The 119,065-nt window shown below is 39.2% G+C and overlaps 2 protein-coding genes across 8 annotated transcripts; one reads left to right on the plus strand and one right to left on the minus strand.

Annotated features, from left to right (window-relative positions):
* The first annotated feature begins 6,066 nt into the window (after positions 1–6,066).
* On the plus strand, positions 6,067–109,972 carry LOC131954521 (fibronectin type-III domain-containing protein 3A). Of its 7 annotated transcripts, none has more exons than XM_059318255.1 (24): positions 6,067–6,112; positions 31,660–32,325; positions 89,283–89,449; positions 93,727–93,895; positions 96,884–97,042; positions 97,195–97,352; positions 97,489–97,637; positions 98,110–98,169; positions 98,301–98,442; positions 98,883–99,061; positions 99,367–99,526; positions 99,624–99,710; positions 99,857–99,995; positions 100,396–100,461; positions 101,674–101,786; positions 102,038–102,143; positions 102,237–102,409; positions 103,007–103,201; positions 103,398–103,472; positions 103,659–103,912; positions 104,484–104,684; positions 104,943–105,109; positions 105,219–105,352; positions 105,705–109,972. In XM_059318255.1, the coding sequence occupies exons 2-24, from the start codon at positions 31,719–31,721 to the stop codon at positions 106,074–106,076; spliced, it is 4,032 nt and encodes a 1,343-aa protein (XP_059174238.1). In that variant the 5' UTR covers positions 6,067–6,112; positions 31,660–31,718; the 3' UTR covers positions 106,077–109,972. The 7 variants fall into 7 exon arrangements, with proteins under 7 accessions (XP_059174238.1, XP_059174237.1, XP_059174239.1 ...); XM_059318254.1 differs by lacking the exon at positions 6,067–6,112 and adding an exon at positions 14,942–15,017; XM_059318256.1 differs by lacking the exon at positions 6,067–6,112 and adding an exon at positions 16,496–16,562.
* A 246-nt stretch (positions 109,973–110,218) lies between these two features.
* Positions 110,219–117,458, minus strand: LOC131954522 (phospholipid scramblase 2-like). The gene is made up of 8 exons (XM_059318259.1): positions 117,322–117,458; positions 116,234–116,657; positions 114,758–114,883; positions 114,564–114,641; positions 114,304–114,443; positions 112,917–113,081; positions 112,630–112,791; positions 110,219–112,278 (listed from the first exon to the last, which is right to left on the minus strand). Exons 2-8 carry the CDS (start codon positions 116,613–116,615, stop codon positions 112,213–112,215), a joined length of 1,119 nt encoding a protein of 372 aa, XP_059174242.1. The 5' UTR covers positions 116,616–116,657; positions 117,322–117,458; the 3' UTR covers positions 110,219–112,212.
* Between the last annotated feature and the right edge of the window lie 1,607 nt (positions 117,459–119,065).

Here is a 119,065-nt window from a genome sequence, read left to right on the forward strand (position 1 = left end):
ACGAAATAGAAAAATATGAAATTTATATAGGATATATACTTAAACAAGTGTCACACCCCCCTCCACGGGAAATTTAAGTCTCCTTCCCTAGGAAAAAATTTCAGAAAGAAACACTGTTCCTTTAACTTTCTAAAGTCATGGTTATTTCAAATGCCTTGTCAAGAAACACATAACTCAAAATTTTTGACAAAAAAAAGTTAAATCGGATGAGGTAACATAGACATCACAAACAAACTCATATGGGCAATCACCATGGCAACGGCAGGAAATTTTCGGCCATTTTTTATTTTATTTTTAGACTGAACTCTTTGAGTTGTAACTATATGCTAAATCTTATAGCATTAGGTTTAGAAATAGGCATTTTGGCTAATTTGGTTTTCATCACCCGCCCATCCCCTTAAAGAAGGATCCTCAATGTTGCAACTTGTAGGTAATGGCCAGATGGCCTTTGATGAAAAGGAACCCACAGGAGAGGGGGAGACCAAAATATGGAGGCCGTTTGAAAGACGGAATGCTGGATTTTCATGAACTGAGTTTTAAGTTCGGGAAGTATAGTTTTTATAGGCTAGGCTAGTGAGGTTAGGGAAGTATAGTTTTTATAGGATAGGCTAGTGAGGTTAGGAAAGTATAGTTTTTATAGGATCAGAGTTTCTTCTAGGCATCTCTTCGAGGGGGGCAGAGCCCCTCCGAAGAAAGTCTACTGGACCCCCAACCCTCGAACGAAATGAAATTTATATAGAAAATATATACTTTTAACAGTCTCCGCCCCCACGGAAATTTTAGTCCGCCCCCCCCCCCCCCCCAAAGGTACAAGTGCCCCCCCCCCCCCCCCTCCCCCCCGGAGAAAAAAAGTCTGGAAAACACTGTATAAGATTGGTTAGTGAGGTTAGGGAAGTATAGGTTTATGGAAGTGTAGTTTCTTATAGAAATTAATTTTAGACTCCCTGATTAAGAACACACTGCTATTATCTAAAGAAGGCGGCATCCTGTGTTTACAGATGTCAGTCTGACCCATGTAAATCAAGGGAAGCGACTCGAGTTTTTCTCGCAAGAAGCTGCGGAGCTGTCTCCACAAAAATTAATGTTTGTGTTTACAAAGCACATTTTGGTTTGTTTTTTTCTTAAATAAAAATGCATTTTGCCTGGAAAGCATAGTTTGGGTTAAATATGTAGGTCGTCGAGATGTCTAAATCAAGGACGGCTTAATGCTAACTTTTATGTATACGTGCAGAGGTAATATGTTTAGCGCTAATGTGTTCATTTCTACAGAGCTATTAATCACTGTATAACCTAGCAGATGGCAAATGTTTAGTTCTACAGACATAGGTGTCGAGGTAATATGACCTCCGCTCGTTAATATTTTCAAATATATAATTTTGTTCAGGTGTATTTTTTCCAGGACATATACAGAAAAGCCAGGAAATATATGCAAAGGCCAGGATATAGCCAGGATATGCCAGAAAAACCAGGAAATGTGAGTAAAGCCAGGAGGAATTTCTGTCTTGGAGATCGAGACCTACTGCAAATTCAATGCTGAGTGTCGTATTTTCATAAAATTGAATGAGTTGAATTACCTTTGACAACAATTAACTACGTTTTTTTTTAAATAATTGTATGGCAATCTATTTTTGGCGAAGTGAAAATCTAAAAGGGACTGTATCACATTATGTCTTCATTATGACCATAAACATAATCCTTGCACACAAAAACTTTATTGTTTATCTTTTACGACTCATTCCACCATTTTTGTGTCAGCAAATAGATTTCATAATCCAGAAGAATTTCAATGTCTTTCCACGATTTTCTATCGGCCAGGTTAAAAGCGAGATGAAGGTGATATGAACAGTGTTTCTTCCAGACTTTTTTCTCCGGGGGGCACTTGAAATTTTCGGGGGGGGGGGGGGGGGTTAGACTTTCTTCGGGGGGGGGGGGGGGGGGCGGACACTGTTAAACGTATATATTTTCTACATAAATTTTTATAAATTTCATTTTCTATATAAAATATAAAAATTTCATTTCGTTCGGGGGGGGGGGGGGGGGGGGCGGTAGAATTGTTTCGGGGGGGTCTAAGCTCCCCGAAGATATGCCTGAAAGAAACTCTGGATATAAATAGCACAGATACTGATAGCCCTCCTCCGCCCTTTATGTTTAAAGCCAAATCTAAGCATAAACCAGAGGCGTAGCGACACTTCCCGGCGCCCGGGGACAAACTTTCAAATTTGGCGCCCCCTTGAGAGCAAATTTTCAATTTGCACCCCCCCCCCTCAAACTTTCCATTTCTCCCCCCCCCCTCAAACTTTCGATTTGCACCCTCCCCCCCCCCCCCCCCCCCCCACCCTTCCCCCTTAAACTATTTATAATGCAAAAATGCAGCTAAAATAACATTTTAATTTGTTTTTACAACCCATTTTGGCGCCCCCTAAGGTCGGCGCCCGGGGACATATGTACCCCCCCCCCATCGCTACGCCTCTGGCATAATCCTAGCTCAAACGTTACAAATAGCGTTATCTATTTACTAAAACACCTTCATTAATTTGTAAAGTTTCTACATAAGTGTTTATTTTAATTATTTATTGTTTCGAATACAGTGGTTTACATGCGTTGCGAAAAAAAAAAAACAATTTCTGACGTAATTTTTTAAATCTAATTTTTAACGTAAATTTAAAAAAAAACAATTTTTAAACGTAATTTTTTTTTAAAAATCTTATTTTTATGCTATCTTGGGTATTTCCAACCACAGTTATGTAACGTTTTTGGGCTGTTCGCTCTGTAGAGTAAAATAAAAACTGGTAATTATTTTTCCGTCTGCTGTGGAGAGGGCTGAACTTCTAAAAAACAATGCACGGAATCCACTTGACAAAAAACACGATGCTTCCTTTTTGTTTTGATTTTTGTAGGGTGAAGCGTCACTTAGTGTGTGGGAAAACTTGTTGTGTGTTGTTGGTTGGTGAAGATAAGGAAGAGTTGCCGTTCGTGTGTTCTATCTTAAAGCCTTGGAGCTAGTCGATGATACTGGTCTTTTGGGTTAATGTTTTTATATTGCACTAGATCAGAGGTGGTAGTAAGGTTGCTGTGTTAATTTAGCACTAGATAGGTGGTGGACTAAGGGTTGCTGTGTTAATTTAGCACTAGATAGGTGGTGGAATAAGGGTTGCTGTGTTTATTTAGCACTAGATAGGTGGTGGAATAAGGGTTGCTGTGTTTATTTAGCACTAGATAGGTGGTGGAATAAGGGTTGCTGTGTTTATTTAGCACTAGGTTGTTGGTGGACTATGGGTTGCGCTGTGTTTATTTAGCACTAGATAGGCGGTGGACTAAGGGTTGCTGTGTTTATTGAGCACTAGATAGGTGGTGGAATAAGGGTTGCTGTGTTTATTTAGCACTAGGTTGGTGGTGTTCATAAGTTTGTTTTGTCATAAGTTTTGAGTCCAAATACTTTAACATATATTAATAATTTTAAATTGGTATTTTATCCTTCGGTCAGACCCCGCCTCCTGTGGGAGTAGGGGTGTAGCCTCTCTACCAGGGTCATATGTGGGGGTTAGGGGACGTGCACAAGTTACTGATATAACCAGTAATGCTAAAAAAGAAAGATTATCGTTGCTATGTAACATTATATAGGGTAGAGGTGACACAAAGCAATGTACTATAACCATGCATTTGATTTTCCAAGGATCTTGTCCAGATAAGCCCCACCAAAAAGTTAACACCCGCCATACATAATATTTTTTTGTAAAAAGTGAGTATGAAACTTGTACTTTTAAGTTTTATTAAAGAGGGTGAAGTTAGGACTTAACTTTCATCATCTACACGAAAAGGTCTGTATTATGGTACCCCAAACCCAACCATAACCCCAACCTCAATCCAAACCCTAACCCTTGCGGCGAATAAGTTGTTTAATAGGTCACACAAGTGGTGTGGCTTAACTTTTCGCCAGAGTTCTTTTTTTTTTGCATTAGTGGCGGTGTTTATCTGGACAAGATCCAACGTTTCTTCAACCAACACACAGGCAAATGAACAACATTAAATATTTAATGTTGTAAAATACATTTTTTTAAATCTAATTTTTTTTTTTTGCTATTGTAAGATTCTCTATCCGCCCCCTCCCACAAAACAGAATGTGTGTCATTCTTTGTATGAGGTATGCCTAAACACCACTTAAAATTCATATCGGGCCCCTTCAGTACTCTACCTCTCGCAACAAGTGTTTAAATAGCAGCTACTACATGTAGATATAGCTATTTATTACTACTAGCAGACAGATAAGACCTCCGTGAAGCTAATTTATGGACGGCGTAAAATGTAAACAAACTTCTTAATCCGCTTGCAATGTATATCCGTTTTTACCCATACGGACGCGAGAGTTAATTTTAGAAAACATGCATTTAGAATATTTAAGGTCATGGTTAGCTATAAATAACTGGTTTATTTATTTTCATTACAAGTCAACCGCAACGAGTCACTATGTTTGTTTATATTTCTAATTTAAAACGGATCTCCCACGATTAACGTCATTCGTCACGTGACAAAATAATAGATTTCCGCGACCTAGTAAATATTTACCAATTCGCGTGGTTACACTAAATGCCGTAAACTAGCGATAGGCTACAACAAGGTTATAATCTTGTCAATAAAATGTAGAAATATTTGAACTAAATGAACTTGAAAACAACGTTTTAGGTTTAATTTCAGGAGATAGGGGCGGACACTGGTTAAAGTATACGAGCCGGCCCGCGGCATAACATACGCCGCTATTTAGTTGTTTCTAATTTTCAATAATTCATAATTTGTGAATTCGACAGTACCAACGCTGACACTGAAAATATTTCTTTAAAACACTATAAGTAGCTCGTTAAGGACCATACCCCCCCTTCCTTCCCTCCCCCTTCCTCCCCCCCCCCCTACGTTTAAAATCGTTGGCTCTGCTTGTAAACATTTAGAGTGAACACAGCTCACTAAAACCATGTAGGGGTGGGGAGGTAGGGAGAGCGTTTGCAGCTTGTTTTCTAACGGCTCGAAGAAGAGAATTATATATATAGATATTTTGTATTATAGATTCTATTTTATTCGGAAGTGAGGGTGCAGTGCCCACTTGAAGAGGTGACTGGAAGAAACTTTGTAAAGCAATGTGTAAGGGCCAATTTTTAATTTAGATCAATGTTGTGACCATTTTGTAGCAACAGCAATGCAGTTTTATAAAAGCCACACTACTTGTTATTACATAACATGCTTATTGAAATAAGGATTTTAAAAATTCCTATCAATTAAAAATGACAAAAAAATATTATGTTTTCAAAATGAAGCAGTAATTGAATGATGTGTATGTGGTTTTAAATATATGGTTTTTATTAATGCTTATATTATATGGTACAATATATTTAATTTGTGAAAGCTCTTCAGAAGTCTTTTAACTAGAGACTACGGTCACTTATTTTAGGCCCTTAACTATATAAGATGAGGCCGGCTAATGATTGTAATAAACTTAAAAATAGGTCAAAAGTAATTATTCATAATGATATAATTTATATTTATAAACGCTACAACTTAAATAAAAAGCATTTTCTATGTTTCGTGAATAATTGTGCATCTATTCATCTATCGTTATAGCAGCGGTATTAGCCCTTTGTGTGGGTGTTTTTCTTTTCTTCCCAAAGCTGGAATTAGCATTTTTGCACCAGGGCAGACTATCGATTTTCGTTTTCCATTTTATTTTTCAATGACTTTTAACATTCTTTGCTTTAAAATTAACATTAAATCATCATCATATAACTGAATGAAAACGTCTTTTCGCCCCAATTGTTTGCGGTAGCCCAGTTAGAAAAAAAAAAGAAATGAGGAAGAGATAAATTAGCAAATAAAGGACAAGGTATAGGAATGGTAGATACTGTAGACTATATTGTTTTATTGATACTATCAAAGCACACACATATTTAAAGGCCCTACAGTAATTATTCTACCGTTGCGTTTTAAGTTTTAACTTCATTCATGCTGCTCACGGGAAATGCATTTTACTAGGGAACCCCTTGCCGACGTCATCACTAATAAATTTATCCAATCATAGTATCCCGACAATCACTTCTTCAAGATATTCATCATGGCGGAGTAATGAAAGGTATGTAAATGAAATATTCGTTTTTATGTCTTATAATTTTATATAAACGACTAAACTATATTTGCAGTTGTTCAGAAATAAAGTTTGACAATCATATACACATTTCTACCACTTTTAAATTTTGCATAAAGCGTTAAATGCTGAATTTATGGTTGCAGGTGCGTTGAATAAAAATAAAAATGTAGAGAATCTAAGTCAACACAACTCTGACTGGGGTTGAACAACAGCAGATTTAGTTTAGAATATTTCGATTGCAAAACGTGGAGGTTTTCTCGAATTATCGAGATCTAATTATATCTATACCATACGTTGCTTTTGTTAAGCAGACAATGTAGATCTATATAGATCTAGTAGAAGTTGCCACTAGAAGCACTGAACAGTCTGGCAGGATGAAGGCTATCAAAAATAAAAAAAAAACAGCAGACTACGTCTCTACTTCAACAGCTGGTAGATCTAGATCTAGAGATCTAGATTTCTAGACCTAAATCTAGCTAAGCTAGTCCAGTCTATAGATTCAGAGACTAACAGTGTCAGCCTGCAATTTTTAAACTATAGGCTATGGCTATTATACTTTACTAGATCTAAAAGATCTATATAAAAATAATAAAAAGGCCTATATAATTATAGGCCTATAGGCCTATACTATAATATATATACAATATATAGGCCTATAGGCTTTTATATAGGATATATATATATATATATATATATATGATATATATATATATATATATAGGCCTATATATGTGTGTGTGTGTGTATAGATAGGCCTATGTATATTATATAGGATATATAATATATATAATTATGTAACAGTTGATTATAATTAGGCCTTCATTAAGCCAAATTAGATGAATTATCCATTGACTATTCTATATCTGTTATTTAGGCTTATAAAATGGCTTATATTAAACTTTTATGTGGGCCCTATAGTCTTGAATATAGAAGCTATAGGTATAGACTCAATAAAGTCTAGTATAGTATACTAGTTTTCAGTAATTTTACACATTAAAGTTAGTGCTGTGGTGTAGACCTAGTATTGTGTATGTATCATTATGTTTAATTCTGATGAAATAGTTGTTATGGCCAGATTTAGGCCATTAGGGTACCAATACACACACACATGAAATTGCTTTGTTACTCCCTACCAACATTGTAATAAGTCTCGTAATTTTAAGTTGTCAATTGTTATTGTTTATGTGGAATCTTGTACTGATGTTATGACTAATATATGCATAATTATGATATCAATGCATGATTATTTGAAAATATTCTCTGTAGCTACTTATAGTAACTTTACAATGTGAAACTGCTTTTACTTATTTTTTTTTAATTCCCCATTATTTATAGCTGTATCATAAGTCATATGCAGAATAGAATACTATTAATTATTGATTAGTAAAGTAGTTCAGTTACTTTTTGAACCTGACAGTCCATTGAGCATGAGTTGATCTGTTTCTGTGACCTGCACATGAAACGATAGTGTGTTCAGCTGCCTATACTTTCCCTAGTGTGATTCAGGAACCCATCAGAGCTGGCTGGACTTTGTTCTACAAACTTGATCCCGGAATAAAATTTTAGAATTTCCGGTTAGTATTTGTGTAGATTACAATTCGACCATGCTGTCTCATTTATTGTTGAGTATCCCTATCCTCAAATCCAAGATTTAAAGTATTGTTATTTATGAAACAGGTGAACTCTACTTCACTCGCCCAATGGACCGTCAGGTTTGAAAACGTAACTTATTTATGAGATGTGCTATATGAATATTTAAAACAAGAAATTAACTATGCTGGCCAATGCTTTGAGTGGATATCTCTAAAAATTATACCAATAGGTTTGCGTTTATCTAAAAACAACCCTACTTTCTAAGATATGACAAGAGATTGGAATATACTGTCTTAGTTTAAATTAATATTTTAAAAAAATTTAGCAACCTTTTAAAAATAAATTTGTATAACTGTAAGGTAGCCAAATCAATGTTATTATTCTTAATTGCTTTACAAGGTGAAAAAAATCTGGCCACTAACATTTTCTTGATATCAATAAATCACAGACCTCTTAATCATCATAACATTGATAAATCTTGTACAGTATTGTTGTGTTAGATTTTTATTAGCCACAATTTTTTGGATTGGATTGAATGAACATCTGTTCAGTGTTGGCTAGGTGGCAGCATTTGGTGCATTTAATTGGGTGTTTTGTTGGAGAGGGGAGTTAACTGCATTGAGACATCTGAAATACAATAAAAAAAAGTATTGATTAAGGAAGCATATTTTCTTTTTCTGTAGCAGCAAAGATAAGGATAAAGAATTTCTAAATCACATTCTTGTTTTTTAAACATTAATACTAAGCTACTTGTTAATAGCTCAGAACATTTCTAGTAAGCCACTTTTTACAATTATTTTGTAATCTTTTTAAATGTAAACCCAAGACGCACAATATTCCATAAAATGCCTTTGCAAATAAAATTTTTGAATTCGGTAAAAAATATAATGTTAAATTTTGCCTTTTATTTATAAACTAAGATTAAATAATGGTAAAAATGAAAGATGAAGAAAGTTATGGGTTATTTTGATAATGATAAAATAGTCTTTTGCTTATACCTAAAATTTTCAGTAGGCCTATACACTCATATATATATATATATATATATATATATATATATATATATATATATATATATATATATATATAGGCCTATATTTATATATATATATATATATATATATATATATATATATATATATATATATATATCCATAAACTAGCTTATACCTGAGCTTCGCTACAGTAAAAATTTACACAACGCTATTGTGGATGTAAGCCCAGATAGATATTATAATTTAGCTATTCTCTCAGTCACTATGTCTCTCAGTGAAACATAAGCTTATTTTCTGACTGCTTGCTACTTAATTTTGAAAGCTTTACTTTATTTAAAATGGCATTGATTAAAATTAAAATTATTGTTTTGTCAGTTCTGTGTTTGTAAGTAGTATTTATATAATGAGTGTGTGGTGCCTATGAAATGTTATACAATACTATATTAAAAAGCTTGTTAAAAAATAATATTGTTAGTTAAATGGGGTGATTGTATGTATGTAGTCTATTGTGGTATTTATACCACAAGTTGTCTCTTTTTGTGATTTTTGCTGATATGTGTAGGGTTAGTGAAAAATGCTTGAGATTTATTTTAGTTAATTTCCGAACTAAATTAAGGATTATACTTGAATAAAGTTCATGTAGTGTGGATTATATTTTTACTGTAGGGTTCAGACCTAACCATATATTAAATCTTCATGCTAGTTTAGTTTTGTGTTTTGTTTATTTTTTAGTTTTGTCTTATCATTATTTTTAGGTTTGTGTTCAGGATTTAGTTTAGGTCCTGGATTATTGATAAATAAATATTTCTACAGATTCTAGAAAATGTTTCTAAATCATATTTAATCTTAAGACATGCAAGGACTTTCACAATGTTCCCTGTATTTATTTTAAGCCAATGCATGTCTAACACTGCTAAAAGGCAAATTAAATTCACATTCTCATAACGGCCCAAAAAATAAGGTCCATAACTTACTGCTAAACAGATGGAATGTGAGGGAAAATAATTTCTATACAAGGACAATATTTTACACTCATACAACAGTACTAAATATATATATTCATATCAGAGTTTCTTTCTGTATAGAAAATTTTTACTTAAATCAGTGTCGTCGTCCCCCTCCCCCCCCTGGCACCCCCTCCCTCCCCTGAGGAAAATGTCTGAAAGAAATCCTGATTCAGGTGATGTAATAACAATTGTTTATTTCCTCATACGTGCAGTCATGCTCTTGAGCTTAATACAGATTTCATTTAATTTCTGCCTTTAGACTACATAAGAGGAAATAGACAAATTGTACCTGGCATAAATGCCAAGAGAAAACCTGGACCGCCTGTCTGATGTGAAAATGATTCATGGAGCTGTATATTTCAGCTTGTTCTAGCCCAGCTGTCACAGGGTGTGCTCTCAGTGTTCCCTTGTCAACACACATTTTACCTGATCCGTTGAACACACCCTCAGTGTGGGATAGCATTGTGCTGCCCCCTATTATGTTATTCAATAACCTTAGCAGGTGTCTTTATTTGTATCCTGTACATTTTGTGTTTGTCCGTTTGTCTGATCTGAGAATTGAAACAATAACTTCATTTAAAGGTTTTCTGGCTATATTCCAAAGTTCAATGACTTTAAGCCATCGGAATTTGCAGCAAACTATATATATTTATATATATATATATATATATATATATATATATATATATATAGCGTCAAAGCTGATTAATTGTCTTCCATGGTAGCTGTATTGATTAATTGATATTGGGTGGGTTAAAAAACAGGATAATATAAGCTAGCTGTTATTGTTTTGTCAGTCTGATAGATGAACATATTTTGTTGAATTACACATTTCTTCTGCTCCAATAAAGCATACAGATTGACCTATTGTGTAAAATAACACATTTGTTTATTTCTTCTGCGTCAATAAAGCAGCCTAGCAATGACACAGTTGTATGTTTTGGGATTTTAGTTTTTACTTTATCACATAGTTTAGCCTCCTCTTTCTAGAAGTCTCTAGAAGTTATACATATATTAACTAAAACAGATAGCGTAACAAGTTTGTTTTAAAAATAGTTATCATGTTAGTTTTTACATTCTCTTGATGTTTATTTTGTTTGTAAAAGTTTATTAAAAAGTTTCACCTCCCTATGCTAAATTATAAATAAATACGAGCATGTTATTTGTAAGGTTGTACATTTTTTTAATTAGTTGGACAGCATATACATCTCTTGAGCAAGAAACTGCAAGTTATAAAATTAAATATTTTATTACTTTTTAAAAATGTAGTTACAATTTTTAAAATGCTCATTTCTTTTCAAAATTGTTAATCCTGTTTTAATTTTGTAGTACATTTCTCAGAAATATTATTCTCTAGTTGGTACACCACCACCACTTTTTTCCTTAAAATAAAACCTTTTGTTACACGCTGTTCTAGAAGCATATAGATGGTTTCATTTTGCCTGACCTTATAGTTTTGAAGGTGGACAGCCAACATTTAAAACCTATAGTGTGTATGTGAAGGGGGAGGGGCGGGTTTTAGGGCTCACTTGGTTTAATTTTTTTCATATGTTACGACATCTTATTAGCATAATTTAAGTGTGTCCCCTGCTTGAGACACAAAATTTAAAAACATGATGAAAGATGGTCTAAAATGTAGGTGAAAGCATAGTTTTATTTATTTATTTTTTACTTTAGCAGTTTACATTTAAAAAATTCTTTTTAGTCCGTTATTTATTTTAGCTGCATAGACCATAAAGATATTTTAATTCTTCTGTTAAATCACTATCCCATGTTTGTCTGTTTGTCTAATTGAAATTAACTACTTAGACATGAAATAGTTCAGCTGGCCCTCTGCAAGGTATGGCTGTGCTGATGCTGTTAGTTATTCATATTTCAATCTAATTTGTATGGTAAATCATAATCTGTTTATTATAATTTATGTGTCTGTAAGTGCACAAAATGTTACCAAGTAAAAATTCTATGGGACGGCGTCACCTAGCAGTAGAGCACTGGACTGCTTACCCAAAAGTCTTGAGTTTAAGTCAGTAGAATGACCCTGAATCCACCCAGTTCTAATAGGTACCTAACTCATGTTAGGAAAAGTAAAGGTGGCTGGGCATAGTGAGGACCACCTTATAATTCAAATATAGAGGTCACAGAAACAGGTGACTTCTGCTTCACTTACCCCATCGACCGGCAGGTTCAAACAACGAACGTTACTTAAAAAATTCTTATTTCTAAGAATCCATTCCCTTCATCTTATAGGTTTCTTGGCCATATTTAACCAAAATAATTCGTAAACAAATCAATTCAAAATTATACTTAAAGATCTGGGTACAATTTGAATTAATTAAAAAAATAAAAAATATTTTAGTTAATAGTGGCTCACTATAAGTAAAAAGTAGGACTGTTAATAGAAGGCCTATTGTGTGCCTGTAATTTTTTTTTATTGATATACAATTATTATTATTTTTCAAATAATTCATCTTATATCATTTAGAATGCTTTATAACATCCATCAAAGAAATAAATTACGATAAATCTCCCAGCGAATGAATTTTTTTACATTAAAGCAGAGTCTGTCTATTAAAGTGCCATGGGCACCATATGTCACTTAAAGTTTTTGTCTGTGTGAAGGCTTTATAGGATTTACATGTCGCATCATATAAGGGGTGTAGGAATTTAACACAATGCCGTACATATTCCCAGATTCAGGTAATGAGTGACACGGAAGTGGCTGTCTGATACACAGTACACTTCTTAGTTCTTACATATCTGAGTTCATTTTTTAACTCGGCAGAAACCAATAACAAAAATGGTAACTTAATAACGACTGTAGATTTTAACTGGAGATATTAACAAATAAACAGCAACTCAAATTCAGTACGTTTTAACCATGCAGAAAGTAGTAAAGGAATAATAACTCTGTAAACAATAGTAACATATGAATAGTTACTCAACTTGAGTAAATTTTAACCGCAGATAGTAACAAATGAATGAATGCAGAAAGTAATAAAGGAATAATAACTCAGTAAACAATGGTAACATATGAATAGTATATTTTAACTGCAGATAGTAAGAAATAAATGGTAATAGAGTCACCTTAACCATATATTGAAATCTGAATTTTATTTTTGATAATGCCAAATGTGAACATTGTAGTTGATGTTAGGGAAGGTGTGTGTGAACATTGTAACAATAAGGGGTCATGCAATTATGACGTCCACACATTTTTTAGATTTTGGAACACCCCCCCCCCACCGTGGATGTCGTAAATGGATGACCCCTAAATAAAATGGGGGGAAATAATTTCACATAAATATCAATGTCTATGGGTGGAGGTGATTTGTAATAGCAATAAAAAGGTTATCTTTGAATGAAGCATGTCAAATATTTTGATGTGATGTGATTTATAATAGAAACTCCTGCAATCAACATGTGGTATTGAAGCCAATAGCTGTAAACCATATTATAATGGCTGACATGAAAGCTAGCTTGTGTTGGTGACAATTTGAGTTGTCCAATATAGCCTTACATGTTATCTGCAAATTGGGCAACAGCTAGCCACATGTGACACGGTCAACAGCTAGCCACATATGCATGTTAAGACATGGTCACCAGCTAGCGAGATATACACGTTGTGGCGGGGTCAACAGCTAGCCACATATACATGCTAGAATCTGTGACATAGTCAACAGCTAGCCACATATTGTGACATGTTCAGCAGCTAGCCACATATGCATGTTAAGACATGGTCAGCAGCTAGCCACATATACATATATGTCCAACATATCCATGCTAGAATCTGTGGCCAGCAAGTCTCCCAACAACTGAGTCAGCAGGAGTGAATGATGGCAGGTGTAGACTGTGTTGGCCTCCTATTGATGTATGGCCAGGGCTGATGTTTGCCATGGCTTACTGGGGATCATTCAGTGATGTATGTGCTCTATGTCCAGAGGCAGGTGTTGAAGGGGTTCCAATAGATTGGATTTTAATATTCATGATCATTTCCTCATCTTTTCATGCAAGTACTACATTGCTTTATTTTCATTTCTTCTTTCTTTTTCTTATATTTTTTCATTATGAAAAAAAAAATGTATGTTTGTTGCCTTTGTTTTGTTTTTAGCTATTCTAACATTGATAGAATTGACAATAAATAAAACTGTGACTTAAACCATTCTTTTCCTTAGAACTAATAGCAACTTTAACACCCAAATTTGCATCTTCTTCTTTTCCTTTTTGTGCCCAAGACACAGGGAAGCCGCCCTAATCTGCATAGTTAAGGAAATTTAAAAAATATGTATATTAATATACGTTACTGAATATTTAGTTTATTTATTTTTTTTTTAGAATTGAATTACCTTGATGTGCATGTTTGTGTTGTGCGTCTTTGTGAAAGATAAAACTTTTGAAACTCACATAATAATTCATACAGCAGTCGTTACTTTAGTTCTTTCTTTATTGTCTAGCTAAAAAAAAAAAATGCTAATTTCTCTATTGATCAACTTATAGTAGCTGTCTAAGTTTCACTTCACTTAACAGCTGCAATACAGGCACATTTGATTTCATCTTTGACCAGATGTTTAATTTTCATGATGTTGTCAGTTTGAGCAGTCTTTTATGGGTAGATTTGTTATGTTATAATAGGGTTAGAATTAGGGTTTGGGTTAGAGTAGGGTATAGGATAGTGTCAGCATTGTGGTTATAGTTAGGCTAGGGTGAAGATACTTGCAACTAAAAGGTCTTCAATAAGTCCTCCTGACATTCTTAAAGTACACATTGATCATTACTAAAGATGACTGTCTTTTAACATTGTTCTTTTCAAAATCCATTAAAAATATTGAACACATCTGTTTTAAAAACATTTTCCAACATTTCTACTCAATTCACTAAATGTATGTATGAAAAAGATGAAGAGAGGTAGTGTGTAACAATATTTTAAACTGCTGGTGTAGTATGTGTGCCAGCAGAGATTGAATCAATGAGTGGCACTGGTCAGAGGGTGCCTCAAGTCTTTGTTTGTCCACACATTGTCTGGTGCCTTGGTGTATTGATCCACGGGAGCACACACACACACACGGCTGCTCCTCATTCACCGGCCGCCTCCACCGCTCACTCACACATCCCTGTGTGGGAGTACCATTTAGGGAGGCCGGATAAACGCAGCAGAGGGAAGCTGTAGAGGTGAGGGAGTGTCAGCCATTTCACGCCAACATTGTCGGATAAACTCCTCTTTTTCCTGTGTAAATTCATGTCTGGGTACTAAATCTGATGGATTTATTTGATCAGAGATTGTAGGCACTACTGTTGAAGGTAATAACTAATCTATTTAAACTTTACGTCAAGGTTTTATTTTTTTTTAAATTCTCGTAACATATTGATAAGTTACAGTTTATGACTTATCTCATTCAATTTAGGTTCCTGTTTTTCAAAACATATGGATTGTCTGATGAGCTTAAAGTTTAAACTACCGTCATTTCAAACCATATGGCATGTCTTGTTTACTTTAATATTAAGCTTTTCTGTTTTCTAAACATATGGAATGTATGCTCTTTCATAAGTATGTCATAGATTGTGAGTTGAATGACATATTTACATTTTAAGCTCTTCTATTCATCTAACATATGGTATGTCTACAATTTTTTAAGTGCAGAGTGTGAGTTTAATATCTTTTTTGCATTTTAAATCTCCTCTGGTCATCTAACATATGGTATGTGTACACTGGTACAGTTTTTTAAGTACATAAATTTGAGTTGAGTATCTTATTTACATTTTAAGCTCTTCTATTCTCATAACATATGGTATGTCAGTAGTTTTCATAACATATGGTATGTCTGTAGTTTTTAAAGTAAAATTTGAAATGAATATCTTATTTACTTTTAAGCTCTTCTCTTTTATATATTTTTAAACTGTAAGCTGCTCCGTTCTTTTTTTTGTATATATATATATTTTAAGCTCTTTGCTCAACATATTTGGAATTCATAATATTTTAAGCTCTTTTATTCTAAAATATTATGAAATATCTTGTTTATATTTATGTCTTTATATTATCAAATCCTCTGTGGAGTTATACATATATTAAGCTGTGCTGTTCATAAAGTCATATATAAGCTATGCTGTTCACAAAGTCATGTAAAAGCTGTGTTGTTCATAAAGTGATGTATAAGCTGTCCTGTTCACAAAGTTATATATAAGCTGTACTGTTCATAAAGTATAAGCTGTGCTGTTCATAAAGTATAAGCTGTGCTGTTCATAAAGTCATATATAAGCTGTACTATTCATCAAGTCATATATAAGCTGTACTGTTCAAGTCATATATTAACTGTGTTGTTCATAATTATTAATAAGCTCTGATATTCATAAAGTCATATATAAGCTGTGCTGTTTACCAAGTCATATATAAGCTGTGCTGTTCACAAACTCATATAAGCTGTGCTGGTCATAAAGTCATGTATAAGCTGTACCGTTCATAAAGTCATGTAATGTCCAGCCCGGACTATCTGAAGCATGTGGTGTGAGCTGAATGAATTATTTATAGAAAAAACGGGCATCATGATCATCTGTCTTAGTGTCATCAGCTTTTTTAACCAGCACACCAGAGTGTCAGTGTTGACAAGTTGTGCTTGCCAGGGCTGTTAAAATTACCAGGAGAAAATAGGTTTTTCTTCATTCATAGAGGTGAAAAATGGCTTTACGCTCAGCCGCTGTCTGACATGATCATTTGTCATCTTACATAGCCCTGCTAGCATTGATTGCTGTTCGTTTCGGATCGTGTTCTTGATATTGAAAGAGAAAAATTGTTATGTCGTAGTTTGGAAATGTTGTGACTCTTCATTGTGGAGGAGCTTTTAAGTTAATGTAAGAACTGGAATGTGTAGTTTGTTAATTCAATGGAGAATTATCTTTAGACTACGCTTTATTTATTATTGCTGTGTAGATGTTCTGTTTTATTTCATACCTCATGATGATTGCTTTATTTGGGGTAGATAATTTTCTACTATCTTGTTTTGTTGAGAAATGTTTTATGCATGTATGATAGCAACAAGTGTTGAGGTTAGGTGTGTTTTTAAATCTGTGTTAATGTTTCATTTATAAAGGCTTGGCTTGTTTCATATATTATTCAATTCTTCATAGATCTACAACATATTTTTGTACAGGTGTGGTAGTTGGCTGATTTTATTATTTGAATTATTTAGACCTATACGTATTGATCCATGGATGTTTTAATTAGTTACACATACTGAGGCATGAGATTTTAGTTTGTTAAATAGTTACATATTCTGGCTTAATTATAGTTTTTTTATTTTAAAAAAAAAACAACTAATTAGATACTTTTACATATAGAGGCAGATGTATATCAAGATAGTTTTTTTTTTTAAATAGTTACATATCAGTTGTATCAGTTGATAATTATACTTTAAAATGGGAGATGCTGGCTGTGATGTAGATAGAATACATACATTGGTTAAAGTATGTAAATTACAGTAACCAGATACATCTACTCATTTGAGTTCACTTAACTGGGCGCAACATTCAAAGTTAGTGATTGTCAGTTCTATGTTTGTCAAAGTACATTATATTGTACACTGTTTGAGCTTTATATAACCTAACACTGCTTTGGGGCTTGATGGTGAATTCTATTCTCAAACTGAAAATTCTTTTAGTTGTTACTAAAATAGATTCATCTTATTTATCCGAAATAGACTTTTTACAGCAAATATATACATTGTTTTTCTGATAGTTTTTTTGTTTGTTGCAAAATAAAAAATAAAAATTTCATTTATTAGCTTAATTCTGCTGTGATTAGCAGTGTAGGGATATGTGTTTGTGAGAAATTTATTCCTGCTGCTATTGATTGTAACTGTTTATTCCTGTGGAATGGTAATTCTAGAGGGCATGTTCCGGCCGTGAAGGCAGTTCAGTTTTAGAGAATCAATACCGGGGAGGGGAAAAAGACATCGGGCAGGAATTGTGTAGGTGGGGGTGAGCTAGGCTAAATCACTCAATGTGTCTGTTGTTTCTGGATTAGTTTAATATTTTTTAGCAGGAATTGTGTAGTTTGGGGGTGAGCAAGGCTAAATCACTCAATGTGTCTGTTGTTTCTGGATTAGTTTGATATTTTTTATCAGGAATTGTGTAGGTGTGTGTGTGTTATGGGGGAAGGGGAAAGAGAGAGAGAGAGTAAGCAACATGTTTATTTCTGGATTATTTGATATTTTGCATCAGGAATTGTGTAGTTTGGGGGTGAGCTAGGCTAAATCACTCAATGTGTCTGTTGTTTCTGGATTAGTTTGATATTTTTTAGCAGGAGTTGTGTAGGTGTGTGGGGGAGGGGAGGGGGGGGGGGGGAGAGAGAGAGAGAGAGAGAAAAAGCAATGTGTTTATTTCTGGCTATAGTTTAATATTTTGTATCAGAAATTGTGTAGGTGGGGGTAAGCTTGAATCCACTCAATGTGTCTGTTGTTTCTGGATTAGTTTGATATTTTGAATCAGGAATTGTGTAGTTTGGGGTGAGCAAGGCTAAATCACTCAATGTGGATGTTGTTTCTTGAAAGGTTTGCAACATTGAATCAGGAATTGTGTAGTTTGGGGTTGGGATATGGTAATTCACTCAATGTTGTTTCTGGCTTTGTTGATGTTTGATGAATGAACTTTTTAGTGTCCATAAAAATGTGTCCTGTTGTAGTTCAATGAGTGTTCTGTTGTTGTTTTTTTTAGTGTGTATGTTCAAAAATATATTTTTAAAATTTTGAATATTTACTTTAGCTTTTGTGAGAGGTCCATTTCTCATAGAAGATAATTTGTAGGTGCATCAACAGAAAAACTCTTTTCTAGTCTAGAAATATAGTAATCAATGACCATCATTATACCGATTATAATTAGCAGATATTTTGTTTCAGTTTTTAATTGTATGCTATGTAGGTTAAGGTCTGACATTGTCTTACTTTGTTATGAAGCACTTGAAGGTTTCTGACACACTCATCATTTTTTAGACCTACATGCTTCACTCCAGTCACATTGTCTATATCCTATCTGGCTATGAAGTGCAATAGTCGGCTGAATCGTGGCTTGTCTATTCACACACTTGGTTTTTTTTTTTGGCTACAAGCTCAACAGTTTTGTGTCACTTAAATGTTGGTTTGTCTATTCACACAGTTTTTTTTTTTTTTTTTTTTGCTACAAACTCAACATTTTCGAGTCAGCTAATTGTTAATTAGTCTATTCACACACAATTACAGCAGTTTTGAGTCTGATGAATGTTGATTCGCCTATTCACACACTATAACTTTCTGGTTATCAAGCACAACAGACCTCAACAAAATATTTTTTTTGTCTATTGGCACATTTTTTTTCTGTCTGCCTTTTAATTCTTCTCCAGCAGTCCACATTCATCTTTATGTTGGGTTGACTATTCACACATTTGGTGTGCTGTCTTTATTAGTTCACACAGTGCATAAAATCTAAACCCTCCCCCACTTCCACTATTCCTGTACTAAAAATGTTTTCCCGTCTTTGATAATTAATCTAAAATATAAATTAACTACTAATATTAGATTACTGCCATATTGATTTCTAGCCTGTTTTGGTATAAAGTCCGTACCTCCGCCTAGTTTCAGTCAGTTAAATAAATTTCAGTGAATTCAATAATTCATATGTTTTTGTCTGGTGGCTAATTATTCACATTAATGGGTCTCACTCCAGTAGAAATATCAAAGTGTGTATCTCAACCTTTGTTCTCTTGACATCTCCCTATATCAGTTACATCACATAAATCACCCCCCCCCCCCTCCTCTTCTCCCCCTCTCTGCCAGTCTCCCATTCACTAGACAGGGGAAGATAACTCTCCTGCCATATTTGTGTTTAACAGCCCCATTAAATGGCTTGGCCACAACTTTTACCCAGATTGGGTAGCTGGGCTTGCTTTTTAGTTTTTTTTTTCTTCTTCATTTTCTGGAGAATCAATAATTCCAGTCTAAAAACAGATCACGACTGCTAGGGCACTAGGGGTTGACATGTTCAAGGGATGACAGACAATGGTTGTAACGAAGGAGTTGAGTCCCTTCACATGTTACATCTTTTAACGTGGAGTTAGTAAATTTATTAAATTTATAGTTTTTTTGTATGTGAAGTAAAGTAATAGTGAGTTATACTTTGAAATAATAAATACTGTAAATTCTTGGGTTAATTATAAACCTTGGGATACTATCCAACCTTTGAATAAATAAAACTATAGAATACTATGAAACCTTTGAATAAATAAAACCATAGAATACTATGAAACCTTTGAATAAATAAAACTATAGAATACTATGAAACCTTTGAATAAATAAAACTATAGAATACTATGAAACCTTTGAATAAAACCATAGAATACTATAAAACTTTTGGATTAAACCATAGAATACTATGAAACCTTTGGATGAAACCATAGAATACTATGAAACCTTTGGATAAAAACATAGAATACTATGAAACCTTTGAATAAAACCATAGAATACTATAAAACTTTTGGATTAAACCATAGAATACTATGAAACCTTTGGATGAAACCATAGAATACTATGAAACCTTTGGATAAAAACATAGAATACTATGAAACCTTTGAATAAAACCATAGAATACTATGAAACCTTTGGATAAAACCATAGAATACTATGAAACCTTTGAATAAAGTAAAACCATAGAATACTATGAAACCTTTGAATAAAACCATAGAAAACTATGAAACCTTTGGATAAAACCATAGAATACTATGAAACCTTTGGATAAAACCGTAGAATACTTTGAAACCTTTGGATAAAACCATGGGATACCATGGGATACCATTGAAGAATTCATTGAATGATTGATTTATATATGCTTTAAATTGTTTTTACTTATTCTTGCGATCCCAACACGATTATTTTTTAAATATATTGATGGATAAATCCATCCCAGTCTGTCCTTATTAAAGTCTTTAATAATAAGAAAATATAATTAACCTCAAATTGTTTTTTAAAACTTTTTCTTCACGTTGCTTGACCTAATGATAACGATCTTGTAAAATTTAATTACTTTTCATATAATTAAGTTTCCAGTAATATAAATAAACAATGCTGTGCAGTATATTTTTTATTAGTTTTAAGCTGCATTGTCTGTTTTTTATGGTTGAGTCTTGTCTGCCTTAGTATGTTCTTTATTGATAAGTCCTGTCTCCTTATTAATATTGTGTTTTTTATTGATGAGTTCTGGCTGATTTAGTGTGTTCTTTATGGATGAGTACTGTCTGCCTTAGTGTGTTCTTTATGGATGAGTACTGTCTGCCTTAGTGTGTTCTTTATGGATGAGTCCTATCTGCCTTAGTGTGTTCTTTATGGATAAGTCCTATCTGCTTATGTTTTATCCAATGATTTGATCTGTACTGTAGGTGCTCTCTTGGAAAGAAAACCAAAATGATCTTATTATTATTAGTACAAATGCAGGTCAACAAAAATACTTTGGAGCCTCCACAGAAAATACTGTCTAGGGGTGTCTGTGGAGAAAGTTCAATTTAGATAAAAACTTTGGAGGTGCATCAATAGTAGGTATAACTGTTCTGGGGGTGTATCCTTTGAAAAGTCTGGGGGTGTATCCACTGAAACATTACTAGGGGTGTATCAACTGAAACATGACAAGGGGTGTATCAACTAAATAACTATTCTGGGGGTGTATCTCTTGGAAAGTAGCTGGGGGTGTCTCAACTAAAACATTACTAAATAACTGTTCTGGTGTTTCCCTTGAAAATTTGTCTGAGGGTGTATTCACTGAAAATTACTAGGGGTGTATCATCTAAATAACTATTCTGGGGGTGTATCCCTAAAAAAGTTGTCTGTGGGTGTATCAATACTAAAACTGTTTTGAGTTTTAGTAACCCAGTACATGACGCCCATCATTATACTAATTGTAATTGCTTGTGCTGACTAGCTTGATGAAGTCTGTGTGCGCTAATGTTGTACGTGTACACGTGGTGTTGTATGTCTGTCTGTGATGACTTCACCCTGACATAATCTCTTAATTTTGGTCAGGACATGGTATCTATTTTTAGTATCCGCCAAGAATGTTGCAACATAACAAACGACTCTGAACAATTGCATAACATATTATACTGCTGGTATAGTTCTGCATGATGAGATGCTATAAATATCCAACAGTTGTGAGGGTTTGTTATTTGTGTGAATCACAAAAGAAAGTTGAGTTTTTTATCATTGGGAGTTTCTCTACATCTGTGTTTATGTTGGCCGGTAAGTTTCTCTACATCTGTTAGTGAAGCTGGCCGTGGTTCTATCTACATCTGTGTGATGTTGGCAGTGAGTTTCTCTACATCTTTATGAAGTTGGCCATGAATAATTCTACATCAGTGTGGAGTAGGCCATGAATTTCTCTATGTGTGAAGTTGGCTATGAATTTCTCTACATCCTGTGTGAAATTTGACATGAATTTCACTTCATCTCTGTGAAGTTGGCCATGAATTTCTCTACATCAATGTGAAGTTGGCCATGAATCTCTACATTCTGTGTGAAATTGACATGAATTTCACTACATATGTGTGAAGTTGGCCTTAAATTTCTCTACATTCTGTGTCAAGTTGGCTATGAATTTCTCTACATTCTGTGTGAAGTTGGCCTTAAATTTCTCTACATTCTGTGTCAAGTTGGCTATGAATTTCTCTACATTCTGTGTGATGTTGGCTATGAATTTCTCTACATCTAAGTGATGTTGGCCATGCATTTCTCTACATTATGTGTGATCTTGGCCATGAATTTCTCTACATCAGTGTGAAGTTGGCTATGAATTTCTCTACATTCTGTGTGATGTTGGCCATGAGTTTATATACATCTTTATGAAGTTGGCCATGAATTTCTCTACATCAGTGTGAAGTTGGTCATGAATTTCTCTACATCAGCGTGATGTTGGCCGAGAGTTTCTCAACAACTGTGTGATATTGGCCATGAATTTCTCTACATCAGTGTGATGTTGGCCATGAATTTCTCTACATTCTGTGTGATGTTGGCCTTGAGTTTGTATACATCTTTATGAAGTTGGCCATGAATTTCTCTACATCAGCGTGATGTTGGCCGAGAGTTTCTCAACAACTGTGTGATATTGGCCATGAGTCTGTATCTATCATGTTGGCCTACATCGTCTCTGTGTGATGATGGCCATAAGTCTCCCTACCCCCTATCAGATCTACCCCAGTGAGCACCTCCATATCAGAACAACATACCATGATTCACCTCCCGGGGTGAGCCTGACAATGATCAGTTCCTGGGGAATAACTTTGTCTATTGTCCAACCCGTGTATCATACAGGCACTTTGTGTTGTGATAACAAATGTTACCTCGTGTAAATCACAGCAGTTTTTGTGTCATAATCTCGGTGGGTCTACATTCTGGTAGACAGAATGTAAACACGTAGCCCGCTGTGGTGATAGCTTAGACCTATCCTCTTCAGCCATGAATGTACCAGTGTTTATGGATTAGTATAGAGATTTATACGGGGATAAATTAAGCAGTTGTTTGTGTATTTGTAACGGCTGGGCTAGACCGAGTTAATGCATAGGTCGTGCTGGTCAGTCTGTGTTTATTGGCTGTGTTGACCAAGTGATGTTGGTGTTTCGTTTTGAAGCTGATCTGTCATTGTGGTCAATCTTAAGTTTCTCGGTGTTGGTTTAGTAATTTATAAAGCTGTTTTCTGCACTCTCGTGGTACTTGGGATCGGGACATTACCCCCCCCCCCCCCCCCCCCCAGCCCCTCCTGGCTTCACAAAAATGTTAAACTTTCAAATACTGAGGTCAAGAAACATGGTAAACTCTACTTCATCTGCCTGAAAGGGGAACTGTACTTTTCTGCACAAAAAATGTTAGCGTGACACGCGAGCATTCTGTTTCTTGTTCAGCTAAGCTGCTGTGCTTCTACCGCCCCCTCCCCCTTATTTATACCCCCCTCCCCACTGCGCTCTCTACCTTAAACCCCCTTCCCTCAATCTTAGAGTAGCCACCGTGCCCCTTCCCTCCCGCTCCATCTTAGTCTAGACACCGTGCCCTCCATCTTAACCCCCCCCCCCCCCGCCTCACAAAACAAACAAATCACGCTGTCGTGAAAAGTCAGCAACTCCTTGTATTGTAATTAATTAAGCATAGATTACCAATCAGCAGTCCAATCACGCTGACTTTATTTTTGTCCTAGCCCCACGTGACCCACCCCGCCCATGACTTTTGGGACACGCCCTGTTTTTCTTATTGTATTAATTAAGACTAAGTTAGCAGTCTAACCGCTGAGCTGGGCTTTCTTATTTGACTGACCCCCGCAAGCCCCCCCACTAACGTTATTTATTCCTTTCGTGTATCATATTAATTAGGCGCGAGTTGTCGATCAACAGCCTCACTGAAACTGTAGCTCCTTCGGCAATTAGTTAAAATAAACAAGGGTGTTACTTAAGAATTCTTGATTCACCAACAAGCTAGATATAAGATAAAACGTTTCTTCTTTGGTCACAATGTATGCGTCGGGGTTCGCGGTCCTATCTTTTCCGACGAATTCGTTTCCGATGACAATGCAAGAATATCTAGTTTTCGATATAATTATATCTAACATTATTAAAAAAATTAATTTAAACAATTAGCTTGTATATTAGCTAAAGGGTAGATAGAAAGGCCAGGTAGAAGCTATACTCGACCAGTTGATGATCTATATACATCGATCTGTTCAAACCTAAGGACCGCCCCTGTGATGTACTAAGGGGTAGATGATTGCCGCTTAGTGTTAAAATATATATATAGTCGTCGTCGGGGGTGTCGGTTTAATTGAAGTGAACGAAATAAGAATACAGTACTAATTGGTTTTTTTAAACTTAATATCGACTTAATATCTTTTCAGTATCTAAGTAGGCCTATTAAAAACTAGAGAAAAAACTAGTAAACGCCCGTTAATTTCACTAAAGCAAAAAATAACCATTCACTTTCTTTAGATAAAATAGTATAAATAAAAGCGTTGGTAGCAGAATATATTGAAAATAATATATTTAGACCATGTTTTTTAAAGTTTTGATTTTTTTTTGTTGAGCGATGGTGTGTGTGTGTGGGGTTTTTTTTAACTTTGGCGTGACGTATTTCATGTTCTTATGTCACTCTTGGCTCAAACCCTAACCCTAACCCAGTCCCTTGCCCTAATCTTCACTCTGGCAGTCATACCAATCGACCATCACCTCGGCACGATACTGTATCGATAGTTTTATAAAGCACCAGATGAACTTTGGTCATGTTGAGAAACATGTGATAGTCTGGGTGTGAGGGGGAGGGAGGGGGTGGACAGCTGACTGAACTTTGACCTGTCAGACGTAGATCAACAAGTTTCTCCGATCCCTACCCGGCATTTTTCACGGAAAGAAAGAAGAAAAAAAATGGCCGGTCATTAGGTAAGTTTGAATTCTTTCAATACCTGACCTGACCTTTCCCCGGTCTTAACCAGGTACGTTTGAGTTGTGTACCACGGGTCACCTTCTGACCCGACCGTAGCGTAAATATTTCAAGTATCCGCGCCCTCCTCGGTACTCCAGAGCTGAAGATATGTCCTGACCTTTCCATTTTGTATTGCGAAACATCCGCTTCACACCGCGACAAGTGGGGTTGCGGTGGTTACACCAGCCGCCGCCATCACGCGGCGTATCAGAGCTGACCCCCCCCCCCCCCCCGGGTCCCCACGCACCCACACCGGAGGTGTGTACACCGATCGATGGTCATTAATTAATGATGACAATTAATCCGCCGCGCTCGAATTTCTCAGGCCGCCCATTGAGAGACTTTTATGGAGCAAGTTTTAGAAGGGTACCGGGAATATGCGACTAGTGTCCACGAGTGTTTCATTCAGGCATTTCTCCGGATGGGCACTACCCCTCCTCCCCTTCCCCGGAGCACGTTCACCGCCTCCACGGACGAATAAGAAAAAAAATCTATAAAGTGGATATATACTTTAACCGTTTTCCGCCCACCTCCTCTGGAGTTTAAACACCCCCACCCCCTCACCCGGACTAGATGCGCTACTACTTGCTGGGTTTTTAGAAGTGTTACGGAAATCTGACAAGATCTACTTGCTGGGCTTTTAGGTTGTCAAGAATCTGTGACTAGATCTACTTGCTGGGCTTTTAGATCTACTTGCTGAAGAAGGTTGTTAAGAATCTGTGACTAGATCGACTTGCTGAAGAAGGTTGTCAAGAATCTGTGACTAGATCTACTTGCTGGGCTTTTAGAAGGTTGTCAAGAATCTGTGACTAGATCTACTTGCTGAAGAAGGTTGTCAAGAATCTGTGACTAGATCTACTTGCTGGGCTTTTAGAAGGTTGTCAAAAATCTGTGACTAGATCTACTTGCTGGGCTTTTAGAAGGTTGTCAAAAATCTGTGACTAGATCTACTTGCTGGGCTTTTAGAAGGTTGTCAAGAATCTGTGACTAGATCTACTTGCTGGGCTTTTAGAAGGTTGTCAAGAATCTGACTATACTTTCTGGGCTTTTAGAAGGTTGTCAAGAATCTGTGACTAGATCTACTTTCTTGGCTTTTAGAAGGTTGTCAAGAATCTGACTAGATCTACTTTCTGGGCTTTTAGAAGGTTGTCAAGAATCAGTGACTAGATCTACTTTCTTGGCTTTTAGAAGGTTGTCAAGAATCTGTGACTAGATCTACTTTCTGGGCTTTTAGAAGGTTGTCAAGAATCTGTGACTAGATCTACTTTCTGGGCTTTTAGAAGGTTGTCAAGAATCTGTGACTAGATCTACTTTCTGGGCTTTTAGAAGGTTGTCAAGAATCTGTGACTAGCTCTACTTTCTGGGCTTTTAGAAGGTTGTCAAGAATCTGTGACTAGATCTACTTGCAGGGCTTTTAGAAGGGTACCACGAATTGATGACTAACCCCGACTACTTGTTAAGCTGGACTCGAAAAAAATAACTTTTGAAATTGTTTACGCCATGTTATTATTGTAGAAACATCTAGAATTTTCCTGGTTGATAGGTGTCCTTAACCGAACTCTCTCTATGTGTTCGATAATCCCTTGAGGTCAGTGTGACCGATCGGATTATAGTTAACGTGATTGACATTACCATTTGATGTACGTGGCATTTATCAAAGGGAAGCTTTGCCGGTAACAAGTAGCGTAACAGATGTAACGTTTGTACGTGTGTGTATTGGTGGCTTGTACACTTCTCTGTGGTTATGTGGACATGAAAACGTGTAGTGGTTCTACTATTGATTTTGTTTGGCCTGATGTCCTCCCGTTACCCCCCCCCCCCTCTCCCCATCCTCGCGCATTTACCCCAGCTGTTAAAAACATTCGGACGATCGCTGATAGGATAATCAAATTCCCGCTTGTTTAGGATGAAGCAACATATTGCGACCGGACGGCCTGGCCAGGATTCGGGCCAATGTCAGCTGACCTACCCCCCCCCCCCCTCCCCCCTGGATCGGGCGTCTAGAAACGTCGTCTATCAGTGTGTTTTCTTTACTCTGGCACACCACAGCCACACATTTCATGCCCCTCTCCCCACCCCCATTCCTTATCACAACCCACTCCTTCTCATAGCTCCTCTTGCATACTCCTTGTTTTTCCTTATCCATACTTTCTAAACAACCCCACTCCCCCTCTTCCCCCTTTTCACACCTATACTTTCTCTTCCCGTATCATCACTCCATCCTTAATTAAGCCCCCCACTCCCTCTTCCCACCCCCCCCCCCCCCCCCCATCACCCCTACCTAATTATGTTTATCTCTACATTTATGAGCTGATTAAACCCGACTAGCCCCCTGTTAAAATACAATCAGTTCTCACATGTTCTGTTCCCCCCATGACGACTTGGCCGGCTGCCTTGTTTGCTTCAACCCAGTTCGCGTCAGCCTCAATATTTCACTCACAACATTACGGGATGACGCGGCTCTCGGCCAATACAATTTACACTGACCCACCTTGTCGCTGACTCTATGTTGTTTTGTTTTTTCGGTTTTTAAAATAGTTCAAGAAATGTACCCATACGTTGTATTAAGTGGGGGCCTACCATTTGTTTTTTATCTTTTCGCTAACTTCTCACTGCAGCTACCATTTGTTTTTTACTTGTAAAAAAAAAAAAACAAATGTGGATGTATTATTTAACGAGATATTTAACATCCCAGTAATTCGTTGCGTTGGGGTTCTTGTAGAAACAACAAGGAGGCAGGGAATGTATTACTTATCGAGATATTTAACATCCCCGTATTGCTGTTAGGGTCAAGGTTATGATCACGCATTTGGCCTGGTTTAGAAAAAAAATATATATGAATTCTGATAAGCACCTTTAAAGAGTTCAAAATGTTAAGTCACGTTATACGTGAGTGATAGCTTGGTAGTAGGGGTCAGACATGTTCATGATCGTTTCTCCTTCCAGCATAATGAAATATACTATGTGTTTTGAAACATACGGCCCGTTGACCCCCGGCCTGTGTTTCTTTCTGGATGTGCTTCCATAGTCTTTTATTCGCTCAAGACTTGGGTCACACGATAATTTGCAAGACAAATCTTTCTAGATGTGCTTCCTCACTTCCTGAGCCTTAGTTCACTCTAGACTTTGGACTTACAAGACAATTTGCTAGACAGATGAAATATTTAAAATCACCCTTGTTTCTTGTCCCATTGCCACTTATGTTAACGTGCTCTACTTTTATCTATTTATTTATGACATGTCTTCTGTCGTTTTTGACTGTTGAAATTCCATCTTGCCAGCGAAAGTGTATCGTAGGGTTGTATTTTCCGTTATTAAATATCGACTCTGTGTGTACTTTAATACCTTGGCTTTTGATACTCCCCTTCTCCCCCTTCCTCGTGGTTGGGTGTAAAGGAGAGTTATCATTAGTCGCCGGGAAAGCTAGTAGTTACCTCAGTGTGAGTGGAGTATGTTTGGATCGAAGAGATAAATGTTTAAATATGTGGGGGAAAGGGGGGGGGGTTAAATGACGTGTCCTCTTCTTCTTTCTATCATAGTGCGTGTGTCCCATTTCTCTACCAAGTTGTAGCATCGTTTCCCCTGTACTGTGACATCTAAGTTATAACACTGTGTCCCTTATCATGACATTGCTGCGTGTCCCATATACTGTGACATCTACTAAGTTATACCACTGTGTCCTATATCGTGACATTGCTGTGTGTGCCATATCATGACATTGCTGTGTCACCTGTACTGTGACATCTACTAAGTTATAACACTGTGTCCCATATCGTGCCATTGCTGTGTGTCCCATATACTGCCACATCTACTAAGTTAAAACACTGTGTCCCATTTCGTGACATAGCTTGCCTCTACTGTATTTGACACCGTGTGTGAAGACGCCCAGAATTAAACTCTGTTCGATATGATCCATCGTATTAGTGTCATTATACTAGTATTAAACTCTTCGATCTTCATGCATCGTATTGGTCTCATTATACTTTCCGTATCTTATTATAGCCTCGTGCCAATTAGGGTGATCTATTACAGCAGTGAAGATCTTACTTTCGGTATTGTACCGTGGTAGCGTTGGTGTTAGGGCATCCTGTGTTTGCCTAGTCTCGCGATGTCTAGTCCAGGGCTGCTAATTGCTTGTGCATAAGACACCACACTGTTAGGCATTCCGTCTCTCTTTCTTCACCCTCTCGCCCCACCCTCCTCTGTTTCAGACATCGTCATAAGTATCGCCCTCCCGTATTTCAGTCCTCACTTCAATCAGCCACTCCTCACCCTCCCATCTTCCACCCATCACCCACTCCTCATCATCCTATCTACCCCCAATTCTCCCATTCCTCACCCTCCCATCTCTGTCCTCTCGCTCTGTTTCTGTCCTCATCTTCCCATTTCCCATTCCTCACCCTCTCATCTCAACCTCCCATCTCCTACTCCCAACCCTTCTGTCCTCGCCCCCCCCCCCCCCCCATACCCCACCCCCACCTTCCCATCTCCTACTCCCAACCCTTCTATATCTGTCCTGACCGCCCCCCCCCCCCATTCCCCACCCCCATCTTCCCATCTCCTACTCCCAACCCTTCTATATCTGTCCTCACCCCCCATTCCCCACCCCCACCTTCCCATCTCCTACTCCCAACCCTTCTATTTCTGTCCTCACCTTCCCATTTTCCCACTCCCCACTCTCCCATTTCCCATTCCTCACCATCCCATCACCCACACCTCACCATCCCATCTACCCCTCACTCCTCACCCTCCCATCTCCTACTCCCAACCCTTCTATATCTGTCCTCATCCTCCCATTTTCCCATCCCTCCCCCTCCCATCACCTCCCAAACCTCCCCTACTCCTTAGTGGACCTGTCGCCTTGACCTAGCGCGGAATGGTCCTCCCCCAGTGCACACCGGCGTGTCATGACACACGGCTCCCGATCAAACACGAGCATGGGGGAGGGGGGGGGGTGTCTGGTCCTCTTACGTGGAGGCTGTGTCTCGGAGAAAAACAAACACGATCTGATGAGTCGCGAAGCTTCCTTAGAAACACCTTCTGTTTGAACTAGTCTTAGCAACCCCTGCCGTGTTAGGCAAGGGGTGTGGAGTGAGGGGAGAGAGGGGGGGGGTAAGCCTGACATTAAGGGACATACAGTGAACACACATACGTCCCTTCTTGTGTGACACGGGGCGGTCGTGGGAGCGTCGTTAACAAGTAGGTATTTGTAATGGAAGTCTCTTAACGAGGGAGGAAATACAGGTGTGTCTGCTGGTATTGTTTTATTTCTGTGTTATCGTATATTGTGAAGGATGCTATAGTGTCGAGACAACACGACAGATTTTTGTTAGTGATATTCACTGAAATGTGTAAAACTTGACCTCAACTTGTGTGTAGTTAACACTTGTATAAGGTGAAATAGGTTATGTGTTGTTGTCATGAGTGAGTACACTGTGAGTACTTTTGCTCTGACTGAACATACCTTTAGTGCACATGTACTAAATGTAGTATTGATGTACTGCGTGGGAACAAATGCACTCATTTGGGGTCTCCAGACACAGCTGGGTTTCTGTCGTAAAACAGGCCAAATTCTCATGTTTCCTTGGCCATTTTTTTTATTTCTTTAAGCCAAATTTTAATTTATTTTAAGATTTTCGTCCCACAATTTTTATTTTGTTTAAAAGCTAGAGAAAAATGTGTCATTTATTGTACGTTTTTTGGTCCAGAACTTTCTTTAACTCAGAGCCAAGTCAAATGTTGAATTTATCTCTTGGTTTCTCAACTTTCTGGATCACATTTTGTCTTGGTTCAGAGTTGGCCTAATTTTCTCTAACTTCGAGCCAATTCTCATATAACTTGTAAGACCTTTGCCTTTTTTTGTTTTAGAAAATATGTAAACATTGTTTGCATGTAGAGATGTTTTTTTTTTAAATTTATTTAAATTGAGCAAGTTTGAAATTATTAAATTCAATTTAGTTCTAAAGTTATCCAGTTAATTTGGAAAAATATTCATCTTTGAAACTTTACCTATATATTTTAAACATTTTGTATCATCATGTATTTTAGAATTTCCAGCTCACACATTTTTTTCTGGCCACCTTTGAGGTGGGAGGGGGAAGTAGGGGTTGCTATACAGTCAGTAAGGACATCTGTCAATGGAAGTTGTTACTTCCCCTTGTAAACACAGGACATAGTTGTAGTAATGTGTGAAGTTATTTTGCAAGCTATGAAATAAGTTAGCCGCATCTCTAAATGTTCTGTGGCTCTTATATGTTTTTAGGTCTACTGTTTAAATGAAAGCACTTGTTGATGGTGGTAGTGTATTGCGTAAATTATTGCAAATTGTTGCGCAATGTTAAAATGTTTATTTTTTTTAAAACTAGTTTTTTGTTTAAATATTTTAACAAAGCATAAAAAACAATTTTTTCAACTTTCAAAGAATCATAAAAAGATATATTTTATGTTAAACTTTTTTTTCCTTTTGTAATTAATTCCAGAAAACTGCTTGATAGACGACCACCATCAATAGCCTGATCAAGAACATCCACCAGCTAGCATGATGGAAGATGGTATAGACTCCACCCAGCCACCTCGAACTGCCACCAAACCCAACTGTAACGGCAGCCCAAGCACCACCAACTGCAATAACAACTCCCCGTACGAGTCGTCTGACCTAGAGGACAATGGCTACGTGAGTCCGGGTCTCCTGGAGAACAACAACACAAACAACAACAACTTGACCAGCAACAACAATGGGCTGGTTCTGGATACGGAGTCTGACGGACAGACCAACGGACTAACTTCTGACGTCTCCGACCCGCCCAGCCCACCACTCTGTACTCACCAAGTATCCTCTCCGACCCATGGCCCAGTCAGCAACAGTGGCCATTACCCCCACGGCGGCCCAGGATACTATCTTGGTACCTCGACCAGCAGCATGGGCCACGGTTGCATCCCTGCATCCCCCAACCACTGCGCGTCACCGCCAGGCAGTTACCCAAGTTCAAACGCCAGTCATTCCGGAGGATCTGGGACTCACTCCAGGGGTGACAGCCCGGGGGAGGGGTCGTCCCCTACTGGGGGCCAGCATGTCGTGCACGTCCATGTGAACCCAGGGGAGACATTCTCAGTCCGACTGGGGGACCAGATACAGCACATCCAGGGTGAGTACACTTCACATCACTACATAACTTAACAGTACCACATAACAGTACTACAGTAGCATAACAACCTATCAATACCCCAGTAACTTCACATCACTACATATAAACTTAACAGTACCAAAGTAGTTATACTTTCTGTTTCATATGACACACCTCCCCTTACCAACCCTATTGTGTATATATTTAATATTGGACCCTTATAAAATTGTCAAACACACTTTTGATTCTAGACTCTGTTTTAGACTTTCTTTTATATCCTACCTACATACATGCACATAATATTAGCCTTTCAATTTAGGCATTGTTATTCCCATAATTAATATTGGATTTTAAATTGAAGACCTTATTACTAAAGTACTTGAGTCACATTTTGAGAAAGCAGTTTACTAATTCAAATTGGCTGTAAAACATTTTATTATATGTATTGCTGCTTTATAGAGAGACTTTTATAAATACTTCTGCATTAATATTTGTAGGCTTATGTTGCATAAAATGTGAGGAATATAATGGTTTGGTTTGATTTTCACAAAATGTTTCATGAGTACTTTAGGCATCAGGTAGCCACCACTGTATCTTAACTCATTGTAAATGTTGCCATCCTTATATTCAGACATAAAACAAGAATGCAAACTACAGCTGACCCTGTTTTTACATTTAAAAAGTGACTCTCAATTTCACCACACCCTGTTTTAAATTACACAGAAGAAAAACACTGCCAAGGGCAGACAACCCTTAGCTTTGTGTAAGTGCACTGAAATGCACTGATGCTAATTATACATTACATCATAATCTACTATTAAGTATGCTTTACCACAAAATCAACGCTAATTGAACATTGAAATTATTTTCTTTTAAATAGACATAAATTGGGAATTTTTTTTTTTTTAATTTCCATTCTTTTTCACAATAAATAGGCCTAAAATGTTGTTACTTTTTAAAACTGTGTGACATGTGTTTATGTATACAAGGTGAACCTTTCTTTCTTATTTCTTATTTTATTGTAACTATTTGATGACTATTTAGGGTCTGTGGCATCACTGGGGTGTCACTCCATTTAACAGTTTTTGCATTTTTATTTAGCCTCACCCTCCCCCAAACTATTTTATTATTTCAACTTGAAGAAATATTGTTCTGATATAACATTAAAAATATTGAAATTGTCTCCCTCTAAAGGATATCATCCGGTGCTTACTGTACCCCCTCCCGCATCTCTGCATTGTGACATTACTGATTACAGTTAAAATTTACCCAGTATATATTCATATATGTATATGTACCCTTACAAATACCGAAAATGATCCAGCCACTGTTTATCCTACAGCTGTTACCATATGTTGTTAAATCATATGCTATGTTAACCCTCAAAGCATTTTTTTTTCAAACATGGATTATTTTAAATGGATACATGGATGAACCAAGCATTAAATCTACCTGACGTTTTCCATGTCATAGATTATTGTAGACCCATTTGTCACAGTAATTTTACCACTGGTAATTTCCTTGATATTAGTATCACTTTTCTCTGTCTCTCCTTACCCCACTTTTTTGTGTGTATTGATTCAGGTAGTTTAGCCCTGACATCTTCAGATCTATAGCTAATTATGTTAATTATGGATCAAGATGTGGTCCTCCGACCTGTAATGTCCTCTACTAGATAGACATGTGTCCTGTACTTGAAAGATGCATGTCCTGTATCAGATTGCCTAGTGTCCTATACTAAATAGACCAACGTCCTCTTTATGCTATGTTCTACTTATACCTCTGCCCTGCACTGGATATAAATATGTCTGTCCTGAATATACCTGTGTCCTGTCCTGGATAGACCTGTTTCCTGTCCTGGATAGACCTGTTTCCTGTCCTGGATACACCTATGTCCAGTCCTGGATACACCTATGTCCTGTCCTGGATATATACATGTGTTTTGTCCTAGATATAGCTGTGTTTTTTCCTGGATATACCTGTGTCCTGTACCAGATAGACCTGTGTCCTGTCCTGGATAGACCTGTATACTGTACTAGATAAACCCGCATACTCTGCTGCATAGACCAAAGTCCTGGTTAGACTCGTGATCTGTCATGGATAGACCCGTGTCCTGTCTTGGATAGACCCTTGTCTAGTCCAGGATAGACCCGTGTCCTGTCCTGTATAGACCCTTGTCTAGTCCAGGATAGACCCGTGTCCTGTCCTGGATAGACCCTTGTCTTGTCCTGGATAGACCCTTGTCTTGTCCTGGATAGACCCTTGTCTTGTCCTGGATAGACCCTTGTCCTGTCCTGTATAGACCCTTGTCTAGTCCAGGATAGACCCGTGTCCTGTCCTGTATAGACCCTTGTCTAGTCCAGGATAGACCCGTGTCCTGTCCTGTATAGACCCTTGTCTAGTCCAGGATAGACCCGTGTCCTGTCCTGTATATACCCGTGTTATGTCCTGGATATACCCGTGTCCTGTCCCGGATAGACCCGTGTTGTCCTGTATAGACCCGTCCTGTCCTGGATAAATCTGTCTACTCTACCGACCCGTGTCCTACACCACTAAGATAGACCCACCAAACCTCCTCTTTCAACATCTCCACCAACCGACGGTGTATCGACCAAGCTCTATCTCCCGGCCTATAGATCGCGGTCCTGGCCTTTCCTCTACTTCTCTATTGTTCCCTCTCCGTTGTCTTTAACATTTTAATCCCCAGGCGTATCAAGAAGGCTGTACTGTTATTTTTTTTTTTACAATCGGTTCACCTATTGTCCCATTGATTTTCACCATCGCTGGTATTTTCTTGACATGAATAAATGCATACGTCATCGTTGTAATCGTTATGCGGTATTGACTGCTTCTGTTTGATATCGTTAGCTTTGATTTTTATGCGAGTACGATGTTGATTTTACTTTGAACTTATTTGTGTTGTGCTTTTTATAGTTTTTATTTTTACCTTTTGTTTTATTGATGCGAGGGGGAAATTTTAACAATCAACAGAGTTGTCTTGGTGAACTTTCATTAACGTGAGATAGTCTCGCTGTGGCGTTTAACAAATAGGACTTAATGAAGCTGGTAGAGTTAGTGGGCAACAATCAATGACGGTGAACTGAAAAACACTGTGCTTCGTTCATTTTGTAATGTGTATCACGTCATAGCTGGTCTACTTATGACGTCATTCCCGTCATGGCTTCCCGCTTAATACGTCACATTGATCCAGGAGTCTCATGATATTGTTGTTACCAGACACGCCTATCCTGATTGTTTATTCAACTGCCGGTCCTTAGATCTCTCGCCTTAATTATGCATAATTATCCATAAACATGTGTTTTTGTTTTCATGCAAATCAAGGCCTTTAATAAAGAGACCTTGGCATGTTAATTATTTAGAGGAATATAATGTATGTAAAATGTCAACTACATATTACGTTGTTTTTTGTGTGTGTAACAATGACCGCACTTGTTTTGTACGTCGGGGTGTTAGCGAAGCAAGAGCGTATAATGGTGTTGTTTAGCTTAGTGCATGTGTTCTGAAAGATTTTATGTTTTTTCGAATAAACTAAAATTAGCGTAAATTCTAATTCTCGACACTTCACCCATCTTCTTCCCAACAGTATTTCTTTTAGACTATTTTCTCCGGAGGAGGGGGGGGGGGGAGGGCTGACACTGGTAAACGTATTTATTTTCTATATTAATTCCATTTTGTTCGGGGGGGGGGAGGCTGAACTGCACCCACCTTCCGAACGATCCTTGCACCCACCATACAAACTACTTTTGCACCCACCCATAAACCATCATTTGAGTGACCCATGTATGCACCGTTCAATCTACCCATGCATCTACCCCCTAACAACCCATACACTCCCTTCTCTGACGCCCATGCCACCATCGCTACTCTCCCTCCGACCCCTTTCACCCACCTACCAGACACTCTCTACCCATCCACCCATCCTTGCCTACCGACCCTGCGAGCCTGCCTATAACCCAGGCCAACCTCTGGAAGGATTCCTTCAGTTCTGCACGACTGCCCTTATCTCTTAAAGAACGTTGCTCTCTTGGTATTTTTTTCTTCTCCCCCTCCCCCCCCTCTCTCTCTCTCTATCTCTCTCTCCACCTCCACCCCATCTCTTCCTCCGGGGCATCACCTCATTAATACTAATAGTTTCGCTGTCTGTCAAGAACGCTCTGTCTGACAAGAACGCTCTAGAGAAAACACAAGCAAAATAAAAACATGCACAGTAATTCGAAAAACGAAATATGACGTCGACACATTTAGCGTAGAGTAGAACATAATCTCAAACCAGAGAGTGCACACAGTAATATGACGTCATTGATTATCGCGTAAACATTGAAAAAAAGGAAATGTTGTCTAATCTAAATGGTTTGCGTGAAGAGTTTCTTGCATACAATTCTTCGGGTAGGGGCGAAGCCCCACCCCCCGCGTAAGAACGTCTGAGCCCCCCCCCCCCTCCCCAACTCAAAAGAAATTTCCTCATCGATACTCTATAATAAAATTACAGCCTAATTAATGTGTCTAATCTAAAAAGTGGTTTTCTTGCAATGGGAAGGTAGACATGTTTTTTTTTTGGGGGGGGGGGGTTGGGGGGGGGGAGGGGTGGAGGGGTGGGGGGGGTGGTGTGTAGGGGTGGGGGGTGGTGTGTGGGGGGGTGGGTTGGTTTCAGTGTTTCTTTCAGACTTTTTCCTCCCCGGAGAGGGGTGGGGGTACTTGAAATTTTCGGGGGCGGGGGGTAGAATATTCTGGGAGGGGGCGGACACTGGAAAAAGTATATAATTATATTTCGTTGAATGGGACGGTAGACATGTTTTTTTTGGGGGGGGTGGGGGGTGGGGGGGGGCGGTGTGTGGAGGGGGTGGTGTGTGGGGGTGAGGGGTTGGGGTGGGGGTGGTGTGTGGTGGGGGGTGGGGGTGGTGTGTGGTGGTGGAGGGGTGGGGGGGGGGTGGTGTGTGGGGGGTTGGTGGTGTGTGGGGGGGTGGTGGGGGGTGGTGTGTGTGGGGGGGTGGGGGGTGGTGTGTGGGGGGGTGGGTTGGTTTCAGTGTTTCTTTCAGACTTTTTCCTCCCCGGAGAGGGGTGGGGGTACTTGAAATTTTCGGGGAGGGGGCGGACACTGGAAAAAGTATATAATTATATTTCGTTGAATGGGACGGTAGACATGTTTTGGGGGGGGGGGGGCGGTGTGTGGGGGGGGGGGGGGGGTGGGGGGGTGTGTGGGGGGGGGGGGGTGGGGGGTGTGTGGGGGTGGGGGTGGGGGTGGTGTGTGGTGTGTGGGGGGGTGGGTTGGTTTTAGTTTAGAGAAAAGAGACAGCACTATCAGCCTAGCGCCCGTTGTACCCTTCCTCAACGGGCCATTTTTCTCGTATCTTAGATTTCCAACCCAGCGGTAAAACAAAAAAATAAACATGTAAAATGTTAGTGAGGAGAAAGATGTCTGGTGCTAGAGTCCATCCACCTGTAAGCATGACATAACTCTTGATATCTGCCACGTCCAAGTTAAAATCCACGCCTGGCCTACATCTATGACAAGCACTATCCCCCTTATCCCAAGTTTCATGACGTAATCCTCATTTGTAACTAAACGCTAATGAAGACTAATGAACTGAGCTATGCCAGGACGCAAGCAAGCAGGGCAGTAACATGAGAAGAAGGAAATTCCATACGGTAAAGCGGCGACGGCTTGAGCAAATAGTTTTTTTTTTTACTTTTCTCTTGACGGTAGACTTTACATTCCTGTGTGGACGGTGGTTGTGTGGATCTAAGGATGTGTGGATGTGTAAGGCGGTGTGGATGTGTAAGGCGGTGGTGGTGTGGATGTGTAAGACGTCGGTGGTGGTGTGGATGTGTAAGGCGGTGGTGGTGTGGATCTGTAAGACGTCGGTGGTGGTGTGGATGTGTAAGGCGGTGGAGGTGTGGATCTGTAAGACGTCGGTGGTGGTGTGTTTGTAAGGATGTCGGTGGTGGTGTGGATTAAACACGTCGGTGATGGTGTGGATGTAAGGATGTAAGACGTCGGTAGTGGTGTGGATCTGTAAGACGTCGGTGGTGGTGTGGATTAAACACGTCGGTGATGGTGTGGATGTAAGGATGTAAGACGTCGGTAGTGGTGTGGATCTGTAAGACGTCGGTGGTGGTTTGGATATGTAAGATGTCGGTGGTGGTGTGGATGTAAGGATGTAAGACGTCGGTGATGGTGTTGATGTAAGGATGTAAGACGTCGGTGGTGGTGTGGATGTTAGAATATAAAACGTCGTTGGTGGTGTAGATCTGTAAGACGTCGGTGATGGTGTGGATCTGTATATAAAACTATAGGCTAAATATATCACCATTCTAGAAACATCTGACCATTCTACGGATAAAACTTTAGACGAAAATCCCAATCCATTATATGAAGAAAAAAAACTATAAGTCAAAATCCCAGACCATTATATGGAAAGAAAAAAAAATAAGACGAAAATCCTTGACCATTATATAAAAAAAACTATGCGCCAAAATCCCAGACCATTATATGGAAAAAAAAACACTATAGACGAAAATCCTTGACCATCATATGGATAAAACTATCGGCCAAAATCCCTGACCATTATCTGGAAAAAAAAAACACTATAGACGAAAATCCTTGACCATTATATGGATAAAACTATCGGCCAAAATCCCTGACCCTTCTTTATCCCACAAAAGCCTCCTATTTCTATTTATATTTTTGACGTCAGCGGAAGCAGGTGCTGATATAAAGCCGCGGATAAATATAAAACACTTGAACTCATTCATAACGCTGGCTAATGATTCTACTCGTATCTTTAGATTTGTATTTCACAAGTCTGGCCATTGAACTAATGAATGAAAAAAAAAATTGACCACAAGTATAGCTAATATAAGAAAATATTTTTTAACAACGGGAAGTCCCGTAAGACGTGCATAAATGATTGTAAGAAAAGCAGGTCGGTAAATTTGAATGGATGATAACTAAGTCAAGTGCCTATAAGAGATGGACTTCCTGTTGGCTATGTCTGGCTCAGTCCCACTTGACCGTTCATCCAGAGTTAGTTCCCTTGATACGGGAAAATACAATCACTTTGTTGTGTGTGTTGTTTATTTGTATAAGTATAGTGTAGGTTTACTTACATAGTAATGTAGGTTTACTAGAATACTAATGGAAGTTTACTTGTATACTAGTGACGGTTTACTTTTATACAAGTATAGGTTTTCTTGTATACAAGTATAGGTTTATTTGTATACTAGTGTAGGTTTACATGTTCATGTGTAGTATAGGTATTCGTGTACACTTGTAGTGTATGTGTACTTGTATTTCTACATGTACACGTGTAGAGTAGGTGTACTTGTACTTATACTTGTACTTGTACACGTCTAGAGTAGGTGTACTTGTACTTATACTTGTACATGTACATGTACACGTCTAGAGTAGGTGTACTTGTACTTATACTTGTACATGTACATGTACACGTGTAGAGTAGGTGTACTTGTACTCGCTTAGTGTAAGTGTCCTTGTACTTGTACATGTACACGTGTAGAGTAGGTGTACTTGTACACGCGTAGTGTAAGTGTCCTTGTACTTGTACATGTACACGTGTAGAGTAGGTGTACTTGTACACGCGTAGTGTAAGTGTCCTTGTACTTGTACACGTGTAGAGTAGGTGTGCTTGTACTTATACCAGTACTTGTACACGTGTAGCATAGGTGTACTTGTACACACCTCAAAGCGTCTCATTGCCGGACGTACCTCTAACATTGACAGTGACATAGTAACCTAATGGTGTGTAACCTTTTGACCCCTGTGGCCTTAATGGGGCTAACGCTTGTAGCCATAAAAAGAAAAAAGAAGTAATTCAAGTATGCGCCTTTTGTTTGAACCAACACTGTTTTCCTAGCTACTAGGCGTAGACCGATACAATCTGTTTTCTTGACATCCTCCCAGCTACCGCCGTTTTCCAAAACTTTCTCTTATTTCTCTTCCACCAAACTTCCCTAACCATTTCCCATTTTTTTGTTGTTGTTTTTTTTTTTTGTCTTATCTTTTCTGTTTTTAGAGTGGTTGTGTTTAAAATAAAAAAGTTTAAAAAGAGATCTTAAAAACTCTTAAAATGGTCCTGATTACTGAGGTGTTTATTTTTACATAATTTCCTTTTTAAAAATGTTTTTTTTTTAATATTAACTTGACAATTTTAAAATCGGTTTTAATTTTATGACTTTTTTATTTTGTTTTATTGTTTAAAAATAGAAATCTGCTTTTCCCTTAACCGCGTCGTGATCTTGTTTTGTCTGTGGAATTTGTTGAATTATTTCCCTTTACCTCGGTCTGTTATTTCAACAGCGTTTCAATGCTTGAAATACATTAGTCTTAATTATTATTTTTTACGTCAACTGGTCTTCTTATTTCAAAACACGGGGTAGATTTTTTAAATTAAATGATTGGTTGTTGTTTTTTTTTAAATAACTAGAACAAAAGATTTTAGCTAACTGAAGGTAAAATGCATTGGCTCAGCTAAATATAGCTGTCCAAAACATTGGCCATTTTGTATAGGTGCAGATGCAGCCATTTGCTCATCAGGGCTTTAGAAGATTAAGAATGTGAGTAAGAAGTTATAATAGCATCGGAATCACGTTTTAATTCCTGTAGAGCTTGAACAGGCCATGGAGATAATTGTGTAGAAATTGTAAGCTTCAGTTTAATAAATATATTTTAAACTAACGGTGTGGAATTTATTGGGATCATACACGGGATTTTTACTCTACGTCGTAACAATCCTAACATATTATATATATATATATATATATATATATATATATATATATATATATATATATATATATATATGTGTAACGAGCGAACAGTTACCCTGCTCGCAACGCCACTTGTAACCTTCCCCGAGTCTATCCTGCCCGACAACGCCAATTGTAACGAGTTGAACCACTCATGCTACACAACATCGACTACAGTAGAAAGACTCGAAGATGCAGGTTCGCTATTGATCCTTTTATTACATGAATCAAGAAATGTTTCAATATAACACAATGAATCAACAGGGATGTTTCATAATAATAGTCTGAATCAACTGACCCCTAACAGTCCTCACTAGGCTTCATATAACTGAATCCACATGTCTATAGTCCTTCTTAACACAATACAACTAATCCGTTCTATAACCAACTGTCACACAGACTGACTGATCTAAGCGAGCGATCGAAAGAGAGAAGGGGCGAGCTCCGCCGTCCCCCCCTATTTATCCCTTGTATTCGTACTCGTATCCCTCCGTAATCGATATTTGTAATCGATGTCTCCGACTACTAGTTGCGCAGTTCTACGTACAGTCCGACTAATAAAACATCTGCATCCTATCAATCAAAGTTGACAGGCCGTCTGAATCCCCCTGTACCGTTTCCCAAAATAGCACGCGTTGGCTTTGAGCTTGTTATCAGTCCGATCCAATAAGCCACCTGTTATCGGTTGCATCAGACTGTAAACTGCGTCTCGGCTTCTCGTTCGTTATCAGATTTGTAACTGGTAGCTAGGCCTACCCTAGTTACATCCACCCCTGCTTTTTTTGTGTGTTTTCAACCACAAACAACGCCTGGCAGGTGCACTCCTCCAAAGTCAATCGCACAGTCGTAAAAAAAAATTTATTGTTCCACTCACTGTCCACGACGTTCCATTCGTATACGATTGACAGTTATACCTATTTCACATATCAACTGTGTCTACATCATCTTCCTGAGACACAAAACAGTTCTAGAATTCACATCCACCCTTTCCATTTGGTGCCTTCACCAGTTCACTTCTATAGCTCTTTGAACAGTCTGTTTTCATACCAGCGCGACCATGAAAGAATTGATGGTTGCTGACAAAAAATTTCGTATTCCTTCTGTTCCTTAAACTTCTCCGCGGACCACTTATCTGATGGTCTACTGTCTCTCTGCTTCTGGAGGGACCGGGATCCTCATTGTTGCCGGTATCCTCCCCTTGCGTATCGCTGTTGTTCTGTTGATGGTGATATGGTTCCGGAATGGGTATGTGAATTTCCGTTATAACTTCCGGTTCCCTAATTGTCTTGGGTTTCTCTGTGTGTAACTGCTCTTCTTGCCTATTCCAATATTTCTTTAATTGAGCAATATTCGCCCACCGATCCGGTTTGGCGTGATCGATGGGTCTTATCTTAAAGGGGCCACCTGCTGCTTTAGGCATCTCCACGACTTGCCATATCTCCTGTCCCCAGAGATCGTGGATTTTGTTTCTGCCTAACGGGTGGCTACGCAGTAATACCCTGTCGTTCAGTTTGAGTGGCGGGTCCTTCGTCTGTATCGGCGGTTCCCTTCGCCGAGATTCATGTTCTAGTCTTTCCTGTACTACCCTGTACATTTCTCTAATTCTTCTCATATGTTCATTCACATATTCCAGTGCGGTGTATGAGCCAGTCATACTCTCTCTTTTTCCTAGGAACAAATCAAGAGGGAGTCGAGCCTCTCGTCCGAACAGCAACATGTGTGGCGCAAAGCCGGTTGTGGCATGGGGTGTGCAGTTGTATAGATATACCAACTCTGGGAGAAAATCAGGCCAACGTTTTTTCTGTTCAGGTTCTAGGGTACGCAGCAAATCATGCATGCTGCGGTTGAACCGCTCACACTGTCCGTTTCCTTTCGGATTAAATGTGGTTGTTCTAGATTTGTTGATCCCGTAGTGGCTGCACAGTTGGTTGATTACTTCTGACTCGAAGGCCCTTCCTTGGTCAGAGTGTAATTGTCTTGGTATGCCATATTTGATGAACCAATGTTCTATTAATACCTTTGCCACTGTTTTGGCAGTCTGATCTCGTGTGGGCACCGCCACAGTCCATTTGGTGAATACATCAGTCATTACCAACACATGTTCCGTCCCATCCGATGATTGCTCCAACGACGTAAAGTCCATCGCCACAATCTCTAGTGGTTTTGTCGCTAGTAGGTGTCCTGATGGCTGTCTCATTTTGACAACTGGCATTTTCGCATGCTGACACCTCACACAAGCCTCACAATGGCGTTTGACCTCCATTTCCATATTGGGCCAGTAACACCTCCGTCGTAATATTTTGTGGGTCCTGTCCTGACCCTGGTGTCCTGCCCTGTCATGTGCCAACCTTAGCACTTCTCCTCGTAATTGTCCAGGCACCACCACCTGGTGTATTGTGCCGTCTATTTGGTCATGAATTCTCCGCATGAGAACACCATCCTTTATACTGAGACGGTTCCACTGACTCAGTAGTTTCCTTGTTTCCCGACCAAATTGTTCTCTTTCCCTTCTTCCTGGGAATTTTTGTTCCTGGACGTATTTCAATAGCGGTTGTAAGCCACTATCCGTTCTCTGGGCATCTCTTATCTTTTGGTGATTAAGGCAATTAACATCACCACTGTCCATATGTTCGGGCTCTGTGGATATGTGCTCCACCCCGGTCTGCCCGTTTTGCATCACTTGTACCCCATGAGGGATATCTGTTGACGCTCTGACCTCACATATTCCTGTCAGCGTTTCTTCCTCATCACCCGGTTTCTCGTAAGGATTCCTTGATAAGGCGTCCGCATTGCCATTGGACCGCCCCGGGCGATATTTTATCTCTAGGTCAAAGAGTGCCAATTCTGCTGCCCATCGCTGTTCGATGGATCCCAACTTTGCTGTCTTTAGGTGACTCAAGGGGTTATTGTCAGTGTATACCACACATTTAGCACCTAATAGATAGTCCCTGAATTTTTCGGTCACAGCCCATTTTAATGTCAAAAGTTCTAGTTTCATGGCGCTGTAATTTGTCATGTTCTTCTCTGATTCCTTCAGAGCTCGACTGGCATACGCAATAACCCTGAAGCCTTGCTTTTGTTGTTGTGATAGCACAGCTCCCAGACCTTTAGAGCTGGCGTCAATTTCTAGCCGAAATGGTTTGTCAAAGTCTGCGTATCCCAATATCGGCGCCTCTGTCAAAGCCTTTTTCAAGAGCTTAAACGAGTTCAGGCATTCATCAGTCCATAATTCACCTATCCGGTGTGTTTTACCTTTCTTTTTCTCCTTACTGTGTTTCTTTGTCATTTTGTTTACCAAGTCATGCAATGGTGCGGCAATTTTTGCAAAACCGGGTACAAATTTTCTATAATAGGAAGCAAAGCCCAAGAATGACCTGACCTCTACCGTAGTTGTTGGTTGTTTCCATTCTTTAACAGCTGCAATTTTATCTGGGTCAGTGGCGATGCCATCCGACGAAATCACATAACCCAAAAAATGTACCGATTTCAGACCAAAGCAGCATTTGTCTGGGTTCAGCTTTACTCCTATCTCCCTAAGACGGAGAAACACTTGTTCTAATCTTTTTAGATGGTCCTCCCAAGTTTTTGAGTAAACTAGAATATCATCCAAGTACACCAACATTATTTGAAATAGAAAGTCACTCATAGCATTCTGCATTACTCGCTGGAATGTAGCAGGTGCATTAGTTAGACCAAACGGCATACGGGTCCACTCGTACAGTCCCAGTGGAGAAATAAATGCAGTTTTATGTTGATCGTTGGGGTGCATGGCCACTTGGTGGTAGCCACTGGCCAAATCCAAGGTAGAAAAAAATCTTGCTCCCCCCAACGCATCAAGACATTCATCAATACGAGGCAAGGGGAATGCATCCCTTCTTGTGATATTGTTCAATTTCCGGTAATCACAACACAGTCTTATCTCCCCTGACTTCTTTTTTACCACTACAATCGGTGCCGCATACGGGCTTGTACTAGTTGTAATAATTCCCTTTTCTAGTAGATCATTCAGATGTGCCTTCACCGCCGAGTAGTGGCTTGGTGGTAATCTTCGGTAGGGTTGCGCCACCGGCTTGTCTTGTAGTAAGGGTATCTGGTGTTTGATTATCTCCGTGTACCCCAAATCACCCTCATACGAGGCAAATATATCCTTGTATTTATTCAGCAATTCATTTAGTTTTGGGTCCTCAGTTTCCGGGAATGTATATGATCGGCCATCCTTTTGCTTCACCTCGGCCGTCACATTGACCGACCTAATTGTTACTTCATTACTGCTGGTATTAATCAGTTCGATGCACTGTGCCGACCTTTGTACCTCGACGTTCTGTGGTACTCCTACCAGAGTATTAGGCGGTATAAAAATTTCCTCATCCAAAACATTTGCTACCAACCCTTGAACTAGTCCATTTTCCGCTGATGTGTATGTCCGCAGTAACACGACGCCTGCCCTCAGTGCGGCGCCACATGGTTCTATCATCACATCACCATTTACACTTCTATCACCAATTTGTAATGTGATTGCCTTGACCGTGTTTGCCGGGACTGCTGTCCTTCCTTTGGTCTTGGCAAACCTGGCCAACCTGGATTCTCGACCTGATGTGGGCGATCCGACTATATTTGTAGGAAATTCTGGCAACTGACCAAGAATATTCATGCCCAATAGGCAAGGTATGTTTGACACATTTGTCTCTAGGTTGTGTTTCGTAACGAACACCCCAACCTGCTTCAACTTATGTCCCGCCACCACGACATCCGTCAGAAAATAACCGCAGTATGGAATGGTAAGTCCATTAGCTGCCGTTAGGCGCATGCATGTGTCAGACCTCAACCTATGGTCTTTTCCTTTCATCCATTTGGTGTAAAAATTTTCCGTAATTGTCGTCACCTGGGAGCCTGTATCCACAATTGCCTTCACCGCGATGTCCCCAATCGTAATCACCATTTCGGGACAGACTCCCATCAATTTGTTTCTTGGGCCATAACCTCGCCCCTCTGTAGCTTGGCCCTGCCTTACAGAGGACGAGCGTTTCCCTGGCAGTACCGTGCCATATGTCCGGGTTGTGAACAGGACAAGCAAATTGGTCTACCATCCGCCGTCCACCGGAGCGATGGACCGGCGGGTCGCGGCCGTCCAACCTGTCTCTGTTTTGTCTCGTTCCTTTCCTGATTCTCAGCTGTTGACCTGCTTTCTAACCTCTTCAATTGTTGGTCAACCTTCTCTATGTGGGCCAACAGTTGAGCCATCATGGTCTCCATCGTGTCGGCCCCTGTGGGTGGGGATTGTTTCTGTTCTGGCACAGAGACTTTGTCCACCGAACAGTTCGATTGGTCCTCATCCTCGGACCTGCGGATCGCTGAGTTCCTGACCTGAAGGAAGGTCAACTGCGGGTTTCTGTGGACCTCCTCTTTCAACTCTCTCCTTAAGATCGGGGTTGCTAGCCCCTCAATGAAATGGTCCCTCAGTAGGCGTACATCAATGTCAGGTGTTTTGCCCTTTACCAAATCAAAGGCCCTGTTCATCCGGTGTGAGTACTCCATCACACTCTCCGCCATTCTCTGCTTTAAGCCTACGAATCCCGATAGCAGTTGCGATCCCGACCGTCTCTCCCCAAAGGTCTCCATAATCAGATCTAGCACCTTATCTGGATCTGATTGGATGGTTTTATCGTGGCATTTGACCTCTGCCCTGACCATCTCTCCTATACTGCCCATCAGCAGTCTTAATCTTTCCTCTGGTGACATGCCTCTCGAGGCCCAGGCCGCTTTGACCTCCTCACTGAACCTGTTGGTTAAAGTTGGATCACCGTCCCCGTAAAATTTGTTAATGTGGGACTCTCTGTGTAGGACCACTATATGGGTCTGCTTCTCGTCCAGAGTAGACATTTTATTCCGTAAGTAAAACAAAAGAGTTCTTTCTTACCGTGTGTATATGAAAAAAAATTTTCCTCGTTCCTCAATTTTCACAGTTCCTGAATGTCCGAATTCACATACACACAAAACACAGTTATGCACAAGGTTGACTATGGGTGCCTCAAACGGCAAGTCTAGTTGAATTCATCCTGATCGCAGCGCCAATTGTAACGGGCGAACATCTACCCTGCTCGCAGCGGCAATTGTAACGGGCGGACATTTATCCTGCCGACAACGCCAATTGTAACGAGCGAACAGTTACCCTGCTCGCAACGCCACTTGTAACCTTCCCCGAGTCTATCCTGCCCGACAACGCCAATTGTAACGAGTTGAACCACTCATGCTACACAACATCGACTACAGTAGAAAGACTCGAAGATGCAGGTTCGCTATTGATCCTTTTATTACATGAATCAAGAAATGTTTCAATATAACACAATGAATCAACAGGGATGTTTCATAATAATAGTCTGAATCAACTGACCCCTAACAGTCCTCACTAGGCTTCATATAACTGAATCCACATGTCTATAGTCCTTCTTAACACAATACAACTAATCCGTTCTATAACCAACTGTCACACAGACTGACTGATCTAAGCGAGCGATCGAAAGAGAGAAGGGGCGAGCTCCGCCGTCCCCCCCTATTTATCCCTTGTATTCGTACTCGTATCCCTCCGTAATCGATATTTGTAATCGATGTCTCCGACTACTAGTTGCGCAGTTCTACGTACAGTCCGACTAATAAAACATCTGCATCCTATCAATCAAAGTTGACAGGCCGTCTGAATCCCCCTGTACCGTTTCCCAAAATAGCACGCGTTGGCTTTGAGCTTGTTATCAGTCCGATCCAATAAGCCACCTGTTATCGGTTGCATCAGACTGTAAACTGCGTCTCGGCTTCTCGTTCGTTATCAGATTTGTAACTGGTAGCTAGGCCTACCCTAGTTACATATATATATATATATATATATACATTTTGAGTTTGACACTGGTGTTGATATATACATATATATATATATATATATATATATATATATATATATATATATATATATATATATATATATATATATATATATATATATATATATAATCAGAGTTTCTTTCATACGTTTTTCTCGGGAAGATTGGAGTGAATATGGTTAAATAAAATACATTCTTTCTATTTAAATGTTACATTTGTTCTATTTCGTCCTGAAAAAAAGGGGGTTTAAAGGTTTGCCCGCCCCCGCCCCCATCTTCCCCATCTCCCATCCATTTCCCCTGGAGTGATACCTGAAAGAAACACTGCTGCATGATACGACAATTTAAAAATATAATTGCCTCGTTCCTTGAGGCTTTTCATAACGCCGCATTGTTTTCTGAATGTAAGAAAGTAAGACAAATGTCAAGTGACGGGTTCGAGTGAACTTTGCTGTTCGTCCCTCTGTCGGTCCACTTAAACCGGATATCTGCATAGCCAGGAGAATCGTTGGTGTGTCAGTTAGGCTAAAGTCGAACAGGCGAGTGTGTCAGGACCAACCTATCTGGCAGCGTATGTCATTGTCATCACCGGTGACGGTAATTAATTGTTGGTTGCTGATACTACCTCCAGTCCTTGACCGTTTTTTTTTTTTTTTTTTTTTTTTTTGGAACCGAGGGACGATAACAGGGCTTGTAAGTCTTGGTTCTTCTCACAGTTTCAAATCTCGTTAGGCAAGAAGAGATATTATTTTCAAACTGTTGATAACAGATAAAAATGCCCGTACATTTTTTCTGGATCTCCCTTCATGATGTTACAATACCAAAAGTGCCCAACATATAACGATTATAAAATGTTGACTCATACTAGAATTAAATTAAGTACCAGGACGCCTTGGCTATTTAAAATATTATATTAATAAAGTAGCTGCGTTTAGAGCAACTTAATATGTGTTCGAATACATAATAGGAAACAATATCCTTCTTGAAAAAAATCACTCTTTGGCGTAGGCTATATTTTTTTTACGTTCGCTTAGATCATGTCCTCTATTAAAATCGCTGTTTACTACTTTAAATAACTTCAAAAGAGCGGAAGTAACTTTTCTGTTGTTTTTTTGTCTTAATAAAAATATTCCCATTTACTCTGAAAAAAACTAGTTGGCAAATACGAAACGAGAAGTTGGTGACCTACTTACAAGCCCTAATAAATTAAGATAAATTAAGCCGAGAACAAGTCAAGTTCTTGTTATGTGGCCCAGGTCGTGCTACATTATGACTAGCTTTCACATAGGTCTCAGTGTCCTGTCTATGGGTTGTGGTCAAATAGTGTAGCTCAATTTCGGCATATTTCTAATGCATGGATTTTCCTGTTAATTTCGTTTCAAGTGACAACGCAAGAATATCTCATGTTTAGCCTTAATAATTATTTTTTTAACCAGATCTGATGGACCGTTAATAAATTTAGTCATGTAGGTTTATTTTTAATGGACTATAAACAACATCAAAACGATTGGGTATAAAATCCTGCGCGTTTCGGTTCAAGAATGATCGGCGTCGAAAAATGTATTTAAGTATCCACTTACTGTTATATCTTTGATATCCCTCTATACCACTACTGTCCCGTCCACCATTGTTTACTCACCCCCCCCCACACACACACACCACCTCTATCAACAAACTGCACCATCACTACTTAAAAACAACTTAACAATCGCTCGACGAGCATTAACTTTTGGCGAAGGACCAGATTCAAACTGAAACTGATCTTTACCCACACAATCAAATTAACCATTGGCCTGTTTTAATTAACCCACTTGAATCTTAACCCCTGACCTCAAGCACTTCCGGTGAATGCCCCAGCATACGCGCGCTGCAGTCATGACTTTAGTGATCATTGCATATACAGTCAATTAACAAAGTCCACTCATTGTGAACCAGTGTAACAACTACTGATAGAATCGGTTAGAATTAAAGTACTTCTCGCATAAATGAAACAGTTCCTAACGAATAGAAACAGTTGATTCATAATTGTTTCCGTTCATACAGAGTAGAAGTGGTTCGTTTAGAATAGAAATAGCTTATCCAGAATAGAAATATTTTATACAATAGAAATAGCTTATCCAGATTAGAAATAGTTTATACAATAGAAATAGCTTATCCAGATTAGAAATAGTTGATACGGAATACAAATAGTTTTTATGGAATAGAAAGTTTATACAGAATAGAAATAGCTTATCCAGAATAGAAATAGATTATACAGAATAGAAATAGCTTTTATAGAATAGAAATAGATCAAACACGACAGAAATATTTCAAAATACGTATAGAAATAGTTCATACAGAATAAAAATAGTTCATGCAGAATTTAACTAATTTTGTAGAATCGAAGAAATGCACACACAATCGAATACATTTATATAGAATCGTTCTAGTTCACAGATGGACGAATCTGCAGCAGATAACGGCGTATATCACAAAGGGCCCATTCATTTAATTGCCATCGATTGGGCTAAATCCGTGTCGTCATCGAAAGGGATTATCAGCGTTTCTATAACAAAGTAAATCAACGGTGTTTCAGTTTCTGGAAATTGTCGTGTCATCTGAAAATAGATTTAATAAAATTACTGTATGTGGGGTTTTAAACTGCCCGTGTGAACATTAACACCAGGGTTTCTTAAAGTATCTTAACTGCCGGGGTTCACAAAAAATGTCCTTAAAGGCGACGGGTTTTTAAAAATCTCCATGACGACACAAGTATTTCAAATGTTTCAAGACGCCGATTTTCGAATGTCTTTGATGATACGTGTTTTTAAAATGTCCTTTAGAACATGTGTAAGAATGTCCTTTAGAACATGTGTAAAAATATCCTTACGGACACGTACTTTTAAAATGTCATTGAGGACACGTGTTATAAATTGTCCTAAAAATGCCCTAAAGGACACGTGTTTTAAAAATAAAACATATCCTTGGAGACACGTGTTTTAAAAATGTCCTTAACTAAGATCAATCTAGCTTGGTCAAAACTAGGCCCAATGTAAAGAAAACTTGGCGAGAGATGTTAGCCTGGAGCAGTGCCTTCATATCATATTCTACATGACACGAGTTTACTGACCTCTTAGCTGTGTGTGTGTATTTGTGTGTGTGTATTTGTGTGTGTTTGTGTATAAGATTGTGTGCGTGACCACCTACACGAATTTACTGACCTCACACTCTGGTATGTATATGTGTGTGTGTTTGTGTTCTTCTCCCCCCCCCCCCCACAAAAAAAAATAATTTTAAAAATTGAATATTGCTATATAAAGTTCTAATAAAGTGCATACGGTTAGTATTTTAATAGTAGGGTAATCTGCTTAAAACGAAAACGTAAAAACTGAAAAGAAATTTAGTATAAGTCCATATTAAAAGTTTATAATAACAAGCCATTTGTTTATGCAATTAGAATCCCACTATGACTTGGAGGACAATACATGCTCAGTAGTGGGCTGCTAAAATAAAGTGCCTTACTTCCCTTGCGTCATGGAATGACTCTAATCTGTCGCTGATGGTTTTTTGAGATAACTGGGGAACGATTACTGAAGACACGTCGGTTTCGGTGTGTTTTTATTTAGCATTTTTTAGACTTCACCAGTATCCCTGGTGTGTGGGGGATGGATGGGGGGGGGGGGGCGTGACCGCTAAACTGTGCTTTTTATCTTTAAAATTTGCGGGGACTTTCCCCCGTCTCTCTCTCTCTCTTTCTCTCTCTCATTCTCTCTCTCTCTCTCTATCTCACTCCGTCCTCCCCCTCCTCTCTTTTCGTGGTCAAAAGTTGTACATTTGTGACCGCAATTAATTCAAGTGTTCTTGTTTCCATTTTAAAAAATCGGCAGGGGGGGGGGGGGGTAGCCGCTGGCTTTTTTTTTGTGACGAGGAGGTAACCAACTGAACCTCTTGTAAGCGATGGTTGTTGGATTAGAGTCCAGATCTGTCTTCTCGATGTAGAAAGATTAAAATATCCTTGGGGAGTGTAGTGTTTTTATTTATTTATAGCCACCCCCGTACACAACCTTTCTCAAAAATGTTCACAGTCAAGTTACATTTTTTTAAAAATTAGGGTCTCGTTGAAATTGAAATAGCGGATTGCAATAAAATGGTGTATATATATATATATATATATATATATATATATATATATATATATATATATATATATATATATATATTTATATATATATGAAAATTACATGAGTAAAACGGGAGTTAGAAAAGTCTGGTTCTGTGGAAGCTATATATATATATATATATATATATATATAGCTATATATATATATATATATATATATATATATATATATATATATATATATATATATATATATATATATATATATATGAATTTTATAGGGCCTACATAACAAAATATATAAATATCATGACTTGTTAAGTATTGGGATTGGGGGTTTTAAAGTATTATTATTGTTATGCATTCGATTTGCTTATCTCCTTGTCTTTGTTTTGGAATTATTCTACCACCACATATCTACTGGTCTGTATGATCAACAATGTATAGAATTTGCTGACGACTTTCTAGTGGTCTGTCACGTGACCAGAGGTCATCCAACCCCCATGCATACGGCGACACGTTTGTTTTCTGTACTTGTTTGTGTTGTGCTGCTCTACTTCATTGTTGTGCTGGTCTACTTCAACCGAACGTTGAACGTGGCGCTGTTTACACCACATGACAAAACGTAGTTTATTGATTGGCTCCCATCGGCACTAGGCCGTCATAATCTAAAAATAGCCCGCTGGGTTTTTCAGAAAAAATCCCCTAGTAATTCGCACGTTGGCTTGGTCGCGGCCTAGCAGTGGAAGAAGCCAGTGCACGTCTGCAGGTGAATGGGGGGGGGGGGGGGGAGATGAGTCACCCCTGGGGATAAATAATTTACAAAACTTGGCAGCCTTTTAGAAATAGATAGACAGACTTCAGTTTCATTTTCTTTCATGACTTATAAGACAAACTATAATTATTTTTTTTTATGTCGGATTGTGTTAAAATTTAACTTTGTAATACTTTGGGAAACTGGAAATAGGTTGATTAGATACCCTCACTAGTGATTGGGTCTTAGTGGATATTGAAGTAAGGAAACCCCGGTTAAGTTTGTAATCCCATAATTCATCTGAATTTTTATCTGGTGATAAAAGGTCATCATTTCGTTGCAGTGGGGGTTTTCTAAATTAAAACAATATACAGTTTAAAACCCGCGATATGAGGAGAAAGAAAAAAAAGTTTTTTTTCGAGTTTCAGTACCTCACAAAGAAAAAAGATAACTGAATTTAACATAATTAAAAAAAAAATTTTTACCGCTCCCCCGAACAAAATGAAACTTATATAATTTATATAGAAAATATATACATTTAACAGTGTCCGCCCCCCCCCCCCCGAAGAAAGTCTACCGCCCCCCCCCCCCCCCGAAAATTTCAAGTGCCCCCCCCCCCCCCCCAGGAGAAAAAAGTCTGGAAGAAACCCTGGTCAAATATATGGACCTCGTTGAATTATGTATGAGGGCAAGTGTGATATTTTAGAAAGAAATAACCAAACCTTTACTAAAAACAGCAATTGTTATAAAAAACAACGAACACAGGCAAGGCATGCGATAGAAATCTTATTATCTGAGCTCATAATGAAACAAAAATAAACAAACGTTGCTTAGAGCACCGTGGTCTCTTCACACTTAAGTATCTTGTGTACACAAGGGTTCTCTACAATCATAAGCAACGTCAGTCATATACAACTTTAATCATAAGCAATGTAAATCATGTACAACTTCAATCATAGGCAATGTAAATCATATACAACTTCAATCATTAGCGTCATATCTAAACTTAGATTCTCTTCAATTATAAGCATTATGTGTAAGGATTCTCTACGTCAATCATAAGCATTATATCTAAACTTAGATTCACTTCACTCATAAGCATTATGTGTAAACAAGGATTCTCTACGTCAATCATAAGCATTGTATCTAAACAAATATTCTCTTCAATCTTAAGCACCGCCAATCATAAGCATTGTATATAAACAAAGATTCTCTTCAATCTTAAGCACCGTCAATCATAAGCATTGTATATAAACAAAGATTCTCTTCAATCTTAAGCACCGTCAATCATAAGCATTGTATATAAACAAAGATTCTCTTCAATCTTAAGCACCGTCAATCATAAGCATTGTATATAAACAAAGATTCTCTTCAATCTTAAGCACCGTCAATCATAAGCATTGTATATAAACAAAGATTCTCTTCAATCTTAAGCACCGTCAATCATAAGCATTGTATATAAACAAAGATTCTCTTCAATCTTAAGCACCGTCAATCATAAGCATTGTATATAAACAAAGATTCTCTTCAATCTTAAGCACCGTCAATCATAAGCATTGTATATAAACAAAGATTCTCTTCAATCTTAAGCACCGTCAATCATAAGCATTGTATATAAACAAAGATTCTCTTCAATCTTAAGCACCGTCAATCATAAGCATTGTATATAAACAAAGATTCTCTTCAATCTTAAGCACCGTCAATCATAAGCATTGTATATAAACAAAGATTCTCTTCAATCTTAAGCACCGTCAATCATAAGCATTGTATATAAACAAAGATTCTCTTCAATCTTAAGCACCGTCAATCATAAGCATTGTATATAAACAAAGATTCTCTTCAATCTTAAGCACCGTCAATCATAAGCATTGTATATAAACAAAGATTCTCTTCAATCTTAAGCACCGTCAATCATAAGCATTGTATATAAACAAAGATTCTCTTCAATCTTAAGCACCGTCAATCATAAGCATTGTATATAAACAAAGATTCTCTTCAATCTTAAGCACCGTCAATCATAAGCATTGTATATAAACAAAGATTCTCTTCAATCTTAAGCACCGCCAATCATAAGCATTGTATATAAACAAAGATTCTCTTCAATCTTAAGCACCGTCAATCATAAGCATTGTATATAAACAAAGATTCTCTTCAATCTTAAGCACCGTCAATCATAAGCATTGTATATAAACAAAGATTCTCTTCAATCTTAAGCACCGTCAATCATAAGCATTGTATATAAACAAAGATTCTCTTCAATCTTAAGCACCGTCAATCATAAGCATTGTATATAAACAAAGATTCTCTTCAATCTTAAGCACCGTCAATCATAAGCATTGTAACTAAACAAAGATTCTCTTCAATCACAACCGTCGTGTGTAAACAAGTATCCCATTCAACGATAAGCATCGCATCTAAACAAACAAAAAATTCACTTCAGTGATAAGCATCGTGTGTAAGCAAGTATCCTATTCAATCATAGGCATCGCATCTAAACAAGGATTAGAGATTTTTTTTTTCAGAAATTGATTGGTTTTGTCCTCGATATACGTGACTTTCTTGATGACGTCACTGTTTTGTACTTGTAAATAATTCACCAACCCAGAGGGTAGCGGGTATGTATTACGGTAAACATGCACAAAAAGTTTTAAAAGGATCATCAGGTGCAGCGAGTGCATTAAGTTAAAAGCAGTGGAAATAAATGTGTAAGGAGTGGTTTTGATGGAGGTTCATTCCGCCAGTCAAGTAAACACAGTTATTTTATTTTAAATTCTTAATTTAATTATTTCTTCACCAGTTAAGGTGGTAGTTTAAAAGTTTGTTTATAGTTACATCTTCTTCTTCGTCGTCATTTCCCGAGAGCAAAGTTCATTAATCTGAGCTTCCTCTCGATTGCCTATACAACTTTGGTGAAAAACAGTAATCTAGCTTTATATGGTTATTTTGGTGGTAGTCAGCAAATTCAAAACTCGGCTGTTTAGATATTTACGTGTGATATTCTTCCAAATCTAACAATTTATAACATGCATCAATAACCAAAGTTAAAAGAAACAAAAACTGCACATGTAAAACCGAAGATACAGATGAACATAAGCTAAATTGTAGTGTAGTATGTGTAGTGGGTTTTTTTTATTTATTTATTTTTTTTTTAAATAGCGCAAGGCGACTTGGTGATTTAAAAAATGATAATGAGCAAAGATAAAGAAGTAATGTTCATGTAAATGATATATGGGTACTTTCCCTTTTGTGGAGGTATCAATCTTTGTTTCTACCTCACATATAACTAAATCCAAAACGTAGCTCTAACCCCCACTAACCAGAGCTAATAAAGCTAACAAATACAACTGTCTTTTCTAATGCTTTCTAATTTACTGTGTCTTTGGTTGCTTTTTCTAAATAAATCAAGATATACATTTTAATTTGAAACTAGGGGACTTGGATTAAATAAGTTTTAAGAATCCCTGATTTACTCCGCCCCTCCCCCTCCCCCGGGATCCCCCACCCTCTTCCGATAGGAACGAAATCCACAGGTGATTTTTCCACCAAGCCGCCATTCGTTCGTCTGATTTCGGTGCGGCAGTACCGGACTGTTGAGTGGGAGCAGACCGTCTCCCCCATCAATCAGAGATCGTTGATAAATAGGGTATGTATCGTTAGGGGGGTTGTTCAGTTGTCTTCAAGTGGTGTTCGAGCTCAGTTAGACGGATGTACTGAATCGTTTTCATTTGAATATACAAGGATTTGTTGGTTTAGTTGTTTTTTAAACCACCAGTTTTACTACATCAATTTAATTTTGGTATTGTTTTTTTTTTAGTTTTGTTCTTTGAATGTTTTTTTTTAATAAATCAAGTTTATTTCTTGTAAGTGTAGACAATGTACGATTTGCATATAAAAGTTCAGAGGTTTATGTGTCAATTAATTATGGATACTGACTTCACTAATTAAAAATTCCGTTTTTTTATCTGACCCTTACGTAGGAACATTGTACTTGTTCTGCTGGTGTCAGTTGATAAGGGAGAACATAATGTAATTAACAAGATAATAACACTTAAGGTCGTGGTCTACATCATTAGCATGGACAAAATTGTAGGTTAACTTGACCATTACATGGACATAAAAATTGGACAACTTGACCATAACATGGACAAAATAATTGGATGACTTCACCCTAACATAGACAAAATAATTGGATGACTTGACCCTAACATAGACAAAATAGTTGGATAACTTGACCCTAACATAGACAAAATAATTGCATAACTTGACCATTACATGTACAAAATAATTGGATAAGTTGACCATTACATGTACAAAATATTTGGATAACTTGACCATTACATGAACAAAATAGTTGTACAACTTGACCATGCATGACTGATCCAATCGCCTAAGCTTACATTCATCGCCAAACTGAATGTTGCCAGGTTTTTTTTAAAGGTTAGATAAAGAGCCCACATGCCCTCATTTCTATCTGTAACCAACATGTATCAAGCATTTAGTTTCCAATCAGGGAAGTGAGTTTAAGCCGAGCAATAAATCAACCAATTAACAAACAGATGAAATAACAAACGAGGACAAACTGTACGACAGTTTACATAGCAACAAGCTTGAACTTTCTGGTCTATCAACAAAACTGTTCGGGGAATTTCACCTCGTCTTTAGGTACAGCTGCGGAAATTTCCGTTGTCCCAGTTGCCGCCTCCCCCGACTTGGTGTAGCTAATTTGTCCGGGCCACGGTTTTGTTAGTTTGTTTAACGTGCCCCCTCGATGTTTATGAAAGTCCGCCGCAGCCCCGGTCCATTACCATCTGTATACTTTAAAGTAGCGGATTTAGTTTTTAACTTCCCCGTGTAGAAAGGCGATGTGGGGAGAGAAAAAAATAACCGAAAAAAAACTCACCGAAAAGCTGGTGTTTGTTTATGACGGGAGTCACGTGATGGTTTAACGGGGGAAGGAGTGTGCTACAGGAGTCCATTAGGGCAGTGTTACGCCCTGAAATATGTACTCCCTCGTTGTTTGTAGTAAGGTCTAGAGTAAAATGGACAAAACGCTGACTGCGCAGTTTTAGACTTGCTACGTAGGTTGTAAGATTTTATTTGTTTGGTGAGACGGGTGCACAGCCGTTTGTAACCGGTGCACCAGACACTCACACTGGTGCACCGGCTAGAAAGAGCAGTGCATTTATGAAGTATCAACCACCATACTGTGAGCACCCGGTTTTTTGCTTATTTAGGGAGGTAACTGGTCCTCCATGCTTTTCATAGATGTGATCCTCTTGGGGAGGCTACTTTTCGACTTTATTTTTCACCTATTTCCTCTCTTGGGGAGGTAACTCATCGTTTTTACTTTACATAAGCTCTTCTGTTGGGAGGCAACATGTCATCTTTATTTTTTTACGTATTTCCTCATTTTGGGAAGTAACTGTTCCTCATTGCTTTACATAATATATTTGCTCTTCTGGGTGGTGGTTGTGGGGGGGGGGGGGGAGGGGTTGTGCTACTCGTTGTCCTTATTTTTTACGTTTATCCTCATTTGGGGAACTAACTCTCCGTCTTTGCTTTACAATATGTTTGCTCGTTTGGGGAAGGCGTTTATCATCTTTATTTTCCATTCACTTGTCTATTAGGGGAAGTAACGCGCCATCTTTTTTTTTCTTTATTCCCCCTTATTTGGGTAGGTAACTCATCCTTATACCCAAGCTTTCTAAAAAGGCCATATGTTGTTTTTAAGAACGTCCCTAGCACGCGGTGGTGTGGTGGTTCTAAGATAATCACGTGATACTTAACCGATGACCTTTAGTCTTGAGGGGCGGGGCCAGGTTTTGGTAGATGTGATAATCCTCCGGTGTTTTCCTATGTGCTAACCGCATGTTTGTGGGCAGTGTAAACAGTATTTGTAGTGCTCAGGTTGTTGGGGTTGGTGTAGGGGTTGGTGTAGGGGTTGGGTGGGTAGTGTAAACAGTATTTGTAGTGCTGGTGTAGGGGTTGGTGTAGGGGTTGGTGTAGGGGTTGGGTGGGCAGTGTAAACAGTATTTGTAGTGCTGGTGTAGGGGTTGGTGTAGGGGTTCGGTGGGCAGTGTAAACAGTATCTGTAGTGCTGGTGTAACCGTCTAGGGGCTTAATGGGTAGTTAGTATAGTAGGCTTTGTTGTGATGTTGGTGTAGGGGTTCAGTGGGTAGTGTAAACAGTATTTGTAGTGCTGGTGTAGGGGTTGGTGTAGGGGTTGGTGTAGGGGTTCGGTGGGCAGTGTAAACAGTATTTGTAGTGCTGGTGTAGGGGTTGGTGTAGGGGTTGGTGTAGGGGTTCGGTGGGCAGTGTAAACAGTATTTGTAGTGCTGGTGTAGGGGTTGGTGTAGGGGTTCGGTGGGCAGTGTAAACAGTGTTTGTAGTGCTCAGATTGTTGGGGTTGGGTGGGTAGTATGTATAGTAGGCTTTGTGAGGTTGGTGTAGGGGTTGGGTGGGTAGTGTAAACAGTATTTGTAGTGCTGATGTAGGGGTTGGTGTAGGGTTTGGGTGGCCGTGGGTAGTTCGTTTAGTAGACTTTGTTTAGGTGTTGTATTGAATGAATGTAACGATGTTGTATTGAATGGATGTACTAATGTTGTATTGGATGAATGTAACAATGTTGTATTGAATGAATGTAACGATGTTGTATTGAATGGATGTACCAATGTCGTATTGGATGAATGTAGCAATATTGTATTGAATGAATGTACCAATGTTGTATTGAATGGATGTACCTATGGATGAATATATGTTGAATTGAATGGACGTACGTATGGGTGTATCAATGTTGTATTGAATGGATATACCTATAGATGTACCAATGTTGTGTTGAATGGATATACCTATAGATGTACCAATGTTGTGTTGAATGGATATACCTATAGATGTACCAATGTTGTGTTGAATGGATATACCTATAGATGTACCAATGTTAAATTGAATGGATATACCTATAGATCTACCAATGTTGAATCGAGTCGGTCTACCTGTGCTGACCTTTACCCAGCCCCGGGCCATCCGTTGTACTGATTGATAGAAGTTCCTGTGTTGACCTTTGGATAGTTATCTTAGTATTAAACCAACCTACAGACGGCGGGCCTGTGATGGGAGTCTGGTATACCTGGACTCAACACCTGTTTTTTTTTTTTTTTTTTTGTTTTTTTTACTGAATGTTTTGTTCCTGGTCGCGTTAAATTTAGACGTGGTAGCCCCCTCCTCCCCCACATACTAGCAGTTGTAATGTGCATTTATTATAAACGTATTACATCAGCAACACTTGATAACTGATTATAATAACACGTAAGAACCCACGTCCATATGCGCTATTTCCCTTGAAGTTACACCGTGACTGTCTCCGTCTGTGTTTATATAGTGGTTATGTCTACGTCTATATCTACCTACTAAGCCTACGTGTGTACTTATCTATTAAGTCTTCGTCTATATTTACCTACATTGTTACGTCTATATCTATTCATTGAACATATCTACTTCCGTATTTACCCATTGACTATATCTACTTCTATATCTACCAGCTGGGCCTACGTCAGTATTTACCCATTATGTCTTCGTCTATATTACCAACATTGTTACGTCTATATCTATTTATTGACTATATCTACTTCTGTATTTACCTAACGACTATATCTACTTCTATATCTACGTCGGTATTTACCTATTAAGTCTTCGTCTATATTACCAACATTGTTACGTCTATATCTATTTATTGACTACATCTACTTCTGTATTTACCTAGCGACTATATCTACTGACTTCTATATTTAAACTCTAAGCCCCAATGGGGGTTTAGCACGGGACAGAAAACAAAACAAAGATTCCTTGAATTTGTTGTTTCGACTGCAGGTGCCCATCCCAATCACTCCCTAGCGGCTGTTACCTCTCTCAACCCGGATGTACAGGTAGGATGTTCCCCATAGGTGAGATATTCCCCATAGGTGAGATGTACCCCATCGGTGAGATGTTCCCCGAGGGTAGGATGACTTTCAGTTTATTTCCGCCTGGACCCCCGCTTGTTGTTGTACACCTGATCGCTTGACCCTCTTGTATTACCCAGGTGAGGGAGGAACCTCCCAGTCATGTGGGTATCAGCAGGAGCTAGATCTAAGCGCTGGGTTGGGTGGATCTTTACACTATCATTCGGTGGATGGGGAAATCACCTTATATTTGTAGAGGCACGGTGTATAATGTATCTGACATTAGTTTTGCCAAAACGTTAGTTATTTTTGTTTAATTCAATACGGACTTGTTCTGAAATAAACAATAAATGAAAGCTGACACAAGGGACACAAGAACTATCTGCCCCCCCCCCCCCACCCGCCCACCACCACCATCGCCCGTGTATTTCATTATCATATGGTGGGGTTTTTTTTTCTCTTGTGTGTACATTTCTAAAAACAAAGTGATTCATTAACTTAAAATTGCCTACGTCATGATTCCTGTTTCTTTCCGTAATGACCAAAATAGTCCTGTCATGACCTGTGGGGGTAGGACATGTCAGATAATGTGTTTTGTCATGTCATGACATGTGGGGTAGGACATGTCAGATAATGTGTTTTGTCATGTCATGTCATGACCTTTGGAGTAGGACATGTCAGATGAAACATGTTGTGTTTAATTACTCCATCTAGTTAGCTTAGAGGCCGCATCTCTTTGTATTATTGTTCTTCTGTTAAGATGTGGCTTTTGGTCCGGACTAAGATATATAATTAGTTACTTAGTCGGACATTGACACATTAAATGTTTTATCAGTTATTGGCACAATTAATCTTTGGCCACCTATCCCATCATTTACACAGCCAGCATTCGCCCACCTATAGGCGCAATTAATCTTTGGCCATCTTTCCCGACATGTACATAGTCAACGTTGGCCCACCTATTGGCACTATTAATCTTTGGCCATCTGTCCCGACATGTACATAGTCAACGTTGGCCCACCTATTGGCACAATTAATTTTTGGCCACCTATCCGAACACAGACACCTTAGGCTATTGACACGTTTCTCGCCCCTACCGTCCTCTAAGGCCGAGCAGTACACTCTAAATACCAGGACAGTCGTCACGCAAGACGGGTATTTCTGCCCTCGAGATTAGCCTCACAGTCACGATCGTCACGATATGGTGCCGCTTCATTGATTCTGGAGATTTTCACCGTTTGGGGGAGAAAAGACAGGAATCTCCTTTGTTCTTAATCAGACATGTAATGTACCCCCGCTAGTGGAAGTTTAAAATCTGTATGAAAGACATGGACAGGGTAACCTTTGTGCGGTAATCTTCCAGGTATGATCCTGCTCTCACTTGGTCTCTTAGAGGAGGGGGGGGGCTACCCACGTTAATGATGTTATTATACGGTCTTTGTTTTTGGGTAAGTTTTTTTTTTCTCATTTGCGTTAGGCTAGAGAGAACAAACAGCCTTTCGTTTTATAATGGTTTCTGTCCTGCAAGAATCCGATCAGTTTTACGACATTAAAGCAAGAATCCCATCAGTTTTACGACACTAAGTTTCTCTCCTGCAAGAATCCCATCAGTTTTACGACATTAAGGTTCTGTCCTGCAAGAATTCAATCAGTTTTACGACATTAAGTTTCTGTCCTGCAAGAATTTGATCAGTTTTACGACATTAAGTTTCTGTCCTGCAAGAATTCGATCAGTTTTACGACATTAATTTTCTTTCCTGCAAGCGTCTGATCAGTTTTACGACATTAAGTCTCTGTCCTGCTAGAATCATATCAGTTTTACGACATTAAGTTTCTATCCTGCAAGAATTCGATCAGTTTTACGACATTAATTTTCTTTCCTGCAAGCGTCTGATCAGTTTTACGACATTAAGTCTCTGTCCTGCTAGAATCATATCAGTTTTACGACATTAAGTTTCTGTCCTGCAAGAATCACATCAGTTTTACGACATTAAGTTTCTGTCCTGCAAGAATCACATCAGTTTTACGACATTGTATTGTATTCAGTGTGAGAAAGGTACCGCCTGCTGGCCACGAGTGTCTTTTATTGCACCCAGTCGTCGTAAACCCATTCATCTTGATGACGTGTGTCTCATGTAGAGTGCTGTCACAACCAAAAATACAACTGTCATCTGTTTGTTGTAGTTGGCTGAAACAGTTACAGTAACACCAACAATACAACTGTTGTATGTTTGTTGTACTTGGCTGAATGTTACAGTAACACCAACAATACAACTCTCATCTGTTTGTTGTTAATGGCTGAAACAGTTACAGTAACACCAACAATACAACTCTCATATGTTTGTTGTTAATGGCTGAAACAGTTACAGTAACACCAACAATACAACTGTCATATGTTTGTTGTATTTGGCTGAAACAGTTACAGTAGCACCAACAATACAACTCTCATCTGTTTGCTGTACTTGACTGAAACAGTAACAGTAACACCAACAACTCAACTGTCATCTGTTTGTTGTACTTGGCTGAAACAGTTTCAGTAACACCAACAATACAACGGTCATATGTTTGTTGTATAGCATAGCGGTGGAGCCGTTTGACAATGTGTGTTGTGGCTATTTGTCCGGCTTATGATACATTTAAAACGAGTGTAATAATATGAATGGAACGGTGTGGTCGAATGGTAGAGCGTTTTCGATCTCGGTTAGGACTCTTGACTGCAGGACCTCCCCGAACGTAGCTAAGTTGTTAGTATGTTGGTAAATGAGTGGTTAGTATGTTGGTGAATAAGTGGTTAGTATGTTGGTAAATAAGTGGTTAGTATGTTGGTAAATAAGTGGTTAGTATGTTGGTAAATAAGTGGTTAGTATGTTGGTAAATAAGTGGTTAGTATGTTGGTAAATAAGTGGTTAGTATGTTGGTAAATAAGTGGTTAGTATGTTGGTAATTATAATTAATTAGTGTGTTCAGTTTCTCAGTGTATGTTGAAAGATATTGGTACATTTTGTAGTGTGTGGTCAGATTTTGGTACAGTCTAACCTGGCATGATAAAACTAGGTTTGTGTTTCACACGGTTCGGCTTAACAAACGAGACGTCTTAATTGGGGGGTGTCTAATTAGTCTGCGTGCAAAAATAATCAGTGGTGTGTTGCAGTGGAGGGGGGGGGGGGAGAGAAGCAAGGTTTTACTCTGGCTGGGCTACTCACATGTGGGGGGGGGGGTAGAGGTATTATAGTCTATGTTACTCATGGTGTAAGTGTGTAGGGAGTAGGGGTGTGTTAGCTGTGTTGTCCGGACTACCAAAGGCGGGGCTACCAAAGGCGGGGCTACCAAAGGCGGGGCTACCAAAGGCGGGGCTACCAATGGCGGGGCTTTTGTATGGGGTGGGAAAGCTGCATTGGTAGACCACTCAACATTCCAACCATTGGCTATACTCACTATAAATAAAACACACTGTAGATTGAGATCTTACAAAGCCAGCTGTATATTACTTTAACAGAAACACAACATTCTTTTTAACACTTTGGAAGATTATTTAAATTACTAAAAATAATTGAAAAAACAGTAGTTATGAAAACACCTAACTAGCTTTCGAAATATTTTTTTTTTTCACTGATCGAAACATGTGGGCCTTGTTTTCGAATGTAAAGTTAGCATTGTTTGTTTATTAACGGAGCTGATTGATTTCCATTGTAACTCCCATGCCCACACCTTTCTTTTTCATTGCTCATCGCCGGTTACTTCCCCTTCTCCCACAGCACGAGCTAAAAATAGATGCGAGATTTTCCCGGTATTGCTGGTTTGGAAAAACGTTGAATGGGGGGCTTAGCGAGTGGTTTAAAATTCAAAGTTTTGGTTGTGTCTGTTATTGTTGTGGTTGTCGGGGTAAGGGACACGTTTTTATTCACCAGCCTGGGAAAAATAGTGTGCTTTTTTCTCACTTGACGGATAGCCTGAATTAAAGTTTGATTTGGAGGAATACGCGAGGCATTTCTTACGTGATTTGTGGTTTGTTAAGGTGTGATTTTATACTGAGTTTTCTTTATTTTTTTTTTCATGTTTTTCTTTCTGTTTTACATCTAACGTCTGGTATTAGTTCGCTTATAAATTGTGTCTAAAATTAAGACTTAAAAATCATAATTTTGATTTTCAATGTAAAACGACAGCGGATTCGTGTTAAATGTAACAATAATATACCAAAATTAAGTAGTCTTTGAACTTCGTATATGAACTTCGACGAATTATCTTGTTAAAGAATGTGTATTTCATAGGAGAATATTCGCGGATATCTGCCGATACATTAGATAACACCTAACCAAATCTTGGGAGAACAGTGTGTCGTTTTTTTTTTTTACAAAACGTGAGTTCTCGTTTACTTTCCCAGCTAGAGCTAAGTCAGGTCCAGCGGCTAGTCATAGTATAAACATCAGTTTGTGGGGTGAAAAGTTGTTTAAAAAAAGGAAAAGCTACGGGGGTAACGTAAATTGAGTTTAAAGGTTAAAGCCAGCTCATTATTTTTGAAGGTGTGGTTGTCTATTCTGTTTTGATTCTGTGCCAGCTGGAGTAATAGCCTGGTGAAATACGGGGGACAGGTTGGTAGCAGCACGGTTACTGTAGAATACGGTAGATCGTCGAGGTAAATTCATCTAAACACTGACAGTTGGGTATATCTACTGCTAGTTTGGTCTGTTTATCCACTGCTAGTTTGGTCTACCTATCCACTGCTAGTTAGATGTACCTATCCACTGCTAGTTTGGTCTGCTTATCCACTGCTAGTTTGGTCTACCTATCCACTGCTAGTTTGGTCTCTTTATCCACTGCTAGTTTGGTCTGTTCATCCACTGCTAGTTTGGTCTGCTTATCCACTGCTAGTTTGGTCTACCTATCCAATGCTAGTTTGGTCTGCCTATCTCTCCACTGCTAGTTTGGTCTGTCTGTCTGTCTACACACTGCTAGTTTGGTCTGTCTGTCTGTCTACACACTGCTAGTTTGGTCTGTTTATCCACTGCTAGTTTGGTCTAGTTTAGTTAAGACTATTATCTATCCACTGCTACTTTAGTCTATCTATCTACTGCTAGTGCTAGTTTGTTTTCTGTATCTCGACGCCACCTTTTTATTTTCAGTACAAAATGCTTTTAGTAATAGGTACGGATAAATTGAATTTGTTGATAAATCTGGACAAACTGTGTTAAATAGTTAGGGATAATGTTACGTTTTCCATAGCATTAAACTATTTGTAAATGCTGTTTTCTATTACATTAGTGTTTTAAATATTGGACAAATAAGGTTTAATCTAACAGAAAAGTTGTAGATATTGGACAAATAAGGGTTATTATAACAGTAATGGTTTAGATATTGGACAAATAAGGTTTGATATGTCAGTGAAGTTCTAGATATTGGATGGTTATGTGCGTGAATACAGTCAACACTCTGGTGACTGACTGTTCGGAAATAGTGTTTGTAAACAGAGATATCCCATGCCAATGTCAGGGCCACCCAGTCTGCATGCTGACCTAGTTAATTCTCCTGAGTCATCCCCCTTGGCTCCCCCCTCCACGCGGGACCCACCTTTAAATAGACGCAATCGATCGCGCTGTGACGTAACGGCTGGCCTTGACTGTCACGCATCGAGCGACGTAATTAAACACTGCCATAGGCTGGTCAAACCAAATGGAATCTTAATTTAATTTGATTTTTTTTTATTAACTAACGAATAAGCTAATTAAAATGTGTTGAAGTTTACATTCTCACGTATTTAAAAAAAAAACTGTCAATAATATTACTTAAAAAAATGTTATCCGTAAGATTTTATTTTTTTAAATTATCTAAAGCACTTCTATATTTTAAATTAATTAAAATAACGAGCTCATTTGTGTGTGTGTGTGGGGGGGGGGGGGGGGGGTAATGCAGTAAATGTTGACCATTTTGAATACGAATATCTAGATAACATTAGGTGGACTAATGCTATCTTAAGATATCATATCTTCAAAATAAAGAGCTATACAAAAAACCTGTATGGTAAAATCCTGCCGGTAGCTTGCCGTGAAATTCCCTTTGTTTTGAAAGTCCAACTCCCGTCCTGATATCATCTCACCCAATCGTTGTGGGCCGAAAGTTGCCTCTCGGTTGTCGGAAAATGTGTTCACCCTGCTCAATGTAATCGCTCCCCCCCCCCCCCCCCCCCCCCCCCCCCACCACGTCTGCGGGGCTGAAGTTTCCGTTGGAGAAAAATCGATGTTTCGTGTCCTGCTTTTAGTTTTATATTTTAAATAAAAAAAGTTCATCTCTTTTTGTGTGTTCATGTAGATGGACGCAAGACGACAGCGTTTAGTGTGAAGCATTGAACATTCAATCGTTTTTTTTTTTTTTTTTTTTTTTTTTTTTTTTGGTGGGGGGGGGGGTGTTGCGTAACTTTAGGATTCTTAAATGTAGCACAAGAAATATATTGCTGCTTAAACAAATTCACCGTCCAATTCTTCCGCAAATTACCAGAAATCAAAGCCATGCAGCATCACTACAATCATAAATAATGCCTACCCCACAACACCCATCACTTTATACATGTATGCTGCATACATCAAAACACTTATCACTTAATACATGTATGCTGCATACATCACAACACCCATCACTTCATACATGTATGCTGCAGACACACCCCCCCCCCCCACACACACATCTCCCATCACTTCATACATGTATGCTGCAATGTTTGTCAATGTTTAACCAAGCCAAGAGCTTTAATTTATTTTTAAATGGTGTTAAAAATAAACCCTATTATTACAGGCAAAATCTTGTATTCACTTATTTTAAGCAATGTCTTTACCATTGTTAAGAATGTACAAACTTAGTAAAATCCTTAACTTCAAAACAAACCTAGACACTAATATTAACCAAGTGATTTAAGAGGTATTTGTTAATGTTTAATAAAGTCCATAGTTCTATTGGAAGTTCTAACAAAGTCTCAGACGTTAAAATAACCTTAACACTGCGAGATTATTCATTGAATCCCAGTGCTTAAGTTACACAATTTCTGTTTTAAAAATTCCTTTAAAAATGTTTTGTTTATTGATCTAGGAAACGGAAGTGAAAACGTCTAATGAATGGCATTAACAGCAGCTAGCCTACTGGTTGTTTTTTTTTCTTAAAGAGTAATGGAAAGGGGAAGTTGGTTTAAGTGACCTACCGCTCATTTCTATGTACATACTGCACTCACCTCCACAACTTACACACGCCCACATACACACTTTCACTCAAACACACTCGCCCTTCTACACTCACTCATGCACAGAAACGTACAACAACAATGGCCGACAATACACACACATACATACACATCACCTACACATAGAAAACCACCATCAACCAGACTTTCACACACTCACAAAAACTTGGAGCCGTCTCGCTTGACTGATTACACCCGGGTAGGTGAGACCACGTGACCCACCAGCATTGTGTAGCTTCAGCGAGCACACCGTTTAAAAAAAAAATCCTAACCCAGCCCTTATATTCCTCTCCCACCCTCACCACCTCCACACATAAAATAATAAAATGTTGTTTAGCTTTTATTTTTATACTCTCACATGAAGCTGTAACAATGTTTTCACACCAAAAGCCTATGACCCATTTTTACCCTCTCCCCCCAACCCGCCGTCTACCACCCCTCTCCCCCCTCGCGTCTATTGGCAGATGGATTTTTGTAATACCGTTGCACTGAAGAAAAGGGGGAGGTGGGTGAGGTACGGAGGGCGCCGTATGGGCTTTGGGTGTTATTCGTTTGGCCTTCGTCAGTCTCCGAGAGGCGGTCGGCGCGAACGGCGCACAAACCTACGTTCCAGCTTTTTGGCTTGAGCGGTGTGTTCCCCGCAATGGCTCAGTGTGGAGGAATGTAAAGCAGTTCTGCGGGTCACTCGGACTTTCCGTCGTATTTGTTTGTTCAGTGCTTACGAGGGGGAAATTGTGTTGTTGTTTTTTTTTTATACCTCTCTCTCCCCTTCGCTGTGTTGACTTCCACAGTCACGTAAGTCAAGTCAAGCAAGTTTTCAGTGTAGGGATAATTCAACGTGAGGTGTGTGTTTTTTTCCCCTTCATCTGTGAATGGACTGTGTATAACCTATAACCCGGAAATGGAAGTAGCGATATAAAAATGGTAGGGCCTAGTGAATAGGTGATGAGGCGTACCGAGGCTTCTGGTAATTAGCTCTCGATCTAGATTCTAGGTCTACGTGTTTTAAAGTTCTGGACAGGCGATTGTTAGTGAGACTGTGGATATTGATTATTGGAAAGAGAAACGGACCAGTGAATTAGTTTTTGTTGAGTGATGGAGATTGTCTTGCTTTGGTAATTTTGGGTTTTATCTAGACTCTAGATTTACTCAACACTGGTCTAGCTAGTGTCTAGTGTTTTTAATTGAAGAAATGTGTATTTGTAGTTTGCCGTAGTGGAGAATTAAGACTTAGCATACAATTCCATATTTACGTTATATAGGCCTACATGACCATGTACCCGAATACAGGATATATTTGTTGATGGTGTGTAGCTAGTTAATGGAGTTGTGTGCTGTCCGTCTCGCTACAACTCCTGGTGTCCATCTTGGTGGTAGATAGGTTTTGAAATGTCTGTCTTTCTCAATGTATATGATGACCGTCCATTTATATTGGTTGCGTGGTGATAGGTCATTTTGGTGATAGTTTATTATAGTAGATGTAAGTGATGGCCCTCCATCTTAGGAACTGTTTGGTAATTCATTTTGGTGTGCATGTTGACCATCAGTCTCTGTACTCTGTATGTGTAAGTCGTAAGTTATGGCCATTAATTTCTGTATGTGTAAGATATGGCCGTCCATCTCTGTATGTGTAAGTTATGGCCGTCCATCTCTGTATGTGTAAGTTATGACCGTCCATCTCTGTATGTTTAAGTTATGGCCGTCCATCTCTGTATGTGTAAGTTATGGCCATCCATCTCTGTATGTGTAAGTTATGGCCGTCCATCTCTGTATGTGTAAGTTATGGCCGTCCATCTCTGTATGTTTAAGTTATGGCCGTCCATCCCTGTATGTGTAAGTTATGGCCGTCCATCTCTGTATAAGTTATGGCCATCCATCTCTGTATGTGTAAGTTATGGCCGTCCATCTCTGTATGTGTAAGTTATGGCCATCCATCTCTGTATGTGTAAGTTATGGCCGTCCATCTCTGTATGTGTAAGTTATGGCCGTCCATCTCTGTATGTTTAAGTTATGGCCGTCCATCTCTGTATGTGTAAGTTATGACCGTCCATCTCTGTATAAGTTATGACCGTCCATCTCTGTATGTGTAAGTTATGACCGTCCATCTCTGTATGTGTAAGTTATGACCGTCCATCTCTGTATGTGCAAGTTATGGCCGTCCATCTCTGTATGTGCAAGTTTTGGCCATCCATCTCTGTATGTGTAAGTTATGACCGTCCATCTCTGTATGTGTAAGTTATGGCCGTCCATTTCTGTATGTGTAAGTTATGGCCGTCCATCTCTGTATGTGTAAGTTATGGCCGTCCATCTCTGTATGTGTAAGTTATGGCCGTCCATCTCTGTATGTGTAAGTTATGGCCGTCCATCTCTGTATGTGTAAGTTATGGCCGTCCATTTCTGTATGTGTAAGTTATGACCGTCCATCTCTGTATGTGTAAGTTATGGCCGTCCATTTCTGTATGTGTAAGTTATGGCCGTCCATCTCTGTATGTGTAAGTTATGGCCGTCCATTTCTGTATGTGTAAGTTATGACCGTCCATCTCTGTATGTGTAAGTTATGGCCGTCCATTTCTGTATGTGTAAGTTATGGCCGTCCATCTCTGTATGTGTAAGTTATGGCCGTCCATCTCTGTATGTGTAAGTTATGACCGTCCATCTCTGTATGTGTAAGTTATGACCATCCATCTCGGTAGATGTCTGTGATGGCTGTTCATTTTTGTCGGTGTAGAACCAACATGTTTGCCGTCCATCTTGGTAGTTGTTGAGGCCGTCAGTTTTGGTTGGTTTTTGTTTAAATCTTCCATCTTGATTTTGTTTCTTCCAGTTGATCAACAACATATCTCTGTATTATGTGTCGTCCTTCTTGGCACGAGAATACTATCGCACTGACCACCACCGCGTGTACGAGTGTATAGCCCTCCCGTCCCCCCTAGTTAGGGCCGGGGTAGCCAGTCATCTGGAATATCGATTTTTCGGTAGGACCCTGTGAAAATCCCCTTGATTGGTCGAGATATTTGTTTACATGTTCTAAATGAGCCCGGAGACGTTCTATTTTTAGCCGAGTCCAGAACTGCCGGAAGTGTTAGTCCACACTTGATATTAATTAGCCCGGGCGAAGCAGATGTGCTATTGTAAACACGTTAGTTTTTTTTTTTTTGTGTGAAAGCTGAGCCATACAGCACAGCATTCATTACATCCATTAGGTCTAATAAAACACGTTTGTTCTGATGGAAATTAAAATAATGAGCTATGCTTGTCTGGCGTTTTCAATGTTTTATAGGCATAGTCCCTTGTAGTGAAATGTGCCGTTAAAGTTTTAGTTCGTTCAATAAAAGATGTTTAAAGATTAATGGGTAATGGTGTAGGCCTAATCAACAGTTCATTAATACTATACAGTTTGTAAACAGTCACGTGATCACGGCTAGCGTTGATGTGGACAGATGATCTGCTGAAATGTTTACTTTTTTTTTTCTCTTACCATTCTACCAAGTTTTTTTGTGGGAGATTTTTAAATTTGTGAGTTCATTTTGTGCCAGGACAATGTATTAAGCCTACGTGTGTTATAAATATTATGGGCGTTTGTCATTCATTCACGATGAAAGTTAAGCTTTTCCGCTTTTATACAAAAATTAGAAAACATTTCATCCTGTGTGAAGTGACAGTTGTTTCTAGTGAGTTCAACTCCGTTTACCGTGTCAGGGGTGGCTGAGTTGAAAACACCTCGTGATATTTTGCACGAACAAGTCTTTTGTGCTGTTGTTGATTAAAAACTAGGTCAAAACATGACGGTAAGGTTAGGGTATACAATGGGGGGGGGGGGGGTAAATAAGCATGGATTAACTTGACGAGTAATGCAGAAATTAAAAACTAGACTCATCATTGTGGAAACCGTGCGAATTTGCGAGACAACGGGTCTTGGTTGACGTGGGTAAATGTTAAATCTATTTTTACATCCTCTCCCCCGTGACAGTTTAGGTAAGGAGGTCACTGAACTTGTAACCGTCTACCCGGCCCTCTCTCGCCCGCCTCCTCAAACACAGACCCATTATACTACACGGTGTGTCCGTAGGGTGGTGCGGCGCTATTTGGTCAAATTAACGTTCCTTACATTCCTATAGAGCGAGAGTTACCCCGCTTGCCTGACTGGGGCGCCTGTTGTGGTGGGCCAGTGTGTGCAGGGATATCAGTTTATCTCCGTCCACTTGATGCAGGGCTGGCTGGCGCGGACCCAAATGATGGAAAGTACATGGTCGCTCGTTTGGTATCCAAACAATAGCTGGATGGTGGTAGATTGAGGTCGACGACTGGAAGCTCGTATGTAGGAGCTAACTAGTCTACTAGCCGTTCTTGTTCTTGCCCTATTCGCACGATAAGTTTTTCCTTATTTGAATATCGATTTGTAGCCCGTAGCTGACCAACTGTTGACCCGCTCAGTCTATAGTCGAGAAACAGATGAATAGATGACCCACACAACACGAGAAGACTAATAGATGACCCAGGTAACCCTAATTGACCAACAGATGACCCACTCACCCCAGTTGACCAACAGATGACCCACACAACACGAGCAGATTAATAGGTGACCCACGTAAGCCTAATTGACCAACAGATGACCCACACACCCCAGTTGACCAACAGATGACCCACGCACCCCAGTTGACCAACCAGTGACCCACGCACCCCAGTTGACCAACAGATGACCCACACACCCCAGTTGACCAACCAGTGACCCACGACCCCAGTTGACCAACCAGTGACCCACGCACCCCAGTTGACCAACCAGTGACCCACGACCCCAATTGACCAACCAGTGACCCACGACCCCAGTTGACCAACCAGTGACCCACGACCCCAGTTGATCAACCAGTGACCCAAGTAATCCGAGTTGACAAACAGGTGACCCACGTAACCCTAATTGACCAACAATGACCCACACACATCAGTTGACTAACATATGACTCACTCACCCCATTTGACCAACCAGTGACCCAAGTAACCCGAGTTGACCAACAAATGACCAACGTAAGCCGAATATATCAACACATGACACACACTCCCCAGTTGACCAATAGAGGACTCACGTAAACCTAATCGAACAACGGATGACCTTCCTAATAGTCCGTGGCCATAGTTTTCACCAAGTCTATCGTCCGCCTCCCCTCCCTACTCCCCCCTCCCACCTAACCATTTCCTATGGTTAACCCCATTCTGTCACCAAACGGATATCCTTCCATTGAAATTTTTAACATGCCTGTCGTCATATGTGGTGAATAATTTCTGGGCTCATTATTTTGGAATGATTTGAAAAGTCTCCATTCTCCTGTGGTTTTTTATTTTATTTCAACATCCACAATTGTAGTTATTTGGTGTCACCATCCTCCTATTGTAGTTATTTGGTGTCATCCCGCCTACTGTAGTCATTCGGTGTCACCCCCCCCCCCCCTGTATATTTCTGTCTTCACGCCTTCCCACAAGTCATATGGTGTCTTTATCGTTCCGCTCTAGTTGATGTTCTTCGAGTATGTTTTATAATGCTCCGCTTTTGTTGTTTACTTGTTGAAATATGGAATAGCTAGATCTACGCTCTGTAAAGACCTTAAGTAGCAATGTTACAGTGTTTTCTATGTTTAACAGCGAGGGGTGGGGGGGGGGGGGGGGAGGGCAACATACTGTAGGCCCACCGGTAGTTACAGGTACCTGTCTTAAATCAACAACACTGTACCTATTCCATAGAGCGTTAAACAATTCCCTGACAGTGTCACGCAGGGGTCAAGATGGTTGCATGGGTCAGTGTGTTGGCATTTGACCGTGGCTCAGGTTGTGTGGCTAAACATAGAGGTGAATTATGCTGGCGAGGTAGGCTGCACTCAATGTTAACGACTTGCTGGACGTGACGGAGGTTGTATGTGACATATGACATATGCTTCTGGATGTCATGAGGTTGGGACGTGACGTGGGTTCTGGGCGTGAGAGTTGGAGACGTGACATTGGGTCTATGCTGGGATGTGACATTTAACGACGTGACAGATTGAGACGTGACATGGGGTTGGACGTGGCAGTTCGAGACGTGACATGAGGTTTGGCGTGACAGATTGAGACGTGACATGGTGTTTGGACATGGCATGGGGTTTGGACGTGACAGATTGAAACGTAACATCTGCACGTGGACGGACGTAAGATTAGGCTTTCGCCTAACACCTGGTCGTAAAAGTGACGTAATGATTTATTGTATTGATACATGCCCTTGTTTACTGACTGATAGCTCTTGCAGTCTCAAACCTTCCTTAGTTCATTGTCGGCTGGTAATGTGTAGTGAGTCTAAAGTTGTTTTAAACTGTGTGTTGGAGTTTTATGGTGATTTTTTTTCATTCTGACCGTGTCGTAAACTCGTTTTCTCGCATTGACGTAATGGTCATTAATTGAACAACATATATTTAATTCGCCGATTGTGTTGTTCAGATCTCTCTTCGCTATGGTTATCGAGTCCTTGTTTTACTAAGTTTTTGATCTTAGTATGCCTAGCCAGGTGTTATCACTATGTCAATGAAGGATTCTTGAAAGTGTTATAATAATGTTCGATAGATCTTTGTGGATACTTGTGTATTCTTATTTCTGGTAGTTCTAGCAGTCTAAAAATTAGAGGTGTTTTTTTTTCTTCGAGGAACATCAATGTGCTTACTGTGACTTGTTTTATTTTCAGATGTAGATCTATGAGTAAGTGTAGAACGAATACATTTAGGTTAGCGTCAGTCGCTCACAGCAAATGATTGTATATGTAGAATGTTTACAGTATCAGACTTGTGGCCCGCGCGTTTCTTGAGTGTGGAGTATGACATTGCCGTGTCCAGATGTAGGTCAAAGGTCAAACATGCCAGGTTTGGTGGGACAGAACTGTACACAGCAAGTTCCGGTAGACGCGGAGAACATGCCCGCCAGTGATTCCCGTGACGTCATTGTCTTGCAGGGCGACGTCACAGCCATGGCTGACGTCACGTCCGGCCGTGGCAGGAGGCTCGTGATGGAGACCCCGGCCTATTCCACCGACTCTGAGGAGTTGGAGGATTGCTCGGAGACCTCCCTGGGGTCGGAGGACGCCTTGACGAGCAGCCCGGGGGATTCGTCCCTGCGACCCCAGGGGCTAGACGAGAATGACAACTGTGATAAAGAAAATATCAAATTATTGACTTCCATCCGTGCCAGTCTGGTGAACAATAAAACAGCGTCGCTGGAGAACAGCGACGGCTGGTTAAGGACTAACCACAGCCCGGGTTCGAAACACAGTGAGGATAACAAGCGGAACCTTATCGAGCTGCAGATGATTCATACGCTAAAGGAAAACGGCGTGAGGCCGCACGAGAACCGGGTGGGGTTCAAGGCCAAGCCGCGCGGCAAACAGTCCGCACCTGCCGAGACGAACCAGGGACAATCCTCTGCGGGCGAGGGCAGCGCCAACAACCAGAGGCAGCGGTCACTCGAGCCCGAGCCTGTTCCGGTCAAGGTGAAACACCTGCAGAGGTCAAGGTCATTTCCTCAGATCACCCAGCGCGTTTTGTTTACCCCCATCCGGCCTAGTCCAGAAGAATCCGGGTTGTTCCCCCCTGTCTGTGGTAAGACGTCCACAGAGTCGGCTCCTGCAGATGGCGCAGTAGGTGGGGTGGACGTGAACGCCGCCCGCCCCGCCAACGAGGGACGGAGAATCCCCTCCAAATCTCAACCAGCCAACCCTCCCGTGGCTCGTGTGAACCCACAAGCCAACCCCAACCCACAGACCAACCCCAACTCTCAGGCCAACCCCGCCCTCCAGCAGATGAAAACGCCCGTGTACCCTCAGCCCGTGTACCTCCCGCCCAGCGTCTACTGCCAGCAGACCGGCCTACCCGTCCTGTACATCCAAGGCGCCAGCTACGTCATCCAGTCAGACTGCTACCAGTCAGACTTCGGCGCCTCGTTGTTTGTTGTGGAACCCGGCCCCAAATCTATGCAGCCATCTCCGGCCTCCCACCCCAGCAGCGCGCCAAAACATTTTCGGGAAAACCCCAAGTACGATATCAAACCCCACCCCGACCCGGCGGCTCCAAACAAATCAAACAGTATTCACGACATCAACAGCTCAAAGCAAATCGAACCTGTTTATCCTAACCACTGTGATCCCTGCGCACACGACAGGCAGTCAGTCAATCCGCCAGTCCTGAGGCGCAAACACAAGCAGCCGCTGCTTCCCGACCCGATGATTCCCAAGTTCTCTGAGCTGGCGTCTATGGGCATGTCCCCCACCGCTTCACCCCAGCAGTACCCCCAGCCTACTCACCAGCAGGCTACCTTCTACTCACACCACGTGACCAGTAGTCAGGCTGTGTATCAGGTGAATGCGACAACGTCTTCTACGGCGTTTCTCCCGCAAGGGTCGACGCCCCCCCTCCGTGGCGTCGTCACACCCGACAGAAACCGCCAAAGGGGGTAGGGCGCCCCAGGAGGGTAAACCTGATAAAAGAAACGTTAGCGGACCCAGCGGGTCTGGCTCCGTGGGCTTTGTGACGGACCACACGGGGCTGGTCATATACGGACCCCAGCCGCCGTTGAACGAGACAGTGATGTCGCCCGGCAGCTCGGCCAAGCATCGGCCGATGGAAGGCGGGCCTCAGCCTTACATGGAGCCCGCCCACAGCGGGATCGTCTACGTCGATGTGGGGTCGGGCTCGTATGTGACCATCGACGCTTCCCAGCTGGAACCCTCGCCTTACACAGTGCCCTTTCAGGGATCATCAGGACCTTATCAGGGATCTTCAGGACCTTATCATGGGTCTACAGGACCTTATCATGGGTCTACAGGACCTTACCAGGGACCTACCGGACCTTACCAGGGGTCGGTAGGACCTTATCAGGGATCTTCAGGACCTTACCAGGGATCGTCAGGACCTTATCAGGGATCTTCAGGGCCTTATCAGGGATCTACAGGACCTTACCAAGGATCTTCGGGACCTTACCAAGGCTCAACAGGACCTTATGTGCTCACTGGAGAGAACGGCCAAGAGCTGCACACGGCCATTAACATGGACAACTGTGAGTGTTTTATACTTTCTCCCAAATCGCATTTGTAATACTAAAGTGTTTCGCTTGCTCTAACACCCCCCCCCCCCCCAACCAAACCCCCTCCCCAACCAAACCCCATCCCCATACATCGAGATAAAAATACCCCACTCGTTTGCTGCACTACCAACTCCACCTATACCTTAACCCTTTTCTAAAATACTTTTTGTTTTTCAGCATAGTAAACTCCAGGTTTGAACGTTTGAACCTTTACAATCGTTTACCTGTTTTAATTATCTCTCCCACGAGTAATGAAGTTTGTACTTGATTAGAAGCTTATATAGACAAGGCGGTAATTACTTGAGCTATTTTAACATGAGCATCCAAACGGGCAAAGGTTGGAGATAATTGAAAGGGAAGGCATACTATGGAGTTGCCTCCCTTTGGTCGATTACTCTCCCTTACAAAAAAAAAAAATTGGCGTAAAAAAAAAAAAGTTGCCATCGAAAGAGAACGGCGTCAAGATTGCAGAATGTCGCTTTATTTCGGGATTTTTTTTTTTAAATTTTTTTTTTTTTTTGTAACTTCTCAACTGTCTTTATCTTCGGGGAAATGCTTTAAAAATGGTCGGTAATTTAAAAGATTTAGATATTTTTGCTTTCAAGTAATGCAGCAGACACAAATGGGTGTTTACTGCAAGTCGTGGTGGCGCGGCCGCTGACATTCTCAGCATAGCTGAGCCGGCACTTTTCTGCTAGATGCTTTCAACAGGGTGGGACTAGGCTGTTTCAGTTGGGTTTTTTTTTATATTAAATTAAAATTTATCAGTTTGACACTCTGTGGGAACTACAACACCAAAAAAAAAGTTGCATTAAGATCCGACTGTCCTTGTTGTCTTTGTAACACTACTCCAGCCAGAGTTATCCACAGAATGCGGTTAACATGGGCATTGTAAGCGGGTGGCTTCCCTTGGTTGCCTCTCGTCCTAATCGAGACTCAGAGAAAAAAATATTTTTTAACGCGCGGGTAAGATTCGCATCGGGAGTTATCGTTCTTGAGGCCTAGGTTATGATAAACACAGCCGTCGGTCTATCATGTTTTTTAGCCTAAGTTGCCTGAGAGTTAAAAGAAAAAAACTCATATTTTTCAGTAAACTTTGAAAATTGTTTTGAAACATTTCTTCAATGAAAACCAAAACCATTTCGAAACTGGAGTGCGTTGGTTGTTATTTACGTTTTACTTGAATCACGTGGTCTGGAGCTGCGACCCTGTTATCGCAATCTCAAGGTCAAGATGATCGTCTGCTCTCATCACTTTTGGGTCGCTGCAGGCAGGATGCAAGAGATATGCCATTCCAAGCCCGTTAGCAAAACATCGCCTGCTAGATGGACGACCCCCCCCCCCCCGTCTCCTCCTTGACCGTTCTCCTCCTTGACCGTCTCCTCCTTGACCGTCTCCTCCTTGACCGTCTCCTCCTTGACCGTCTCCTCCTTGACCGTCTCCTCCTTGACCGTCCTGCTCCTTGACCGTCTCCTCCTTGACCGTTCTGCTCCTTGACCGTCTCCTCCTTGACCGTTCTCCTCCTTGACCATCTCCTCCTTGACCGTCTCCTCCTTGACCATCTCCTCCTTGACCGTCTCCTCCTTGACCGTCTCCTCCTTGACCGTCTCCACCTTGACCGTCTCCACCTTGACCGTCTCCTCCTTGACCGTCTCCTCCTTGACCGTCTGCTCCTTGACCGTCTCCTCCTTGACCGTCTCCTCCTTGACCGTTCTGCTTCAGGTCACTAGGACCATTGTATATCTTGTATGATTGTGGCGTCAATAATACATTTATTTATTGAATAGTTAGCTTGTAGTTGCATAGCAACGCGAGGCGGTTGTCGTTGAAATGCCGTCAGTATAATGTGCTATCGAGATGTTTTTTTCGTGCCCATAATGCTGTTCTGGACAGGTCAAAGGTCGATCGGACACTTGGACCTGTTCAAGGGGAAGACCGGCATAATGGCAGATATATTTTATGGATATTTCCCTAGGTACATTTTGAAATTACAAATGTGTGTGTTGGGGGGGGGGGGGGGCGGCTCATTAGCCTAATGGTTAAAAATATTTCATAAAAGGAACCTTTACATACATTTTGAAGTAAGAAAGGGGGGTGGGGGGGTGGCTAGTTCCTACTAATGGTAGAGGTATTGGCCAAACAAAACAAAAACTGCGACCTACAGTTGTTTCATTAAGTCCCAGACGTTCTTATGTTCATCGTGATAGTGATATGGTCTAGTTCATCTCCTCGCACCGTGTACTTCTCACTTGACTGCTCATCCTCTAGGCCTAGCCTCGAGAGATCGTGATGACAGTAAGGAGTTTAACCCCGCCTCCCCCCTACACACATACACACACAGAATCCTCCTCCGTCTACAGACCCCTCCCCGATGTCTAGAAGTATACACCCGGCAGCTTTTATTACGTGCAGTTTACCATCTCGTTTTCACTTGAGCGGCAACAACTGCAACAATAAATATCGGGAAATGTGAGCACCTCGTGTCGTTTGACTGGTTTAAACTAGACGCAATATTCTGCCACCTCTGGTTAACTAGACGCAATACACTGCCACTTCTGGTTAACTCGACGCAATACACAGCCACCTCTGGTTAACTAGACGCAATACACTGCCACCTCTGGTTAACTCGACGCAATCCACTGCCACCTCTGGTTAACTAGACGCAATACACTGCCATCTCTGGCTAACTACATAAAATAGGCTAGCCACCTCTGGTTAGCTAGACGCAATACCTTTCATTAGCCTGCTCTGACTAAATACATAACTATATACTTGGCTAACTAGACGCAATGCACTATCCACCCCTTACTTACTAGAAGCAATCTATTACTCATTATTCACGAACTAGACGCACTGGTCAATGAGGTACCATCCTGGGTGGTCAGCATGTGGTTACGTGGGTGGCAGGTTTTAGTAACACGATGGGTGGCCGGGTTTACCACCCTCTCCTTCATCAAACATCCCTGAAGCTGCTCCACCATTAAACAAGTCCTGACGAGTACGCACACGGTGGGCGAAACTGCAGTAAAACTTCACCATCTCCGACGTGATTTTATTGAACTAACGAAAACGATTTTTAAAAAAAAATCGTTTTATTTTCCCTGTGTGTGTGCCAAGAAATATTTAAGATGAATGAAGGATAGAGATCATCATCGGCGTGGCACCCGCCCAATTTTTTTTTTTTTTTTTTTTTTTTTTTAATGTAAGAGAGGAAGAGTGACTAAATTTTGACCCGAATTTCGGCTAATACCCTTTTGTTGCTGGCATGGTGCCAGAAAAGGTGAAGCGCGTGCTGATGTTGTACCTGAGGCGAGACGTCTCGAGTTGTTGCCCTTATGCACGTCGGTGAAAGGGGCGGAGTCCCTTTTTACTTTTTTTTTTTTTTACGTTGACCGAAAATAGACTCATGTCATATATCATTCAGTTTATTGTCTCATTTACTGTAATGTTTTCTTTTATATTGACAGCCTTGCTATTTAATATTTATACCACCTTTCCCCCATATAGATTCCTCTTTGCTGAACATTTGATGTTTCTTTGTTCCCTCACTCACTCACTCTCTCTCTCTATCTCTCTCTCTCTCTCTCTATGAGACACACACCTGTTCCATATCCTGCAGACGACTCCACAGCTGCGCTTCTACCTCTCCAATCCCAGACAAAACTGAACCGTAGTTCCGAATTCCTTTTTTTTTACCTCTCCTTCTCCTCCCCCCCCCCCCCTTCTTCCTCCTCCTGTCTGGTGGAATTTTCCAGGTAAACTGGTTTATCACCTGGTCCCGGTGCCTTCATCAGTTCACAAACACAAACCACTTGCAAGATCTGTGGGATGTATGTTGAGGTGTTCTTTTTTTTTTTTACCTTGTATTTCTTATATGAAAATCCCGACCTTATGACTTGGCGGGTCTAAGTAGAAACATTGGGGAGGGGGTGAGTCACTCAGACACAGAACAAGATGAGCTGTCTGGTTCAGCCTTGTGCTCGTCTAGAGTGGGGGGGGGGGGGGGGGGCATGGAGGAGGAGGTTCACATAGGCGCATACGCACGTCGTTGTAAACGGCCCTTAGGTTATTCTCTTGTCACGTTCAGCGATGGGTTTTATTTGAGAAGTGATGGTTGATATATTCTGACCGATGCGTGTTTGTAAAACCTGACCAAATGTTATTAATATAAATACTGAATGTCTTCTTTTGAAATACTAGCCGACGTCTCTCGTCTAACGGATGTTTTATTTTTCACTAATACTGCCCCCCCCCCACCTAAAAAAATACCTACTTATTTTCAAATACTGAAAGACTTTTTTCCTCAACTGAATATTTCCCCCAAATACAAACCGACTGAGTTTATTTCCAAATACTTTTGGTTGTTTACACATCGGCCGAAGGTTATGTAACATGTCTGTCGAAAGGTAAATTAAAGTTATCGAAAGGTTATATTATTTATACATCTGCCAAAGATTACTTCACACACGCAAGTGGTCGTTATCTTGCATACTTTTTTTCTACTAGTGATGGTTTTTATAGCTTGGCCGAAAGTTATTTTACACATATTTGTCAAAAGTTTGTTATATAATGCTACATATAGTAAAAAAAAAGACCGATTTTTTTTTCAACCTACATAATATACTGATTTTTTTTTTTTAAAATATTTGTCGAACGTTATTTTACACACTTTGACTGACAGTTTCGGGATGTGTCTTTGAAAACTATTTTAATCAACTTGGCGGATTGCTGTTTTACACACCTTGGCTGAATGTTCATCCAGAGAGCCTTATGGCCGTCCACCAAATTTTGACCGACGTGCCAGTTTTTAAACCCATGTCACTTGTTCAGCTGAAGCCATTAGCCCGTAGCCTACCCCGTAACCCCAGCCCGACCCCATTTTTCTACCTGTACCGCACCATTCCCCAGCCCTAGCCCCCCCCCCCCTTCACGCCTCTATCAGCTGGGGCTTCATTCATACCGGGTTACCTCGTGATGGACTTTAAAGCTATAAATAGAACAGCTTCACATGATTTAACATTCATTCGGTCGTTTCTTCCTGTCGACACACCTGAGCTACACACTGGCTGGGCTGTGTATGTAGACTTAGATTGATGTACACAAGCTCAGCTGTATATATAGATTGATGTACACTAGCTCAGCTGTATATATAGATTGATGTACACTAGCTCAGCTGTATATATAGATTGATGTACACTAGCTGAGCTGTATATATGTAGATTGATGTACACTAACTCATCTGTATATATGTAGATTGATGTGTACTAGACAGCTGTGTATGTTGATTTAGATTGGACACAGGAGGATTAAATTTGTTAGTAGATTTGAATGGATTAAATTTGTCAGTAGATTTGAATGGATTAAATTTGTCGGATTTGAATGGATTAAATTTGTCAGAAGATTTGAATGGATTAAATTTGTCAGTAGATTTGAATGGATTAAATTTGTCAGCAGATTTGAATGGATTAAATTTGTCAGTAGATTTGAATGGATTAAATTTGTCGGATTTGAATGGATTAAATTTTTAGTAGATTTGAATGGATTAAATTTGTCAGTAGATTTGAACGGATTAAATTTTGTCAGTAGATTTGAACGGATTAAATTTTGTCAGTAGATTTGGATGGATTAAATTTTGTCAGTAGATTTGGATGGATTAAATTTTGTCAGTAGATTTGGATGGATGTCGACACACTCGGATTAAATGTCAGTAAATTAGTATGTATTTGGACACACTAGTATAGCTATCTCAGTTGATGTGTATTACTTTGTACATTAGTATTAGCTCTTCAGTGCCATTTCTGTACATTAGTATTAGCGCTTTTGATCGGCCTTGGTCTTTAAGCTCATCTCTCCATATCTTTAGAAACTCCTCGGATTTAAGCTTGTTTGCTTGTATGTTCTATTGATCTTTGTACACTAATAAAGCTTTATTTACCGCGTGCATTCTGTGCCACTATACTTTGTACTGCTCACATCGTGTTATCCTACCATTCCCGTGACTGCGTGAGTGCGAACGATATTCTACAAGGTTGATGTTTTTGTTGTCTATTGTAGTGGTGGCAGTTTAAGTGACAAACATGGGGGGGGGGGGGGAGGTCAGTGGTCTGTGAGTGTCGTCACGTGAAAGTGAGCAGTCGAACTCTGACCTCATTAGAACTTAACTCACGTGAGTTGTGTAACCTGAGCCCCGTGTCCAGCGTGTCATTAACAGCGTGCCAACTGTGTCAAACCGTGTGTCGTTAATGCAGTGCCCAGTTTATGACTACTTCAGCGTGTCAGACATGTGTCATAAACAAAGTGTCTAGTGTGTCATCCGTGTGTCGTAAGCGCCGTGTACGACTAGGTTAAATGTGTTGTCCGTGTGTCATTTCTTTCTTGGAATTTTTTTCCTTTGCTGTACACATGTGGCGTAGGCTGGTGTCAAGTTCTAAGATCACGTGACCGGTACTCCGTAGGTCACCAGCGGTGATACTTACGGTCTGTCTGGTTAAAGAAAACACCAGCACGACCTATGTGTTTGAACTGAAATGTTACTTCTGTAGTAGCTTTGATGTGCTAGGCTCTAATTCTATTTTTATAGGAAAAATGTGTCTTTTACTTTACTCTGAATTTACGTACAATTCTTTTCGTTTTGTCATGACAAGTTGTATATAATCCCCGTTACATAAAGCAAACTTGAGTAAGATCTCAAAAAAAAAGGTTGCTTTTAAGAAATTATGGCCAATACATGTCTATAAGGGATTTTTTAAATATATATTTCTTCTGTTCTTTAAATATTTACTATATTTTCTTAAGTAAAATCTCTGTTTTGAGTATATTGTGCAATTCTGCAGAAATAAGACACACTATCCTGAATGTCTATACCATCAACAAACACGTCCTATACCATCAACAAACACGTCCTATACCATCAACAAACACGTCCTATACCATCAACAAACACGTCCTATACCATCAACAAACACGTCCTATACCATCAACAAACACGTCCTATACCATCTACAAACACTTCCTATACCATCAACAAACACTTCCTATACCATCAACAAACACGTCCTATACCATCAACAAACACGCCTTATACCATCAACATACACGTCCTATACCATCAACAAACACGTCCTATACCATCAACAAACACGTCCTATACCATCAACAAACACTTCCTATACCATCAACAAACACTTCCTATACCATCAACAAACACTTCCTATACCGTCTACATAGACGTCCGTTACCGTCCACATAGGCGCTCTTTACCGTCCATTTCGATGCCTAGTACCGACCGTCTATTTGGACGGTAAAGGACGTCTATGTGGACGGTAGGCACACATAGACACCCTGTACCGTCTACACAAAGCCAGCAGCTGACCATCAAGTTAACCGTACCCAAAATATGATGTGAAATGTGGTGCCCCGGTCAATAGGCCATGTCCAGTAGGGGAAATGACTCATTCAAGTTTCGATTTTTCCTGCCAGCTTTCTTACCATTCTTCTGTCGTCTCCACTGGGTTAGCGGTCTTTGTTACTTGTAAGCTGTAGGAATTTGATTCTCGTCCATGTTTAGCTGACGGAAACTATTTCATTCTAAACCATGAGATACTCAAATTTTAATTGGATTTACTTTATATTTCTCGTGTTGGAGAGTGCTTATAATTAAAACTAATGAATCTAAATCCGGAATAATTAAATTCTTGTTCTATTCAAATTGGATAAATGAACGAATTGTGTTATAATTTAACGTTTCATGTATAAGGATGATGTTTGTGGATGATATAAACAAACGTGAGGGGGACAGCTGCACTCCTCCGTGTATCCAGTACTTATCCAACCACGGAGGCATCTTTCCATCGTCATATATCCAGCATGTATCCAGTGTTGTATCCAACATCCCGAGTATCCAGTATGTGTCCAGCGGAGACAGCGCGCCATGTTGCCCCTCCCCTTTCCCCCAGACACTATCATCATCGACGTCTGACAGGATACGTATAGAATATAACTGGGTTTACTCGGGCAAGTATTAACACGGGTCTACGTTGATAATGATATTGCCGACATTAAAAAAAATTCTTTTTTTTTCCCTTCACTATATTTTCTTTTCTTTCGTGCACTTGTGCAATTATCCTTAGCAAAGAGAAAGGGAAGCAACTAGAAAATTATTTTGTTATCCAGATTTCGTAACTGCACGTCAACACCCCCCCCCCACCCCTCGGCGTGTGTGAGATCCCTATCGCTGACCCGTTTGTTTGTCTCTAGTTTGACAGATGACCAGGAGCGGAGAGTGCTAGGTCTAGAGTTTAGCTATGACTCACTAGGCAGTTACCCCCCCCCCCCACCCCCCCCCCCACTTCACCCTCGAGTTATATTACTCCCCCTATACACATTTGTTAACATTTTGTTTCCAGTAGTGACCCCCTCGCCGTTATATATTACAACCCCCCCCCGTCCCCCCCTCCCCGTCCCCCTCTCTAACATTTTGTTTCCGTTATCACACACCAGCTGATAAATACAAATTTAATTTTTTAAAAACTTAAGAGAAATTTGTTTCAAGTAGCAGCTTTTTCAGTCCAGATACCTCGATACATTTTATCGGCTATGACCTTCACATTCTTCTTTTCCAGACACCCCCCCCCCTTCCTTCCACAGACAACACCTTATCCTGTCTCCCCCTCTCTCAACCTCCCTACCAGTCTCTACCCCTTCCCCTCCCCTCTCATACTCCCGACTTTCCTCCTGACCCCGACTTCCCCTCTCCTACCTCCCCCTTCTCACCCTAACCCAGACTCTACCCGATCTTGTCGTTCCCCTAGCCTACCTCCCCCCTCCCCCAGTCCAGACTGTCCCCGACCCAGACTTTCCCCTCCTACCTCCTACCTCCCCCCTCCTTCTCTCACCCTAACCCAGACTCCCCCGACCCTGACTTTCCTCTCTCCTACCTCCCCCCTCCCCTAGCCCAGACTCCCCGACCCTGACTTTCCTCTCTCCTACCTCCCCCCTCCCCTAGCCCAGACTCCCCGACCCTGACTTGCCCCTACTTCCCCCTCCCCTAACCCAGACTCCCCGACCCTGACTTTCCTCTCTCCTACCTCCCCCCTCCCCTAGCCCAGACTCCCCGACCCTGACTTGCCCCTACTTCCCCCTCCCCTAACCCAGACTCCCCGACCCTGACTTTCCTCTCTCCTACCTCCCCCCTCCCCTAGCCCAGACTCCCCGACCCCGACTTTCTCTCTCTCCTACCTCTCCCCTCTCCCCCTAATACAGACTCCCCCTAGTAGACCCAGACTTGCCCCTACCTCCCCCCTCCCCCTAGCCCAGACTTTCCCCTACCCCCCTCCCCCTAGCCCAGACTTTCCCCTACCCCCCCTCCCCCTAGCCCAGACTTTCCCCTACCCCCCCCCCCCCTCCCCCCAGCCCAGACCAACTAGTGTGATGGCTCCCTTAGACTTAACGAGCTGGACTTCCTGTCCCAGTAAACAATTTTTTGTACACGAGCTTTGCTTTTCTAATCAGGGAACACGTGGTCTAGTGAAAACAATAGCATGGATGTGACGGTGTTACTTAGATAAGTCAGGGAGAGCTGGCGTAGTGTGGGGGGAGGGGGAAATAAAGGTGGGGGTGGTAGGGGATGTCTGATGGTGTTAGGTGAGGTAACGTCGGGTGGTAGGTGATAGCAGTAGTGCTTTTTTTTTTCAGAAATCTTTCTCCGGTGTGCTTCTCCGGAGAGTGATGGTGGGGGGGGGGGGGGGGGCATGCCTGAAAGAAACTCATGATATTAAGATAGTAGGTGCACAAAATGTTTTGGTTTTTAACTTTAGGTGACATATCTAAAAATGCATTGCTTGTCTCAACTGCTTTTAGCTGCTTATAAAAAAGATTTCATCCAATGTCGTTCTCTATGCCTGCAGGTAACATCATAGATACTATTTCACACGAAGTTACCGAAGCTATTTTCTAAGTATAGAATCTGGCTTCGCAGTTTTCCGAACTGTCTAGATAAAACTGTCATCGAGGCTTACAGTTAGATAAATAACAATGCCACGATAAAGTCAGCTGGCACTGTGTAACACTTTAAAATTTTGTGCTGCCCCAAATGTGTGGCATCTTGTGGGCGTGACCCATGGGACCACACGCAGCAGGCATTCCCTTTGTTTTTTCATTTGTCATCAGACGGGATCAAGGGAAACAACCACGGCAAGGGAAACAATCGTGTCGTTTCCCTTTGTCAGCAGTCTAGTGGGTGCTCGCCTTCGCCCCGTGTTGCCTTTATGTGCCCGCAATAACAAAATCTGAAATATGAGTGCGGCACGTTGTCTTCGTTAACCCCACGTCTAATAAATATTTTCTGTAATGTACGTAAAAAAAAATTAAGAAGAAAAAAAAACATCAAAAACCTACTAGATTAAAAAGACAAAAGTCGTTGAAATAGTTTGTTTTCCTCATTTCAAACCTGCAACCAGTCCGCATTTTGTATTTGTTATGAAACTATTTCAACAATGGCTCGAGCAAGTTATAGAAATGTTTATCTAGCATTTGCCTATTTGTCCGGCTAAGAAGTTTTGCACTAGGCCTTGTGGGGCGACAAAATCTGGCCAAGTTTGTTTCAATATTTCTTCCCCCCGACATTCCCCCCACATCCCCAGGTGATGGCCTTCGTCTTTTTGGTCAGCTTATGTGTAGGAAATATGATGACCATTTGATGCGGGGACCGTGTCTTGTTTACATTCGGCCGGGGCTGTGATATGGTGGGGCAGGGGAGGGGGTGGGGGAATTTGTGAGGAATGGCGTGAAGGATTTCGCCAGTCGTGTGGAGGTAATGGAAGGGTCAGTGTGACATTACATGTAAGTTGTTAAAAAGTTTGGACGGTGCCAGGATCATGGTGACCTCAAGTCTGCGACCTCCTCCTCCCTACCCCTTCTCTCCCCACAGTGTAAATAGAAATTTGGTCGCGGGAAATAGGACGAATTAACTTCAAAATTTTGGGAGCCTCAGTTAGGCTAGTTGGAGTCAGCTAGGCTATTCGCAGTTAGCTAGGCTAGTTGGAGTCAGCTAGGCTAGTTGGAGTCAGCTAGGCTAGTTGGGGTCAGCTAGGCTAGTTGGGATCAGCTAGGCTATTAGCAGTCAGCTAGGCTATTAGAAGTCAGCTAGGCTATTAGCAGTCAGCTATGCTAGTCGGTGATGAAATGAGAAATGTTAGATCGGCAAATAAAACGAAACAAATAGACAAACATGTTATGTATGTTAACCTGGTAAGTTTTCGTCTAATACTTTCTTGTTAGGTCACTAATTTACAATTGTTAGGCTTATACTATAGGTTTCATTTTTTAGTCCATTTGTCAAGGCGATAGATTTCATTTTCTAGGCAAACACATTTCTTATTCTAGAAGGATATCTTCTTGTAGACCAACATATTTACTCTAGCTGCTAGCAGGTCTACTTTTTTAAAATTTTGTTTTTTATTCGTTCATTTTGCAAGCAGGCATTTTATTCGGTTTAGTCAACTTTTTGCAAGTTTGTCAGATGGAAGTGGCTGGGGGGGGGGGGGGGGTCGCAAGAAAGTTTTGCTGAGAATTGTGGCATGTCTCCTCACTGTGTATAACATTTAGAGAGAGAGAGGGGGAGGGTTGATTATTGCTAGATTATGATTGATGTAGACTGCGCTTTATGGGGTCGAGTTTCACGGGAGAGGGAGGTGGGATGGGTGTGTTTGTGACGGGGTGGAAGGAGGGGTGGAAGAGACCGGTTAGTGAGGAGCGGTATGGGTTGAATGGGTTTACCGCCAGTCTAACGTGAGCACATCTATCAGCTGTAGTGTTTTTTAAAAGAAAACTAGGTTAATGGTCTGGGGGAGGGGGAGCTATGCGTGTTGACCCCCTCAACAAAACTGGGGAATTCGCACAGTGGCTCACGAGAAGACTAGCTGATTCCTGTAAGGGAAAGTGGCGTCACTAGGGGGTGTGCGAGTTGGGGGGGGGGATCCATGAATATACACCGACTATGATTACACCACCGAAAGTAACATCTCATTGTTCATAGACTTCTTAATTAATATACACATTATTTCTTGCTTTTCATTTCATGCATGTTTATTTTTAGACTTCTTAATTAATTTACACATTATTTCTTGCTTTTCATTTCATGCATGTTTATTTTTAAATTCAGAGCAGTGAATAATTCAAAATTGATTTAAATGAATTTCAATATATTTTTTTTTGTATGTTTCAGGTCCTGCTACTGTCCGGATGGTATCCAGCAACGGGCCGCCAGTCCCCATGCCCATGCAAGTTCCGCCAGGTCACATGGTCCAGCAGATCGTGGACGAGCATGGAATCCTGACCCACGTCATACTCTCCCCCCAGCCCCCTGGACCAACACCTCCACTAGGACCCTATGTATGTAGTAGTCAATAGGACTGTATGTATGTAGTATTCAGTAGGACCCTATGTATGTAGCATTCAGTGGGACCCTATGTATGTAGTAGTCAGTAGGACCCTTTGTATGTAGTAGTCAGTGGGACCCTATGTATGTAGTAGTCAGTAGGACCCTTTGTATGTAGTAGTCAGTAGGACCCTTTGTATGTAGTAGTCAGTAGGACCCTTTGTATGTAGTAGTCAGTAGGACCCTTTGTATGTAGTAGTTAGTAGGACTGTATGTATGTTGTCAGTAGAACCCTTTGTATGTTGTCATTAGTAGGACCATATGTATGTGTTCAGTAGGACCCTATTTATGTAGTTGTCAGTAGGACCCTTTGTATTTAGTAGTCAGTAGGACCCTTTGTATGTAGTAGTCAGTAGGACCCTTTGTATGTAGTAGTCAGTAGGACCCTATATATGTAGTAGTCAGTAGGACACTTTGTATGTAGTAGTCAGTAGGACCCTTTGTATGTAGTAATCAGTAGGACCCTTTGTATGTAGTAATCAGTAGGACCCTATGTATGTTGTCATCAGTAGGACCCTTTGTATGTAATAGTCAGTAGGACCCTATGTATGTAGTAGTCAGTAGGACCCTATGTATGTAGTAGTCAGTAGGACCCTATGTATGTAGTAGTCAGTAGGACCCTGTATATGTAGTAGTGAGTAGGACCTTATGTGTTTATGTACTGCGTAATCTCAGTCAATAGGACCCTGTTTACATGTGTTTGTTCTAGTAAATGCTAGATTCGTGTGTATACTGATAGGTACTAGGGCCTTTATGAAAATAGTGTGAATCACTACCTAGTAATGTTAATTACTTACAGCAATTACTAATTTATTAGTCTGGATTAGCAATGATCTACCGTGCCTGAAAAAAATTGGAAATATCTTTTACATGACACAATTGGTTGACAAAAATGCTGTCTTCTGCATACGCATTCTTGTGGGAAAATATTAATAACCCATATATAAGTGGCCGCCTTTTGAGTGAACAGGGAAATACAACCCATTTATTTATCATATAATACTTTATTTCTACACCCCCACAACCCTCATCATCTGGTAGTCTAAATGCGTAGTTGTCACCCCCCCCCCCCTCACACAGGGTACCGCCCATTGAACGCCCCCCCCCCCCACACACACACAGGGTTCCGCCCCTTGAACGCCCCCCCCCACACACACCCACACAGGGTTCCGCCCCTTGAACGGTACCGCCCGAGGTTGACTAGATGGCTTCTATGATTGTATATCCGGTGACGATAGGGGGCGCTGCGAGCGTAGACCAGACTGAGTACTTCCAGGTGGTTCGTGTTTACAGTTGCATCGGCTCAATCATATTTTTCCCCCTCGGTCACATCTGACCGGATGTTGTTGTCTGCGGTGTCACGCACTCGACTCGAGGCTGGGGAAGTGTGTCACGTGCCTTACCTCCCCTTTGCACGGTGGTCTGGTTGCTTCCCCCTTGTCTTTCCGTCACCCTAGTGAGAAGTCTGAGTCACACAGAAAACCCCTGGCACAGATAGGAGTCACATAATTGCAGAGTCGGTACGCAGCCCGAGTCACGTAAAGCCTAGAAAGATTGCAGTGTGGTGGGAAATCTACCCCATCATCGGAGACAATTTTTATTTTAAATTTATAAGGGCGGGGTGGGGAGGGGGGGAATCAATAGTCGACTCCAGGTCCTGAGATTTGTAGTTCATCGCTACATACATACATACATACATACATACATACATACATACATACATACACACACACACACACACATCACTGTACTGTTCTGTCGCTACACACATACAGTTTCTCACGCACACAAATCACTGCTATTCTGTCTAATTATTAGCGCTGAGGATTTCTTGTATGAGTCACGGACGGTAATCCTACATTGACCAAATGTATTTATTGTTATTGCCTAAATAGAGGAAGATGACTCATTAGGTAAAGGCAAAAAAAAATCAATTAATTGCTTACAACAGCCACTCACATCCCTCACATATCCACCCACTCATATTCACCCCCACATATCCACCCCCACATACACGTACTACGCATTCAACACCACGTTTTCTTTTTGTCGACGAAACCGTAATACGTTAGATCTAGGACTTTGCCTACAAATTTCACGATTGGCCCGACAACAATAATATTGCCGTGATCAATATTTATAGTAATAAGTGGGGGCCAGTGTAAGGTCCACCCAGCTCACCAACATTTTGATGGTGGTTTTATTAGGCAATAATATGTACCAATCAAGTCATCCTCCCTCATCCCCCACCCACACACACACACAGTGGGTGACCAGATCTCTAATTTGTTTCCTCAATTTAAGTCACTTTTTATATTTTACGAGTCTAGCTTTAAATTCTTTCGTCAAGCTAAGAGTAGACAATTTTGACGTTTAATTGTAGTCTCCCCTTTGTTGAAAAAAAAACCATCACCGGATGGCCTTTGACAGCTATAAATACGTGACGTTTGGTGAGATGTGTTAGGAGCATCAGCAACCTTTCAAACTATTTTGGCAGTTCTGAAATATTTATTACACATTACTTTACTAATAATAAAGTTAGGATCTTTTACTTGTCTCTCGCTCACACGTGATATAATATATTCATACACACGTGGTCAACTTTTTTTTTAACTGAGGCAAAACGTGTATATCGCTTGTTATAATGGGGTCAACTCACTTAAAATTGGCATGTTTTTTTTTAAAGTGTACCCCCCCCCACGCCTTTTTTAAATTCTTAACACCATATGCTGGTATGTTTGTGCTACTCTGGTTAATCCAGCCACTTAACGTTTCATTCACACAGTTCTCAATGAATGGAATTTGAAGGAGTTGTTTACAAGATGGTTGTTTTTTCTTTTACTTGAGCTGATACAGATACAGTCGTGTTTAGTAAGGGTGGTGCTTTACGGGGGTGTTGACCCGTGAGGGTGATAGGAGGGGGCGTGGGGTGTACGTCCCGGGGGGTGATTGGAGGGGGTGCTCACCGGGAGGGTGGTTGGATGGGGTGGTTCGCCCCGGGGGTGGTTGGTTGGGGTGGTTCGCCCCATAAGACGCTTATATATATATATAGATCAATTTGGGTAATGTGAACACTACCTTGAGATAAAATAGTATCGAAGTTTTTAAAGTTTTTTCTTCTCTTCTTTCCGTATCGTTAATAGTCAAAGACTAAATCTTTAGTAGTGATCGCGGTCCTGTTTTGTCCATCTGGTCCTATAATTTCTATTAAATATATGAGGTCTTCGGGTCCTTTTTAGTCTAACCGTATGGTCCACCTGTAATTTCTATGAAATATATGGGGTCTTTGGGTCCTATTTAGTCTACAGTAAGGTCCACCTTCGGGTCCTGTTTAGTCTAACAGTAAGGTCCACCTGTCCTTGTAGATGTCTATGAAAATAAAGAAATACATGAGGTCCTGTTTAGTCTACGTTCAGCCAGGTCAAATTGCGCCGTGCCAATAGCATCTGTTTACATCGGATATCAAAGGGGAGCCACTCGCCCTGCACAGCAGTTTAAAAATAGATTTCTAGTCCAGTGTCGCCTGGGGGTCGCTAAACCTTTTGTCAGAGAACACGATCTGGCTAGAGTCCCGTTAAAGACAAGAGTCTGTGCCCCCCCCCCCCCCGACCCCACGTAGAACTCAACAAGGGGCGGTATCCCTGATGTCGTCAGAAAACAAAACAAGCCATAAATTGTCCCTATGTATAAAACGCGGGTGCCATACCTTGGGTTAGGGAAGAAGAAATGGGTTTTTGAAGCGTAGGATTTATTTCAGACAACGCCAGGGTGGTGGGTAGCTGGCCCAGCAGACATTCCTTCCCAGACAAATTGGCATATTTACGGGTTGTCAGATTGTCTGGCGTATTTACGGGTTGCCAGATAAAGCGGTATGTGGTGTACCTGCCATATAAGAGCATGCCTACACCGTCCTACACGTTCTCATAATAATATTAATTTATAGTTATAAAAACATCAAAGGGAAAGTAAAGACGGTTGGGTATAGTGCTTACCCCACTATCCCTTCATATGTTGAGGTAGCTGGGACAGGTGAACTCTACTTCACCTACCCCACGAACCGTAGGTTGGGAATGGTACTTAACTTGTTTTTAAACAATACGGGTGGTCTGTATTTTAATTTTAGTTTAATTTTAGTTTAATTTTTCCATGATTCTCTTCTTGATAATGGTACCAGAACATGTCAAGACTCCAAATATATTGTCATTATTTTTTTTTATTTCTGATATTTCAGGGTGGCCCTGCAAGCGGAAGTCAGTATTACACGTCATACGGTGCCCCGCACTACGCCCCGTCCCCAGCTCAGTACCCCGTGCCCCCACATGTACATGTACCCCATATACAGTCCCCCACCCCACCAAACTGCACAAATCATGGCCCAGTTCAATCTCAAGGCGAATATGGTAAGTTCTTTTATCTTGTACCCACTGTTGTACCTTATAAACTGTACCACTAGTTGTACCACGCAAGCTGTAGACCTACTTTCTGTTGAATAGTATAAGCTGTACTAATGTGTGTATTGTAAACAGACTGTATCTTTATGTTGTGTATACTGTACCCAGTGTTGTACTGTTAACTGTACCCTTTGATGTGTCGGGTAAATTGTACCCCCGGGTGTACAGTTTGAACTGTTGTACCCTAATAACTGCCCACTGATAGTTAACAGAAACAAGAATACATGACAATGAATTGGTACTAGTACTATATCAAATAGGTGTCTTTACCCATCCTCCATTAAACCACGTTAACTATGCTGACTAGTGTATGTTGACTATACTCTCTTGTATATCTTGTCTACATTGATACATTCCTAGCGTATATTTTTTTATACTTGCGTTAAATGTTTACTTATCATTTATTGCTTAAAACCTGATAATTAAAAAAAAAAAATTCATCGTATATCATAGTTATACTTCTTCCTTATTTAGATCTGCTAGTGCTTGTAATAATAGTTTTAAATAGTACTTTTAATAATTTAAGTAGGTAGGGTGGAGTGAGAGTGGTAATAGGACATGAACTAATGGTTGTATGGGACATGACCCCGAACTGTTTGGTGACCCCTGGGCTGTGAGACACGGGTCCAAACATCACGTGACTACGTTCAAGTGAAGGGATTTAGAACACGAGTACATAATTAACATCGCTCTGTCAGGGGGAGGTGGTGGTGTACACAATTGGCTACTCGGTTAGAGGTCCAAAGAATGTGACTTGGTATACATTTTTTTTTCTTCTAAAAAAAAAAAAGTTGTTTATCGTTAAAAATTCTAACGATGAGGTTGATAGCCCCTGGTCTATGATATACGTCATTGGATGGGATTTGTAATGTTATGATGGGAAAGGGGGGAAGAATAGTCTGCTAAACCGTGGGACGTTTTATATGTACCGTCAGGGCTTTTTTTTTCATTATGCATCGTTATCGGTGAGTGAAGGAGCATAAATTATCAGGTCCGATAATCGAAGGAGAAACAGTTTTATTGAAACCCTAATGTCGCATCTGTTGTTTTATTATAGGCCTAGGAGAGTGTTACGGTTAAGCTGTTATAAAGCCACCAGGCTAGAGTCACGCATATGTAGATGAGTAGTTTCAAAACTGCGAGGCCTAGGTCATAGCGGAGGTGCACATTTCGTAATAGAAATGTCCACTTTCTAGAATGTTTCTACACCCCCCCCCCCCCCGTAAAGAAACGGTACTCCATTCTAATCTAGTAGATAGATCTACTAGTCTAGTGTCTCTACCTTGAACCGATGCAACATTTTATTACTGCAATCTAAAATTCTTTTTCTCGTCTACATCACTTGATATTTCGTTGATAAAATGATTATCAGCATTTCCTTGTGTTTACATTTTGTTCAGACTGACCTAGATCTATTTTATAATCGGTATCAGTACAAAGTATGGATCATTGACGCGTCCCCGGAAGGTGTGATCGACTGTGCTACGCGGTACACTGCCACGTAATGAACACATTCAGCCATTTTAGCAGCTGTTTTGGCTTTGTACTGCAAAACCTATCATAACATCCGGTTTTTGGGTTATATTTTGTGAATGAGATTAATCAATTTTTACGAATTCTAAATAAATATTCAACATTTGTTTTTGGCATTTCGTAAACAGTTTTTAAATAACTAGATCTAGATTTTGACTCCTAGATGTAGATTAGTTTTTAGTGAATATTTCCCGATTAAACCGTTCGCTGCAACAAATTTCGTCTGCTGAGCGGGAGCGTATGCCCACAGAGTGGGCCGCAGAGGCGCTTGCCTAACAACAGCACCGCTAACTTAACGATTACCGAACAGTTCACTTGACTGTTTCATTTTTAGGCTAGATCTAGATCTAATTCAAAAACTTTAATATAATTTTTTTGGAGTAACTATAGATTCTAGAGATTTTTTAATGATATCAGTCTACGTTTTAAAATAAGTTGAAAAATTTTGAACAAATTTAATTATTATTCTAGGACTTGAATATAACCTAGATTCTAGATCTAGATCTAATCTAGATTCTAGATAGACTTGACTACTTTAAACTTTAGTATTTTTACTCCATCAGTCCTAGTATTTAGTAATTTAGTCTTAATCATTAATCTATTTTTACTCAAATTTTGAAATATCTAGAATCTAGTTATCTACTAGCATAAAAGTTTCTTACTAGATCTAGATCTAGATCTAGCTAGATCTACAATCTAGTGCTAAGTGCCCTCTTAAAAAACATACAAATCAACTAATTTATCTAGATCTAGACAATTTTTTTAAAGGCTTTCTGAAATTTCTAGTAGATGGAAGGATTTTCTATTACTTACTGCTTTAAACTTTAAAAGAAAAAATTAGTTTTGTGCTACCAAAAGCTTGAGCAAGAGTTCATCCTCATACTGAACTAAAATATTTTAGGCACTTGCAGGTGCTTCAAATTATCAGTTAGTTAGCAAAACCACACATTGCAAACTTTCTGAACTTATAAATGGACTCTCAAGGTATAATTACACATTTAAGTTACACAATGTTAATACATTTATTTATATTTAGCTTTAAATGGGTAGCTGTTACATAATCTTTTGATATATACAAATCATTTATTACCATGTGCAGAATCATCCCATGCAGCTCATTTGATTAAAATTTGAAGCATGGGAAACTGTATACGTTTTCAATGTATATGTTAATTGAGCACCCCTGTTCCTGGCCCTATTCCAATTACTTACCATAACCTAAATAGGGAATACAAATAGAATAAACCCCTACAATACTGTATTGTCATGTTTTTTTTGTTTTTTTTACAAAATCTGAATATATTAAACAGTTATTAATTCAGCATTGTTAATTTTTTTAATATTTAAGCTCTAGCCTTAATCCTTTACAACTGATCCAATCACCATTACTTTTGTTAACCACAGGTGCCAGTCCTCCACTCAACTCTACAGATGACAGGACACTCAGGACACGCAACAGGGTACGCAAAAAACTACAACAGCGGCGTATCAACTCAAATGATGGTTTCTACCCCACACCTCAGCGATCGATGGGTGGAAGGCGGAACAGAGGGGGTATGGGAGGTATGCTAAAAATTAGCTTAAATTTCAACCAAAAGATTAAATTAGTTAAATAACTTAATAGGCCTATAATGTAACTAGTCAGTGTTGTTCTGATGTTATAAAATGACACTATTAAGGCCCTCTATTAATACATCCAACATTTTTACAACTAGATATGCAATTTTTCTTGCCAGTGAATGGTGAGATTGGAATGCATGGTGATACAGGGCCCATACATGGACATTGTATCACCCCAGAAAATGGGCCAATGGATGTTGAAGAGGAAAATACCTTGATAACGCAATGCTTATCCACCATGCCAGCACCTAAGGTTTGTTGCCAGCTGAACCCCTTTTGTTAATTATAAAATATTTGAGTTTGACATTTTGTTTATACTATCCAAATTGTGTAAATGTGATGTTTAAATATTTTACAGTAGTAAGCTCATTGTGTACATGTTTATGTAGGTTACAGATGTTGACGCCAGGAGTAGTCTCATCCAGTTGTCTCCCCCTGAGATGGACTCTACAGATTTGGAACTTGACCACTGTGATCTAAAATATGAATTGCTTCTCTCAGACAAAGGGAAGGATGCCAAATACAAAACTGTTTTCTGGTAACTTTGATTCTTCAATTCTCACTGAATTTGGGCTTATTATGAATTGCAAAAGCACAGTGCATGCCAAGGTTTTTTTAAAAATCCGTACAGAATTTTTTCTCAATGTATTTTTAAATACATTTTCAATCAAATTTTATTTTAGCTTAGATGTCATATTGTTCCAAAATAAAAAATATGTGACACATACAAGCAATGATAACAACTTCCAAAATTGCATTATTTGGGGAAATTGGTTAAGATAAATTAACAATGTGGTCACAGCAAAATACTAGATATTTTTTAGGCGTCAGTTAAAATGAAATTATTTTATCTCACAGAAATATTTTTGTCCCCTGCTTTTTGCATTTAATAATTTCTACTTTATAGTAGTGATAGTTTTCGCTCTATCTTGTACAGTATAAAATACACATAATTCTACAATGGAAAAAAAATATAAATATAAAAACATTTTATGAATTCCTGTCCCCAGTGGTGATGCAACAGAAATCACATTAAAAGATTTGAAACCTGCCACAGAATATCATCTCAAGTAAGTCTACTTTTGACTGGATAGGAAAGTTATGTTATTAGACATAGTTTTCTCATGTAGTTAGTCATTTCAAAGAGGTTTCAATAAAATTGCAGTTTGGAGATGATCTTAAATTGTCTTGTTGTTTCCAGAGTGTGTGCTGTGTTTGGAGATGATCTTAAAGGTGCTCTGACAGAACCCGTGAGCTTCCAGACCCTCACCTGTGAACCTGATGTCCCACAACCCCCAAAACTTATGACAAAAACTAAAACATTCATCACTTTAAAATGGAATGTAAGTGTCCCGCAACCCCCAAAACTTACGACAAAAACTAAAACATTCATCACTTTAAAATGGAATGTAAGTGTCTTGCAAACCCCCAAAACTTACAACAAAAACATTCATCACTTTAAAATGGAAATGTGATAATTGATTTTTTTCTTGGACTATCTGATTTAACGTTAATAATTAGGTAAGGGTTTTTAAAGAATAATAAAACATGATTGTTTGAAAGACCTGTTCCCATGACCAGGACAGCAATTTTATTTTATGACATAATCAATGAGGTATCAATATAATAAGGACATGGGAAAAAAGTTAACCTCTTTTTGACCCAATGACATGATGAAACAGCTGCAATGGCTAGATGCTGTAAACAGCACTAGGTAGATTAATAGTGTGATGGTTAAAGGATGCTTTAGTTCAAGTATTGATTGTCTTGTTTCTTCTTACAGGCCACATGTGAAAATGGATCTAAAATCACAGCATACCTGTTAGAATATGACCAAGGTCTTGGAGATGGAAGTTTCCGTGAAGTTTATTCAGGTCCTCTCCGACAGTTCAAGGTCACCCGCTTGAATGCTTCCACCAGATACATGTTCCGTCTTGCTGCAGTCAACTCTTTAGGAAAAAGGTAGGAAAGATATTTTGTGTCAGACAAGTTATTTACAACATGGCAGAGTACAGTCTGTTTAACCACCTTGATAAGTTATATCCCCAAGTGTGAGGCAGAAGGGTATTAGTACATCTATCATCTCTGATGGGTAGTTGAGTCTGGGAAGTAGAGGTGACTGAGCATAATGCTATTTACATAAAGCTTTAATATACTGACATCAAAGAAACTGATAAACTCTACATTCAGTCTTGTATTGTATATTTTTTTAAATACATATTATTTAATGTCATAAATGATAAAGCTACTGTGTTGCTGTGTTTCAGTCCATACAGTGAAGTAGTCAGCATCTACACCAGCGGGTCAGTTCCTTCCCAGCCTGACCCTCCCATGTTATCAGAACAGTTTGTCTTTGCTCTGACCATCTCGTGGATCAGACGACCTAACGACGATGAATTCTTGCTTCAAATGGAGGATGAAACAACGGTATTTGAATCAGTCCTTATCTAAAACCTTATCCTAATCCTTATCTTAATCCCAGTGATAAACTTTATCTGAACATTGTTTTGTTTTTTCATTACAGGGGCATGGTTTTATTCCTGTTTACAATGGACCAAATTTATCTTACACTATTCGTAACTTACGTCGAAACACTGAATACAGGTTTAGGGTGAGTGCTTGTAATTTAAATTTAGTTATTTCTTGTTGAGCTGTAAATTACACAGCAAGTTTTCAGATCTGTAGCACCTATTATATATTTTTTTTTTAAAATGCATGAAGAGATAACTTATTGTTTTTTGATGTATTTGTTTACAGTTATCAGCCAAAAATGAGGAGGGCCAAAGCAAATGGAGTGAAACTGTGTGTTACAAGACATTACCTGAGAGGCCACACCCACCCAGCAAGCCCCAGATCAAGGGGAAGGTCAACCCCTACTCTTTCAGGATTACATGGGGTAAATAGTCTATGTGTTGTGTTAGTCAGTTTGTTAAAGGCAAGTTTGTCAGGTTAATGGGGTAACTGCAGTCAGCATATATTATCTTGGTTTTATTAAACATGTCAGTATTGTTTAGATTACTGATTTCAACAGCTCATCAACATGAATGATTTTAACAATTGATAGATACTTTGTTCTGATGTATCAACATAATTGATCTTTGACCCGTTTAACTATTTTCTATTACATTAACCTCACTGTGGCTATTATTTTCATTTAATTATTTTCTGGACCATCAACAGATTTAACTGTTAAGCTTTTTTCGAAAACACTGATAATGATTTAACTTTGAACTATGTTTAATGATGTAACCTTTGAACTTTATTTTAAAAAGTGTAACCTTTGAACTATTTTCTAGACCCTCCATCAGATTCTGGTGGGACAGAGATTACCAAATACATTGTGGAGTTGGATGATGGCCAAGGTATATAAACAATGGAATGTTTGTCTTAAGATAACAACTATCATTTTCTATTAACTTTGAAACATCTAACTTTTCTTTGACATTTGAAAGCTTTAAAGAACAGGTTCTAAATTTTTTTTCACATTGAATATTTTGCCAACAGAGGGAGGTAAACATTGATGTTGTTTCTTAAATGTTGACTCATAGAAACAATTTGTCTATAAAGCTTTATTGTTTGTATCCCTTTTTATATGTAGTTGTATAGTTTGAATCCTTTGCTGTATGTATTTTAAACGGCTGAATCCCTTTTTGTATAGTTGTATAGTTCAATTTCCTAGCTGTATGTAGTTGTAATGTTTGAATTCCAAACTGTAAGGAGTTGTATTGTTTCATGTTAAAATCCCTTTCAAAATGCAGTGTGTTAAAAAAAAAATCCAGTATTAGTGTGATAAAATGCATTTATTAGTCTAAAATCTTTAATAGATTTTGTCAGTGTACGTAATCATTTTTTCAGAATTCTACTGCTATATCTCCTTTCTTGGTTCATTAAATGTTTTATTTTTCTACAATGGATGTATAATTTTTCCAGTTCATGAAATAGAAGTTATTGAAGAGTTATCTGTCCCATTAAATTTCCCTTGTACCCACACAGTGTGTGAATCTTTCAGTGCTGTTGCTGTTTTCTTGAAAATATTTCATCTTTCTGGTCTTGTTTTCTTCATTGTATCAGTGTGCTACTATACCTACAGTAAATTGATAATACAGTAGTAAACCAAATGTAACAAAATATCACATTGGCACACAAAGTGATAGTGTTAGACATCTTTCTGTGATCCTGGATCCTTTTAAGACATTGGAATTACACATCTATTGATATTGTGATCTGTTATTGTACGATATAATATATTATTATGTGTTTTCTTATCATACTTGGAATACCCAATTAAAATCTTCCTTTAAAAATGTACTGTTACTAATTAAAATAAATATGAAGAAATTACATTGAAAATCATTATTTTGGTGACAATCATTATTTTGGGCATGTCTAAAGTTGTGCTCCATAGTTGTTTAAATTATACATTTAATTTAATTAAACTCACTTTTTTAATATCGTAATTTTTCAAAATTTAAACTTAAATAAATTTAAGTATTGTATATGTGACCCATGGCTATGTATGCCATACAGTCTGTATGACCTACAGATGACATAAACTGATCTCTCTGTCTATGCAGGCTATGATACAGTGTATGAAGGATCAGAAAGGGAACATGTCTTTGATCATCTGACCCCAGGCCATACCTACCGTGTCCGTGTTGCCTGCTGTAGTATTGGAGGCAGGAGTGATGTAAGCATCTACAACATTCTGAACTTGATGTAGAGTGGAGGGATGGGTTGGTTGTTGAGAGACTGGTTTAATTCAACACCTGGCAGTTTTTATTGTTAAATCAGTTTGTGTATTAATGAGTTGGTTATCGGGAGACTGGTTTAATTCAACACTTAGCAGCTTATTGATAGTTAAAGAGTCAGTTAGTTTAACAAATGGGATGATTGTTTAGATACTGTGTAGCATAGTGTGAATGTTTCTCTCTGGTTTAGTTTTCAGACTGCTGTGTTGCAACTACCCTACCAGTGGCACCAAATCAATGCCAGGTTCCAAAACTACAAGGGAAACCTAAAGCCACGTCCCTACACCTGCGCTGGGGTGAGTCTCAGAGCTTGCTCGTGTTTTACACAAGATTTCTGTCGTTTTTGTTTTGTAGTGAAGTTCCAGACTTAAATTTTGGTTTAACTTTAGGATACCCTGATCATGACGGTGGAGCGCAAGTGACAACTTTTGCTGCCCAGATGATCTCCCCTGATAACACAACTAGAGAGGTCTACAAGGGACATGACAGGGATTGTATAGTGGCTGGTCTTTTGCCTGGTCGACCGTATTTGTTTCAAGTTCGTGCTTTCAACAGGGCTGGGGTAGGTGTTGAATCTATTTGCTATTTTACTGTATTGGAATAATAGTTGGCTATACAGGTGAATAGTTATAGATGGATGTTTAGTGTCCAGAAGATATTGACCAGTGTCCAGTAGATATTACAAGTGTCCAGTAGATATCAAATAATGATAAAACCGTGTTCTGTAATTAATTGACCAGTGTTCTGTAGTTAATTGACCAGTGTTCTGTAGTTAATTGACCAGTGTTCTGTAGTTGATTGTCCATTGTCCTGTAGTTTATTGACCAGTGTACTGTAGTTTATTGTCCATTGTTCTGTAGTTCATTGACCAGTGTCCTGTATTTAATTGACCAGTGTCCTGTAGTTAATTGACCAGTGTCCTATAGTTAATTGACCAGTGTCCTGTAGTTGATTGACCAGTGTCCAGTACATATTGACCAGTGTCCAGTAGATATCAACTAGTTTATAGAACCATGGCCTGTAGTGATTGACAAGTGTACTGTAGTTAATTGACCAGTGTCCTGTAGTTAATTGACCAGTGTCCTGTAGTTAATTGACCAGTGTCCTGTAGTTTATTGTCCAGTTTATTGTAGTTGATGTAATGTCTTTCTACCCTCAGGCTGGACCCTGGTCTGAACCCCTGGAGGTGATCAGCGGAGCAGGAGTTCCAGAGGCTCCGAGGCCACCTCAGGTTCTGTGTCGCTCTGCCCATAATGCTCTGGTCTCGTGGGAGGAGCCATTCAATAATGGCGCCAACATCAGCGAGTACCGCCTGGAGTGGCAACAAAAAACAGACACGGCAGACTTCACACAGGTAACTAGAGTTTACCTAGGCTGTTTTACTTTTGTTTTGTTTTATACAGTTTTTAGCATCACCAGATCTCCTGAAATATTATAGTCCTTATTAACACCAAATATACAGACTTATCATATACCAACTCTTGTGAATTGTTTCTTTTATAAGTAGATAAAGTTGTACATTTGGTAATTGTTGTAATTATGTTTTCCAGTTATATGTGGGACCAAACCAAAGTTTTGATGCTAAAGGACTTACACCTGCCACCTTGTACACATTTAGGGTGCAGGTAAGTTTTTTATCAAGTCCCATCTCTACCTTTACTTGGCTGAATGAAAGTCGTCTTCATGATATAGTACTTGAAAAAATTAAAATGTATGTGTTAGTATAAAGATAAATGGTCATCTGGGGAAAAATATTTCAAGGATACATTTAAATTTTTTTTATCATTAACAATTTTCTTTTATTATTCCAGGCCACGAACAGTGCTGGCCCCGGCCCCTTCTCCCCCTCCACCCCCTGCGTGACACCCCCCTCCAGCCCCTCACAGATTCTTTCCATCAAAGTCCAGGCCAACGCCACCAGCGCTCTCCTGACATGGAGGGAGCCCAACTGTAACGGCAGTGACATCACCTCCTACAACATAGACCTTGTGGACAAGCCCTTGATCTCAGTGGACTCTGTCACTGAGCACTTGCTGGAGGACTTGGCCCCGGAGACCACGTACAAGTAAGCAGAGGCCACTTCCTTTAGGCCAACTCTAGAGGTCTGACAGCAGCCACCCTTGCCTGGTACTCTGTGTTTGGTGCCAGACCTTCAAGAGGCCGTCCACTTTTTGTGGAATCGGTTTTCATTTATGTTCATTTCTTGTTTATAAAGAACATTTGTTAAAAATCCATAAACTTAAATGCATAGGTTATAAATTTTCCACAGTATATTATGTACTTTTTTAATCAAAAGTTATCCTTTTCAAGCCTGAATGTCCATGGCACAAATGAAGTTGAGTTCACTTGTTTGTTAACTTGGCATATGAAGCAATAGTATGGTCTGCATAGCTAGCAGCCTAAGGGTTACCAACCATGCACTCTACCATCCGACCACACCATCCCATATTAATGTTAATTATTTGCATAATATTATGCACTATTTTTAAAAGGCGTTTGGAATTCGGTGTTTTTTTTTTTGCACCTATTGTTTTTATCTGCATTTGAAAACACAAATTCATGATTAAATGCCTGATTTTATTACTTATTTTTATTTCATATTTTTATTACTTATTTTTATTACTTATTTTTTTTAGAATTCGGGTCCAAGCTGTGAATGGAATTGGGGTTGGTGCGTTTAGTGGCGTCATCAAGTTTTTAACCAAGGCACTACCACCTAGTCCACCTCGGTTAGAGTGTGTCATGTTGGCACCAACCTCAATCAAGCTCAAATGGGGGGAGGGGAGGAATCCTGATTTGCTCACATACACGCTGGAGATGGAGAAGGAAGACGGAATGTAAGTTTGTATGTCAAGTTTATATGTGCTAGGTCAAGTTTGTATGTGCATGTCTTCAGGTTTATGTGTGATAGATCTTTATATGTGTTTATATATTAGGTGTTCATGTTTTGTTGTTGAAGTTTATTTGTGCATTATAATGCTCTTTTCTGCGCAACTTTTTGACTATACAATTTTTTATAAGATATCTTTTTTATTGTGAATGTATTTTAATGTATGTTGTGTTGATGTATTTTAATGTATGTTGTGTTGATGAAGATTTCAGCCCGTGTACACTGGACCAGCACACACGCACAAGGTGACCAGGCTGTCTGAACTGACCAGTTATGAGTTCCGTATCTTTGCCAGCAACGAGGCAGGCTCTGGACCATACTCGGACACGTATTCCTTCACCACCACAAAGGCCCCACCCCCTCCTTTGAAAGGTAATAATTTTTTAGAATATTGTGCTCTTTAGTTAACAAAAAATTTGTCTTAACGTTCAGAATTTGTGTGATGTTACCTAACCAGATTTTCAAATATTTTTTCCTCCAGCCCCTAAAGTTGACTGTTTGACTCACACTGGCTGTGTGCTTGAATGGCAAGGTGTCAAGCCCATGGGGGGTGATGCAATGTCCTATGTTTTACAGCTCTACTGCATGGATGGACGCGATGCAGAGTACAAGCAAGTAAGTAGCACATTGTTGCTCAAGACTATGTCACATGTCTTGCTCAGTACTGTCACATGTCTTGCTCAGTACTTTGTCACATTCAATGTTTTTTTGGCTGTTGCAACAAGAAAGTAGTGTGTTCAGCTTTATGGCATGTCACCATCCAATGTTTCTTTAAAGTAGAGTTCATCTTTTGCTATGGGCTTAATATTTTAACCTAAACATATTACCATCACAGCTGGGTGGACTGGGAATTAAAGATGGGTTTTCAATACTGTGCACCCCCATAGAGAAATAAAAGAAATACAATGGTAGATAATATTTATTATGGATCTAGTATGAATTGACTTACCTTTATTTCTTGTTGTAGATCTATAAAGGACCCAACACACAGTACCAGCTTGAAGGTCTGGCACCAAACACAGAGTACCAGGCAAGGGTGGCTGCTGTCAGACTGTCCTCAGACACAGGGGACATCGTCGGGGCCTTCAGTCCCGCCGTTGTGTTCTCACCCCTGGCGCCTGAACCCCTGCGGTCAAACACCCACACCAGCACCGCCCGCGAGAGTGGACACGAGGAGAGGGCGCCCCTGTCAGACAGCCAGTGGGCTGCGCTGATCCTGCTCCTGTTTGTCGTGTTGGCTGTCATCACAGCTTTCCTGCTGCAGCAGTGGATCAGCTACAGCAACAGCGTAGAGGAGGTCCCGGCGTCGTCTACTTCATCGTCATCACACACAAGCTAAATCATCTTGGTGGGGTTAGGCAGTCAGTCAGAGTTTGATCATCAACTTGTTTTGGGAACGGTTTCATATTCTCATTGTAGATACTGTTTGGTTTACTGCTATCTTCATCTACTTATTGGTCTTGTCAGAGGTGGGGGAAGCCAAGTCCAAGGTTGAGTCTAGTGTACTGACATAGTTTTTACGGTGGCACTTCAAAGCAAAGATGCTGTGGATACATCGTCTATAGAGTGGGAAGAGTTACATACCTAAACCTAGACCCATCAAGGTGGAGATGAGGTTAACTGGGTTCACTGTTCTGAGAAAGATATTCAAGTTTTATGAACATGTGCTCATTTTAATTTCCTTCCAAGAAATTTCCCTCATGGTAATTATCACTGAGCAAGCTGGATTAAAATGGCTATTTTATTTGGTTAGTATATTTTTAAATGATTCATCTTTAAAGATTTTTAATTGTATATAGCATTTTATTTTTTTGGTGCAAATGTTTGTCAAGAGGTGGACCAGTTGTTTCAGTAGTTTTGTTGCTGTTGGATTTATAATGCATTTCTAATTTCTCTTATGAGTTTATCCTGATGGATTGTTCAAATCTTTGACAAGAATGATCTGCTGGTAAAGCATGCGCTTAAAATTTTTAAAAATTTGTTTTTTTTTCAAAAATCAGGAAAATCCTGATTTGCTGTTTTTTAACAAAAAAACTCAGCTAAAAGATATATTATTGGTATTTTACAGCATATATTTTACATTTTTTATTTCTGTACATTTGTCATACTCTTAAATTGCTTGACTAACAAAAAAGCTGTTCATTTAAAACTGAGTAAAATTTCTGTGGTCAAACTTAAAATTTTACTTTCAAATGTTAACAAAAAGTATTGGTGTAAAGGTTAAAAAGTATCCAGTCTGCATTTAATGAAATTTCGTGATAGAAAATAAGAAATCAAATAAAGTATTTTAATATTTTTATTGTATAAAATGCTTGTCTGATTCTAAGATGTTTATTGATAAACTGAATTGGGCTGTAGCAGATTAAAGTTTTAACATTTTATCGATAATTTAGTTTCTTAAATAACTTTTGATATTTTTAAAAAGAAACTTCTTATATGGGTATTTATTCCTCTTGACCATTTGAGATGGTAGAAATGTTTTTTTTTTTGCTTGACTGAAGTCAAACTTGATTCATTCATCCTATTCATGTGTTACATTTGGTTGTTAGTACAACACCCTGTGATAGTCTAACTGGGATCAGTTGAAGGTATTTTTAGCACAATCTTATACATTTGTTTGTTTATGCTCTATACACACCTCTGTCTACACTTTGTGGGGTTTTAAGGTTGGTTTTTTTTTTCCATAAACTTTTTTTGTTCAAAATTAAAAGTGGTTGGTATTTAATGGATGGGAGGTAATCATGGGCTTATGAAAAGGAGGGAACCAAGAGCTGTGTGATAACCTCATGAGATTTGTACAGTGTGTCTTGTTGATGTCCGTCCAAGTTTTGTTGTCAACTACAGAACATGTCTCCTTATGGTACACATGTCCCCTACACTACTGAATTGTGTTCCCTTATTTAATCTTCCCTTACAATTTACTTTTGAACAAGTCACCGTAAAGTTTACTTGCAACTTATTCTAACATACCATTGCAACAAATCAAAATTTCACAAACCTGCCATATTTAAACTGAAAAGACGTTGACGGAACCCTTCTCCCAGCCATGTGTAACAGCTCTTTGTGTCTGCGTTCAATGGGACTGTTGATACAGAGGCCACATATTTTCTCTGTCTATGCAGCTAGGGGGCTTAACCCAGGACGAGGTAGAGCTTACATTTTCGTAAATGTTTATTGAATCTCTGCCTGTTTGACCATGTCAGTTGTCATGTGTCAGTTGTCATGTCATGATAGCAGCCTGCGTCATGCATTGCTTGTTGTTGCCACTCTCAAAGAAATGGAATTTATTATATATTTTTTTTTGTCTAGCTGGCAAATGGGATTTGTGCTTTTTTTCTCTCTTATGTATTATATGACTATTGTCTTGTGCTGATGTGTACGCAAAAAAAAATATGGTGTACAGTAATTAGATTTGTGTACATGCCTGTTTACCTAACTATAATATACATATATATAAATATATATAATATATAAATACAAAAGTAAATATATTAAAATAATTGTATTGTTTCTTCAAACTTGCAAAATGTCAAGATGTTGTCTGACCAGCTTGTTCAACAAGTGTAAATAATGCAGAACTGTATTCTGCTTCTATATTTATTTTCTTCTGTTAAATCATCAATCAACTCATCGGTAAAGCTATTCACATGAGAAGCGTTATATATTATATTTGCATGTTTTAGTTCTCTGTTCCAGGGATGGTTAATTATCAGCATTTGTTTGTGTGTTATTGAAACAAAAATCTTGCTCTCTGCCCATTTGTTTTGTGCAGGTGAAACTTCTAGGGCTTTAGTGTTAGTTAATGGACCAGGTGTTAGTGTTTATGTAACTATAGGGTAAAAATTGTTTTCACCACACACAAAAAAAAAATATTCTCGTTTATGTGGACGATTGGTTAATTTTTGTGTTTTAAGTCTTGAAAATTATTATGAATTCAGACTTGTGCAATTTTTTTTCCTTAAGTTACTCTGTATTTACAATGTGATTAAAGATACACTCTGGCGATTTTGTCTTGGGTTTTTCCATTTTTAGTTATCAAATCTATTAACAAACCAGTTTAAATTTTTCTTTTATATTTATCAATAAAATTCTCTGAATTGAAGTTAAGTTTAATTTCTCTGACAAAATTTGATTCTAATATAATTAAAAAATGAAGTTGTTTGCAAAATTGTTTAGGTCTAAGGTCTAAAAGGGAAAAAATTATGTTTAGTCGTTACATCTTTATTCAACTAAGACAATCTATGATTTGTTGCATTAATGAAATAAGTATTACACAACAGATTTGTGAGCAAGCCTGCATATATCAATCTGGCAGTGTTTATATATATTAACTTACTATAAGCCTGGCTAAGTACTTTTTAAGGTATGCCAAATTTTTATCATGTTTTATGAGGATATGAATTTCAGTGCTATAGCATATTGATTATCGCATGGCCTGTTGGTTTTATTTTTCTTGTAGACTAAAATTAAATATTTTATGTAAATCACTTTGTTAACCTTTCAAAATTGAAAAAAAAAACACTAATGAATTTTTCTGCCGAATTTTTAATGTAAATAATATTCACCTGGGAGGAAATATGAAAAGTGAGAGTTAGAGGACAAGCCTTGGTTCGTATTTTAGAAATATTAAATTATTTTCATTCATGCCTTTTGTACAAAACTTTTATTAGTAGTTTTACCGTAATTTTTTTGTTTCTAATATTTTGGTCAGACTGTGTTCCTAGCTAGTCATATTGTCTATAGTTTTATCCCAGTTCTATTTACTAGTTCTTTATTTACTACCTGTAATTTTCTTGTTTTCAATTTTATAACAATTTTGTGTAATTTTATTTTACTAATTGTTTAAAACAAAAACAATGTTCAGCCGAACATGAAGGTAATAGTAAAAATTACCATCTGCTTAGAGCAGTGTAAGGGAAATAACTTATTGAATTTCTTCAAAAGTACTAAAAGAACTCTGAAGTACTAGATCTATTAGCAATTTTTAATTTTATTTTCCCCCATATTTATAGTAATTGGGAGAAGGGGAGTTTTAATCAAATGTTTTATTCTCATGTTTTTTTTTTCCTCTATAAAGTTTTGTTTCCCTCTTGCAATGTCCAGACAACTTCCTGTTATGTTATTGTTGTTATTATATCTAGTGTTGTAACTAAGGTCATTTTATTTGAGCTTAATATTATAATGTGGACATGTATTAAATGCAAGTGATTAAAATTTATTCTTATTATTATTCAACCTGTTTTTTTAGACTGCTAGTTTTTGAAGAACATGGTGGTTCATAGGTTCTGCTAATGCACCAAGTGGGGGGGGGGGGGGGGGGGGAAGAAACAATAAGGCTTGAGAGCATTGTCTGTCCTCTATAAAAAATTTAGCTCTCACATTAACTCAAATTTTTGGTGTTTCACTGAATTGCTACCACAACACTGTAGAAAGCAAACAAAAAAAATGTCAAAGAATAACTTTAATGAATAACTGCTGTAAGTAGCCTGAGGAAGTTATAGAACTGGCCTGTGGGTAAAATTATATAAATTATTTCTTGTTGATTGGGTTAAAAAATACAGAGATGTGTACAAACAGTGGAAGCACAGATTACCTAGACTACAACTGGCCTTAAAACAGAGTATAAAAAAGCAAAACTTAAATAAACCAGCAGTTCATTTAAAAAAAAAAAAAAAAAGCTAGTAAGAATCCTTTCACCACAATTTTCATGCTTAAGTACAATTTTTTTTAAACTTGAGACTCAGCACAATAAACAAATTGGACACGTAATTGTAATCAGTTTACACATAAATAACCTGCAAGAAGTAGATGACATTAATTTTTAGAATTTTAAAATAATTGTGTTTGTCAAAACTAGAAATGAAATCTGATTAAGATTTTAAAAAACAAACATTTGTAAAACAGGACTAGAAATTTTTTTAGTTAAAAAAATAAATGCATTTTGAAAAGAAAATGATATAAACTTAACTGCTAATTTTCTATATGCAGTCAGGAAAATGAAAGTTCTGGCACAGAATTGTTAAATACATAAAAGTAAGTTAAAGGGTTAGCTACGTGGATATAGAGGAAATGTTAGTTTAAAAAGAACACAATTATATATAATATTATTTACAAATACAATGTAAAAACAAATTGTCACTACTTACAAAAACTTTAGAAGATACATATTTGCTACATTTACAGATTAAAATAATGTAACTGTATAAAGTTGAAATTTAACAAGAAAATGCATTTGTTAAGAGGCATTGACAAACGTTTTTTGTGTGGATTCATTGCTTTGAAACTGTGCACTTATTGGCTGCATGCTGTGACACTAATATTGAGCAATCACAAATTTATTGATGAATAACTGCAACAAGTAAATGACAAAATTTTCTCTAAATGGCTGCCCTCGTCTGCTGCAACCCAAAAAAAAAATAAAAATAAACGAATGATCTGATCCCCTAGGTATAACGGTATTAAACGGTATTAACTTAAACCAACTGATTCCAAACATCAGAAGAATTCTGCCACAGGTTTACATTAAGCCAGTACAAAAAGTTGACGCCCTACTCTACAGGTAGTCAGTTTTATACATCAGATGTGGAACCAGTCCAAGGCAGGGACAAAAAATGGGCATAATGATATTCACAAGTTTACTGCTTCAAATAAGTTTATAAAAAAATAAATATAAGTAGTATTAGGTCTTATTGACAGCATGTATTATTACGGCAAGTAAAAACAAAAATTTAAATTTAAATCAGGCACTGAAGCAGATAGTTAAAGCTTGAAATGCAGATTTAACAAAAGGCACTACAAACATCTGATAAGATATTCACCATTCTGTGGGGCATAAGGATGAAGAAGTGTAAATTTATGATTCAACAATACAGTAGGGAGGCAAGTCGTAAGCTAATGTATTTATACACAGGTTTTCCTAAAGTAAACTGGAGTAAATCAATAAAACAACAATAATAACTTAAGGAAACTACATGACTGTTTTAACGTAACACTGAGGGACTACAGATTATGGGCTTGTTTTATCAGATACAGAGGATAAATATCAAATGGCTTTACCCAAAAGTATGACTGGATAAATACAAATGTATATAAATAAAAATATGTCCAGAATACACTTCACTTTTAAATTTATAATTACAATTGTTAAGTATTTATGTAAAAATGTTATATTTCATAAAAACTGTAGAAAATAAAAAGTCGACAATAATAAAAATTAAAATGTTCACAAGTTGACAATACTGAAAGGTGATACAAATAACAACCATGTGATCAAAATAAAACAAATTATATATACAATAAACTTGAAGGATGATTATTATGGCATAAATTGTTGTTTCTGATAATTCACGTAGAAATTTAATTAAATTACATACATAAAACATGTCGACAGATTAAAATATTCTATAAAAAACGTCATGCACCAACTAGAGAAGATCACAGAGAAACACAAAGCTGAAACAGGTGAAGCTCCACATTTAGCCTGTCAGACGCTTGGCTTCATCTTTCACATCCCCACTGTCATGTTCAAAATACATAAAATCCTGAAATTTAAAATAATATACATAAAATCCTGAGATTTAAAGAGCAAAATTCATAAAATCCTGAAATTTAAAGCAAACTACATAAAATCTTGAAATTTAAAACATTTTTTTTTTAATTTAGATAAATAAATTTATATACATATATATTTAAAAAATAAAATCATTTAGAACATACAATTTCTGAATTATTGTTTCTACGTTAAATACTGATTTTGAAAAGTTTCTATAGTAACAAAGGATACATTTTTAAATATTTTTAAATAAATAAATTTAAAAAACTGCACTTTTTATCCTGGTGTGAAGGGGTGTCTGATTAGGAAACCATGTTGTACAAGTGTCAAGTTTACTTACAATTAAGAAGACGGCCCCTAGCACTGTTGCCTTGGTTTTCACATCAAGATCCAGAGGGAAGGTGACACCAAAATTGTCAGCATCTGTAAACACCTCCTTGGCAAGTCCTGACCATTGTTTGGTGATCTGACCCATATGGGTCTGTTCATCAGGGGAGGTTACCTAAGTTGTCAAAGAATGTTTTTTATTAGAAAAATAAAACAGTTGTCTAACTTAATTGCCCTCAAACATAGTAATACACAATGAGGATTTTCAATTTTTGTATCACTCAATTAGTGAATGTCTACCTCAAACTCGATGTCTCCACAAATGTTACAGCGGCAACATGGGCCTTTAATTTTCAGAACTGTTTGGTCCTCTGCGTTGTTGATCTTGTACTTGGGATGGCAAAGGCTCCAAGCTTGCCGAACAAATCCAATAACTGACCCTTTGGGAGCCTCGACTGTCAATTTCTGATGGGAGTACAAGAGACATTTTTTTATATTTTTTTGGCTTTTGTTTGATGGGAATACAAGAGACATTTTCAGCTTTTGTTTGCTAATGGAAATACAAGAGAAATTTTCAGCTTTTGTTTGATGGGAAAGAGACATTTTCAGCTTTTGTTTGATGGGAATACAAGAGACATTTTCAGCTTTTGTTTGATGGGAATACAAAAAAATGTTTTAGCTTTTGTTTGATGGGAATACAAGAGAAATTTTCAGCTTTTGTTTGATGGGAATACAAGAGAAATTTTCAGCTTTTGTTTGATGGGAATACAAGAGAAATTTTCAGCTTTTGTTTGATGGGAATACAAGAGACATTTTCAGCTTTTGTTTGATGGGAATACAAGAGAAATTTTCAGCTTTTGTTTGATGGGAATACAAGAGGAATTTTCAGCTTTTGTTTGATGGGAATACAAGAGAAATTTTCAGCTTTTGTTTGATGGGAATACAAGAGAAATTTTCAGCTTTTGTTTGATGGGAATACAAAAAAATGTTTCAGCTTTTGTTTGATGGGAATACAAGAGAAATTTTCAGCTTTTGTTTCATGGGAATACAAGAGAAATTTTCAGCTTTTGTTTGATGGGAATACAAGAGAAATTTTCAGCTTTTGTTTGATGGGAATACAAAAAAATGTTTCAGCTTTTGTTTGTTAATGGGAATACAAGAGCATTAAGCAAATTTTCTCTTCAGCTTTTGTTTTTGTTGTGATGAGTTAAAATCAGTGCGTAGCTAATCACGGCTATAAAAAGTGTCATCAACTTGGTCAAGAATAAGGCAGAGGTAGTACAGTGGATTAGATTATGAAATTATTATGTCTGGTCATGTAATCTCTCAAGTGACTGAAGCATTAGGTGGGGTCAGAGACTTGACCGGGTGCATATCTAGAATTTTTAAATTGGTTGAAAAAACTTTTAGATGGTAAACAGCCATAATACAGTATCAACTAGATAAACAAAGTGTTTCAACATTATCGCACTCTGCTCTTACCACTATAGCACCTAACATTATAGCATTTAAATGACTAGTCATAACCCTGTAGTACCTAAATGTCCAGCCCCAACAATATAGCACCTAGATGGCCAACCTGCCCCTTAAAACTATAGCACTTATATGACAATGCTGCCCATAACACTATAGCACCTAAATGACCATACTACCACCAACACTATAGCACCACAAAATTAGATCTCACCTGCAAGCAACATGGACACCAGCAGGTGCTACATCTGAGAGGCCGAGACAGGTGCATGATTTCCTTCTTGTGATTATCCATAATCTTCATATCAAATGGACGCGAAGACCCGCAACAGTTGCGAGTGCAGCAGCAAGTGTCTGAAGTAAAAACCAAAATAGACATGCTCAAATTCCAGACGTGTTTTTAAAATGTGTATTGTACTGTACTGGTATTAATAGTTATAATACATGTTTAAAAAATGACCAAAAAAAATATACCCTCAACAGCAATGTACACTCTCTGGTTCATTGAATTCTTAATCTCATATTTGTTATTCGTCTCAAATCCAGTAAATGCTGAACAAGAAAAAAAAATATGGATTTTAGATTTGGATAATTTTATATGTGAGTGTAAGGTACATAATTTGTGAATATCACTCATTAGATTAGTTAGCTTTAGTTTAATTTTTCACCTTCTAAAGCTTCAATTTTTTGCTTGACCAACAGCTGGTCAACTTGAGTCAAGTAGTCCAGTCCAGGCGGACAGTTTGATGGTGATGCTTGTGGGGCTGGTTGCCAACCAGCTGGTGTTGGGGGTGCTGTTGGGGATAGAAAGTATAATATCTAATGAATGGTAGTGTTGGGGTTCTGTTAGGGATGTAAAGTATAATTATTTCTTCTACTGAATAATAGAGTTGGGCTGCTGTTAGGGATATAAAGTATAATTTTCTAAAGTAGTGCTGGGGGGAACTATTAGGGATTGAAAGTATAATTATCTAATGAATGGTAGTGTTGGGGTGCTTTTAGGGATAGAAAATACAATAATTTTATATTGAATAATAGTGTTGGAGTGCAGATAAGGAACATAACATCAAATGAAATAGATCAAAATAGAATTAGAAACTAATCAGGTTCCAACAATGTGTTGTAATTCAGATTTAAAAGAAAAATCACATTTTTGTGCATTTGAAAAGTTATGTTAGAAGCTAAATTTTAGCAGTTATTTTGTGTTGTTCTTTCTTTAATATTTTTTTTTTATAATCATAATAAAAACACTCAATGTTGATTGTGCTGAGGAAATGTTTTAGAAGAAATTGGTTTTAAAAAAAAAATTGTTAATTTTGAGGGAGGTGGGGGTTTAGGCTGAGGTATGATGTCATTTTAACCCTTTGAACCCTGGCCTCCCTGGCCTAATTTCTCCCATTTCCTGAGCTCCTGGGCCCAAACCAATTTTCACTTATCTGCTTCTAACTTTGCCTATAACTTTTGAACCGTTTGAGATAATCAAGCCAAATTTGGTAGCCTATCAAGGCTCAGTATCATTCTGCGAGATTCGAAATTAGTTTTTTTTACAAATCCAAGATAGCGAATTGACATCATCTTCAAAAGTTTAATAAAAAATTATTTGTACAACAAAAGTTTGCACTAATAAAATATTTATATACCAATGATTACTTAACATAATGACAAAGCTAGAATAACTTAGCTATTTACTGTTATTATAATGATAATTATAACCGAATAATAAAATAATATAAAATAACCGTTTTTTTTTTTATTTACAATGTATTTTACGAAATGCAAACACTTTCACTTTCAACTTTCCCCAAAATATATTTTTAGAATCATAACACCTCACTAAAAAGACGTGCGCCGTTTTATTCAGTCCGACGATAACTATATTTAATAAGATGGTATACCAGCCCCTAGGACTTTGATGCTAGATCATCGGGCCAGAAAACAGGCTTTTCTGACATATATGCCTAATTTTGAAGCTGGTTTTCCGGCTTGTCGGGCTCAAAGGGTTAAGGGTGGGGGTTCCGGCTATTAGTGAGAATGGGACGTAAAAATCATTTTAAAATTGTGACAGCTGTTTATAGTTGAACCCTAGAAAGTAGATGAAACTGTTTTCCACACTAGTTAAAAAATAAAATGTAAAAATTAGTTACCTCCTGGCATAGGTTGAGCAGCAATCGGGTCATTGCTGGGTTGTGAATATCCAGGGTTAGGATGACCTCCAGACATGGGTTGCATGGCTATTACATCTCCTCCAGCAGGCGGATACCCTGCGGCTTGATAGCCCCCACCCTGTGGATTAACCCCGCCGGGTGGGTACCCCCCACCCTGTGGGTATCCCCCTGTGGTAGGATAACCCCCTCCAGCCGGTGGATAACCTCCTGATGGATAACCAGGTGGATATCCCCCTTCAGCTGGTGGGTAGCCGCCAGGTTGGGGTGGATAACCTGGATGTGGTGGATAACCAGCTTGAGGTGCTGATGGATAAGGTGGTGAGCCAGGGTAAACTTCAGGTGGTGGTGGCTTATCAGACATCTTCACTGGGTTTTTTTTTAAACTATTTTTTCTTTGACAATCCTGAAACCAAGATAATTTATTTCTCTTCAAAATGAACAAGTATGTAGTATGTTGGATTGCTGAACAAATAAAACAATTAGGCCTATTGCCAACTATTCATAATTGTCATAATTGTTGAGTACAGACTTGACTAGGCTAGACTAAGTAAAGTAAGTAGATCTAGAATCTAGTAAATAATAAAATAACTAGATCTAGATCTAGTCTAGATCTAGAATTCTTATGTTTTGGTAGTTCTCTAATAATAAACTAATATTTTAATAATAACCCAACTGCACTCGCTAAATATTGACTAAGACCTCTAAGACCTAAGAGTAGCACTCATTGAGACTGAGTTATGAGTAGAATATTAATTATATTATAGATCTAGATCTAGAATCTATAATCCAGATCTAGATTCTATTGTATTGAGTAGTGAGTAGGCCTAATTCATAAAATTAATGAGTCTCATCACTCATCGCATCGACTCATTGACCATTGTGACTGTCATTAATCATTTTTAATGTGTTTTTTTTTAGATTTTTTTAGAGACTATTCATTTCTGTATTCCTCTCAGCTGGAAATTTATATAGAAATCTAATACATTCTGGATCTATAATAATAATATCAGGTAAAATCACGATATAGATATCATAATAAATTAATATTAATAATGAATCAGACTAACCTGTAGAGTTCAATAGTAATATCTTTCGGCTGACTCATAAGCTGAGCAAAAATAATATAAAAATTCTGGCTTGCAGGGGCTACGAGCCTGACCTACAATGTTAAATATACACTTCGAGTATCGATACTTTTCGTAAAAATAATCGATACTGGTAGCCTACAAAGATTTGATAAATATATAAGTGCCAACCAAACCTGTTCTAGTCTTTAGCCTTTAAGTAGGCCCCACTTGGAGCAGGAATAGCTATAATATAACCCCATCCCATGTAATAGTTATAACATATTTGATGCATTAAATATTATCATTTTGTTTAGTAGGGCCTAATAATAACAGCTTTTATCAATGGCTTTCGCAAACAAACAAAGTTTAGTTCAGCGAATGAGTCATAAAAATTATTTTTGTATGCGTTACAAGACTGATTTAAATATTTTAACTTATTTTATTTATTTTTTTCAACGGAGCTGTGTTTTTTAATAAGGGGTCAACCATAGACAGTGTTTCTTCCAGACTTTTTTCTCCGGGGGGGGGGGGGGGGGGGGGGGGGGGGGGCACTTGAAATTTTCGGGGGGGGGGGGGGGGGGCGGTGTAAACTTTCTTCGGGGGCGGACACTGTTAAAATTTTTTCGGGCGAAGCCCCCCCCCCCCGAAGAGATGCCTGGAAGAAACTCTGACCATAGATGGTGTCACGCTTTTGTTTGACGACTTTTACCTCCCCCCCCCCCCCCTCACACGTCGTCACAAAAAGCCAGACCCCCCACCCCCTTAATAATGGACGTCACACCTCACCTACAATCCCCCCCCCCTCAAAATTGCAGTTGGATGTTTTTTTTAAACATCGATATTTTTCTAAAATCTTGTCAGAACTCTGTCAAAATGGAGTATTTTAATCAATTCCTATTACAATTTATTAAAAAATAGTTGGTTGGTCTAAAACGAGAAATAATGCCTAAAATTCGTTTTCTAACATTGCTTTTTTATAATGCTAAAGTGTGACGTCGCACTATCTGAACCCCCCCCCCCCCCCCCCTCATCACACATCATCACAAAAATTACGGACCCCCCCCTGTCTGAAAGAACCCCGATAATACACCATTAAATAAGGCGCCCCCTCACCCCTCCACCGTAGCAGAACCACCGTCAGACAGACAGACAGACAGACAGACCTCATGGTCCTTTGAATTAGATCCAGAATTAAACCACAGTTATTTTATCGCTTTAATCTTTTTAGGCCTATTCGAAAGGCATGTAAATGTAAGCATGCTTATAAGGCTATTCAACGTGTAGGTCTATACAAAGTTGCAAGATGTAAATGTGTAGGTGTATGTGTGTCAGCTTTACTTGTCCCATGTGTGAACTTAGCAACGGCCGAGCATACAAGCTCTCGAGGTGTGTCACAGTGGGCGTGTTACCGTCTCGTTTTGAGAGTACGGGCATTGCGCAAGAAATGTTGCGATAATTCTTTTTTTTTTAAACTAGATCTAAGGGCGGCGCTCAGATATCCTATATGAATCTAAGTCTTGCTGCAATAACGTGTAGGACTATGCTAATATAAAAAAACAGTTTAGATTAGAGTTTCTTCCAGGCAATCTTTCCACCTCCCCCGAAGAAAGTCTACCGCCCCCCCCCCCCCCCGAACGACACGGAATTTATATAGAAAACATATCTTTTTACCAGTGTCCGCCCCTCCCCCCCCCCCCCCTGGAAAATGTTGACCGCCCACCCCACCCCACCCCCGAAAATATTT

The sequence above is a fragment of the Physella acuta genome, unplaced genomic scaffold (assembly GCF_028476545.2).
Source record: "Physella acuta isolate Inbredline_101_S28 unplaced genomic scaffold, ASM2847654v3 ptg001008l, whole genome shotgun sequence".
Classification (NCBI taxonomy): domain Eukaryota; kingdom Metazoa; phylum Mollusca; class Gastropoda; family Physidae; genus Physella; species Physella acuta.

Bases quoted from the DNA above. Each gene is read 5' to 3' on its own strand.
- LOC131954522 (XM_059318259.1), bottom strand. From the start codon at position 116,615: ATGTCTGATAAGCCACCACCACCTGAAGTTTACCCTGGCTCACCACCT. The intron at 113,082-114,303 runs GTGAGATCTAAT...TACTCCCATCAG, and splicing joins GGTGTCCATGTTGCTTGCAG to AAATTGACAGTCGAGGCTCC. The intron at 112,792-112,916 runs GTAGACATTCAC...TTGACAACTTAG, and splicing joins GTGGAGACATCGAGTTTGAG to GTAACCTCCCCTGATGAACA.
- LOC131954521 (XM_059318252.1), top strand. From the start codon at position 76,339: ATGCGACAACGTCTTCTACGGCGTTTCTCCCGCAAGGGTCGACGCCCC. The intron at 99,062-99,366 runs GTAGGAAAGATA...GCTGTGTTTCAG, and splicing joins GTCAACTCTTTAGGAAAAAG to TCCATACAGTGAAGTAGTCA. The intron at 103,202-103,397 runs GTAACTAGAGTT...TATGTTTTCCAG, and splicing joins ACACGGCAGACTTCACACAG to TTATATGTGGGACCAAACCA.